Source organism: Pelophylax lessonae, assembly GCF_965119305.1.
Source record: "Pelophylax lessonae genome assembly, chromosome: 10".
NCBI lineage: Eukaryota > Metazoa > Chordata > Amphibia > Anura > Ranidae > Pelophylax > Pelophylax lessonae.
In genome coordinates, this window is record NC_138777.1 from 181419112 (window position 1) to 181554799 (window position 135688).

Here is a 135688-nt window from a genome sequence, read left to right on the forward strand (position 1 = left end):
TCAGTGGGAGGGATAGTGCCCCCATCGTTGGTGTCAGTGGGAGGGATAGTGCCCCCGTAGTTGTCAGTGGGAGGGATAGTGCCCCCGTCGTTGTCGTCAGTGGGAGGGATAGTGCCCCCGTCGTTGTCGTCAGTGGGAGGGATAGTGCCCCCGTCGTTGTCGTCAGTGGGAGGGATAGTGCCCCCGTCGTTGGTGTCAGTGGGAGGGATAGTGCCCCCGTCGTTGGTGTCAGTGGGAGGGATAGTGCCCCCGTCGTTGGTGTCAGTGGGAGGGATAGTGCCCCCGTCGTTGGTGTCAGTGGGAGGGATAGTGCCCCCGTCGTTGGTGTCAGTGGGAGGGATAGTGCCCCCATCGTTGGTCCCAGTGGGAGGGATAGTGCCCCCATCGTTGGTCCCAGTGGGAGGGATAGTGCCCCCATCGTTGGGGTCAGTGGGAGGGATAGTGCCCCCATCGTTGGGGTCAGTGGGAGGGATAGTGCCCCATTGTTGGTCCCAGTGGGAGGGATAGTGCCCCATTGTTGGTCCCAGTGGGAGGGATAGTGCCCCATTGTTGGTCCCAGTGGGAGGGATAGTGCCCCATTGTTGGTCCCAGTGGGAGGGATAGTGCCCCATCGTTGGTCCCAGTGGGAGGGATAGTGCCCCCATCGTTGGTCCCAGTGGGAGGGATAGTGCCCCCATCGTTGGTCCCAGTGGGAGGGATAGTGCCCCCATCGTTGGTGTCAGTGGGAGGGATAGTGCCCCCATCGTTGGTGTCAGTGGGAGGGATAGTGCCCCCATCGTTGGTGTCAGTTGGAGGGATAGTGCCCCCATCGTTGGTGTCAGTTGGAGGGATAGTATATTTGGTGTCAGAGGAGGAATTATTGCCCTATTGGTGTCAGTGGGAAGAATAATACCCCTTTGTCGATGTCAGAGGGAGGAATAGTGTTCCAAGGGCCGGATAAAGGCAAGCAAAGGGCCACATCCAGCCCACAGGCCACAGTTTGGAGACCACTGTACTAGACCAAAGTTATTCTGACTAGTGAAATTTGGTATCACAGATAGCTTTTATTTTAAGAGACCCTTCCATCAACTTTAAGGATAGGTTCACCTATAGTTTAGTAGAATGTTATATGTTACCCCCATATTTAGAGTGTAACATGTTACTATGCAGCATCGCCCTCCCCTGTGACAAGGAGCATGGATTCTTCTCCCAACACCCGCTGTCACATTTTGAATTGTGCGCAGCTCTGCAGGACTCCGCCCACACAACCACGTCATTTATTCACAGGAATCTGAGTGAAGAAATTACAAGTCTCATCCACCACTGTAGCAGATGGACTTGTATCAGTGAACTGTGAGCACGCTGATCAACACAATCACAGACCATTCACACTGCCTACAGCTCAGAAACTGTCTCCCGTATGGAGGTCTGGGCAGAGAGCTGTAGGCACTGTGTGCAGGAGCCTGACATTGCACTTGTGACCCACTGACGGCGGATGTAATGCTCTACAGACTATAAATAAATGCACCTTTTATTTCTGCAAAAATATGTACTTTTTATTATTTTTTAGGAAAGGTGTACTTGGCATTTAAAAAAATTACAGGTAACAGCACTGAAAAATCAGTTTTCAATGTTTACTTTCAGCGGGTTTCCAAACTATACATTTTTTCTCACTTGCAATCTGCATTTCAACTTGGTGAAAATTTGACTTCTTAAGGAAGAGTCAATTCTTTAGTGCTGCTCCTCCCTCCAGCATTATCCTAACTCCTCTAGGTCTTTCTGATTACTGTCTGCGCTGGCCCAGCTCCCCCACCCTTCCCCTCACCTCCCTACATAAACCTTTATGCAGATTAAGGTGGGAGAGTGAAAGAATACTTTATAACGTCACTTGACTGACAACTCTGAGCCTGCTAAGGAAGCTGCATCATATCCAAGATGGCGGCTGCCAAAAGCAGTCTGCGGGATGTTGGACGTCTTGCATAACATGCCTAAAATATGTTAATTGAACATATAATCCCATGGGAAGGCTGTTCTTTAAATGAATGATCTGGTGACATGGTCTCTTTTAATACAATTTAAATTAAGACGTAACAGCTACATGCATTGTTGGGTTAAAGAGGTTGTAAACCCGTACAACTTTTTTTTGGCAACCTGTAAGAGAAACACATAATGAGCTAGTATGCATCGCATACTAGCTCATTATGCAATACTTACCATAGAACGAGCCCCCGCCGTGCCGCCCGCTTACCTGTATGACGGGTGACATGTCCAGTTGCCCGTCTTCCGGGATCGCGGCATCCGGCCATCTGATTGGCCAGAGCCGCGGTGACGTCACTCCTGCGCGCGGGAGCCAAAAATCACGGCACGGGTCTCTGAAGAAACGGCACCAGCGGCAGTTCCTTCAGAGCGCATGTGCCAGTGACGTCACTGGCTGCATGTAAGGTAAATATCTCCTAAACGGTACGTGTTTAGGAGATATTTACAGTACCTATAGGTAAGCCTTATCATAGACATACCTATAGGTAGAAGTGTCAGAGGAGGGTTTACTTCCTCTTTAAAGTTTATGTATAGCCAAAACTATTTTTTTTGTAGTTTTGGAAAAAGTAGAGAAGGGTTAAACCTCCATCACATTTTTATTGCTGTCTGTGCTCCTGATCTGATCTGTTCATTCACCTTCTAGAATTGTTCTGGGGAAATGTTCCTTTATACCCTGGATGTCTCCCCTGTGCTCCACTGAATGTGATGCAATGCAGATTACATTGCAGTACATTCTTTCCAGGCCATGCTGGCCGGGGACACTGAGAGGTGGACCCAGAAGTGACATCAATCACATTTCTTTCCGGGTCAACAAGGAAGGTAAGAGAACGGATGTGCGACCGCTCTTCTCCCTCCCCTCTGCACGGCGGCACCCGGTATATTGGTTCCTGGGCCCGTAGATGGGCAAGGAAAGCCTGAAATACATGGTGGGGGCGCGGTTACCGGGGGTGTTTAAAGCATTTAAGATAACGGTGTGCAAAATGCAATAAACTGTAGTAACCTATCAGGTTTACGTTTTACAATTAAACAATGAAGGGTGATCCTTAACTGCCCCCTGTGAAATACTGCAATTTGCCTATTTCATGTCTAAACATGACTCTGTATCTTTCTCACTATAATTCCCTTTTTTTTGTTTTTCAGCAGGTGTGGAGTAGACGTCGGGGGGTACATGGGACCATTCTGATGATTACACATCATTGATGGCCATTGTGGCGGTGATCTCATCAGTACTAAATATATATCTACATGAAGAGAGCCAGTTCTGCAGAATACCAGAGGCAACCCTTAATATGCAAGATTACTGATCCATTAGAAGCAAAAGGAACCTTCCAGAATATTTAGCTAATTGATTTGTTATGAAGATGAACAATAAACCAGCATTTGATGGCGTCCCATTGGAGCTTTGGTTGGTTATTTAGAGTATGTTAAAAGTTCATATTATATCTACTTGTGAATTGATATTATGCCTGCCAGAACATTCCCCACCACCCTCCGCTATGGTCAGTCCCAAATAATTACAATATAAAAGTATTGTGTACTGTTTGGCTCCCTCAAACCAGACCTGTTAAGCGGAATTTTTCAGTGTAGCCCCAAATAGACAAGACAATTTTCTTTATCTCCTATTTTTTCAGATCTCCCCAACACACAGTTTTGGTGTGCGCTAAAAACAAAATCACACGTTGCATTTTCGCAAAAAGCGTTCCTATTCGCTATAATACAACACCACTCCCTGCCACCCAGTTAAATAAAGTGTAAAGTTAAAGTTTAACAAAAAAAAAGTAAGCACTGTGATGTGATTTAACCCTGCACACCAATGTGCACACCTTAACGCGTGCCTGCTGGTGTGAATAAGGCTCAGGTTACACTGGGGCGGCTTCAAAGTCACTCGACTTTGAAGCCACCCTGCACAGTGGGACTTCAAGGCAGCTTGCAAATGACTTAATAGAAGTCAATGCAAGCCGCACTCAAGTCGCCCCCAAGTAGTGCAGGAAACTTTTACTAAGTTGGAGCGACTTGAGTCGCTCTGATTTTGATCAGATTAATTGCACTGAATGGAGCGCAACTTGTCAGGCGACTAAGTCGCCTGACAAACCGCCCGGGTGTGAACCGAGTCTCAGTCCCTCTTTGCACTGTTGTTTTTATTACAGTCCATTACGACATGTGATATTTTGTGTGTAATGTGTATCTTGTCAGTGTGCTAAACTCCATGTTACTGTATTTACATAGAGATTGTGGGAGGAACCACTGAGTGCCTTAGGGGTGGTTTTCTTTGTCAACCTCAAAGTGGAACTAAACGGGTTAATGCTCACCTTTCCCTTATTGGTATCAGCATTTTCTCCAGTGTGGGGGTCTTCGATGATCTCCATTGGTCAGTGTGGGTTGACGTCACTCCTTACATAATTACATAGTTAGTGAGGTTGAAAAAAGACATCAGTCCATCCAGTTCAACCTATGATGTGTGTGTGTGTGTTTGCTGTTAACCGTACATTGTATACCCCTGTATGTTGTGGTCTTTAAGGTGCCCATCTAATAGTTTTTGAAACTATCGATGCTCCCTGCTGATACGACTGTTTGCGGAAGAGAATTCCACATCCTTACTGCTCTGACACTGAAGAACCCCCTACGTACTTTAAGGTTAAACCGCCTTTCCTCTAGTTTTAGTGAGTGGCCACGTGTCTTATTGTATCTCCTTTCACTGAATAGTTTGTTCCTTATGCTAGGGTTGCCAGTACAGTATTTGTACATAGATATCCTATCCCCCCTCAATTGTCTCTTCTCCAGAGAGAATAAGTTCAGTGAAGTCCTCCGCAAGTCATTGCAGCACACGGGGGGGGGGGATTTACTAAAACTGGACACAATCCAAAGAAATCCGGAATTTACTGCAACACTTCACCTTTATTGATCCTTCATGCAAAAGACATCACAGACAGCGTGGGGTACAGTAAAAGTTGACGCGTTTCGCACTGACTAGCATTTACTTTTAACCTCAACTTTTACTGAACTCTGCACTGTGATGTCTTCTGCATGAAGGATCTATTAAAGGGAGCTCAGGTTCAGGGCACCTGGGATATCCAGGTAAGTCAGGCTCACCAGATTTCCGGACCCAAGTCTGATTTTGTTTGCGCCTTGGTTGCCCGAGAGGACTTGGTTCGCTTCTCTGATGTCAATGTCAACACCTTGGAAACTCCCAGAGATTCCAGACCGGTTACTCCAGGGACCAGTTGTTCACCCCAGACCGCAATTTTTTCAATTAACACCCTAGTTAGTGAGCGCCAAATCCTGAAAAACAAGGGTTGTTCAGATAAAGTCATTGATCCTCCTAAGTAGGAAACCAGTGACAAGAAAAATGTATTCAAGAATTTGGAAAAAAATTCTGTATCTGGCAGAGTCAGAAAAGGAATTCCTCTGCCTTTATCCCTGTGATCCTGGAATTCTTACAGGATGGAGTAGATAAGGGTGTGGTAGTTAACACCCTTAGGGTACAGGTAGAAGCACTTTCAGTTTTAGATAAAGGTCTTGCTAAGGAACCTTTAATAAAAAGATTTTTGTTAGCAAGGGGTAGAGTTACCCCTATAAAGAGGAATAGTTTTCCTCCTTGGGATTTAGCTAGGGTACTAGAGGCGTTATCTAGTAAACCTTATGAACCTCTAGATGAGGTTCCCCTGAATATTTTGTCTGTTAAATTAATCTTTCTGTTGGCAGTTACCACAGCCAGAAGGGTTGGAGATTTACAAAGTTTGTCCATAAAGGAGCCCTTTATGTTAATCCTCCCACACAGAGCTATTCTCAGGCCAGATCCATTCCATCTGCCCAAAGTAGCTTCTTCCTTTCACAGGAAGCAAGAGATAGTCTTGCCCTCTTTTTGCGAGAAGCCTAGATGTGCAAAGGAACAGACATTTCATTATCTAGATGTGAGAAGGTGTCTTCTCACATATTTAGAAAGAACCAAAGTGTTTAGGAGATCTAGTCACCTATTGGTTCTGCATTCCGGACCAAGGAAGGGATTGCAGGCCTCAAAGCCTTCAATTTCTAGGTGGATCAAACAAGCCATTTCTGTGTCTTATAAGTTTTCAGGTATTCCTGCCCCAGCCAAGCTGAAGGCACATTCTACTAAGGCCCTGGCAACATCATGGGCCGAAAGAGCCGGAGCATCCTGGGAACAGATCCGCCATGTAGCCACCTGGTCCAGTCAAGATACCTTCCTAAGGGCTCTTTCACACGGCCGCTCCATTTTTTATTCCACTGCGGCACTTTTTTTTTTTTCACGGACACAGATGACACTTGACGCTTCGTATGTCCGCATATCATCCCATCCGTTTGCGGATGATATACGGACATAATGTATGTCTATGGGGATTGTGGATGACACCGCTGACATCCAATTTTGCATCTGTTCCGTTTTTTAAACGAAAAAAATAGAACAGAACTGAAAGGACAAAAATCGGATGTTCACACTGCCATATGTGATACGCAGGGGGGAGTCAATTAAAAGTTAACGACACCCCCAGTTGCGAGTGCATATCGCAGTGCGATCTGCAAGTTCGCACAGAATCGGATCGCACTAGTGTGAACCACTATGCGATCAGATTCTGCTGTGGATAAAAAAAAAAAAAGCCTCATGTGCGAGTTTAGTGCGGATGCGGTGCGAATTCAGCCATACAAAGTGTATGGCTGAAATTTGCACCGCACATGAGATCGCGCGTTATTTAGGAGCAGTGTGCTCCGAATTACATGCGATCGCACAAATGTGAACTGGGGCTTAGAAAGGCAGCTCAAGCCATAAGAGAGCAGTTAGTGGATTCAGTTATGCAGATAATAGAAATTGATCCTATTTGCTTAAATTATCTTTTAGCTCAATACTTTTTTTTGCAAAACAAAACAGTTTAACCCAATTCCCACTAATCAATGTAGTCCTACGTTGGCTCAGAGAAGTGGTTGTACCGGGGTAATGCCTGCAGCTAGAGGCATCATCCCAGTACCATTTTTTAGAGTCGGTGGTCGGCTTTCAGGTGATAACAGCCGATGCGGCTCAGGAGCCGCTCGGCTGTTATCCCAGCGAGCGGGATAGGACCCCCCCTCCACGTGGCTCTGCCTGGGTCTCCTGTCCCACCAGCCGGCATGTCCGCCAGCTGGTTGCAGTCCCGATCAAAGCCAAATTTGTCTCCGATGATGTAACCCAGAAGCGGCATGATGACATCACAGCCAGGTTACTCAGCGGCTAAAGGCACTGAATTTAAAAACTGTCAGTATTCAAAAATGCAGATTTCGGCATTTTGAATACATTGAAGTGCAGTGGAGTCTGGGGTCCCCCAATCCTTCTATAAAGAGTACCGGTCAGTGCCTATTACTTTCACAAGGGATGTTTACATTGCTTGGGACGGCAATAAAAGCGATCAGTTTTTTTTTTTTTTTTTTTTTTAAACTGTGCTAAAATTAAAAAAAAAAAAAAAAAAATACAAAAAAAGATGGTTGGGATGGTGCGAAAAACATGTTCCACACGTTTTCAGATGTGCTCATTGAAGAATTTTGGGATCAAAATAACACCCATCAAAGAAGCACATGTACATTTTCTGAGGTCGAGCAGCAATATTTCACCTAAATGCAAGCAGAAAAATAGAATATCATGTAAATCTGAGTGTTGAAGTGCCTCTGGAAACATACATCAAAGGTGAATGAATAGGGGCTTAGTGGCGGTTCTGACACTTCTGTATACTTGTAAAAATGTTTCAGATGAAATTACACTGCAGCCTTTTTGGGTGTAATAAAGAATTTATATTTCACCACAGAACTCCATAAGATGACATATGTAGAATGTACACATTTTGTTTTGAAAAATAAATATATTACTTGAAAGTTTTTTTGTACACTTCCCAAATAAATAGCTTGGGTAATTTGTTAGTATAGTCAGTTAAAATATTTCTGGTCTGGATCCTCCTGCACAATGCAGAATTCGTGTACCGGCGTCCTATCACTTGCTTCCCAACAGCTCCTCTCACAGGTAAAAATGAGAACTGTCCCAAACTCCAACAGTAAGTCTAAAAGGAAAAAGAAAAAACCTTTGATAAATCATACCCAGGTACAGACAAATAAAACACAATTGATGAGCAATGTTACTAGACTAGCTTACCAGTTTTAGCTCCCTGTAGCATGGTTACAAGAGCTGGCATTAACTGGAACTCAAATATTCTTCTGCCCCCACATCGTGGACATGGCGGAGGTTGGGATGTGGCATCCAAGGGGCTTATACATAAAGGTTGGCCATTCCAAGAGTATCTGAAAATAGGGGGAAAAAGGCATCTAGTATTTAAAAAAGGAAAGTGTATGGAAAAAAGCAAAGTGAGTAGAAAATTTCAAGAGAGGGGCTAATCAGCTTCTTCATCAGTTCAGTTATTGCCTGCCTCTAGGCCACCTTCTCTATACTGCTAACCAGGCATTAGGTTTTGCTTTCGTGGTTTTTAGCTACCGTATGTTCTGCATACATAAAAAAAAAAATTAAATTCAACTTACATGATGGAAAAAAAAATAAAAAATAAGGCAGGGGTCGTTTGACACCACAATAAAAGGCCAACTCCAGGAATTTGAAAAAAAATGTACCCTTGCAGCACTCCACACATGACCCAGCTCCCAAGGCACACTTCAAGGGTTAACTCCTCCTTCAGTCTAGGGGTACCGTAATAAGGAGTAATACTTACCATGTTCTTCACTCCAGCAGGGTACCTCCAGTGGTGTGAGTAATCCTGTGAAGCCTCCTCTTTAAACCACTTTATGACCACCCGCCGCAGTTATACTGGCCGTAGCTATATGTCGGTCGCGCACAGGAGGCTAGGGGGCGAGCGCGCACCGCCAGCCGCGCACTCCTGACCCCGCTCGTCAGTGGGGGAAGCCGATGCAGCGGGCAGGCAGCTCCGATTGCCACCTGACACCCGTGATTGCTCCCCACTGAGAGAGAGGAATGGTCAGCTGTTGTAAACACAGCTGACCGTTCCATCTCCCTGGAATGATCATAGAGCCCCTGTGATCCTTCTATATAGGATCACAGGTCTCTATGGTCATTTCACAAGCCACGCCCCCCCACAGTTAGAATCACTCCCCTAAGCTCACATTTAAACCCCTTCCCTGCCAGTGTCATTATTACACTAACAGTGCATATTTTTAGCACTGATTACTGTAGTAATGTCACTGGTCCCCCCAAAAGTGTAAAAAAAATGTCAGTCAGGGGTCCGATCTGTCCGCCGCAAAGTCGCAGTCCCGCAAAAAATCCCAGAATGCCGCCATTACTAGTAATAAAATAAAAATGACATAAATCTTTCCTGTAGTTAGTAGACGCAATAACTTTTGCGCAAACCAATAAAAATACGCTTATTGTGATTTTTTTACTAAAAATATGTAGCAGAAAACAAAATTGGCCTAAAATGTTAAAAAAAAAAAATTTGATTTTGATTTTCTTGGGAATGTTCTATAACAAAATGTGAAAAAAAAAAAAAAAAAAAAATTTCCGTATTGTCGCACTTTTTTAGGTTTAGAAAAAAAAAAAAAAAACACAGGTGATCAAATACCACCAAAAGAAAGCTCTATTTGTGGGGAAAAAAAAAGGACATCAATTTTATTTGGGTACAGCGTCGCACGACCGCGCAATTGTCCATTAAAGTAACGCAGTGCCAAATCGCAAAATATGGCCTGGTCATTAAGGGGGCAAATCCTTCCGCTCCAGAAGTGGTTAAGGTGCTCCTGGCTGCACTTGGCACTGCTGCCTCCTCCATGATTTATTAGCCCTGCACTATACCTGCCAACAACAAGATGACCCACAGACTGGTACGCCTGGAGGGAGAGGTGGAGAACACTGGAGTGGGGGTAACTTAAACAATATCCTTATTCTCCAAAAATCATCCACAAACATTCACTACCTAATGGCCCTGTAATGTACTTTCAAGTAATGATTTTTCTGCCTCCTTGTGTCGTCTGTTAATGCCAATAGCTCTCCTTTACCCTCACACTTCTGTTTGTTTGGTATGAGCAGTGCACATTAGTTGTATTCATGTACACTGCTCTAGGCACACTACAATCCTGTAGCTCCTAGTCCAGTTCAGAAGTGAGCATGAGAGGGTGGCTAAATTCCTACATACAGTGGGAGGAAGTTGGATCACAGCAGCAAAGGAATGTGGAGATTTGGAGGCAGATGAGAGCAATAGAAGTTACTTTTCTGAGTTAAGGATACTTAATGGAATATATAGATTTATTTTTATTTATTTTTTAAATGAAAGTTTAGTGCCACTTTAAATTTGCAGCATTGCATCTTTCCCTAGACTTAAACTGGTTGTAAACCTCAGACATGAAATATAAACAAAGCATTTCCCTCTATAGTGTGTGCTTGTCTCAATGAAGAGCACTAAGCCCCTGTTTACACTGATTTGACATGTCTTGCAATCTGACAGGTCCAAATTGCATGACAAGTCGCACCCCATTGTTGGCAATTGAGCTGTTAAAAATCGGTGTGATGTGGACATTGTGGTGCCGCACTAATTTGAAAAAGAAGTACCTGCATGAAGTCACACTGACATGCGGCTTTGAAATCGTACAATTTCAAGTTGCGTGATTTCAAAATTAGATTTAGAGTGAACTGGGGCAAAGTGTAATTTCTGTCTGCTGCTCCATTCCTCTGCTATCAGCATGAATCACTTCTGACAAGTTTTCCTGACACCAAGAGAAAAAAGGTGACAGAGGAGGGATCTCCAGCTGATTGACAGCCTCAGATCTGTTCCTGTGTAAAGAAAGGTGTGTACCTTTCCGTCCAATCGGCTCTCAGAGCTCCCCTGAGCTCTGCGGTGTGTAGCATCAGCTCCCTGCCCCCTTTTTCTGACAGCTTAGACAAGCTTTATAAATTATGTACTTTGAATGGATGTAGAGAGAAGAGAAGACTGCAGATAGACAGGTACAACTTATGTAGGAGAATTTGTTTCATCTTTGTAATACCTGCGGCCAGTCACTTCATTGGGTATAGTTAAGAATTTACAGCCACTTTAAGGAGCATTAAACCCTTGCATTTGAGAGGGCACTGGAAGGGTCTAATCACTTGGAGATGGGCTTTAAAATGATCCCGTGTCCCTTTGTGTTCTGTCCACAAAACCTGGTTTGATTTGAAAGGCAAGTTACTTGTGTTGTTATCTGGATTTGAAGTCAGTACTGCAACTTCATGTGCAATATCACTATCCCCGTCTAAGGATGTGTGACCCCGGCATTTCTGGCTACTCCAAAGGTAAATAACCTGAGAATTTGTTGTTGGCAAGGAGCGATCTTCTTTAGGAACTTGTAGAACATCAGGTCCCGACTCTCCAGGTCACTCTTCTCATATTTCTCACCCACTCCTTTCACTTCACAGCTGCAGAACAATAACATGACATTTATAGGAATGATATATTTGATGGTGATCAAAATTACTGCTTGTGTATCCAATGACAATGCTGCTACATATCTGTACATTATTTGAACAAATCAGCCAGTCGGCTGGCTCTCTCCTCCTCCCCTCCCTCCTGACGTCAGTGCGGGGGGTGGGGGGACTCTCAGCCGCTGTCAGATCGGGAGAGGGGAGAGCCGGCCGGTCAGAAATCAGGTATGTAGCGCCATTTTATTATTAAAGCACAGGAACACTTGTCATTCGCAAACCGGGACATTTGTAAACATAAAAAAGTGGCTTAACAACCACTTTAAAAATATCCAAGGGCCGGGTGGGACTCAAGCACCCGGGGGATCCCCCGAGAGGTGGCGTCTGGCTCAGGGTCATTGCTGAGTCCATTCAGAGATGGTCAGCAGGGAGTCTCTATCACCTCTATCAAACCAGTGGGAGGGAGGAGAGAGCCACACAGGGGGACACTTCCTGCCAATGCCTCCACTTCTCCCCCGTCCTCTCCCCCTCCTTCCACGATCCACCCCATCTACTGCCCTAACCCGCCCCTTTCCTCCCTTCACCAGGCTTACAGCGCACCACCCCCCCTCAATCAGAAACACACGTTAAACCTGCAGGTTGCCCAGCTGACCCCCCCACCACCACCATTCTAGCCGCCACTGAGGCTGACAACAGCCCAGGCGCCAGGCCGCATTTTCTATTTGCCATGGCTACCTGGCGCTTGGGATTTGTCAAGCCCTGCATTGGGGTGTCATCAGTAGATCACATTGTCTGTTCTTCCAACCCACTATATACTCTATACAATTTCTGAGGTCTGTAGATCCAGAGAAAAGCAAAAAAAAAAAAAAAAAAGGTTCAACAGACATCTGGGACACTAGAAAAAAAATATATCTTTGATATGGTCATTGGTTTCACACTGGATCCAAAAATAAAATAAAAAAACTGCATACAAAGAAATATATATGCAGTAACTTTCCCCGGCTCGCCCACCAAGCCAAGAGTACACAGATGGCTGGCATAACAAACAGACTTTGATTGATAGGCCATACTACAGGTATTTATGTAGGTAGAATAGCCGGCACATACCTGCAGCTTTCTCCAAGGCCTTGTCCTTACATCCAAATCCTAAGTCACTCTGACAAACAAACTTACAATTGCCACTGCCTCCCATTTCTTCACACATTTCTTGGCCCATCATGTAATGGAGGCCGTACTGGCACACAGAAGCAGAGAGGGGTTGGCAAGCTTTGGGACCAAATGCAGCTTTGAGTTTGTACTGTATATCTGCAGTATTTTTAGCTTTCAGAGTCACTTTAAAATCCTGCTGTATAGAAATTTGGGGCCCTATGTTGTCTTGCCTGTGTAAATAAATAGCATAGGTAGTGACATTAACTAACCAATTAAAGGGAGGTCTGAAAAGTAAACCTATGCAGTTCACAAATCAAATAACTGGAAATTATATACAGTATATAGATACTAAAAAACTAGTTAATAAATGCAATAATGCATGAAGGTACCTGAAGGAGCAAGACTATAGAAACAAACAAGTATCTCTCTTTCACACACCTTAAAGGGGTAAGTTCTGCTTTCTGTCCTCCTCTGCCACATTATAATTTATGTTAGGGGAAGTGGATCCCCAGTTTTAATAGGTACCCACTCCTAGTGATCCAAGTGAAAGTTCAGCCCCCCCCCACAGTCTTCTAGGATACATCAGAGGTCCCAGAAGTCCACGGGATAATTTACACAGTGCAGCTCACGCATGTGCAGCGGGAAGCCGGCTGTGAGGCCACAAGGAGTCACAGCTAGCTTCCCGTAGCAAACATAGTGGGGCCGAAGGCCCAAAGACTGGTGAGGAACCGGAACAGGTGAGGACAGCGCTGGATCCCTGAACAGATCCTCTAAATTAAAGTCAGCAGCTAGAGTATTTGTAGCTGCTGACTTATTTTTTTATTTCTAGGGGGGAGGATCCTCTAAGACCTGGCAAGAACCAAATGTGAAATGCTTTAGGGCTCTTTCACACGGGCGATCTGATCAGATCCGCCTGTCAGTTTTTTTAGGCGGATCTGATCGGATCCTCCATGCAGCTCTATGGGGCAGCGGATGTCAGCGGAGACACCTCCGCTGACACCCGCTGCCATCCGTTTCCGATCCTGTCCGTGAAATCTGGACGGATGGAAACCCTATTTTTCCATCCGTTCAGTGATCGGATTGGATCGGATGAGAGCGGACAGGTGGTCCGCTCTCATCCGATCTCCCATAGAGGGCAGCGGGGGCTGAGACACCTCCCTCTCCGCTCTGCAAGCGGAGACGGAGCTGTCATCCGCCCGGCTCAGTGGGGATCGCGGATCGATCCCCGCTGAGCAACACGGATCCGCCTACGGAGGCGGACTGTGTGAAAGAGGCCTTACTCTCTCTAGCCAAAACATTTTTTTTAGTTTGGTTTAATATAGACTGGAAAAAGCTAAACCGCTGTTAAGATGGCGTAGAGGTTGGTTTTCCACTGGAAATATTTAATCTTTCTATCTCTCCTGGTGTGAAACCAGCAGAAAGGTTGATGGCAAATAAAAATTTTACAACTTCTGCTGGAACAGCAGGAAAGGGAAAAATCTTCCAACCGGTGACACCATTTCCCATGACAACCATCTAAAATGGGACTTCCACTTTCTGCTGTGTCTCCAGGACAGGAAGTGAAGGGAAATCTCCAAAACAGGAAGCATAAAACATAACCTGTCTACAGTTTTAACTGTTACCTACCCCCTCCAAAAGTAATGAAAAAAAAAAAAAAGTTAGCTAGAGATTATAAATGCACACAAAATGTGTCACCTCTCCGACTCCTCCACAGAGGATGCCTCTCTTTTCTCATATTCCTGTAGCAGCCGACGGGCATGATGCAGATCTGCGTCCCATTCACACTCTTCCTCTTCTGCCACTGCTATATAATAGGATCGAAAGATGTCACTAGAGTCACTAGACTGTACCGTCTGAGACACATCAGAGAGTGAAAGGTTCTGGAGCTGGGATGTCCAGTCTATAGCTGGGCTTTCTGTAGGGTCCCTTGTTCCATGTGATACTGCAGGTGCTATCAGTGATTCAGCTATATTGTCATCCATTCCCCAGTTATCAGCGTCGTCACACCAGTCTGTAGTGACCATCTTGTTTTCCTGGACAGAGAAATCTAATTGTAACTATAGGAGCCATTCAGCATAAGCTTGTAGCAAACAATGAAGCTCTTGAATACCTGCTGTGATGAGACGTCTGTGACTTGTGGCGTATGTCCTTCAAGGCTTTGGGATCGTAACGCCACCCAACTACATGCAAAATAAAAAGAAAGACAGGACAACAAAAGCACAGGGAAAAAAAAAAAAAGCGACAAAGTGAGAAAGAGTGATGAAGCAAGACAATATAAAGAGCGCAAAAAAAAAAAAAAAAGCATTACAGTGAACAATAATGCTTCAAATTCAGCTGTTGCAAAACTACAATTCACATGAGGCTTTGCAAGGCTGACAGTTTCAAGCATGACTCCCATAGGCAGAGGCATGATGGGACTTGTAGTTCCATAACAGCTGGAGGGCCATCAGTTTGAGACCATGCTCTAGAGCAGTGGTTCTTAACCTGGGTTCGATCGAACCCCAGGGGTTCGGTGAGTCAGTCTCGGGGGTTCGGCGGAGGTCAAGACACACCCGACTCATATGATTCGTGATGACACGCCCCGCTCATTGGCTGCAGGTGATCAGGCAACATCACTTGGCCTATCTGTGCTGCAGGGAATTTGGCGCGCCTAGTAGTCGAATTGTAACTGTCGTGATGGTACGTCGTGTGATTTCTTTCTTAATATTTTAATCCCTTCATACTAGCTATGTCGAGCAAAAAAAGAAAGTGGTTGGACCAATATGTACAATATGGATTCAGATGTATAACGGAACGTGATGGGAGTCAGCGTCCTAACTGCATGATTTACAATGCCAAGTTGAGCAATTCTAGTCTAGCACCGGCAAAACTAAGAGAACACTTCCTTAAGCTGCATGGAGATGGAAAATACAAGAACACAACGCTCGCTGAATTCAAGCTGAGGAGAGCCAGATTCGATGAAAAGGCTAGTCTGCCTGTTCTCGGCTTTGTACCCATCAACAAACCGATCCTCATAGCATCGTACGAAGTTGCTTACCTGATCGCAAAGCAGGGCAAACCACACACCATTGGTGAAACACTCAAAAAACCAGCTGTGTTTTGAATTTGAAAAAAATCATATTTTATTTTTCCAATTAAGAAGGGTTCGGTGAATGCGCATATGAAACTGGTGGGGTTCAGTACCTCCAACAAGGTTAAGAACCACTGCTCTAGAGAGTACAGCAAAAAACATTGAAAAAGTGTGGATGTGGATTATATTGTTTAAAGTTGTTTTAAAGGCTGAAGGTAAAAAAATCTTCAGTCTGCAGCTCCCACTTCAGCCCCCCTAATACTTACCTAAGCCCAATCTCAATCCAGCGATGTGCACGAGACCCGAAGCTCTCCCTCCTAATTGGCTTGAGATGTAGCAGCTGAGATTTGCATGAGACCCAAGGCTCTCCCTCCAGATTGGCTTGAGATAAAGCAGCTGAGATTTGCATGAGACCCGAGGCTCTCCCTCCTAATTGGCTTGAGATGTAGCAGCTGAGATGCAGCAGCAGAAGCCATTGGCTCCCGTTCTGTCAATTACAGCCAGGGAGGGGGGGTTGGCTGAGCCACGCTCTCTGTCTTATGGATGCAAAGAGATGGCTCAGAAGTGAGCATACACAAGTGCCCCCACAGCTAGTGGCTTGCTATGGGGGCACTCGGCAAGGGGGAGGGGCCCAGAGCCCCGCTGGGGAACCTGAGCAGAGGAGGATTGTGGCTGCTCTGTGCAAAACCACTGCACCGAGCAGGTAAGTATAACATGTTTGTTGTTATTTTTTTTATTTATTTTTTATAAAAATGTTTCATTTACAAATCACTTGAATTCTGAATAGAAAAGGTTTAGCAATTCAAAGAAAAATTAGCCAGTATTTTTAGCGATCATTAAAGGCTGCGTTCACTTTTTGGGGGCAAAAAAATAAAAAATGCACTTTGCAGAAAAAGAAATGTGCATTTAATATATTTTTTTCCTCAGAAGCCTAGAAAGCATTGCACCCGAGATCAGTAAATCAGGGATGCAATGTCAGGATCCTGCAGTCAAGCCCTGCAGCTTTCAGGTTTTTCCTTTGATACCGGCTGACTGTTTACAAGTTGCAGGGCTTGTGAATGAACTATGCGAGTGCTCATTAGCGACCTGGCATTGAGAATTACAAGCTGTCAGCTGCAATGGATTATGGTACTTGTAGCTCCCTCATTCACAGATCACTGTGAATGAATGAATGAATGAATGACGCAGCCATGTGGGCGGAGCCCCGCACAGCCATACAATTTTCAAAATGTGACAGCAGGTGCAGGTAGAAGAACCCCCGCCAGCCGTCACAGGGAGGGGAGGGATCGGGGGTGCGCGGGGCAAATCTAGAGCATGTTACAACTGAATTATGGGGCTAACAGGTAACATGCTCTGAAAAATCTTTAAATTTTGAGATGCTGCATGGTAGATCACATTCACCTATTTAGAAGAGCTTAAAAACACAAATTTGTAGCTGGATAGCACAGCAACTAAAGCAGGCCATACACATACAAAACTGATTTTTGAACAAAATGTTCTTACTAGCATTTGTACGAAAATTCTCAGTTCATTCGATGACTTTAAGAATGTCCTTCAAAAATACTTCAAAATGTAATTTGCTTTTAACAATCGATTCTGGAGTGAATGGACTTTCTGAACAAAAACCGCATTCACTATCAGAAAATTTTCCATTTGTGAATTTTCCATTCTGCTCCTTTCCAATTTTCTGATCACTGCGGTTAAAAATGAACACTGATTTGACTCCACTCACGATTACAAAAATCGAACAAACTTTTTTAAAACAAATAATTCTGAATGAAATTCTCACTTGGCAGCTCACCGTTTTGGGAGTTTGTCTTTATTTAATAAAAATATTGTAAAAGAAATAAAAAAAAAAAAAAAATATTGGTGCAACCCTAGAAAAATAATGCTAATTTTTGGATAAAGCAGGAAGGACGACCTCCTTTCAAGATTTCATTGTGCCACTTACAGAAAATTAGTTTTCAAAGGGTATTACCTTTCAGGTTTCCCCCAGCAGGACTTCCTTCTGCATGCAAATACATGGATGACACGGTGGAAGAGAGAGCCCTCCAGGGGGCAGTATACCTGTACAACATGGCACAGGGGAGCGGAGCACAGAGGACAAGCAGGAAAGCAGAGCGTCACATGTGGCGGTGGGTCCTGTCGAAGAAATAAAATGATACGTAGTAATATCAAACATTTTTTTTTAAATATCGTCCAATAAAGAAATGTTTTTTTCAAACAGGAATGAATAATGTCTGAAAATGCTGCACACAGATCTGTTCCCTCTACCTCTAACTGTGCGCAAAGTCTGACCGCTTTACAAACTTAGGCCTCACGCACACAGAGGGTCTGCCCACTTCCCCTAGATTCTTGCCAGAAGCGGTTTTGGCAGAAAGACGCTTGAAGCTTGTAAACGTGCCTCGGTTGCGTCAAGCACTTAGGCATTAATTCATTTCAATCGCCAGAATAAATTCTTATTGTGGCCAATGAAATGAATTAATGCTCAAGCGCTTAACGTGCGTTAACGCGGAGTTCCACCCAAAAGTGGAACTTCCGCTTTAAGTACTCCTGACCCCCTGACATGCCACATTTGGCATGTCATTTTTTTTTGGAGGGGGCGGGTACCAAGATTTGACAGGTACCCGCTCCTACTTCTGCTCGGACTGCCTAGGCGGCTTGACCAGAAGAAGTTCTCCTCTCCCCCTCCCTCCCTGGGACAAGTCACCGGTCCAAGTCGATTGCCCCACCATTCAGGACGTGCAGCACGACTCGCGCATGAGCAGTGCGCACCCGGCTGTGAAGCCAAAAGCAGCCGGGTGCCCACACTAGTGATGCCAGTGCCAGGGAGAGGAGAGAGAGAACCAAGGCTTTGGTAGGCGCATTGCTGGATCCTGGGAAATGTGTGTGTTTATTAAAAGTAAGCAGGTACGCTTTTTGTAGCTGCTGACTTAATAAACCCAGAAATGGCTGGCGCTCGGCTTTAACGCACCTCACGTATTTCTTCTGTTGAAACTCGGCTGCTCCTAGACACGCTGGCAGCGCATTTTCTTTTCTGCCTCTAAACGCCTATGTGGGCATGGACATATAGTCCAGGGCTTAACAAATTTGCTTTGAATCTAAGAGGCAGCTAAAAAAGTTAGGAGTCAGTTTTTTTGTAACTAACAAATTTTAGGGATTTAACATGTCCCCGAAGGTGAACCTATTCTTTAACCCTTACATGGCCAGAGCCGTTTTTTGCACACAATTAGAAAATCATTTTAGGCCTAAAGATTACATAAAACCCTCAAACACGATATATTTTCTGAAAGCAGATACCCTAGCAGGGATCGCCAAACTACGACCCTCCAGCTGTTGCGAAACTACACATCCCATGAGGCATTGTAAAACTCTGACATTCACAGACATGACTAGGCATGATGGGAATTGTAGTTCGTAAGCAGTTTGGAGACCCCTGCCCTAGAGAATAGTGGTTGCTCCATTTTTTAAGTTCACAGGGTAGGACCGGAAAATTTCAAAGAAAACACGCGCACGCACGCACACACTAAAAGTTTATTTAGGGGGCACAAAAATGCAATAAAATTACCCAATTTTTTTATAAAATAGGAATGTACAATGTATATGTAAAGTGCTGCGTAAATTGAGGGCGCTAAGTGAAAATGTCCAAATTGGGCACAATTAGCCATTTTCCCTCCCAGTTGTCATGTGACTTGTTAGTGTTCCAAAGTCTCAGGTGTGAATGGGGAGCAGGTGTGTTAAATTTGGTGTTATCGCTCTCATACTGGCCACTGGAAGTTCAACATGGCACCTCATGGCAAAGAACTCGGAGGATCTGAAAAAAAGAATTGTTGCTCTACATAAAGATGGCCTAGGCTATAAGAAGATTGCCAAGACCCTGAAACTGAGCTGCAGCACGGTGGCCAAGACCATACAGTGGTTTTAAAGGACAGGTTCCACTCAGAAAAGGCCTCACCATGGTCGACCAAAGAAGTTGAGTGCACGTGCTCTGCGTCACATCCAGAGGTTGTCTTTGGGAAATAGGCATACTAGTGCTGCCAGCATTGCTGCAGAGGTTGAAGGGGTGGGCGGTCAGCTTGTCAGTGCTCAGACCATACGCCACACACTGCATCAAATTGGTCTGCATGGCTGTCGTCCCAGAAGGAAACCTCTTCTAATGATGCACAAGAAAGCCCACAAACAGTTTGCTGAAGACAAGCAGACTAAGGACATGGATTACTGGAACCATGTCCTGTGGTCTGAGGAGGCCAAGATAAACTTATTTGGTTCAGATAGTGTCAAGTGTGTGTGGTGGCAGCCAGGTGAGGAGTACAAAGACAAAGGTGTCTTGCCTACAGTCAAGCAAGGGAAGGGGTTAACACTAGGGGTGATCAAGGGGTTAAGTGTGCTCCTAGGGAATGCTTTCTAACTGTGTGGGGGGGATGGATGAGCTTGAGGAAAAGAGACATCTGTGTTTCAGCTTAGATGAAATACAAGATCTCTCTCTGCCGCTGTGACAGAACAGTGATCGGCCTTGATTACATAGGCAGACGGCCGTTCCGTCTATTCCTCTGCGGCCTTCGCGGCCACTGATTGGCTCCCGCTGTGCCCCCGAGAACCCCTGCATAAAATCACTTACCTATACTTGATTTTGCACAGCCGAGCCACCCTGCCGCATATACGGTGGGAGGTCCGGAAGTGGTTAAACATGTCAGTACCCTATATTTTCCATAGGCGACACTTTAAAAGTATAATTATTGCCCTACTTCCAGCATGCACGGCATCAGGCATCGGCACCCCACCGCATATGTTTGTATGTGCATATATGTGGAGGTGGGAGGCTTTTTTTTTTTTTTTTGTGCTTCGGTGTAACTAATTTTTTACAATAAAAAAAAAAAAAAAATTATTTATATATATATATATATATATATATATATATATATATATATATATATATATATATATATATATATATATATATATATATATATATATATATATATATATATATATATATATATATATATATATATATATATATATATATATATAATTTTTTTTTTTTTTTTACCTTTTCCTATCACCTATGTGATTATTTTTTATTTTTTTGGGGTCAGGATCTCTTTAGTGAAACATCCCGGGTCCTAGAGACCCTGCATGTCTCCTCTGTGCCCCACTGAATGTAATGGAATGCACATGGCACTGCATTAAATTCTTGCCTAAGGCGGGGAAACTGTCAACGGGGCCCGGAACTCACACGTCACTTCCGGCTCAACAACTAGGAAGGGAGAAGAGCGGACTCTCTAACCCCCCCCCCCCCCCGCTTCTCTACCCAGCGGCACCCACTATGCCAATCCCGCAGAGCCCAGGATACACAGCGGGAGGGGCATGCCCAGGGGTGTGCAGCATAAGGGTGGCAGCACAGGTGCCAGGTCGAAAGGCGGTTTAACCTTAAAGTGCGTAAGGGGTTCTTCACTGTAAGAGCGGTAAGGATGTGGAATTCTCTTCCGCAAGCAGTCGTATCAGCGGGGAGCATTGATAGTTTCAAAAAACTATTGGATGGACACCTTAAAGACCACAACATACAGGGGTATACAATGTACGGTTAAAAGCAAACACACACACATCATAGGTTGAACTGGATGGACTTGTGTCTTTTTTCAGCCTCACTAACTATGCAACTATGTAACTATGAAACTTCTGGTCGCAACAGTGACCTGGCGCCTGGGGTTTGTTGAGCCCTGACATAGGCTAACATGCAGAAAAAATTAAAATAAAAAGAGACCGCCAGATGCCCCTAACAGCCACATTAAAAACATTCAGTGTGCATGAGGCCGCTAAACTGAAGACTGTGAGCTGGCAGGCTACTGCCACAGAAGAGACATGCGATGATAGCCTGCAGAGACATTTTCCACATTCAAACTGCAAAGACTATAGCCTGAGAACATTTGTTTTTTTTTGTTTTTTTTTATTATTATTCGTATAAAACAAAATTCATATGCAGTTTCAATACACAGAGCTACAAAATTTTCTTTTAATACACCCACCCATTACCATTTTACCAGCCCATTCATTATCTTTGATAGAAGAACTGATCACTCACCGGCAGCCCACCTATCTTGCTCACATCCCAGGAGGAAGATTTATCTTCTAAAGCTGCATCTTTAAATCCCAGGAGGACCTTCTGCTCACTGGAGAGCGCCATCACTTCAGACAGCAGTGAAGCCACATTTGCCAGAAATCTGCGCCGTCCATTTATCAGCCAGAAACCGAATCACACTGCAGGGAAATCAAATAATTAGGAGATGACCAAAGCAGCAATAGCGTGCGATTCTTACCATGTGTATATAAAATGCAAAAGTAGAATGATACACGGCAATGGACGCTAAAACTCAGATTCATTCTTTTCTACTAATAAAAAAATGTCTATAGCACAGAAGTCCAACTTTATTCAAAATTACTTTTTTTTTTTAAATTTACAACGGAGTGGAGTAGAAGAACTTCTGTCTGATTGTTATTGCTGTGTGCAATCAGATTGGGGTGAACGCCCCTCATTTTCTGTCCTGCAGCCAACACCACAAGAAATCGCACATCACTGAGACACACGGAAAGGTTAGAACCTTTGTCAGGTTTACTCCAAGCTATTTACACTTCTGTTGCTCTCCATCAGAGATCTCCCACGGTTAGTCCTTGTGATGTCTTAGAATGGGGACAGGAAGTCAGGGTAAATCTCCATAATAAGGACAGAGAACAGTAAAACCTGACAGAGCCTCTAACCCTCACCTGTTCTTTTCAAAAGGAAAAAAAAAAAAACAGTTGCTACTGCTCTCTGAAAAGAGACCCATGGTATATCGCTTTTCAGAGGGCGAGAGTTGCTTCCTGAATGTGGTTTTTTTTTTTTTTTTTGGTACTGAAATTGACCTCAATGAGGGAGTTTGACTGACTGAACCACCTGTCAAACTCTGCAAGCAAGTTATAGTGGTTCGAACGCCTACATTTTTTTTTATTTTAATGCAATAAGGTAAAAAAAAAAAAAAAACTTCTGTGTCTAGGATCCCCCCCCCCCCTATACTTACCCGAGCCTGATCTTAATCCAGCGCTGTGCATGAGAGCAGCTCTCTCCCTCCTCACTGGGCAGATTAATAGCACTGGTGCATTGGGTCCTGCTGCTGTCAATCAAATCCTGTGATGAGGGAGTGGGGGCGCAGGTCTGAGCCTACACTAGTGCTATGGGGGAACTCGGCAGAGGGGAGGAGCCAGGAACGCCAGCAGGGGGACTGCAGAAGAAAAGGATTGGAGTTTCTCTGTGCAAAACCATTATACAGAACAGGCAAGTTTTATTGGGAAAACGTTAAGGCTCGGTTCACATATATGCGATGCGGGAACCCTGAGAATCCACTGCAAGTTCCCACATCGCATTCAAATCGCAGGCAGTTCACACTGCCATATGCAAATCGCTGGGGGTGTCAATACAAGGTTAACGACACCCCCAGATCAGTTCGCACATCACAGTGTGAACTGTCTGTTCGGACGAATCGGATCGCATTGGCGTGAACACCCATGTCATCCGATTCTGCTGCGGACCCAAAAAAGGGTCCTGTGCGTGTTCTGTCCGAATCCGATGCAAATTCAGCCATACAATCTGTATGGCTGAATTCGCATCGCACAGACATTGCATGTGATTTTCAGAGCAGTGCGCTCCGAATCACATGCAATGTCTGTCATCACTATAGTGTGAACTGGGGCTAAAGCTTTACAATCACTTTAAGGCCCCTTTCACACTTGTGTGACTTGTCCTGCGATTTGGGAATGCAAAGTCGCATGACAAGTCGTACTCCATTATTTCCAATGAGTACCGTTCATATCTCTACGACTCCAAGTTGTAATGACTTCAATGTAGTACCTACACTACTTTGGGCCAATTTTAATGCGTTTTGAGGTCTATAGACATTGCTTCAAGTCCAGTCAAAATTGCGGGTAAAAAAAAACGCTGCAAGGTCGCACAAGTGTGGAAGGGGCCTTAATGTGTATTACACTGCTCAGCTGCAATGTTAGGATTTAGGTGGCCGGTTGGGGTGAAAACATCGATAACCCCCCCCCCCAATTTTTACCAGCTCTTCACAATTTATGGACACATTATTGGAGCCCCCACCTCTGAACACTCTACAGGACACTCTTTTTAAAGTATGTATGCAAATCACTGCCGGTACATAGGGATGAGCTCAGGCATGTGCTGATCCTCGTCAGAACCCACCTGAGGGATCCTGCTGGGAAGCTGTCACTGTACTGGGCCAATCATATGCAGCCGAGACAATACCTGCCCTGCAGCCTCTCGTATGCCTGCTGGCTGTATACGTGGGATGGGGAATGCCTCAGCTACTTCTGATTGGCCCAGTACTGTGACAGCTTTCATGACGAGGATCGGCACACACCTGAGCTCATCCCTATTTACCAGCAGTGATGATGTCAGGTATGTTTGAACAAGAATCTGAACCCTCGTGAGCTATCTACCAGGAAACTTTCAGTGCCAATTGCCAATCATAGGTGGATTAGACAATGTCACCCACCACCAGGCCCCCGCCCCCCCCCCCCCCCCCCCGCCCCGCTGTCAGTTCTGGCAGCTTCCTAGCAGGATTGCCCAGACTTCAAACGCTCCCAAGTTCATCTCTATTACCAGCTGTGCTCCTGTACTGTCACCATACCGAATGCTCACCCAATTAAAGTGATTTTTAGAGAAGAGAGAAAGAGAGAAAGAGAGAAAGAGAGAAAGAGAGAAAGAGAGAAAGAGAGAAAGAGAGAAAGAGAGAAAGAGAGAGAGAAAGAGAGAGAGAAAGAGAGAGAGAAAGAGAGAGAGAAAGAGAGAGAGAAAGAGAGAGAGAAAGAGAGAGAGAAGAGAGAGAGAGAAAGAGAGAGAGAAAGAGAAAGAGAGAGAAAGAGAGAATCCTGCAGTAGAGAAGGTTTTCATCTTCATGCATACAGAAGAAGTTGAAATTCCAGACGCTTTTTTTTTTACGCTCCCCGTTACTTATTACATTTTCAGTAATCATCAAAAGTAGTTTTTTTTTTTCCTTATACTATTCACCTTTTTTTTTGTCAGTCTACAAGGTCCATGTCCGCTTGCCTCGCCACGGCAATCATGTCCAGCCACCCATTGGCTCCTGGGTTAGAAGTATCATCAATCCCAGAAGTCAATGACAATATAAGCACCATTTTTAAATAGGACAGCCGGTCTGCTGTTGCTACGGTTACTGCAGCGCCAGCGGAGAAGGGATTGGCAGCAGCGGCAACAGCAGTATTTTGATTGAAACAAACAGCAGGATTGTGGCGCTGCAATACAATCAGTGTGCCGCGCTTTGTACGCAATGCACATGTGTGAGACCAGGGAGGTGCATGCTGGGTAGCCAGCAGCACTGTATCCTGGAAGGAGCAACGAGTGAGCTTCAGATGTCCACACTAAAGACGGGAGCGGGCATGCTAAAGAGATAAAAATAAGTTGTAAAAAAAAAAAAAAAATTATATATATATATATATATATATATATATATATATATATATATATATATATATATATATATATATATATATATATATATATATATATACACATACATACATACACACACACACAATCAAGAAAGGGAACCTAGCACATATTCTGGAATGTATTGCATAAGATGAGACCATTGTGGGGGTGTTTTTTAGAAGAAAAAAAAAACAATTTGGCTAGAACTCACTTTCAGTGAGGCTTTAGAACCACTTTAACCACTTGCTGACCGCCCTATAGCACTTTGAGGTCGGGTTCACATATGTGTGAATTGGATGCTGTTTTCACCACATCCAATTCACATGAGATGCGAGTATGACCGGCTCTCAATGGAGCCAGTTCACACAAGTCGAGGGCGACCACAGTGCGAATTTCAGAAGGGTCTTGTGTGTTTTTGGGTCCAGCTCAGGCAAAAATTAAGTCCTGAATTGCACCTGAACCAGTGAATAGAAACGCACAGAACCCCAGCCTGGAAAGCGTGGCTGCACACATGTGAACCCCGCCTTACTGTTACAGGGCAGCAGCTGTGCGCTGGAATATATGTATATATGTATATATATATATATATATATATATATATACATATACATATACACACACACACACACATATATATATATATATATATATATATATATACACACACACACATATACACACAGCTGCAAGAAAAAGTATGTGAACCCTTTGGAATGATATGAATTTGTCAATTTGTCTTACCATGGACTAATGAACAGCAAGGCTTTTGGAGATACTTTTAGAACCCTTTCCAGCTTTATGCAAGTCAACAATTCTTAAATCGAAGGTCTTCTGAGAGCTCTTTTGTGCGAGGCATCATTCACATCAGGCAATTCTTCTCGTGAAAACCAAACCCAGAACTGGTGTGTGTTTTTTATAGGGCAGGGCAGCTGTAACCAACAACTCCAATCTCATCTCATTGATTGGACTCCAGTTGGCTGACATCTCACTCCAATTAGCTCTTGAAGATGTCATTAGTCTAGGGCAGGCATCACTAAATGGCGGCCCGCGGGCCAAGTCCGGACCCAATCAGTGTTCCGTCCGGCCCCGCAGCGGTCACGCCATTTAGGATCTGTTTTTTCCCTCTGCCGCCGCCGCTGCAGCTCTGTCTTTACAGAGCTGACATCGGAGGAGCAGCGCAGTGATTCACGGAGGACGGGGGCTGGTACAGTTAACTGATTGGTAGCTAGATCTGCCCTGTATTGTAGCAACCAATCAGTTACCTGGGGCAGGTCCCGCCCTCCGTGCATCCCTTTGAGCACTTCCGATGTAAGCTGCTGTGCCTCCGATGTCAGCCACGCTGCCCTGTTTAAGGTAGGACAGGGAAGAGGCACTAATAATGTAAAGGGGGAAAGAGGGGTGATATCAAAGAGGCAGAAAAGTAAAGGAGTGATACGGAATGAAGGGGGATTGGGTTCTACAAAGGGGGTGAGGATTAGAATGTGAAGGGGGGCTGGAGACTGCAGTGTGAAGGGGGGTTTTAAAAAAAAGGAGATGAGCACAGGAATGTCTGAGGGTGCTATAAAGGGGGTGAGGACAGGAATGTTAATGGGGGGCTGGGGACTGCAGTGTGAAGGAGGGGCACAATAAAATGGGGGAGGACAGTTATGTGAAGGGGGTGCTATGAAGGGGATGAGGACAGTTATATGAAGGGGGTGCTATGAAGGGGGGGGGGGGACAGTTATGTGAAGGGGGTGCTATAAAGGGGGGGACAGTTATGTGAAGGGGGTGCTATGAAGGGGGTGAGGACAGTTATGTGAAGGGGGGTGCTATAAAGGGGGGGAGGAAAGTTATGTGAAGGGGGTGCTATGAAGGGGGTGAGGACAGTTATGCAAAGGGGGGTGCTATAAAGGGGGGGGGAGGATGATTATGTGAAGGGGGGTGCTATAAAGAGGATGAGGACAGGAATGTGAAGGGGGGCTGGGGACTGCAATGTGAAGGAGGGGTACTATAAAGGGGGCGAGAACAGGAATGTGAAGGGTGGGTGATATGAAAGGGGCTTAGAATTGCAATTTAAAGTAGGGGGTGATATAAAGGGGGGCCACTGACAAAAATGTGAAGGGCTGAGGACTGTAATGTGAAGGGGGGATGATGTACAGGGGGACTGAGAACACTGATGTAATAAAAAAAGGATTGTGGTGTGAAGGATTGTGGACTAGGTTCACATTGTTGCGTAACGCGTGTAGGCGGCCCATTTATTTCAGTGGGCTGCCTTGTAAGCAGAAACGCAGAAAAATAAGTCCCTGACCTTTTTTTTCTTTTTAATTGCGCCGTACCAAGCTACATGGTACTGTGGCATCATGTGATGTGGCACTCGTAAAGACGCGCCATGTTTGCGCATTGTGCAGAGGTTCTTGAGAGCCAAACATATGATTCGGACCTCGGTTGGAAGAAAATTTTACCTACTGGACCTTCATGAATTTTAATTCATTACCCCTGGTCTAGGGGTTCACATACTTTTTCCACCTGCACTGTGAATGTTTACATGGTGTGTTCAATAAAAACATGGCAACATTTCATTCTTTGTGTGTTATTAGTTTAAGCAGACTGTGATTGTCTATTGTTGTGACTTAGATGATGATCAGATCACATTTTATGACCAATTTGTGCAGAAATCCAGATCATTCCAAAGGGTTCACATACTTTTTCTTGCAGCTGTATACACGCGCGCACACACACACACACACACGTGATTCTGCACTTCTGCTGTGATAATTCACAGCAGAAGTAGATCTACGGGTGCTGGGCATTCAATGCCCTCTGGCGCCTGCCAAACGTCAGTAAAACAGAGAGAACAGAGATGTCTTTATAAACAAGGCATACATCTCAGTTCTGGCAGATGGGAAGGGATATATTCTGTTTCTCTGCAAAGCAGTGACTAGACTCGGTCTCTTCCCCTAGTGAAAGTAGCACACAGTGTACACAAAAACACTGGTTAGGCACACATTTAACCCTTTGATGGCCCTAGATGTTTAACCCCCTTCCCAGCCAGTGTCATTAGTACAGTGACAGTGCATATATTTTTAGCACTGATCACTGTATAAATGTCACTGCAAAGTGTATAAGGCGCTAATCATCAAAATAAAAAATTACATATTTAATTTGTGTAAAGTGTCACACGGCTGCGCCATTGTCAGAGTAACGCAGTGCCGTATCACAAAAAGTGGCCCGGTCAAGAAGGGCAGTGGTCCCCAACTCCGGTCCGCGGGGCCCACTAACAGGCCAAGTTTGCAAGATAACTAAATTACATCACAGGTGATCTCATTTGCTGCTCAGTGATTGCAGTATTCTAGTCTGCATCTCCCCAAGGTAATACTTAAAATCTGTCCTGTTATATGCCCTGAGGACCACTGATGAAGGGGGTAAACCTTCCGGAGGTCAAGTGGTTAAAATATGCCACACAGGCATGCTCAGCTATTGTCACCATCAGATAACCCATCCTGGGAGGTGACATGGCAGTTATTGGAGTGCAGGCAGTAAGAGGCTGCAGGAGATCAGCACTACCAATATTATTATACAGTATACGCAGTGCTTTACAATGTAGGGGGAGGGGGGCAGTACAATTAGAATACAGAAGGGATAGGAGGATCCTGCTCATGGAGCTTACAATCTAATTCATGGAGCTTACATTCTAATATTCTTGGAGATGACAGTTTTTTTTATAACACACAGGAGGTACAGCAGACTGTTGCTGTGTACCATGGATACATGACAAATATAATCTTTAAAGCCCCGTACACACGTACCGATGGTCGGCTTACAAATGTTCCTCTTTTCTCCCCGGGATGTCGGTGTCTGCTGAAAAGTGCAAAGACAGCACAAGGACAGCACAAGAATTTTGTCCGCCGACTGCAGAAGTGATGTCATGTAATGGTTAACTTTCCCTGTGTTTTCTATTTTCTGAGCATGCCCAGTCTTGCAAATCTGCGGTCTGTCGGCCGAATTGTGTACTGACAGGCGAACAATCGTCCGTTCTGGTGTCGGCATACAAATATTTTCATGTTTGCACGAAAGACTTTTGTCCGCGGATTGTGCGCAGACATCTGTCGGAGGCACCATACTAACACGCGTACAATCGGCAGATCCTTCGTCCACCGACGTTTGTATGCCGACGATCGGTACGTGTGTACGGGCCTTTATTCTAAATGCAGAGCTGTAGACTGTTTACCTGAAGTTTCACCTCCTTATGAGATCAGCTGCAGCTTCCATCTACCATGACCTGTGTGCAGGCCTGATCCTGACCATGTGCAGTGTGTAGCGAGTCACACAAACATCACAGCGCAACCTAACCTCCTACCACTGCCAGCCCCATCCTGATTGGAGCTCAGCTGACAGCTCTCCCCGTCTGCTTCTTCATTGACACAAAACTGGCCTATCCGGTTTGTCACCCTCCGACCAATCAGCGAGCAGTATGCAAATCCTTTCCTGCTTTTCACACGCGCTGGGCCTCGGGGAAGTGGGCGGAGCCCCTCTATTGACCCTTTCCTAGCTGCTGTGTACAGGGTGAAGGGAGAGCTGAGAGCAGATAATCCTCCTCTGTCTGTGTACTGATCGGGCACTGAGCTCACCCTGCAATACAAATGCAGCTCCACAGTTATAGTTATTTGTAATACAACAATACATTGAGTAATTTTAAAAACCCAACACATACCTTACAATCTGATTGTACAATCTCCTTTAGATCTACCAATTACTAGTGCCTGATTGGAAAAGAATTGATTGGATAGAGGGGTGTCAAACTGGGGGTCCTCCATTTGTTGCAGAACTACAAGTCCCATCATGCCTCTGCCTATGGGAGTCATACTTGTAACTGCAAAGACTCATGGGACTTGTAGTTCCACAACAGCTGGAGGGCCGCCAGAAATCCTCATTATATAGATTGAGTAGATCCAAGGTTGATTTTCATGTTGGATAGAGCAAGGAAAGGTTATATCTCGTCAGATTTATTTTCCCCATCTGTGTCCCCATTGTGGAGATTTCCCGTCACTTCCTGTCCCCATAACCAATCAGGAAATAAAAGGAAATCCCTGCAAATTAAGGGATCCCCCAGATCACCAGATCTAGTGTCCCCATTGGAAGACTTCCCCTCTATTACTGTTCCAAAAATGTGGGATTTCTCTTACTTTCACTTTCAATGATAATGGTAAACAGGACTAATAGAGAGGAGGAATCTCCCTTTCGGGGGCAGAGACAGCAAAAACAATGTACAGACGTTCTAATACCTCGCCAGATTTGCAGTACAGAGTTGTTGGTAGATCTAAGGGTGGCCATACACAGTACAATCTGATTGGACGCTCCCCATACAGCCTCGTTTTTATTTACCAAAGCTGTGTTATATGAGGACAAACTTTTCCAATCCAATCAATATCTATCCAATTGCACGGGCCCTTATATTACATGGTGGTTGGCAGATGTCAAGGAGATTGTGCAGTGTATGGCCAGGCTAATGGAGATTGTACAATCAGATTGTAACGTGTGTGGTGACTCTAAAGGCTGGTTCACACTACTGCATCAAAAACGCATGGAAAATAAGTTACATGGTTGTCAGTGACAACGTTCATACCATTGCAGTGCGTTCTAGTGAAGTCACCAAAAGTAGAACATTCTGCATTTTATCCTGCATGGAACTGCACTGGAACGCAGCAAAACGCATAAAGAACATACTGGAACACTTTGCAGCAAAAACAAAAACAGGAAACTTTGGGGAAAAAATGGAACACATTGAAAACGCATCACAAATGTGTCACAAACACACTGGAAGGCATCAAAAACGTGCATGCAGAAACATCCGGAATGCATCCAGACTGCGATTTTGTGGTGTGAACTGGCCCTGGAGCTCCATTCACACCTAGAAGATTTGAATTGTGGGCGGAATCCTGGCGATTCTGCCTGCGATTCCAAATGGCAGTAAAATGCGGGACGCGCTTGCCAATCCATTACTTCATAATGGCAACCAATCATGGCGCAATTTTGCCACGATAAATCACACTGCAATCGCATCAATATTGCAATGTGTGAAGCCAGTCACTCAGAGGGAGCAGGAGTTTTTTTTGGGTGATAGCGTTGTGCGTTGTCATTTGCGATTGAAGCGCAGTTTATTGCACAGCAATCGCAGAAAATCGCACAGAGATTGGGATGTAATAAAGAAGTAATGGCATCGCTAACGTGTCCCGCATTTTGCTGTAATTTGGAATTTCTGGCAGAATAGCGGCAATTCCACCTGCGATTCAAGTTGCCTAGATGTGAATGGAGCACAAGGCTGGGATTACATATATCCAGCTGCGGGTTCCAATCCCGGGTCCGGTGCGTTTCTGTTCACTGGTTCAGGACCCATTTATGAATCCACGGCTGCCCCAGACATGTGTGACCCGCCTCCATTGAGAGACGCTCACATTAACGGCATACAAATTCGCATATATGTGAACCCAGTCTAAGACCCCATTCGCATATAGGCGTTTCGGATTGTGGGCAGCATTGCCGCGATTCTGCCCGCAATCCCGAACCATTGCAAAACGCGGGACGTCTATGCGATTCCCGTGACTTGCAACGGCACCCCAAACGTGAATCGTGGTAAAATTGCGCAAACGGAGTCTTTCGTCCTAGTTCTTCTTTTGGGGGACAGGTGTCCTGCGATTCTGTTTGCGCCATTTTACCGCGTTTCGTCGGCTGACAATCGTGGCAAAATCGCACCGTGTTTGGGGTGCCATTGCAAGTCACGGGAATCGCACGGGCGTCCCGCGTTTTGCAATGGTTCGGAATCGCAGGCAGAATCGCGGCAATTCTGCCCGCGATACGAAACGCCTATATGTGAATGCAGCCTAAGACCCCATTAACACCTGTGCATTTTATGTGTGTTTGCATGCATGTTGCGTCTTTGGGGCGCTTTTATGAAAATGTGCATTTTATAGAGTGCAATAGTAAGGCGCCTAAAACGCACTGCACAGAAGTGAACGCACTCTAAGGCCCCATTCACGTCTAAGCTTAGTGGGAAATCGCATTCCCGCACAATTTTTTTTTTTGGGCATTATTTTTGCGCATTTATTTCCACTCGTCGCCCAAAGGGCAGCCCATTTACTTGATGGGGCGACCCTAGTCGCCACAAACACACCAAAGAAGCTCCAAAACTTTTGTATGTTTTTTTTTCACCATGCGCACGTTTGTAGCACGTTTACTGCACGGCAAAAAGCGATGCACAACACGCGTCAGCTACCAGCGTTCGGGGGCCATTACCAATTAATAACACCGCAAGCCTGACACGCATTTGCATTGCGTTTCTGAAATGCACGTCAAGACGCATATTTTCTGTGGCTTTGTCACGTGTCCCAGAAATGGCCCGGGGTGATTACAGCCTCAATCTGCGCTCACACTCATCAGTATTTCTTCCGTTTTTGCCCTACAAAAAGCGGAAGTAAAAATGCATGACCAGTCAGTTATGTTTCTAAAAGTGCTGCATGCTGCATTTTTGGTGCACATTTAAAACTGTACTAAAAACGCACCTCCCCATTAAAATACATTGAGGGCCAGTTCACACCACATGCAATCCAATGCGTTTCTTCACCAAAAACGCATCGATAGTAGGTTATATGGTTTCCAATGGCATAGTTCACACCAATGCGGTCAGTTCCAGAAAAAAAAGTAGAACATGCTGCATTTTTCTGCAATGGACTGTACTGCAATGTGATAAAATGCACCAAAAATGCACAGGAAAACACATATCCTTATTTAGGGCCAGTTCCGGATGCATTCCAGGTGCTTTTCTGCATGCGTGTTTTTTACGCGTTTTGATGCGTTGCAGTGCTTTTTGGGTGCATTTCTTTTGTGCACTTTCCCCTCTTTTTTCCTCATCTTAAATATGGTGCATTTAGGTGCATCCAGGTGTGTTTTTGATGCATTTTACCTTGTTCCAGTACAATCCAGTGCAGAAAAAGTGCGGCATGTTCTACTTTTATTCTGGAACTGACCGCACTGGTGTGAACAATGCCATTGAAAACCATATACCCTACTATCCATGCATTTTTTTGATGCAGAAAAATAAACGCAGTGGACTGCATGTGGTGTGAACTGGCCTTCATGGTTAAGGGCCGGTTCACACCACAAAAACGAACTAAAGATGGATTCTGGATGCGTTTCTGCATGTGCATTTTTAATGCATTTTTACATGTTCTGGTGCATTTTTTATGCATTTTTAAAGCATTTCGGGATGCATTCCAGATGCTTTTTTTCTGGTTTTCTTTTGTACTGGGGTCCGGTGCGGTTTTGATGCATTTCAGTGCATTTTTGATGCGTTCCAGCGCATTTTGGTGCGTTTTTAATGCATTTTACTGCATTCCAGTGCAGCAAAAATGCAGCACGTTCTACTTTTTTTCTGGAACTGGAACTCCCTGGTTCTGACTGCACTGGTGTGAACTATCTCATTGGAAGCCATATAACGTTTTTGATGCGGTCCAGTGCATTTTTCTCCCTCTTTTCACACCACATGCAGTCCAGTGAATTTTTTTCTGCATTAAAAAGTTATTTGGCTTCCAATGACATAGTTCACCCGTGATTGCGTTTTGATGCTTTTTTTAAGTCACATGTCCATGTTTCCTGGCTCCATTCACATATAGGCGTCTCAGATTGCGGGCAGAATTGCTGCGATTCCGCCTGCGATTCTGAAGCACTGCAAGTTGTGGGACGCCCGTGTGATTCCCGTGACTTGCAATGGCACCCCAAACGCGGTGCGATTTTGCCGTGATTGTCGCCCGACGAACCGCGGTAAAATTGCGCAAACAGAATCGCAGGGCACCTGTCGCCCAAAATAAGTTCTTGTACTGGGGTGCCATTGCAAATCACGGGAATCGCAGGGGCGTCCTGCGACTTGCAATGGTTCGGGATAGCGGGCAGAAGCGCGTCAATTCTCCCTGCGATCTGAGACGCCTATATGTGGATGGAGCCTTATGCCTCGTACACACGTTCAGATAATCGGACGACTTATCGTTCGCATTTTGTTGCAGATACTAATATCGAATTCAACAATGCATATAAACGTAGGATTTTTTTCGTACGATTCTGGAAAAGCTTCCTGGTTGCGTAGCTATGTATCAGATGGTGCAAAACAAAGACATTGTCAGCCAGGCTTTTTCTGTGCTATTTTAGTGTTTCTGATCATGCGTGGTCCTTGTCGATCGGCTTTTAGCAGACGCATACTGTACTGATTAAACGATTGTCGTTCGCTAGGCTATCGTATGACAGAAGTTTTCCTGTTTGTCCCTTCGGATTTTGTTGGACGAAATGTCGTGATTGGCTGTCGAAAGCTGTGTACTAATGATCAGATTATCGTGCGATCGGGTCGAAAGCGATTATTTTCGCACGATTATCTGAACGTGTGTATGAGGCATAAGGCTATGTTCACATGTGGGCGTAGAGGATCACGGGCAGAATCACAGCAATTCTGCCCGCGATCCGGAATCATTGCAAATCGCGGGACGCCTGTGCGATGCCCGTGATTTGCAATGGCACACCAAACGCTGTGCGATGTTGCAATCGCGGAAACATCGCGCAAACAGAATCGCGGGACGCTTGACGCCCAAAAGAAGCTCTTGTACCTTTTTTGGACGTCATGCGTCCTGCGATTTTGTTTGCGCGATGTTACCGCGATTCAGCAGGCGGAAATCGCGGCAACATCGCACAGTGTTTGGGGCGCCATTGCAAATCACGGGCATCGCACAGGCGTCATTTGCAATGATTTCCGGATCACGGGCAAAATCGTGGTGATTCTGCCCGTGATGCGCTATGCCCACATGTGAACGTAGCCTAAGTCCCGGTTCACACTTCTTCGATGCGGGAACACTGCGAATATACAGCGTGTTCCCGCATCGCATCGGCACCCCCTGGTAGTTCACACTGCCATATGCGATACGCAGGGGGTGTCAAATAAAAGTTAACGACACCCCCAGTTGAGATCGCATATCGCAGTGCGATCTGCAAGTTCGCACAGAATCGGATCGCACTAGTGTGAACCACCATGCGATCCGATTCTGCTGCGGATAAAAAAAAAAGGGTCCTGTGCGAGTTTAGTGCGATTGCGGTGCGAATTCAGCCACACATGTAAGGCTGAAATTTGCACCGCACAGAGATCGCATGTAATTTAGGAGCAGTGCGCTCCGAATTACATGAAATCTCTGTGATCGCACTAATGTGAACCGGCACTTAGTGTATGCTGATGTCAGGTAACCAGAAAACACACTGTAAACGCATGAAAAACGCATGTGCATTATTATCACAGAGCAGTGTGAATGCAGCCTTAGCAGCCAACCAAAAAGAAACCTCTGGTTCAGGTTGCTTTCCTTTATTGGTTGTATAATGTTCTATAGAATCTTGCTGTGCGATGTCTGCGATTTCCGGTGACTACTGACATAGAAATCGGCGCACACAATTCAAATCCATTGAAGACATGCGTCTTCTAACTATTGTAAATGAGTGTTTATGGGAGTAGCTGTGCCCTGGCAGTGGAAGAGTTAAGTGGGCGGTGCTGGAGTGTCACTGGTCGGGGTGTGAGCTGCATGCAAGGACGGAAGAGGTTACCCTCTGCTGGGAATTGGGAAGACAGGTAAAGAAGGGGTTAAATGAGGGTATCTGGGGCCTGGGGTCTTGGCTGGGTGTAGACGGGGGGGATTTGTGTCCGCCATGATTGTGCGATTTCCTTCCTGCATAGTGTTATTATGTAGTCAGTGTGTAGGGATCATTCCCTATAGTCCCATCCTGCACATTGTACAGTCAGAGGTCCTGTAGGGCCAGAAGTTCCAGAAAGTTGAGTTTTGTATATGAGAAATGTGATTGGTTGTGGTTGTCCCCACTCAGAGCCGAGATCTCCAATCAGGAGTCTGCATAGCACAGAGTTCTGTATTTTCTAGGAACAATCACACCGCTGTTAGACCTTTGGCACCTATGAGAGGCTCTGTACACCAATGGCTCAGATTTCTGTGCAGGTAAGTCGTTGTATAAAACTGCGATCTGTGTGTATGGATTCACTGCTCTCTAAGGCCCCACTCACACTTGTGCGACTTTTGACCCCAAAAGTCGCATGAAAATTTGCTTTCAATGTTTCTCTATGAGTACTGTTCATATCTACTACGGTCCAACTTTCATGCAGCTTGAGGTCCATAGACCTCGGTGTAAACTATGGGGGCTCAACCTGTGTTCAACCTGTGGCCCTCCAGCTGTTGTGGAACTACAAGTCCCATTATGCCCCGGCCTTTGGAAGTCATGTCAGTGGCTTGCAATGCCTTATGAGACTTTGAGGTTGAGCATCCATGATGTAAACCCTCAAAAGTCACCTGCATTATATAGATGCGATTTTGATGCGACTTGTGCAGAACAGAAAAATGTGTTAGGTTTCTATATTCTCTTATTTTCAGAACAATTGGAATTTGAATCAGTCGAAAATTGATTGACCAATTCTAATTCTGTGTGAAGAATAGCTGGTTGCTAAGGAGGGGGCTGGAAGGAAGGGGGAGAAGCTGAGCCTCCCCTGCAACAACCCCCCCCCCCCCATATTAAGGGCATGTGGCCTGGTATGGTTCAGGAGGGGGGGGGTGCTGGCTCCTGAGCCATGCAGGAAGGGGTCCCGCGTTGCTCTGAAACTTTGCACTTTTTCTGATGTGATCCTTTTTGCAATAAAGCTTTTGGACTGCTTTTGCAAGATCCATGGTGTGCTGGCGAATATGTATGTACTCCTTAAAATCAGGTCTGGTACACATTGGGGGGGGGGGGCACCCTGTTTTATTAAAATTATTCTTTTTTTTTTTACATTTACGTCTTTAACAACCAATGACTCAGCAGGTTTCCCCACTGATAGCTGATGAGTCATCGGTTGTTAATGACGAGGCGCCCGGCTTCCTGGTTGTTAAGGACGAGGCGGCCGGCTTCCTGGTTGTTAAGGACGAGGCGGCCGGCTTCCTGGTTGTTAAGGACGAGGCGGCCGGCTTCCTGGTTGTTAAGGACGAGGCGGCCGGCTTCCTGGTTGTTAAGGACGAGGCGGCCGGCTTCCTGGTTGTTAAGGACGAGGCGGCTGGCTTCCTGGTTGTTAAGGGCGAGGAGGCTGGCTTCCTGGTTGTTAAGGACGAGGCGGCCAGCTTCCTGGTTGTTAAGGACGAGGCGGCCAGCTTCCTGGTTGTTAAGGACGAGGCGGCCGGCTTCCTGGTTGTTAAGGACGAGGCGGCTGGCTTCCTGGTTGTTAAGGTCGAGGCGGCTGGCTTCCTGGTTGTTAAGGATGAGGCGGCCGGCTTCCTGGTTGTTAAGGACGAGGCGGCTGGCTTCCTGGTTGTTAAGGACGAGGCGGCCGGCTTCCTGGTTGTTAAGGACGAGGCAGCTGGCTTCCTGGTTGTTAACCACTTGCCGATTGCCTAACGCCAATCTACGTCGGCAGTCAGCCCCTCACAGGCAAAGTGACGTAGGGCTACGTCACTAGCTTGTGAGGGTCTAGGGAGCGAGCGCGCGCCCCCGGAGGCGCGCTCCCGCGTGGTCACGGACCCCCCCCGCGCGTGTGACCAGCGGACCCGATGTCCGCCGGTCACTCGGCGATCGGCGGGGGAGAGGGAGAAAGTCAGGCAGCTTGTGTAAACAAGCCACCTGTCATTCTCCTCGGTGTAAAGACACTGATCACACGGATCTACTATGTAGATCCGTTGATCAGTGTCCTTACAGCTGAAGCCACAGCCAATCACAGTTAGAATCACGCCCCTAGGGACACACATAGTCCCTCCCTCCCAAATAAAGTTAACCCCTTCACTACCAGTGTATTTTTACAGTAACAGTGCATATGTATAGCACTGATTACTGTAGAAATGTCACTGGTAACCCCAAAAGTGTCAAAAATGTCAGTCAAGGGTCCGATCTGTCCGCCACAATGTCGCAGTCCCGCAAAAAAATCGCAGATTGCCGCCATTACGCGTTAAAAAAAAAAAACAACAAAAATTACAAAAATCTTTCCCTTTGTTAGTAAACGCGATAACTTTTGCGCAAACCAATCAAAATACGCTTTTTGCGATTTTTTTTTTACCAAACATAGGTAGCAAAAAACAAATTGGCCGAAAATGTTAAAAAATTTTGATTTTTACATTTTTTTGGGGGGGAATTTCATATAAAAAAATGTGAAAAATATTGCTATTTTTGCAAAATTGACGCTCTTTTTTTGTTTATAGCGCGTGATCAAAAAATCGCACAGGTGATCAAATACCACCAAAAGAAAGCTCTGTTTGTGGGAAAAAAGGACGCCAAATTTGTTTAGGTACAGCGTCGCAAGACCGCGCAATTGTCCGTTAAAGTCACGCAGTGCCGAATCGCAAAATACCCCCTGGTCGGAATGGGGGTAAAATCTTCCGGGGCTTAAGTGGTTAAGGACGAGGCGGCTGGCTTCCTGGTTGTTAAGGACGAGGCGGCTGGCTTCCTGGTTGTTAAGGACAAGGCGGCTGGCTTCCTGGTTGTTAAGGACGAGGCGGCTGGCTTCCTGGTTTTTAAGGACGAGGCGGCTGGCTTCGTGGCCCGCTCCTTAACAACCAGCTATTCATCACAAACAATTCAAATCAGTCGATACATTTTCAACCAAATCGAATTCCAATCATTCTGAAAATTTGGAATTCGTTAGAGAATAAAGAAACCTAACAAATGTTTCCATTCTGCACAAGTCGCACTTATCCAAAGTCGCATCAATGTCCCATCAAGTTGCAGTGGAAATCAAATGATTTTTAAGTTGCGCAAGTGTAAATGGGGCCTAAACCTGGCCATATACTATAACAGCTATGTAATGTAAGGATTTGTGCGATTGGATAGAAGTTGATTAAATTGTATAGCTGTTCCTTAGATCACATAGTTGTGGTCAGTGGTCTCCAAACTGCGTCCTGTGGGCTGGATGCGATCCTGTGCTTGCCTTTATCTGGCCTTGGGGCACTATTCCTTCCACTAACACCAATGATGGGGGGCATTCCTCCTCACTGACACCAATGATGGGGCACTATTCCTTCCTCTGACACCAATGATGGTACAATATTCCCCCCCCCCACACTTACACCAATCATGGGGCACTATTTCTCCCACTGACACCAATGATAGGACACTATTCCTCCCACTGACACCGATGGGGCACTATTCCTTCCACTGACACCAATGACGGGGCACTATTCCTCCCACTGACACCAATGATGGGGCACTATTCCTCCCACTGACACCAATGACGGGGCACCATTCCTCCCACTGACACCAATGATGGGGCACTATTCCTCCCACTGATACCAATGATGGGCACTATTCCTCCCACTGACACCAATGATGGGCACTATTCCTCCCACTGACACCAATTATGGGGTACAATTCCCCCCACTGACACCAATGATGGAGCAATATTCATTCCACCAACACCAAAGATGGGGCACCATTCCTCCCACTGACACCAATGATAGGACACCATTCCTCCCACTGACACCAATGATGGAGCACTATTCCTCCCACTGACACCAATGATGGGGCACTATCCCCCCCCCCCCCACTGACACCAATGATGGGGCACTATTCCTCCCACTGACACCAATGACGGGGCACCATTCCTCCCACTGACACCAATGATGGGGCACTATTCCTCCCACTGATACCAATGATGGGCACTATTCCTCCCACTGACACCAATGATGGGCACTATTCCTCCCACTGACACCAATTATGGGGTACAATTCCCCCCACTGACACCAATGATGGAGCAATATTCATTCCACCAACACCAAAGATGGGGCACCATTCCTCCCACTGACACCAATGATAGGACACCATTCCTCCCACTGACACCAATGATGGAGCACTATTCCTCCCACTGACACCAATGATGGGGCACTATCCCCCCCCCCCCACTGACACCAATGATGGGGCACTATTCCTCCCACTGACACCAATGATGGGGCACTATCCCCCCCCCCACTGACACCAATGATGGGGCATTATTCCCCCCCCCCACTGACACCAATGATGGGGCACTATTCCCCCCCCCCCCCACTGACACCAATGATGGGACACTATCCCTCCCACTGACACCAATAATGAGACATTTTCTGCTCCCAACTTGCCACAGTCTGGCCCCCCTAAAGTGTGAAGGACAGTAAACTGACCTTTTCTTTAGAAGAATTGGATTTGGTAAAGTTAAACTAGATTGTACAATCAGATTGTAGTGTGTATGGCCACCCTTGGGTCTCATTCACATGTGCTGATACCTGTAGTCTGTGAATGTATTTATGTGGGATGAACAGCCAGGTGCTGTGTGCAGACAGCCTGTTCCAGTCTATGGGGATGCAGCAGCTGCATGCCCTTATTTGTATCAGGTAAGCAGATCTAAATGCAGACAATATGTGTTGGGGACACTCATGGTTGTCAGATTGGAGCAGCCACAGCATCCTTATGGACTTAAATGGGCTGTCTGCACGCAGCGCCTGCATGGCCCATTCACGCTGCACGGGTGTCACAGACATTGTGAATGAGGCGTCAATCACAGACAGAACAAGTGCGAAGGTCTAAGATTTCCCTCTGTCTTTTGTGATTAGCACGATTGATCAAGGTCGATGTCTCAGAAAGTAGAGACAGCGCGGCACCGGCATTTTCATACAGAGGTCAGCTTGCCTATCTTAGATGGGTCTCCTAGAAAGCTCGGACCAGATCCAGACTTGGAGCTCTTAAAGGGCTTATGAAAAAAATAAACCTACATACTCCCCTCCATGCTGCAGCTGTCCCTCATTGGCTCTAATATAACAAGAACTGGGCGATCACATGACCGCTGATCGCTCCATCCTGACTCCATTCTCTGTCAGTCAGCAGCTCTCTGCTTTCACTGGAGTGCCAGGCTGTGGAGGGGGCGGGAGCAGCTGGATCCCTGAGAAGCAGAGCTGTCAATTAGGCAGCTGAGGGGATCTCGACAATATTGTCAGGATTCTTCCAGAGCCTGGAGCTGCTCCACCACATCAGCAATAGCCCGCTATCAGCTGACTCTGGATCACAAAAGTAACAATAGTAAAGCTGGTAATTCATGGATCAAAATATAGCTTCAAAGCCCAACTCTGTGAATAGTGAAAATCAGGGCATTTTTTCAGCGGGAATGTGGGGGAATGCAGTTCTGGCACCTCTTCCACCTAATGTATGTATTGTCAAGGGGTGCTGGGATGTGCTGCAGGGCCTGTTGATGCTAACTGCTGGGGGATCTATTGTCACTGGAGGTGATCTATTTTTTGCAGGTGGATATATTGTTGCTGGGAAGGTCTATTGTTGCTGGTAGGGGTTCTATTGTTGCTTTGGGTGGGTTTTATGTTGTTGGTGGTCTATTATTGCTGGGGGGGTCTATTGTTGCTGGGGGTGGGGTTCTATTGTTGCTTGGGATGGGTCTTATGTTGTTAGGGGTCCATTATTACTGGGGGGGTCTACTGTTGCTGGGGGGGGTCTTCATTGCTTGGGAGGGTCTTATGTTGTTGGTCCATTATTGCTGGGGGGATCTATTGTTGTTGGGGGGTCTATTGTTGTTGGGGTGGATTTTATGTTGTTGGTGGTCCATTATTGCTGGGGGGACCTATTGTTGTTGGGGGGGTCTATTGTTGTTGGGGTGGATTTTATGCTGTTTGTGGTCCATTATTGCTGGGGGGACCTATTGTTGCTTTGGGTGGGTTTTATGTTGTTGGTGGTCCATTATTGCTGGGGGATCTACTGTTGCTGGGGGGGGGGTATATTGTTGCTTTGGATGGGTCTTATGTTATTGGTGGTCCATTATTGCTGGGGGATCTACTGTTGCTGGGGGTCTATGTTGCTTGGGTGGGTCTTATGTTATTGGTGGTCCATTATTGCTGGGGGTGGGTCTTATGTTGTTGGTGGTCCATTATTGCTGGGGGATCAAAAAAGTCCCTGCACCTTTCCAAAACACTCACTGCAGGAAACCACATAGATGAGAAGTGAGCCCATAGGAAATAAGGTGAAATGGATTGTAGTGCGTTTTTTGTGGATTTACAAATGCACTACAAAATACAGAGATGTGAACCATCATGACCAATGCAGGGTCCATAGCTATGCAATGGACATGATGACCCCAAAAGACAGTTCACCACCCACCAGGGGAGCAGAGGATCAGGTAAGTAAAGATACCTTTACTCTCCCCTAGACTAATGTCTCTTACACACGATCAGATAATCATACGAAAAAAATCGCTTTTGAATTGATCGCACGATAATCTGATGGTTAGTACACAGCTTTCCACAGCCAATCACGACCTTTCGCCCAACAAAATCCAAAGGGACAAACATGAAAACTTTTGGCGTACGATAGCCTAGCGAACGACAATCGTTTAATCAGTACAGTATGCGTCTGCTAAAAATCGATCGACAAAGACCACGCATGATCAGAAACACAAAAATAAACCGGAAAAAGCCTGGCTGACATTGTTTATTTTTTTTTTTCACCATCCGATACGTAGCGACTTAACCAGGAAGCTTTTCCAGAATCGTACGAAAAAAATCCTATGCTAAGTACGCATTGTTTAATTCAATACTAGTATCATGCAACAAAATGTGAACGATAAGACTCCATTCACACTAGCCCGACTTGTCAGGCGACTTGTCAGCCTGACAAGGCGCAGTCCATTGACTGCTACAGGACCCTTTCTAATAGGAGCGACACAAGTCGCTCCGACGTAGAAAAAGGGTCCTGTACTACTTCGGGGCGACCTGGAGCAACTTGCATAGACTTCCATTATGTGAAGTCCCTGCAAGTCGCTCCGAAGTTGTGGTGCATGGCAATGCACAACTCGCCCCCAAAGTAGTACAGAGTCGTGCCGCCCCAGAAGTTGTCCAATTATCTGATCGTGTGTACGCTACATTGGCCCTCCTGCATGAACCAACGTAGCCCAGTATTGGTCATGCGCTTGCTGCCGGGGGGGGCGAGCACTAGGCAGCGTGGGGATGCTGATCCACGGAGCCGGCGCCTGCGATCGCTCCCCGCTGACCGTTTTTCTCTCTGAAATGATCATAGAGCCCCTGTGATCCTTCTATATAGGATCACAGGTCTCTATGGTAATTTCACAAGCCCCTCCCCCCACCGTTAGAAAACACCCCCTAGACTCACATTTAACCCCGTGATCACCCCTAGGTTAACCCCTTCTCTGCCTATGTCATTATTACAGTAACAGTCTATATTTTTTGCCCTGATTACTGTAGTAATGTCACTGGTCCCCCCCAAAAGTGTCAAAAATGTCAGTTAGGGGTCCGATCTGTCCGCGCAATGTCACAGTCCTGCTAAAAATCGCAGATCGCCGCCATTACTAGTAAAAAATAAATAAAATTACATAAATATTTTACCTAGTTTGAAGACGCGATGACTTTTGCGTAAACCAATCAAAATATGCTTATTGCGATTTATTTTATTTTTTTTACCAAAAATATGTAGCAGAATACAAATTGACCTAAAATGATGAAAAAATTTTTTTGGGGGGGTAATGATATATAGCAGAAAGTGAAATATATATATACATACATATATATATTTTTTTTTTTCAGAATTGTCGCTCTTTTTTTGTTTATAGCGCAAAAAACAAAAAAATATCACAGAGGTGATCAAATACCACCAAAAGAAAGCTCTGTTTGTGGGAGACAAAGGACATCAATTTTATTTATGTACAGTGTTGCATGATCGCGCAATTGTCAGTTAAAATAACGCAGTGCCAAATCGCAAAAAATGTCCTGGTCATTAAGTGCCGGTTCACATTATTGTGGTTTGCGAGATCGCATGCAATTCGGAGCGCACTGCTCCTTCATTACATGCGATCTCATGTGCGGATGCGAGTTCAGCCATACACTTTGTATGGCTGAATTTGCAGCGCATCCGCAGCAAACTCGCACATGAGGTTTTTTTTGAGCCGCCTCAGAATCAGATTGCATGGTGGTTCACACTTGTGCGATCCGATCCTGTGCGAACTGTCTGATCGCACTGCGATATGCGATCGCAACTGGGGGTGTTGTTAACTTCTAATTGACACCCCCAACGTATCGCATATGGCAGTGTGAACTGCCAGATGTGCGGATGCGATGCGGGAACAGGCTGCGAATTCGCAGCGTTCCCGCATCGCACAAGTGTGAACCGGCACTAAGGGGGCAAATCCTTCCGGTCTAGAAGTGGTAAAGGAGATTCAAGGATGATGTGTGTGTTGTGCGCTGCCACCTAATCCTAATGGCCTTTACACACAATCAGAAAATCAGATGAAAAATATCGCTTTAGAATCAATCATACGATAATCTGATCATTAGTACACAGCTTTCGAGAGCCGATCACGACAATTCATTCAATATTATCCAATCGGACAAGCATGAAAATTTTTCTCGTATGATACCCGATCGTACGATTTTTGCTTAATCAGTGCAGTTGTCCAAAAATACGATACAAACACATTACATCACTTCTGATTTTTTATTCTGTCGTACGAGAATTTCCGTAACTTTTGTAACCTCTTAATTTTCAATCTGCAAATAGGATGCAGAAAAAAAAAAAACGGATGGTCTGTTGTCCGATTTTGGGATCGTGTGTACGGGCCATTACTATAGTGAATGGCTGCTGCTATCACTATATCTGTTCCCACATGTGATACAAGTACAATATTAGTGATGTGATAGCGCTGTTCAATATTCCTAAATAGATTATGTGAATAAAACTTTGTAAAAAAAAATGGAGAAAAGTTACATCAGACAAACATAATCTTCAATATACAGTAAACCCCCCTCCATCGCTGGGGTTATATTCCAGACCCACCCGCAATCAGTGAAAATCTGCGAAATAGAAATACCCAGGGCTTTTTTTCTCAGAGAATAGGTGCAGGAACTCCCTTTTTTGGACTTTCCTCTTGTCTCTGCCCCTACCTACCCCCGTGAACCATTCCTTGGTTCCACCCACTACCCACCTCCCAGTACCATCCCTTTTAGAAAAAACAGAACCAAGTAACATTTGTGGTACTAAGCTATTTTGTATGGAATTTTTTATTGTTAACAAAAAAAGCTGTAAAATAGATCCCCTGCAGCCAACAACAATTGACTCCCCAGTAACAATAGATCCAGCCAGTGACAATGGGCCCCCAGCAGCAACAACAGATCTCCCAGCAGACAGCATCAATAGACCCTCCAGCAGCCAGCTGCTCCCTAAACAGTAGACCCTACCAGCAACAACTGACCCCTCAGCAACATAAGAATCACCCCATCAACAATGGACCCCCCTGCAAGATGAGATCTCTTCCAGAAAAAATAGATCCCCCAACAGCCACACTAGACCTCCCTAGCAGCAATAAGTCCTCCTGCAGGAATAGATTCCTCACCAGCAACAATAGATCCCTCAGCAGCCAGCATCAATAGACAATGTAGCACAACCACAGCCATTACATACATTCAGTGCTAGAGGTGCCGGAACTGCGTTCCCCCGCGTTCCCGCTGAAAAAAAGCCCTGGAAATACCCTATTTAAACACACCCTAGGCATGTTTTTATAACTTTCACTGTACTTTTAAAAGCATTTTAAGGTCTTTAAACACACTTTTAAAGCAATAGAAACTCATTTTGGCCTCTTTCAAACGGCCGCTCCGTTTTTTTTCTCCGCTCCGGCACTTTTTTTTTTTTTCACGTACACGGATGACACTTGTGTCATCCGCTCCGTATGTCCGCATATCATCCCATCCGTTTGCGGATGATATACGGACATAATGTATGTCTATGGGGATTGCGGATGACACCGCTGACATCCGATTTTGCATCCGTTCCGTTTTTTAAAGGAAGAAAAATAGGGTTCTGTTCTGTTCCAAAAAACGGAACAGAACTGAAAGGACGCAAATCGGATGTCAGCGGATGGTCATCCACTGACATCCGCAATCCCATTGACATGCATTATGTCTGTATATCACCCGCAAACGGATGGGTTGATATACGGACATACGGAACAACCGTGTGAAAGAGGCCTTAAACACATAAAAAATACTGAGTGACAGAGCAAGAGCAATGGAAAACACAAAAATATTAAATTAACAATGATTAATAAAACAATATTAATAGGTCTTACAGAAAAAAAAATACCAGGATCATGAAAACTGTACCACGATATAACGGGGGTTTACTGTACCATCTACAGTCATGGCCAAAAGTTTTGAGAATGGCACAAATATTAATTTTCACAAAGACTTTTGCTTCAGTGTTTTTAGATATTTTTGTCAGATGTTACTATGGTATACTGAAGTATAATTACAAGCATTTTTTAGTGCCGGTTCACATTTGTGCGACTGCGGCGATCGCATGTAATTCGGAGTGCACTGCTCCTTCATTACATGCGATCTGATGTGAGGATGCAAATTCAGCCATACGCTTTGTATGACTAAATTCGCACTGCACCCGCACAAAAGACGCACAGGACCCTTTTTTTCAGCCGCATCAGGATCGGATCGCACAGTGGTTCACACTTGTGTGATCCGATCCTGTGCGTACTGTCAGATCGCACTGCGATATGCGATAAAACTGGGGGTGTCGTTAACATTTAATTGACACCCCCTGCGTATCGCATATGGCAGTGTGAACTGCCTCTTGTGCGGATGTGATGCGGGAACAGGCTGCAAATTCGCAGCCTTCCCGCATCGCACAAGTTTAAACCAGCCCTAAGTGTCAAAGGCTTTTATTGACAATTACAGTAAGTTTATGCAGAGTCAATATTTGCAGTGTTGACCCTTCTTTTTCAAGACCTCTGTGATTCCCCCTGCATGCTGTCATCAATCATCCTGATTGATGGCAGTCCATTCTTCCATAATCAATGCTTGAAGTTTGTCAGAATTTGTGGGGGGGGGGTTGTTCACTCGCTTCTTGAGAATTGACCACAAGTTCGCAAGTTATTCTTGACCACGAGTTCACAAGTTCTTGAGGATTTGTGCAAAAAATGTAATTAAAGAGGAAGTAAACCCTCCTCTGACACTTGTACCTATAGGTAGGCCTATGATAAGGCTTACCTATAGGTACTGTAAATATCTCCTAAATTTGTAACATTTAGGAGATATTTACCTTTCATGCAGCCAGTGACGTCACTGGCGCATGCGCTCTGAAGGAACGGCCGCTGGTGCCGTTCCTTCAGAACTCCGTGCCGTGACCGTCGGCTCCCCGCGCATGCGCGGGAGTGACGTCACCGCGGCTCCGGCCAATCAGATGGCCGGATGCCGTGATCCCGGAAGACAGGCAACTGGACATGTCGCCCGTCATACAGCTAAGCGGGCGGCACGGCAGGGGCTCATTCTAAGGTAAGTATTTCATAATGAGCTAGTATGCGATGCATACTAGCTCATTATGTGTTTTGTCTTTCAGGGTGAAAAAGAAAAAAAAAAAGGGTTTACAACCTCTTTAAAACCCGCGCTAGATACAAAACAAAACCAGTGCTACCTGCAGCTGCTGCTCACTTAGGTAAAAACCAAGAGAAAATAGAATGTTCTAAAAACAGCGCTACAAGGAATGTGAATTGACCAATAAATAAATAATAAAATCATCCAATAATAATAAACACAGGATAAAATCATCCAATAACTATATATTATAAAGTGCACTAGTGGTAAAAAAATATAGCAGTTCATACATATGAAAGTGCAATGATATCAAAACATTATGGTGCTAATAGTGCAAAGGTGCTGAATAAAGTGCAGTCCATAATAGTCCACTCCAAATTTCAATAAAGTGCTGAATAAAAGTGCTTGAAGTGCTCCACCTTGTCCTTGTACCTTGTCACCGTGTGGAGCACTTCAAGCACTTTTATTCAGCACTTTATTGAAATTTGGAGTGGACTATTATGGACTGCACTTTATTCAGCACCTTTGCACTATTAGCACCATAATGTTTTGATATCATTGCACTTTCATATGTATGAACTGCTATATTTTTTTTACCGCTAGTGCACTTTATAATATATAGTTATTGGATGATTTCATCATTTATTTATTATTATTAAATGATTTTATTATTTATTTATTGATCAATTCACATTGCTGGTAGCGCTGTTTTTATAAAGTTCTTGAGGATTGAACACAAGTTCTCCACTTAGTTATGACTTTTTCCTTATGGCAAGGTGCTCCATCATGCTGGAAAAGGCATTGTTCCTCACCAAACTGTTCTTGGATGGTTGGGAGAAGTTGCTCTCGTAGGATGTCTTTGTACCATTCTTTATTCATGGTTGTGTTCTTAGGAAAAATTGTGAATGAGCCCATTCCCTTGGCTGAGAAGCAACCCCACGCATGAATGGTCCTAGGATGCTTTTCTGTTGGCATGACACAGGACTGACGGTAGCGCTCACCTTTTCTTCTCCGGACAAGGTTTTTTTCCGGATGCCCCAAACAATCGGAAAGGCGATTCATCAGAGAAAATGACTTTATCCCCAGCAGTCCAATCCCTGTATCAGTCTGTCCTTAAAGCGGAGTTCCACCCTCGTTATACATTTTTTTATAAAAATACCCCCGGGACAGTCAGGGCTAGCACATTCCACAATGGCTAGCCTCTGATCTGTCCCGGGTTGCACTTACCTTTCAGGAGAAATACTTACCTTGAAATTGTCTTGTCCAGCGCTGCCATCTCAGGTGTGGGCAGCTTGAAGCCAGCGCGATCCTCTTCCGCGTCCTCTTCGGTCCTCTTCCTTCTTCTTTGGTCCCACGATGCACTGCACCAGCCCCGACGTCACTTCCGGGTCTCGCGCGTCATCCCTCCACAGCTTCTGGGCATGCCCAGAAGCTGTTTAGAAGGGAATGACGCGCGCGCCCCGGAACTGACGTCGGGGCCGGTGCAGGCGCAATGATTCCTGGGAGCGATGACGTTCAGCTCCCAGGAACCATTGCAAAAGCCAGGAAGTGACGAATCGCCGTGGCCGCCGAGGGGAGGAAGAAGGAAGTAAGGTGAGTATGTGAAAAAAAAAAAAAAAATTGCGATTATCCATTTGTTTTTCAGGTGACCGGGAGCGAGAAGATGGAGGTAAGTATAAATTTCGGGTGGAACTCCGCTTTAATGTTTTTCCTGGAGAGAAGTGACTTCTTTGCTGCCCTTCTTGACAGCAGGCCATCCTCCAGAATTCTTCTCCTCACTGTGTATGCAGATGTACTCACAGCTGTCTGCTGCCATTCCTGAGCAAGCTCTGCCTCGATCCCGCAGCTGAATCAACTGTAGGAGACGGTCCTGGCGCTTGTTGGACTTTCTTGGGCACCCTGAAGCCTTCTTCTCAAATGGAGCGGAAATGTTTTTAATGGGATTAGGTTAATTTTCATGGCAAAGAGGGACTTTGCAATGAATTGGTATTCATCTGATCGCTCTTAATAATATTCTGGAATATATGCAACTTGCCATCAAAATTGAGGCGGCACGAGGAACTGGAAGTCATCCTTGACTCCAAATATCTCTGATGTAATCCATATGGTACACACACACTATCACTATGAAAGTCTACTTCCTAGAGACAATGACGCTGAGTTCAAATCTTCTAAAGCTTGGCAACCTTGGCGTGACTGGTACACAGAGGCGTAACTAGAACCTTCAAGGCCCCAGTGCAAGAAACCATGCAGGGCCCCCAGACACCTGGCCGGGGCCCTTCCCTTTAAGCCTGGGGCTCCTCCCACTGATCCTGGGGCCCTTCACTCTCGTTGCGGGGCCCTTTATTACGGTCCCGCAGTGGGACCCTTTCACAAGTTCTGCAGCTGGCCCAGTGGGGGGGGGGGGAATCAGGGGAGCACACAGGGGCCCAGAGAGAGCAGAACACAAGTTAACTGGATAGGAGGAGTGTCAGGGGCAGCATACAGAGGAACCAATCTCCTCCATTTTCCTCCTGCAGCTACAGGAGGAAAAAGGAGGACAGTGATTTCTCTACATGCTGCCCCCGCCGCCCCTCCTATCCAGGTATACAGTGGAGCTGCACGGGCCCCCTGGAGCATGGGGCCCGGTTGCAATTGCAACCCCTGCAACCCCTGTAGTTACGCCCCTGCTGGTACAATACCCAGACAACCTAAACACTTACCCCTCGGTACTTGGCTTTCCCCCTTCCCTCCCTCCTACATGCCCACCTTCCTCTCTTACCTTTGCGGGTACTACGGTTCAACAATGTGATCCTTGTTTATCTGATGTTTACTGTTACATACCATGTATTCTGTTTACTAGAGTTATGTTGGCAACTCTTCTATTTTACTGCTTAGTACTCATTGTACCTTTGTTAACCTACTCTACAAAATTCAATAAAAATTTTATTTGAAAAAAAAAAATTGAGGCGGCAGACTTTGTAAAAATTAATAATTTGAGTCATTCTCAAAACTTTTGGCCACGGCTGTATACAAAGCATAACGCTAACAAAAAAAACCCCAAAAATATATGAATTATATAAAGATATATGCATAGAAAAGGATGAAAAAAAAATGATTATAAAAAAATGATGAAAAAAAGTCCCAAATGTAGTCCTCACAACCTGGGGCTCAAACAATAGTGCGTCTTCATATAAGTAACAACTGTGCATGTAGCTTTTTAAATCTTCTCAGTGCTCCACCAGATAACAGAAAAAGTGCACCATCAGCTGGTAAAATGCATGCCCACCTTCGTATAAAGTAGGGCCAACTACCTGTCCTATACTGCCTAGTTGGCCCTACTTTGGGCTTATATGAAGGGGAGCGCAGAGGCGTAAATAGAACTTTCAGGGCCCCGATGCAATAAAACCATGAAGGCCCCCCTGAACCCTTGGCCGGGGCCCTTCTCTTCAAGCCTGGGACTCTTCCAACTGATCCTGGGGCCCTTTACTCTCATTGCAGGGCCCTTTATTACAGTCCCGCAGCGGGACCCTTTCACAAGTTCTGCAGTGGGCCTCCTTCCTGCCATCTTGGGGCCTCCCCACGGTGGTGGAATACCAGGACCCTGTTGCAATTGTGACCTTTGGGATCCTGGAAGTTCACCCACTGGTGTCAGTAGTTTTTATTTTTTGGTATTTTAATTGTATTATTTTTTATCATTTTATTTTATTTTTTTTACAATATCTTTGACTATGACTCTGTCCATTCAGAAAAGGAAGGAGCTGGTAAATTCTATATTTACTGACCCCTTTCTGGTTCCCTATTTTGACACATCCCTGGCAGCAGCCGGCAGGATAGGGAAAAGAGCACAGTGGGGGGGGGGGGGGGGACCAGAGGAGCACACAGGGGCCCAGAGACAGCAGAACACAAGGGAATTGGTAAGGAGGAGCGGTGGGGGCAGCATACAGAGGAACCAGGAGGAAAAAGAAGGACCGAGATTTCTCTACATGCTACCCCCGCCGCCCCTCCTATCCAGGTGTACAGGGGAGCCACACAGGCCCCCTGGAGCATGGGGCCCGGTTGCAATTGCAACCCCTGTAGTTACGCCCCTGGGTGAGCGTGCATTTTACCAGGTGATGGTGCACTTTTTCTGTCATGTGGTGGAGCCCTGAGAAGATGCTATTTCAGCACCCCCAAATCTACAGTCCATGTATGAATATCTAAACATTTTTTATAACCACTTGTCTATAATAATCAGTGTGGTATATGTAAGGCAGGGGACTTTTTTTTTTTTTTTAATTTGTGGAGGGATATACCAGCTCAGAGCCACAGAAGCCGATAGTGTTTTCATAGTTCCGGCTGCAAGGGTCAGGGTTGGCACCTCGCCTGGCAGATTATTATCCTTCTGTGTTTACATACGAAGCTAAGCAGTGGCAGGATGGTGTTATTGAGCGAGAAAAGGGGGATGGAGGAAGCTGCTGAGGTCGGGTTTGTCGATGGTTCAGATCATAGGCATGCACACAGGGTATGCCGGCTGTGCCTGGGCACACCCTAATCAGCCCCATGTGCCTTAGCATAATCTCTCTGTGTGCCAGCGGGAAGATGGGAAAGATCTCCCTCACACTTTAAATGACAATTGCAACGCTGTACCTATATGAAATTTTTATTATTTTTTTTTTTCACACAAATAGAGCTTTCTTTCGATGGTATTTAATCACCACTGGGTTTTTTTTTTGTTTTTTTTGCTAAACAAAAACCGAAAATGTTGAAAAAAAAAAGTTTTTCTTCTTTTCTGTTATAATATTTTGTAAATAAGTAAGTTTTCTCCTTCATTGATGTGCACTGATGAGGTGGCACTGATGATGGGGCACTAATATGCAGCACTGATGGGCACTGATAGGCATCACTGATGGGCACTGATGATGAGGCACTAATATGCAGCACTGATACTCGGTACAGATATGCAGCACTAATAGGCAGTACGGATATGCAGCACTGATGATGAGGCACTAATATGCAGCACTGATAGGTGGTACGGATATGCAGCACTGATAGGTGGTACGGATTTGCAGCACTGATGGGCACTGATGATGAGGCACTAATATGCAGCACTGATAGGTGGTACGGATATGCAGCACTGATGGGCACTGATGATGAGGCACTAATATGCAGCACTGATGGGCACTGATAGGCATCACTGATGGGCACTGATGATGAGGCACTAATATGCAGCACTGATACTCGGTACAGATATGCAGCACTGATGGGCATCACTGATGGGCACTGATGATGAGGAACTAATATGCAGCACTGATGATGAGGCACTACTATGCAGAACTGATATGCGGCACAGATATGCAGCACTGATGGGCAGTGCTGATGGGCACTGATAGGCATCACTGATGGGCACTGATGATGAGGCACTAATATGCAGCACTGATACTCGGTACAGATATGCAGCACTGATGGGCATCACTGATGGGCACTGATGATGAGGAACTAATATGCAGCACTGATGATGAGGCACTACTATGCAGAACTGATATGCGGCACAGATATGCAGCACTGATGGGCAGTGCTGACGGGCACTGATAGGCGGCATGGAGGGGTACTGATTGGCATCCCTGGCGGGCACTGATTGGAATCCCTGGTGGTCACAGGTTGGCACTTTAGGTGGGCACTTATGGGCATCCTTGATGGGTCTGCACTGATAATGGATACGCAGATTATCAGCGCAGACCCACCCTGTCGGGAGAGCAGCTTATCCTTGTCAGCGCGAATAGAGGAGAAGGCAATAACTGGCATTTCCTGGTTATGATGTGATTGAACACAGCTGATCCCATGGTAAAGAGCCTACGTCATAGGCTCTTTACCATGGGATCAGCTAATAGGCTCTTTACCGAGATCGGAGGTGCGGTGTGTTAAAGCGACACACCGCACTACCGATCGCTGTGCTGTGCGCCCTTGGGGGCCTCATATGATATCCAATCAGGATAATGAAACCTCCGCCTGGCCGCCATTTTGCTATAGGCCGGGCTGGATGTGGTTTAAAACACTTGGGGTTTATTTATAAAAATGTGCAATCACGGTGACAAACAATCAATAGGATTTGCACAATTTGCTCAAGGGAAGCCCCCAATAGAAAAAAATGACATATGTTTTAAATACTCTAATCAGAAAAAAACTGCATTATGGCTGTGCTGACAATCATAGGAACCAACCAGACAAAATTTGGCAGTTTTTTTTTTTTTTGTGGCTATGCAAATGTATCATATTTGTACAGTGATTTTTTTTTTATTTTTTAATTTTGGACAGAACAAGGAAGGGTTATAACCCCTGTCAGATTTTTTTTTTTTTTTCACCATCTGTGTCTCATTATGGAGATTTCCCTTCACTTCCTGTCCCATAACCAAACAGGAAGTGGGAGTAAATCCCTGCAAATTAAGGGAATTCTTTGGGGACCCCCAGGTCACCAGAACTAGTGTTCCCATTGGAAAATTTCTCCTCTATTACTTTTTTGGTGACAACCCAAAATTGGGGATTTTCTTTTACTTTCACTTTCAGTGAGAATGGTAAATAGGACAAATAGAGAGAATGAATCTCTGTAACGGGGACACAGACAGCAATAAAAACTGAGAGGGGTTCTAATCCATCTCCACGCTGTCCAAAACGTATAAAAAAAAAAGTTGTGCCTTTTAGTTGTACTTTAAGTTTAGTTATTTTTTTAAATCAGCACCAGGAACAGTACTTACATTGAATTGAGAAGTGTCCCTTGTGCTGGCTGCTATGTTCATTGAAATCTTCATTCCTCTGCCCCCCATACCCATACTCACACGAGTTTTGGTGATAGGCGGTGCACACCTTGGTGTCCACCCCCTTGTGGGGAAAGCTCTCTGGTGAGTGCGGCAAAAGAGGAGTTATAGCTAGGGATGCACCGATGCTGGTATTGGTATCGGTGCCAATACCGAGTATTTTCAGGAGTACTCGCACTCCGATACCGAAACCGATACTTTGCAGTGCAATTTGCGTCCATACAAAATGAAAGAGCGCAAATCAAACCGCAAAGAATCACATGCAATTTGAACAGGAATACGGTGCCATTCCTGTGCGAATCGCATGCGGTTTCCCGCTCCTGTGTGAACCTAGGCTGAAATCACTATAATAAGCCTGGGTTCACACGGAGCGGTGGGGAAGCCGCATGCGATTCGGACACAGCAATGGACTATGCATGCATTAGTGCATTATGATACCGTTCATTTTTAACCACTTGCCGACCAGCCGCCGCAGTTATACGGCGGCAGGTCAGCAGGTTCCTGCGAATAGCAAGAGTGATCCTAGGGCGCGTGCACTCGCCAGCGGAGAACCTTAGGCGCGGGGCCGGTGGCCGCGATTGCCGCCAGGCACACGCGATCGCTCCCCGTGAAGAGCGAACGTTGTAAAAACAGCAGACCATTGTTCTCTCTGCTATCAACACAGGGCTCCTGTGTTCCTCCTATTTAGGATCACAGGTCTCTGTGTTGACATTACAAGCCCATCTCCCCCACAGTTAGAAAGCACCCCCTAGGCTCACACTTAACCCTTTGATCGCCCCTGAGTTGACCCCCTTCCCTGCCAGTGTCATTATTAAAGTAACAGTGCATATTTTTAGCACTGATTACTGTATTAATGTCACTGGTCCCCCCAAAAGTGTCAAAAATGTCAGTTAGGGGTCCGATCTGTCCGCCGCAATGTTGCAGTCCCTCTAAAAATCGCTGATCACCGCCATTACTAGTAAAACAAATAAAATAAATAAAAATGACATAAATCTTTCCCTTAGTTTGTAGAAACGATAACTTTTGCGTAAACCAATCAAAATATGCTTATTGGGATTTTTTTTTACCAAAAATATGTAGCAGAATACAAATTGGCCTAAAATGATGAATAAAATTAGATTTTTACATTTTTTTTTTATTGGGAATGTTACAGTGTCTCACAAATGTGAGTACACCCATCACATTTTTGTAAATGTTTTATTGTATCTTTTAATGTGACAACACTGAAGAAATGACACTTTGCTACAAAGTAGTGAGCGTACAGCTTGTATAGCAGTGTAAATTTGCTGTCCCCTTAAAATAACTCAACACACAGCCATTAATGTCTAAACCGCTGGCAGCAAAAGTGAGTACACCCCTAAGTGAAAATGTCAAAATTGGGCCCAAAGTGTCAATATTTTGTGTGACCACCATAATTTTCCAGCATTGCCTTGAACCTTTTGGGCATGGAGTTCACCAGAGTTTCGCTGGTTGCCACTGGAGTCCTATATGGGTTTTGACTCTCCCCTGACCACACAGAAGGGGGGCTCTACCTAAAATGGGTCTTGCACCTGAAGAGGACCTTACCTAGTGGCAAAGTAGCTAGCTGAATTTGCCTACAAGGATATTGGCTAGAAGCTCTGTGTAATGGAGGAGTGGCTGAAATAGAAAACACATAGGGATCAAGAGGGATTTTAGGGCCCCTGGCGAAGGGGTTCTTTATATTGGGGGGTAAAAAATAGTGAGTCAGATACGGGTGAGTGTTATTGCATGGAATGCAGGGGTCAGATAAGTGCTGGGGGGCACCAAAAATATGTATAGCTGCATTCTCGGATGGATGTGGAGGGAGGAGGGGTGCTCTGTACGACCTCACAGCTAGCCTTAGAAAGGTCATACAATGTATTACATATCATTTGTCCCCTTGGGAACAAAACACATCAATAAAAATGGAAGTGACAATTTTTTTAATTCTTTTTAAATTGACTAAGCTGTCTGTTTATATGGATGTGCTCATCTTTAGGCTTTTTTTTTTACCAGTCTCTTCTAGAACGTTATCTCTCCTCTAAACACATGCATAATTTTATACCACCCACCATACACCACTCAATCAATGTCATTAATGTGGCACATGCTGTAAAGAGTAAGGCTGCATTCACATGTCAGCGTTTGGATCGCGGGCAGAACCGCCGCGGTCCCGCCCGCGATCCGGAGATTATTGCAAATCGCGGGACGCCTAGCGTTGCCCGTTGATTTGCAATAGCCCCCCAAACGCTGAGCGATGTTGCCGCGATTTCCGCCTGCCGAATCGCGGTAACATCGCGCAAACAAAATCGCGGGACGCAATACGCTCCAAAAAAGTACAAGAGCTTCTTTGGAGCGTATTGCGTCCCGCGATTTTGTTTGCGCGATGTTACCGCGATTCGGCAGGTGGAAATCGCGGCAACATCGCTCAGCGTTTGGGGGGCTATTGCAAATCAACGGGCAATGCTAGGCGTCCCGCAATTTGCAATAATCTCCGGATCGCGGGCGGAACCGCAGCGGTTCTGCCCGCGATCCAAACGCTGACATGTGAATGCAGCCTAAAGGAAGTGACTAATGCCTCGTACACACGGTCAGATAATCGTACGACATATCGTTCGAGTAAAGTAGCATGCTACAAAATGTCGAATGCAACCATGTGTACTAACCATATGATTTCTGTCGTACGATTGTGTGAAAGCAACCAGAATGCGTAGCCACGTCTTGGAAAGTGATGTCACATATAATAACCTGGCTTATAGTTATTTCGCTATTTCCGATCATGCGCGGTGTTTGTCGAACGATTTTTAGCGGACGCATAGTGTACTAATTACACGATTGTCGTTCGCGGGGCTATCGTACGACAGAAGTTTTCCTGTTTGTCCCTTCGGATTTTGTTGGACGAACTGTTGTGATCGGCTGTCGAAAGCTGTGTACTAACGATCAGATTATCGTGCAACCAGGTCGAAAGCGAGTTTTTTCGTACGATTATCTGACCGTGTGTACGAGGCATTAGGCTGTAGCTGATCTAGTTGTTCTTGTGTGGCAGAGTCAAGGTCTTCATGGGCAAATTCACTTTTCGGCTACTGAGAGATTTTACCACTTGTTGACAAATTGTACTTTATCAGCCCAAGTGATTTCAATGTGTTGGAAATAAGCTGACTGCCAACAAGTTATTTTATCACTCAGCAGCAAAAGATTAAAACCCAACTGCGGGCACGATGAACTTACTTGTGTTAAAACAGTTGAAGACTTTGCTGAAAAACCACCTCTGATCATTTCTATTCCTAAATCCTGCAAATCTTCTTGTTTACAGGCAAGTGGAGGTACAGCTTCTGCTTTACTTCTGTACCCACTGGGATGTAAGCTCTGTAGGTCTAAAAGGCTTCAGTACTATGGTCACATCTCCAACTCCCTCTTCTCCTGGAGGCAGGTGGACATGGAGTAAAAATTATTGCGCTAACAAAACAAGGAAGGAAAGCTGCTTGCACTAATCACTAGACAAAAAAATGACCAAAAACATAAAAAAGCATAAAAATGTGCAGCTCTAATACCAATAAAGTGTGATTCAACAAATGACACATGTAAAATAAAATACTAAATGTCCAATCATATAAGCCAAATGGAAATCATTAAAAAGTCCATCTGGAATTAAAGTCCCAAGTGAGTAATGTGATGAGAAGAATCCAACATAAATAACGTGATCACAAAGTGCAGCAAATCCTAACACCGATAAGGGTTAATAGATTGCGCTCACCAGATAAGTGGGACCCAGATACCATATAGCATGTGGGTCATACAAGCTGTGAGAATATAAGGTGGATGTCCCAGATGGATGTAGAGACCTCAAAGGAGTTCATATGGATCAGCAACAAGCATGTATAAACCAAATCCCAGCTCCAACACGGATATAGGTAAGAACCAAAGAGGGACAAACATAGTGTAATATTGCTAAAATCAATTTAATAAAAAGACATAGCAGATACACTTACAAAACATCCCAAGGTATTGAGCATATCAAGGGTATAAAGCAGGGCTTACTGTAGTCCTCTTAACGCGTTTCAGCAGAAATGCCTTTATCAAAAGATAGATGGAGATGAGACCGTAGTACTGAGGTCTATGAGACCTGCAGCACTTACATCCGAGAAGGCACAGAAGTACAGTTGGATTTGAAGGTGGCGTTTCAGATTCTTAGGCTTCTTTCACACGGTCCGCCTCCGCAGGCGGATCCGTGTTGCTCAGCGGGGATCGATCCGTGATCCCCGCTGAGCCGGGCGGATGACAGCTCCGTCTCCGCTTGCAGAGTGGAGAGGGAGGTGTCTCAGCACCCGCTGCCCTCTATGGGGGATTGGAGGAGAGCGGACCGCTTGTCCGCTCTCATCAGATCCGCTCCGCTCCGATTACTGAACGGATGGAAAAATAGGGTTTCCATCCATCCAGATTTCAGCACAGGATCGGATGCGGATGACAGCGGGTGTCAGCGGAGGTGACCTCCGCTGACACCCGCTGCCCCATAGAGCTGCATGGAGGATCCGATCAGATCCGCCTAAAAAACTGACAGGCGGATCTGATCGGACCGCCCGTGTGAAAGAGCCCTTAATCTGCTTTAACACATATAAAGCTGATGTCAGAGGGGCAACTCAGCCGCTAGTGATCCTGCTGCTGACGATTACTCTAATAACTTGGCGCCCAGCTACATCACTAACCTGGTCTCAAAATACCAACCAACTCTTTCTCTTCGTTCCTCCTGCTCTCTAGCTCCTTTGTAACCTCTTCTCATGCTCGCCTCCAGGACTCCTCCCGAGCCTCTCCCATCCTCTGGAATGCTCTACCCCAATCTGTCCGACTATCTCCTACTTTGTCCACTTTCAGACGATCCCTGAAAACACATCTCTTCAGAGAAAGCTGGCAACTATCTGGAAATCTGGCAACCACCTAACAACTGTACTTTTATTTTCCCCATCAGCCCATCCCCCACAGTTATTACCTCTTGTATGTCTTGGCCCTCCCTCTTAGCTTGTAAGCTCTAACGAGCAGGGCCCTCTGATTCCTACTGTATTAAAGTGTATTGTATTTGTACTGTCTACCCTCAAGTTGTAAAGCTCTGCGTGAACTATTGGCGCTATATAAATCCTAAATAATAATATTAATAATAAATCAACAACAGCAGGATCGCTAATAGGCTGCCTGGTTGTCCCTGAGGAATCGCTCCCTCTGTAGATGAGCAGAAAGGTGTCGGGCCCATCACCAGCAATCAAGATTCAGCAACTTTCAGGTCAGCAATAGAACAATATCTAGATGTGTGTGGCTACAGAGGGAGCGGTTACATAAGGATATACAGGTATCCTGCCAGTGATTTATCTTTAGCCGCAGAATCACCCATCTGGCATCAGCCTGTAAGGGCAGGGGTAATAGGGTGGTTGTCATGTCCTCCATGTTTACCTCCTCATTGTGGGCGCCAAGAAATAGGTAACATTAGAGGCCTAACCTGGGGTGAGTTCTTCTGGGCTATGCTTGGCCAGGATCACTTTTACTACGCACAGAGTACCTTTTCTATTGTGCTGATTCCATCAATGCCCTGGGACAAAACCCTAAGGCAGGTCCCCACTGTTGGAGATGAACGTACACCATGTACACATGCACTGTAACTGTTCCCCAGTTAACTCTTGGGTCCCCGTGACAATGTACACATTTGTCCACATCCACCTGTCCAGCGTATCACCGCTACCTCCCAGTAAGAGTATGGGGTCTCGCTATAGGCGACAAGGCTGAGGCCGCTTTTGGGAAATACTCGAGCTTAAGGCAGGTCCTCCCTCTTAGAGATGAACATGCACCATGTACACTTGCTCTATAACTTTCCTCCAGTTAATTTTGGGGTCCCCATGACAGTGTACCCCTTCCCTGTAATTTGCATTTAGGAAGGACACGCTAAACCTTGTCCACATCCACCTGTCCAGCGTATCACCGCAACCTCATACCCAGTAACAGTATGTGGTCCCACAGTGCACATAGCGTAGATTCCATATGTGCACTTCACTTCACTTAACTCTTCCATACCTGGTCACAGGCAGAGGGCCTCTGCGTAGTGAGCCTGTTCCCACTGCTATGGAAGACAAACCGCTCACAGAGAGAATGCCGACAACAACTCCCTCCTGCAAGAGGCTATACCACCTATCTCAGACACATGCCTAGCGACAGGCTGCTTAGTGACCTTACGTTACCCTAGATAAGCCTTCTGTCTTCTCACCGTATTACTCTTCTACTGATGTCTTTGTACCCCAAAGTATCTTAATGACCAAGACTGCAATTGTGACAGATACTTGCATTACACCCCTAGTAACTTCAGACCAGGTGGGAGCAAAGTTTCAAGTCTAGCTTAATAAAAGGTGCAAACATGACAAAGTTTAAATGCACAAGAAAGAGTTCCTTCCTTACATCCCTAATCCTAACTCAGGCTATGTGCTGCCCCGGCATACCTACAAAGGTAGAGTCCATGTATGATGAATAGGATCCATTAGTGGTATTTCGCATTGCTGTAATCTTCGGAGATGAGTCACGGGTCTGGATGGCCTTCTACATGACCGTAGTACTAGCAGCGGGTGACATCCCTTCACTCCTCACGGGTGCAGTTCTCCAATCCTCTCCCTTACGGGCTCACCTACTGGGCCTCCATGCTCAGGGCTGTCTTTCCCCACACCACTCCCAACCACAGGCTCCGGATCACTGTCCCTCTTTTATAACACAGGAGCAGTGGGTCGGACCAGGGCAGCACCTGCTGTTTTCTTTTTCAAAATTTTTGCAAATTTGTCACAATCCTTGTCATTAAGCATGTACCATAGGATCATAAAATGCATAGGATAACTCTAGTTAAAACTGTATGACAATTATTTTCAGATCCAGGCTCGGTTTACACTGCCACGACCTAAAAGTTGCGCGACTTACGGTGCGACTTGCCAGACGACTTCTTAGCGATTTGCTAGCGATTTCAGTATGACTTTGATGTGACTTTCAGGGAATGCCTGGGTAATCTTTCTGTAATGTTGGATCCAAATCACATCAATATAGACGAGGATCCAATTTTGAGGCGACTTCCATTAAAGTCTATAGGCACAAGTTGGATAGAAGTCGCCTTGAAGTAGTACAGGAACCTTTTCTAAAGTCGAAGCAACTTCAGAAGTGCTAATTAAGACAGCTCTCATTGGCTAGCATGGGATTTCACACGGCTTGGGGTCTCACAAGTTGGATCCCACGTCGCAGCAGTGTGAACAAAGCCCCAGAGTTATAGGTATCTGAAGGTTTATATAAATATTGACTTTTTTTACAAAGTCAAGCTTGGCCCTTCCCCTTCCTGTCTCCCCAGAATTCCTTTTGGTCACCTGCTACGCTAAATTACTTGTAGGGAGACCATGATTGACAGGTTATTATCAATTTCAGAACAAGGTCATAAATGATCGCTTATATGTTTCTCCCAATGGAGGTATACTGCAACACAAAACAAAATATATGTCCAAAGCTATTCAGCTCCAATAACTTTCTCTTTAACAGGTATAAATTCCATACTCCTCATTTTTTTGTGTGAGGGGTCCTTTTTGGAAAATTGGTCTAATTACCTACTGGACTTTTAATTAGCCTAATAGCTCCACTTTTCAGCCTGTTGTAGGGTTGGGGAGGCTAAAGAAAAAGTAATATAAGCATATATTATATATTGCAAATACAAAAATACTATGTTCTTGAGTTTTTCTCGAAAACATTTTTCCTTGGATACCCAAGAAAAAGTCCTGTGGCTCCGAGGTTGGGCTGAATGGCTCTTCAATATTTCAGAATGGAAAGGGCTGTAGTAATAACGAAGCCCTCCATGGCATGAGCGCAGGGACCATTGGCTACTAGTTTTATATTTGCAGGCCACAGACTCTGGACAGAAGATTCAATTGGCTCAGCCAGAGCTAATTGGTAAAAATTGAGAGTCTATGGATTTACTTATAATCATAATTAAGCCCCTGCCAAACCATCTGCGTTGCAGTCCTGTGAGGAGCAGAGTGCCCATCTCTCATCCTCCCAGTATCTTTGCAGTGCTGTATCTTGGCCTAGGCTGACCAGGCCCAGGCCTAGGGCAGCACTTTGCAGGGGGGGGCAGCAAAAAAGCTGCACACCACATGAAAAAAAGCAGCCTCCTCCCGACTTCCATGTGAAAAGGGTCCCTGCTGGCTTACGCTACACTTTTAGTTTAGTGCCAGTATTATGGGATGAATTGGGCCAGAGGGCAGGGTCCAGGAGGCAAATCAATCTGGCACCCCCATAAAGCAGTCACACTGCTATCTGCTGGTATGATAGGCTGCACTAATGGACACTGATAGGCCACACTGGTGGCCACTGATGGGGCTGTACTGATAGCCACTGATGAGGGCACACTGATATGTTGCACTGATAAGGCTGCACTAATGGGCAGTAATGAGGCGGCACTGATGGGCACTGATGAGGCTGAACTTATAGGAACTGAAAAAGCTATGCTGATGGCCAACGATAGACTGTGGTTGTGGTCTGTGGTGTACAGATGACAGGGAGGGTCATAAACCAGAAAGGGTTGTGGCATTTACAGGAAGGGGAGGGTCATATTTAAATTTGGGGGTGCGCAAACATAGTAAGGCCTAGGGCAGCACAAAACCTAAATACACCACTGTATCTTTGTCATGGTGTTTGTTACCTGGGTTGGTCATGCAGACTAATGCTGGAGTACTGTAACCAGGATCATTTTTTATTAAATTGGTCTTTATTGGAATGATTCACCTAAGATTTAATTGCTAGGCAAGTTTTATGCAAAAATGGTGTATTCATCTTTGCACTGGATTACTCCATAATAAACATTGCAGCTGTTTAACCCTTTTGCGTTTCTTTTCACACATTTAAAAAAAAAATATATATATATATATTTTAGACCTAAAGATTACTTAAAACCCCCAAAACATTATATATTTTCTGAAAGCAGAGACCTTGGAAAATAAAATGGGAGTAGTTCTATTTTTTTTTTTGTCATACAATATTTTTTAGGTTTTTTTTTTTTTAACCTTTTTTTCCTCACTAAACTTTGAAATTTTATGTTACATAGGCAATACAAAGTTTTCTTTATTGAGGCATGAGGAGTCGTGATCCCCCATGTCTCACCAGCCCGCCATTTGAGCTAATGAAGTGTGGATCGCGCTCCATTAGCTTCTTCTCCAGCCACAGTGGTTGGGTAAAGTGACAGCCAAACCCAAAAGTGATGTACTACATGTCGCTTTCAGGTTCATACGGAGTAGAAGAGATCAGCCAACAGACATTCACTGGTCTCTCTCCCCTCTACCTTCCAGCATCCACCATGGGGCTCCCAAACTTGCAGATAGGAGTGCTGAGCCTTAAGCCCCGCACACACAATCAGATTATCGAACGATCTGTCATCCGTTTTTTGTGGCATGCTAGTCTGATGTGGAAAGTGAAGAGGTTATTTTTATATGAATTTTCCCGTATGACAGAATTCTACTTCAGAAGTGATGTCAAGTGTTGGATTTTTTTGTATGTGTTCTTTCGTCTCTGAGCATGCCTAGTCTTGCTCTTAAGATTTTTTTCCGTCAATCTGTACTAATGAGACGAAAATCGGACGTTGTGTTGACGGACGATAAAAATTTTATAGCCTGCACATCAGGATTTTTTCGGCCGAAAAGTCGGAGTCGGCTGTCGAGAGCACCATACTAACAATCCGAAAATCGGCAGATCGTCGTCGGGTGAATTTTCCCTACAGATTTTCTTATCGTGTGTACAGGCCTTTAGATACATAATGGTGGACACTTGTTACATTTACATGCTTTTCGGACTGCTGTAGCTATTAGTCATTAAACTATTTATTGCATGTTTCTTTATTGTTTAACCGCTTGCCGACTGCGGCCAGGCAGAGTGACGTAGATCTACGTCGCTAGCCTGTGACCGGCTTTTGAGCCAATAGCGGGCGAGCGCGCGCCCCCCCCCCCCCCCGGCTCGTTCACAGAGGAGTCCGCGCGTGTGACCGGCGGACCCGATGTCCGCCGGTCACACTACGATCGTCGGTAGAGAGGGAGAAAGTCAGGCGGCTTATGTAAACAAGCCGCCTGTCATTCTCCCCTGTGCAAAAATGGAGATCAGACGGTTCTACTATGTAGAACCATTGATCTCTGTTTTTACAATAGGAGACATGTCCCATCACAGTTAGAAACACGCCCCTAGGACACACTTAACCCCTCCCTCTCCAATACAGTTAACCCCTTCCCTGCCAGTGTCATTTTTACAGTAACAGTGCATATGTATAGCACTGATTACTGTAGTAATGTCACTGGTACCCCCAAAAGTGTCAAAAATGTCAGTCAAGGGTCCGATCTGTCCGCCGCAATGTCGCAGTGCCGCAAAAAAATCGCAGATCGCCGCCATTACTCGTTAAAAAAAAAACCACCAAAAATCTTTCCCTTTGTTAGTAAACGCGATAACTTTTGCACAAACCAATCAAAATACGCTTTTTGCGATTTTTTTTTTTTTTTTTTTTTTTACCAAACATATGTAGCATAAAACAAAAATATTTTTGCAAAATTGTCGCTCTTTTTTTATTTATAGCGCATGATCAAAAAATCGCACAGGTGATCAAATACCACCAAAAGAAAGCTCTGTTTGTGGTAAAAAAAGCACGTGAAATTCGTTTAGGTACAGCGTCACACGACTGCGCAATTGTCCGTTAAAGTCACGCAGTAAAAAATCGCAAAAAAACCCCTGGTCAGGAAGGGGGTAAAATCTTCCGGGGCTTAAATGGTTAATAATGTAGGTATGTAGGCTCCAGAGTCTCATACCATGTGTCTTCCCTTGATGTAAAGCTTTTGCTTTGTGCAGAAGTCATGCTACACTTGTATTATGTAGCAGATAGTAGCTGTGGTTTGGTGAATGCGGTCTTACTCGGTAAATTAGGCCGTGAGATGACTATACTAAGGCTGATTCCAGGTATTATAGTGACATTACTTCCTTGTATGATCGTTCTCAGCTCATGTTCACTCATTCTCCCTGGAGACATCCTTCTCTACTGGGGCAGGCCTGAAAAGACTTAATAATCTGGAGTTTCTAGTTCAAAGTTCTTTTCTGTCAGCAAACAATAACATCAGAAATGCCTTTCATTTTTCCCTTGAGCCTGAGCTTCTTTCGTTTACAATGAAGTATGCCAGGCTGCATGTCGACAACATATTTCTTCAGGTCCTAGTTGCGGGGCTTTTGTTAAAAATGAAGAAATATCTGAAGGTTACATAACAAGGGTTGTGAAACTATAACTTGCTGATCATAACAGATCAGGGTCTGGGAAGTTGTGGCTTTTGTGGAACTGCAGATTTTTAAAGTCTATTAGAGGACAACAGCTAAAAAACCTCAGGCTGATGAAGGCAGGCCATTCATGAAGTAGCACCCTCCTAGTTAGGTTGCTAGTTGCCAGGATGTTAGGGAAATCTACTACTTTTTAGATACTCTGCAGTCAGTGGAGCAGTTTTTGATTGCTTTTGGCTGTTCTGGATCTCACAGCCTGCAGGTGTGATTGCTCTCCTTCAGTGGCTTATGAAACATATTAATTGAATAATTGAATACTCAGCTAATCCCTGGGTGGGGGGTGCCCAGTAGGTGGCTGGAGAGGCACATAAATAGTCTGAGATTTAGAAGGGCTCTTTTTCTATTTGGAGTGGCTGCCCCCATCTGCAGCATTTCTCCTGATTTCAGCAAATATTCATGAAGGTCCCTGCTGTGGCATAGGTGTGCGGCCTACTCCTAAAAATCTGTTTTTAAAGCTAATCAAGGGAACCCCCACCTAAGGACCTGGTCTGGAGAGCTCACTAAAGAGTGCCTGGTGGAGGTTAGAAGAGGTCTGCCTGTCCTGTGGCACTGTGAGCATTAACCTCTCCCTCACTCAAGAGTGTCCAGTGGATACTGGAAGGAGGCATCCGGTGATCCTCTGACATTGTGAGTACTGACCTGAGCTCAAGGTTATAGTAACTGTGTGCTTTATCCTTTGGGTGTTGGAGCTAGTAGTATTTTTGATTGGATTAGCTTAAAGGGGTTCAGTCCTGCCATCTGCACATGCTCCTGCATAAAGACTGTTCAAGAAGACTTAGCAAAGTAAAGTGTCTCTCCTGCAAATATTCTGTGAATTTGGACTATACCATTATGTTCATAAAAGAAAGAAATGGGCGCCTTTAAGTGCAGTAAGACTATTTTATTGCTAAGACTAAAACTTACTCACGTGGGAGATGGTAAAACAAGCTCATAATCCAGAAACATGACACTGGTACAGGGCTCCCCTATCCGGGCTCCTCTCTAGTCCGCTCCACGCTGGTTCTGGAAGTGCTGCAGCCATCTTGCTGGTATTTCCTGCTCCCCCATTTGTCTGCTGGATGATAGAAATGACTGGAGAGGAGCATGGATAGGTAACAGGTACAATAAGGTCATATCATACATAGTTGACCATGGTTGATAGAAAGACATTTATAATATTATTCTGTGAGATCATGATTATGCTCTAGTCCGGTGTTCCATAAAATTATGGACAGTTTGTAAAAAACAGAGACTTTTCACCTTCCGTGGACAGGAGAAACCTGCTCATAAAAAAAGCAAAAAAAAAACACTGCTGGCTATGAATTGCAAATGCGCAGCTCCAGAGCCACCCGAATGATGCCTGCACAGTAACATCATGATGCACATCAGGGCATGGGCTTTTATTCACATGCCCCGCTACAGAAGTTGAGACCAAGCCTGGCAGCTCACTAATTGGCTGGCTCAAGGACTACACATGCCCAGTTCAGAGCCGACAAGTGGATTTTTTTAATACTAAATACTTTGACGTAAGGGAGGACTGGTGAGAAGATGGCACTCATGCCGACTGCACTTCATATGTCTTTTTGTTTAATTACAACTGACCCTGGTACTTTATACATTACAGTATGTTGTACATAGACCTGACCAAGGTGTTTATTGTCTCAACAGCTGCTGCTTTTAATGAAGTTCTTCTTTAGGGTAGGCTCAGTAATGCAAAAATATATTTTTTTGTGTGCATAAAATACGTGTTAATGAAAAGTTAAATTAAAAAAAAAACTATCCTTTGTCCTGAGGTTTATTTGTGTCTGTTATACCAGGACTTCCCAAACTTTTTTGGGCCGAGACCCACTTCTGAATCGAGTTATTTTTCGGGACCCACTTGCTTGTAATGAAATATTGTAAAGCACTATAGAATTTTTTGGCGCTATATAAATGCAAATAATAATAATATTATTGCATATTTTAAAGGGAGGGGGATGTTAAATTAAAAATAGCAATTTACTACTTTTCAGTTTATAATTGAATACACTTGCCAGATGTTCTAAGTGAAGGGTCAGAAACCTGTGGCATGTGTGGCATATAAGCGGAGTTGTAAGTAATCAACACCCTCATAGACAGTATAAGACAGGCAGAGGACAGAAATCAACCATCCAGGACAGTGATCACCAGGCTATATGGCACTCACCCTCCTTCCTCTCCCAGCGGTCCACAGTGAAGGTGAAGCCCCTGTTTGCCCTCTCCAGGGCCCAGCACACCTCACCCAGAGTCTCCATGATGAGATTCTCTCCTGGGGTCACAGAAGCTGCCATGAACTCCTGACACCGCCGGGCCACCTGGTCCTCCTATGACACCGAGGCTACCGTCTCTGCCCGCTATAGCTGAGAGAATCCCGCCGCCAGTCTAGCCACCACCGCTGCCGCCAGCAGGACTGCATAACATACATACATAACAGCCCACATACATACCCACTGATGGAAGTATCCTCCTCGTGGGAAATGCAGACCAGCGTCCGTAAACTGCGTGGGCGTGGTCCTGAATCCATCGCCGTTTGACTGCTCTGGCTCTCTGCAATTTGCGCTGGCTCGCACAGCACAATTTAAGTGGGCCCGCTCTCAGTGATTTCCGGCTCAGCGCGACCCACTCAAACGTAGTTCGCGACCCACAAGTGGGTCCGGACACACAGTTTGGGAACTCCTGTGTTATACTGTCAGTTGTGACACAGTAATTAGTGTTTTGTGGCTACAAGGATTGTGGTATATGTGTGCACCTCTTTTATTGAAAAGCAAAGTTGTGGTAAAGTTGTGGTGGTAAAGCTGTGGTAAAGTCGTAAAGCTGCGATCTAAATAGGGCCCTGTGTAACACTCATACAGTAGTTCCCAATTGTCCCACTTTTAGAACCAAATCTCTCGGTCTCTTTTCTCTTCAGTTGTCTCTCTTTTTAATCTCATATTTAAATATCTTTAAACAAATTTGATATTTAATGAAGAATAATAATCTAATAATCTACAGCCAAACCTTTTTTGTCCTGGTAACCACAGTATTTGCGACAGAAATCGGGGGAAAATCTTCCAATGGTTCACCTGTGGGATATTCTCTTAGAGGGGTAGATTTCCTCTCATTTCCTGTTGTGTTTTTGGATTACTCCATTGACATACACACAAAAAAATGCTGTTTAAAGTGGAACTTCATCCAAAAGGGGAAGTTCCACTTTTCTGCCTCCTTACCCCCTCCTCTCCCACTTTCGGAATTTTTTAAAAAATGTTTGGGGAGAGTGGGTACCAAGTTTTGACAGGTACCTGCTCCTACTCCTGCTCAGTTTATGTAGGTCACTCTCACCAATTGCCCGCAGCCTTCAGGGAGACATCACAAATCCCAGAAGGGTTTGGGATCTTTCACAAAGCGCAGCGCACCTCACACAGGAGCAGTTGGCAGCCGGCTGTGAAACCACAAGGAATCACAGCTGGCCTCTCTTAGCAAACATGATGGCACCTGAGACCCAAAGATGGGCAGAGAACCAGCCTGGGTGAGGATAGTGCTGGATCCCTGGACAGGTAACTGTGCTTTTACTACAGTCAACAGCTACAGGATTTGTAGATGCTGACTTTTATTTGTTTGGGGGGCGGGGATTTGAAGATTCTCTTTAACTATTCCTCACTCTATTCAAACATTTATTTATTTTTAAAAGGTTGGAGCTTAGATGTATTCTAACTTCTAAGTGTTAAGTTCAGGGGAGGACTGGGCCAGGGGGGCAACTGCCCCCCCAGGCCACTCTGATGCCCTGTAAAAAGGCTGCACTGCTTCTGCCACAGACATGCCTAAAGGATGCCTGATGAAGAAAAGTAAAGTCAACACCGCTGACCTACTAAGTGCGGGATAAAGACAAGGACAGAGTGCAGGCCCCCCCCCCCCCCCCCAGCATGGATGGTGTAAACTGTGTCTGATCAGAGGCCAGTTCCATGCACCACTGGAGACTCCCCCCCCCCCCCCCAGCAAGCCCAGATCGAGCTGTCCCAGCTCCTCCAACTGCCTCCTGCTGGCAAGGACAGGAGCCCGGATTTGGCCGGGGAGTAGGGAGTACCTGGAGTGGACCTTCAGCCTGGAATGGGGGTCAGGAGGAGGCCAGGAAGAGTAATAGAGGGAGTGGGGCCGATTCGCTGCACCATGGGCTTCTGGTTTGTACTTGCCCCCTGGGCCAAAGGTTGCCAGTCAGTCCCTGGTTATGTTGCATCAAAGTGGAAACCCATCGATTTATTGGTTTCAAAATAGTTACATTCCTGGCATATACGTACTTGTAATCTCAATCAAACTGTCATAATTGATCATGTGCAGCATCATGGCAGTTGCAGATCAAACCGAAGCTAAGATGGTAGCTTCTGAGGCTGAAAACAATAGGAGGGCTTTGTTCCACTTTAAACTTTGTTTCCAACTGGCAAGGGTCCATTCACGTATTCGAACCAAAAGAAGTTGGACCGCAATCGGAGAAGATGAAATCTTTTATTCCTCATAGTCAAATCCATACATGTCTCTGGATGCACTGTCTGTATGGATTTGACTATGAGGAATAAAAGATTTCATTGATTTCATCTTCTCCGAGTGCGGTCCAACTTCTTTTGGTACGAATACAGTTCTGGATGGCGGATCTGACCTGCACCGGCACATTCAGCCTCACCTGAGCGGCTCTTCTTTCCAAAATTCTAAGGGTCCATTCACACCAATGGGCACACATTATGTTCAGCATAACTCGTGCCTGCTGGCATACGCTGTAAAGCGGCAGTGTGATGCATTCTTACAACGCATTGCACTTTTTCTTTATTAACCACTTGCCGACTGCCGCACGACTATTTACGTCGGCAGTCAGCCCCTCACAGGCAAAGCGACGTAGGGCTACGTCGCTAGCCTGTAAGGGTTTTGGGAGCGAGCGCGCGCCGCCGGATGCACGCTCCCGCTCGGTCACGGGACCCCCCCGCGCGCATGTGCCTGATGGACCAGATGTCCGCTTTGGACTCGCGATCGTCCGTGACAGCGGGAGAAAGGCAGGCAGCTAATGTAAACAAAGCCGCCTGTCAGTCTCCCCTGTGTAAGAATGGTGATCAAACTGTTCTACTATGTAGGACCGTTGATCACTGTTCTTACACATCAAGCCACAGCCAATCACAGTTAGAAGCACTCCCCTAGGACACACTTAACCCCTCCCTCTCCAATACAGTTAACTCCTTCACTGCCAGTGTCATTTTTACAGTAACAGTGCATATGTATAGCACTGATTACTGTAGTAATGTCACTGGTAACCCCAAAAGTGTCAAAAATGTCAGTCAAGAGTCCGATCTATCCGCCCCAATGTCGCAGTCCCGCAAAAAAAATCGCAGATCGCCGCCATTACGCGTTAAAAAAAAACAACAACAAAAATCGTTCCCTTTGTTAGTAAACGCAATAACTTTTGCGCAAACCAATCAAAATACGCTTTTTGCGAATTTTTTTTTTTTTTTTTTTTTTTTTTTTTTTTTACCAAACATATGGTAAAAAAAAAAATTAGCCTAAAATGTTAAAAAAAATTTGATTTTTACTTTTTTTTTTTTTGGGAATTTCATATAAAAAAATGTGAGAAATATTGTTATTTTTGAAAAATTGACATTTCATTCAACTTCAGCACAGCAGCACGTTGTGATGTGGCGTAGTGTGCTGCAACACGTGCCAATGCATAAAAATGCATCCTGCCCTCCGTATTTCCAGCACGCACCAAAGCAGCGTATTGGTGTGCATTGAAACAACAGAACTTAAAGTGGAGTTCCACCCTATTTTTATACTTACCTCCATCTTCTCGCTCCGGGTCACCTGAAAAAGAAATGGATAATCGCATATTTTTTTTTTTTTTACTTACCTCGTAGCGAAGAAAATATACTTACCTTACTTCCTTCTTCCTCCTTCCTCGGCCGCGGCCCGTCGTCACTTCCTGGCTCTGCAATGATTCCTGGGAGCTGGACGTCATAGCTCCCAGGAATCATTGCGCCTGCACCGGCCCCGACGTCAGTTCCGGGTCGCGCGCGTCATCCCCTTCTAAACAGCTCCTGGGCATGCCCAGAAGCTGTGGAGGGATGACGCGCGCGACCCGGAAGTGACGTCGGGGCCGGCGCAGAGCATCGTGGGACCAAAGAAGGCGGAAGAAGACGCCGAAGAGGACGCGCTGGCTTCAAGCTGCCCACATCTGAGATGGCAGCGCTGGACAAGACGTTTGCAAGGTAAGTATTTGTCCTAACAGGTAAGTGCAACCCGGGACAGATCAGAGGCTAGCCATTGTGGAATGCACTAGCCCTGACTGTCCCGGGGGTATTAAAAAAAAAAAAAAAAAATTCAGGGTGGAACTCCGCTTTAAGCCAAATTGCCTGGTCTATACGTTGGGACTGCGATAGTGTTAAGAGGCTCAAAATAGTTGCATTGCAAATTCTCAATAAAAATATATGAGAAAAAAAAAATAGTTGCATTTATTTTAAGCACTTGTATAACAAAAAAAAATAGTGTTGATAAAAGCTTCTGAGATATATGTGATAAAGTGGTCACTTTTTGTGAGTGATTGCTTCAGGAAACATATGGTCAATGTGTGTCCTTTACCCTTATAGGTTGTCCTTACCGAGGTCTCTTTTTCTTGAAAAGTTGAAGGCTTGGCATGTATTCAACATCACTGAGCTAGCTGACTGCTCTAATGAAATAAAGCCATTGGTATGTGGAGTAGGAGCCAAAGTATACCTTGAAAAAAAAAATAGAAATAAATGCAACATGTTTGCTTTGCATGTGTCTGTTATCATGCACACAGTCAACTGTCATTTTACACATTTTTAGAAAGAGTGCAGTTTGTGAATTAGGAAGCTCTGTCGTAGTCATATTGCCTACAGGGCACTGCGTTCAGTGGAATCTGGGAATGCCCGGAGTGATTTACAGGAAAAGGCACGCCTTTTCCAGCAAGCAGATGAACAGCGATTTGCATTCATGAGCAGAGAAATTAAAGTGGACCTTCACCTCTCAAAAAATAATTTTTCCCTGCCGCCTTACCTCTCACATGTGGATAATATTAAGCTTGTTCAGTTAACCTTTGAAAATGACAGATAGAGGCTGACGGATTGCCATGCTTCAGATTCTGGCTGCTCCAATTTTGATAAATTCCCCTTTGTGTGTCCCACTTTTGTCAGTGGGGACTGATTTGAGTGTCCTCTCATTTGTTCAGAGGAGCTTGCAGTCTTTCTGAGGCCTGCTCCAAACACCTAGAAAGGTAAGAAATGTTTTAGTTTTAATTATTTTGTGGTATGCTGTGTGATTTGGAATATGTAGCACTGCCCCCCTGAGGACTGCTGGATAATACACTCTCGGGTCCCCCTGGGTTACAGTTAGCAACATTGGCATCCACAAATTAAGACTTCACTTCTTTGGCTTAGTCAATGATCAGTCCAGGGGTATGTAGTTGTTTTTGGTGTTTTATTTTAAATAGGGATGGGAGAAGGGAATAGCGGGACACTATCTGGACTCCTATCTGGAGATGCAGTCAGGCTGCAGATTTCACCTTGCCACTAGATGAATTTAGATCAAATCTCTGTTCAGACAACTTAGTTGTATAGATTATTTCAGGATACCTGCCAAGTACCCCCTTTCATTCCACAGACTGACACCTCTGTCCTCTGACTATCCTACAACGGGGTGGCCCCCCTCAGGTCGGGCCCCTAGACACGATCCCCCTGTATTCACACTACTGTTTTTCGAGGGTCTTCAGTGTCCCTACCCCTCCAGTCAGTTCTCCTGGACCTCTGGGTTCAGTTCCCTTCCTCTGGTCCCCAGGCCGACTGCCTGTGACCGCGTGCCACTGCTACAGAGGAGGAGGCAGCCACCGCCCTCTCCCTGGGACTCTGCTCTCCAACCAAAGACCCCGCAGCACATCTGCTCCTGGCTTTTATACAGTATCCCATGATGCACCGAGACAGCCAGTCTCTACCAAAATATATTTCCCTGCTGCTCCTCTGATAGGCAGACGGAGCCTAAAACCATACTCTCTCACTAGCACCTACAGTACCTGGGAGGGTGCTACAAATATATAAAAAACACGTAGTGGGGTTTTCTCCAATTTGATTGCAAGGCCTCATGCACATTGGATGTTTTGCTATCTCTCCAAAACCAGCGTTTTGGTAGAAAAAACGCTTGACATTTGTAAGTGTGTGTGTAACACATTTAGGGCTCTTTCACACACTGAGTCCATTGGACGGACTCCGTTTTTCTCAGCGGGGGATCGATCCGCTGATCCCCCGCTGAGAAGGAGGATGACAGCTGTTCACCGCTGTGTGCAGAGACACAGCTGTCAGTTCCCCATGCATCTCTATGGGGAAAATTGGATGGGAACGGACCGTCGGTCCGTTCTCATCCGATCCCATCCGATCCGCTGGACGGATGGAAAATAGGATTTCCATCCGTCCAGATTTGACGGATCGGATGTCGGCGGACATGTCTCCGCTGACATCCGATGCCCCATAGGGATGCATGGGGGGGACCAGTCAGATCCGCCAAAAAAAACAGACAGGCGGATCTGAGCGGTCCGCCTGTGTGAAAGGGGCCTTAGGCGTGTTTGAGCTTTAATTCATTTCATTACCCAGAATAATAAGTTATTCTGGCCACTGAACTGAATTAACATTCAAGCTCTAAACAAGCCTATTGTATAAGTGCGTTTAGACACATTTACACATGTTTACACGCATTAAGGAATAGTTCACATACACTATGTTGTTAAAAGTATTGGGACGCCTGCCTTTACACTCACATGAACTTTAATGGAATCCCCGTCTTAGTCCGTAGGGTTCAATATTGAGTTGGCCCACCCTTTGCAGTTATAACAGCTGCAACTCTTCTGGGAAGGCTGTCCACAAGGTTTAGGAGTGTGTCTATAGAAATGTTTGACCATTCTTCCAGAAGTGCATTTGTGAGGTCAGGCACTGATGTGGATAAGAAGGCCTGGCTCGCAGTCTCTGCTATAATTCATCCCAAAGGTGTTCTTTCTGGTTGAGATCAAGTTTCTCCGCCCCAAACTCGCTCATCCATGTCTTTATGAACCTTACTTTGTGCACTGGTCCAAATCATTTGGTGGAGGGGGGATTATGGTGTTGGGTTGTTTTTCAGGGGTTGGGCTTGGCCCCTTAGTAACGGTGAAGGGAACTCTTAAGGCTTCAGCATACCAAAACATTTTGGACTATTTCATGCTCCCAACTTTATGGGAACAGTTTGGGGATGGAGTCCTGACCTCAACCCAATAGAACACCTTTGGCATGAATTAGGGTGGAGACTGCGAGCCAGGCCTTCTTGACCACATCAGTGCCTGAACTCACAAATGCGCTTATAGAAAATGTTCAAACACTCCCATAGGCACACTCCTAAACCTTGTGGACAGCCTTCCCAGAAGAGTTGAAGCTCTTCTCACTCACACACACATCATAGGTTGAATTGGATGGACTGGTGTCTTTTCAACCTTACTATGTAACTCAATATTGGACCCTACAGGCTAAGACTGGGACGCCATTAAAGTTCATTAGTGCATTCATAAAGTGCGTGTAAAGGCAGCCACCCCAATACTGTTGACAATATAGTGTATATGTGGGGTCGGTTTCCATGCATTTTTCTCAAAGGAGTCCGGTGCAGTTTTGTTCACATGCAAATTTTTACTTGAAATCGCACCTGAACCAGACTGAAAAATGCACAGGACTCTTTTTAAAAACACACTGCAGCAGGCCCGCAGATATGTGAACCGGCTTTATAGAAAAGCGTGTCGGTTTACGTCATACGAATTGGATGCGGTTCAAAACTTATCCAATTTGCACATATTTGAAGCCTAAGCGTTTTGTTGCTCCTGGACACGCTGGCTGTGTTTTTTTTTTTCTGCTTCTAAACGCCTATGTGTGCATTAGACACATAGGCTGACATAGAGGAGCATTTAGAGGCAGAAAAAAAATAATGTAAGAATGCCCCTCAACAACAGCGTTAAAACGTCCAGTGTGCATGAGGCCCAAAAGTGTGAATACAAGTTAACAGTTCCCTATCTTGTTGACTGAGTCTGTTGCTCTGTTGAAAAGCTTCCACTTCAGATATTGTAGGCTCCCATTTAAAACCAATGTGAAATCCCTGCTGAACTGGATGGCATCGGGTTATATAAACTAGTGATCGACCGATATCGTTTTTTTTATTGCCGATACTGATCGCATATCGGTATTGGCCGATATTTTTGTGCATTAAATTTTTTTTTTTTTTTTTCACAGGTACTCTTGTGGAGGGATCTGGGGGTCTAAAAGACCCCAACCCCCTCCTCTGCACTTAAAAGCATTCAAAACGCCAAGTTTGGCTGTTTTGAATGCTGTAATTTTTTTGAATTTGGCGCTGAGTTCCCGGAAGTGACGTCATGACATCACTTCCGGGTTTTTACACGGAGACCCGATCAGAGCCGAATGCGACTTTGATCAGGTCTTCTCTTCGGCGGCCGTGCAGGCTGGTTGGGATGGGAGACCCGGGCGAGCTGTGGAAGGCGGCGGGATGGGGGGGGGGGGATGTCCCATCCAGCTCCTTGTAATGACAGCCGAGCGGCTTCTCAGCCGCATCGGTTGTCATTACAAGACAGCCGACCATCGGCTATGGACGCCGTTACCAGGGGGATGCCTCTAGCTGCAGGGATCACTCCGGTACAGCACTTTCCCGAAATATCGGCAATATCGGTCACCTTGTTGGCTGATTCCGATATGTCGGGGAAAGTGCATATCGGCCCTCGATATATCGGCTTTACCGATAATCGGTTGATCCTTAATATAAACAGATACAAGTAAATTGAATGAACTTTCTGTTGTTTGTGTTTTTCAGGCCTCCGAGATGGCTTCGCTTCCCACTGAATGGATTGGGAGTGTTTACCTCTTCATGCATTCCGATTCTACCTCTCTGTGTGATCAGTATGACACCCATAAACCTCTGATGTACAAGACACTCCGGGATGCCTTGCCAGGTAGAACATATGAAAGAACCTGTTAGCCCAAAGGGCTCTTTTACATGGGTGTCCAGAAGGTGTTAAAAAACAGGCAATTAGGCTGTAGTTGTGCTGCCCTCCGACCACCCAGCTAAATTCTACCATGGCAGATAGAGGGGGCTGCACAAATACTGCTGTCGTGATGCTATGATTTATTGCCACCACAGTTATAACTTGGCTCGTAGAGTTTGACAGGAGGCACCACCGGTTAGGGTAAACGGGAGCCACCGCATCCATGCACTAAAGCAGCGCAGTATTTTAACTTATGGCCCGTACACACGATCTGATAATTGGACGACCGATTGCCCGTTTTTCTTTGCATGCTAGTTGCATATCGAAAATTCGTTTTTATGAGTTTCGAAAATTCTCGTACAACAGAATGAAAAATCAGAAGTCATGTAATGTATTGTAGTGTATTTGTATTGTATTTTCGAACGACAACTGAACTGATTAACCACTTGCCGACTGGCTGCTGAGTTTTACTGCGGAAGTGTGGCTCTATTGCCGGAAACGACGTACCTGTACATCATTTCGTTCAATAGCCACTAGATGGCGCGATCACGCTAATTGGCTAGCGGCGATGTCAATCAGCGGGTCCGGTGGACTCGATGTCCGCCGGCCACCTGCGATCATCCCTGGGAGAGGCAGAGTGGCGGTCAGATCATGAGATCATGACACAGTGGCTCTGAGGAAGAGGCGTATGCCTTGAAATGCGTCAGCCGTCATCCTAATAGGACAAGGGACATTCGTATGGACTACTCTCGATAATCAAGATTTTGAGTCCGATGTGATTGATTTATACCTTTGCTTGTGAGTAGCCATTTCTATGTTTTAACAATAAAGCCTATATTGAGGATAATGCGCTAGGTTGTGCGCCTTTCTTTGTGTTTCTTGTGAGGCAGAGCGGCGGTCTGTCTATGTAGACAAGGCAGATCTGCGTTCTTCAAGGGGACAAGATGTTGATCTTGTGTTCCTGATAAGCAGGAACCCGAAACTCTGCCTTCCCCCAATCAGTGCACCCCCCCTACAGTTAGTAAGCACCACCTAAGGACACATTTAACCCTTTGATCAGCTCTGATGTTAACCCCTTCCCTGCCAGTGTCAATAATGCAGTGACAGTGCATTTTTTTTTTTTTTTAGCACAGATCACTGTGTTAGTGTCACTGGTTCCCAAAAAGTGTCAGTTAGATGTCCAATTTGTCCGCCGGAATGTCGCAGTCTCGCTAAAAATTGCTGATCACCGCCATTACTAGTAAAAATTTACATAAAAATATCTCAAAGTTTGTAGACGCTATAACTTTTGTGCAAACCAATCAATATAATCTTATTGGGATTTCTTTTTACCAAAAATACCTATTGGCCTAAATTGATGAAAAAATTAGATTTTTCTAATTTTTTTTATTGGCTGTGTTTTATAGCAGAAAGTAAAATATATATATATATTAAATTGTTGCTCTTTTTTTGTTTATAGTGCAAAAAATAAAAAAAAGCAGAGGTAATCAAATACCACTAAAAGAAAGGATCTATTTATAGGGGAAAAAAATACATTTCATTTTTTTTTTTTTGTTACAGCATCGCACGTTCAGGCAATTGTCAGTTAAAGTAATGCAGTACCGTATTGCAAAAAATAGCCTGGTTATTAAGGGGTTAGAACATCCAGGCCAGAAATGGTTAAATGCAAATGATACAATCTAATATCGTACGAGAAAAATTTTCATTCTTTTCTCATCTGATGAACTGTCGTGATCGGCTCTCGAAAGCTCTGTACCAGCGATCAGAATATAGTACGAATCGCTTTGAAAGCGGTATTTTTCGCCTGATTTTCAGATCGTGTATACGGGCCATTAGGTTAGATTCCCATCTATGCAGTTTGCAATTGGTGCATTTTACAGTGCATTTTGCTGTACGTTTTTGCATACAGGATTTTGTCGTAATTTGCGCTTGGCATTTTTTATGTTTTTTTTTTGGCCAGATGGTTGTTAGGTAAATTAAAAAACACAAAGCACTACATCCTTTTCTGCAGCTTCTCCATTGTAGTCTATGGAACCAAAAAAGCACAGTTTTGCATTTAAAAAAGTCCCTGACCCTTTCATAAAACGCAGTGGCTAAACAAAAGCATAGATGTGAACGTGTCCCATAGGAAACCATGTTAAATGGAGTGTAGTGTGTTTTTGCAAAAAGCAGCAAAAAACACATAGGTGGGAACTGAGCCTTAAGGCCCGCCCTTTAGCAGTTTTATGCTACAGGGCTGCACCCCTGCCCCATATCACGTATAAATATACGTGATCCAGCTCTTCTGGGTAGGGGGCGCGCCTGCATGCCGCCACTGGCTCGCTTCCACTGTGATCACGCACAGCGGGAGCAAAGCGGCAGGTAACGCGGACTCGATGCCTGCTGGCACCCACCGATCACCGAGCAATGAGGCAGAACGGCGGTCTGCCTATGTAAACAAGACAAAGTTGTTCAAAGACAGCTGTTCTGACAGGAGGAAGGCATGGATCCTGTGTTTCTGCAAAGCAGGGAATACATTTCATCACTTCCCCTAGTAAAAGCACCTCCCACAGTATAGTAAAACACTGGCTAGGCACATAGTTAACCCTTTGATTGCCCCTGATGTTAAAGGAGTTGTAAAGTCAGAAGGTTTTTAAGCTTAATGCATTATATGCATTAAGGTAAAAAACCTTCTGTGTGCAGCAGCCCCCCTCGGCCCCCTAACACTTACACTTGAGGTTCCTCTCTGTCCACGAGTGTCTCAGCCTTCCAAGATTCTCCCTCCTGATTGGCTGAGACACAGCAGCGGCATCATTGGCTGCTGCTTCTGTCAATTAAAGTCATTAGCCAATCAGGAGAGAGAGGGGGCGGGGCTGGTGACTCGGCTCGGATGCCCCCCACAGCAATCTGCTTGAAAGGGTGACAATGCAGGTGGCAAATTAGGAGACAAGGGCATGGCATTGTCACCCTTAAGGCCCCATGCACACAGGGCGTTTTTACAGCTGCTGTTAGGAGCATCAGAAGTTTTTTTTTTTTTTTTGCAGCTTAAAAACGCCCCTCTGTGTTATTCTATGGCCTCATGCACACACAGGCTTTTAGGAGCTCCAAGTGGCATAGGCTGCAAAAAAATCCCAGGGCCAGTGCATTCAGGAGCAGCAGCGTTAAGCTGTAAAAACGCCCGACACTGCTAACGCGCCTAAATGTCGGCTTTTAGCAGCGTCAGGCGTTTTTAAAATTTGAAAAATGAAAAATGTGATTGGTCACAAATAGAAGAGGGTTGTGTTTAGTTAAAAATGCTGCTAAGCGCCGACACGCCTAAACGCGCATTGACGCCAATGCGAAATGCTGCTAAAGGCGCGTTTTTGATGTTTTGGTATATTTGTTGTTCTGAATCGCTTTGTATTTTCGGAAGTTATTTCGGAAGATTGGCTAAATTTGTTTTAACATGATAGGTCGTTAGTTTGAGAGATTACTTATGCACTCTGAGTCATCCCTGCTAGTCCAACCCATAGAGAAATGGAATGCAGGGTCAACATCAGGGGGTACAGGTTATACTCCTGTAAGGGGCCTGAGCGCCAGGAGGGGCCCAGACCCCGGCAACCAGAAAGTGTGCATGGTGCAAGAGAGAGGAGTCGGAGGAGACACGAGGCAGGAGAGATGCCAGAGGCTGCTGGTCCGGTCATAAAGACCAGCCGCCGCAGATATACTGTGGCAGGCTGGCTTTCCTGCGCAAACCGATGTAGGGGTAGGTCTGTCCGCGGGAACGGGTCTTGGGCGCACTTTTTCTAGCCCTGCAGCTAAGAAACAGGTCGCCACCGCTGAGAACCGGACGATCGCTGCAAGGACTGACAGAAGGTGGTGTGCCGTTGTGAACATGGCACACCGCTCATCTGTCACTGATTGAAACAGGGCTCCTGTGTTCCTTTTATCTCGGAACACAGGAGCCCTGTTTACTTCCACCTAGTCTGTCCCCCACACAGTTAGAATCACCCCCTAGCCACATAACGACCGCCCACCGCAGTTTTACTGCGGCAAGCAGCCGCTCCTGGGCAAAGCGACGTAATATAACGTCGCTCGCTCAGGAGACTCTAGGGGGCGAGCGTGCGCCGCCGCGCTTCCGTCCCGGCTGGGGAGCCAGTGCCACTCGCGATCGCCCGCAGCTGAGAAAGAAAGACAGATGGCTGATGTAAACACAGCCGTCTGTCATTCTCCCTTGGATGATCACAGAGGCTATGTGATCCTGCTATATAGGATCGCATGTCTCTGTGATGATCTAACAAGCCACACCCCCTGACAGTTAGAATCACGCCCCTATGGTCACATTTAACCCCTTGTTCACCAATACAGTTAACCCCTTCCCTGCCAGTGTCATTTTTACAGTAACAGTGCATATGTATAGCACTGATTACTGTAGTAATGTCACTGGTACCCCCAAAAGTGTCAAAAATGTCAGTCTGGGGTCCAATCTGTCCGCTGCAATGTTGCAGTCCTGCAAAAAAATTGCAGATCACCACCATTACTAGTAAAAAAAAAAAAACAACAAAAATGACATAAATCTTTCCGTAGTTTGTAAACAAACACAATAACTTTTTTTTTTACCAAAAATATGTAGCAGAAAACAAATTGGCCTAAAATTTTTTTTTTTTTTTTAGAGAATTTCATATAAAAGAATGTGAAAAATATTATTTTTACAAAATTGTTGCATTTTTTTTTTGTTTATAGCGCAAAAAATAATCGCACAGGTGATCAAATACAACCAAAAGAAAGCTCTATTTGTGGGAAAAAAAGGGACGTTAATTTTGTTTGGGTACAGCGTTGCACGACTGCGCAATTGTCCGTTAAAGTAACGCAGTGCCGAATCGCAAAATAGGGCCTGGTCTTTGAGCAGCCAAATCCTCCGGGGCTAAAGTGGCTAGGTACACAATTAACCCTTTGATCGCCCCTGGTGTTAACCCATTTCCTGCCAGTGTCATTATTACAGTAACAGTGCCTATTTTTAGCACTGATTACTGTAGTAATGTCCCTGGTCCCCCCAAAAGTATAAAAAATGTCAGTTAGGGGGTCTGATCTGTCCACCGCAATGTTGCAGTCCCGCTAAAAAAAATTCGCAGATTGCCGCCATTACTAGTAAAAAATAAATAAATAAAAATTACATAAATCTTTCCACTAGTTTGCAGACGCGATAACTTTTGCGCAAACCAATCAAAATACAATTATTGGGATTTTTTTTACCAAAAATATGTGGCAAAATACAAATTGGCCAAAAATGTTGAAAAAATTAGATTTTTACATTTTTTTTAATTGAGAATGTTATATAGCAGAAAGTGAAAAATACTGCTTTTTTAAAAATAATTGCCACTCTTTTTTTTGTTTATAGCACATAATCAAAAAACTGCAGAGGTGATCAAATACCACCAATAGAAAGCCCTGTTTGTGGGAAAAAAAGGACGTCAATTTTATTTGGGTACAGTGCAGTTGTCAGTTAAACTAACGCAGTGCCGAATTGCAAAAAATGGCCTGGTCATTAAGGGGGCAAATCCTTCCGGTCCAGAAGTGGTTAAACTAGCTTGCAGGGCTGGGACTTGGGAGATGGTATGGGGGAGGGACCTAAGACGATTTCAGCTACCCATTGGCTCAGGAGGCAGCAGGAGGCGCCTCCCACTGCCTCCTTAGCCAATGGGTACACAGGGTGCGCTGTCCATCACTACAGAGCCTCGGGCTTCCTGTGTTGGTGGAACAGAATTCCTCTGCCATGAAGCTGTTGCAGAGATTGAGGTGAGATAGATTATAAAGTGTTTCCCTGAAGCTGCTGTGGAGTCCATAGCCTGTGCTTTTGTCACCATGTTAAAAGGACAGCAATATGGGTAGAATTACAGTGACTGTCATAAATCCAGGTTCACTAAATTACCCAATGCTCTAAAAAGCAATCCATGCATATTGCTTTTCAGGTCCCTTTTACATAAGCAGTCCATTCGGGTCCTCCTGTCCCTTATCAGGCAGACCTCATCCACTGCTGAGCTGAGCGGAGCATGTGACTGATAGGTCTGTGTCTGCTCATGCTGTCAGTTCACACCCAACTTCCCTCCATTCTCCTCTATAGAGTGGCAGATGTAAAGAAAAATGTGTCCATTTACACCCACCTACCTCCAATCCGATCCGGCGGAAAAAAAAAAAAAATAGGCACCCGTTCCACTCCATCTGGCCAGATTGGAGGAAAGTTGGGTGTAAACGGACAGCATGAGCGGACATGGACCTATCAGTTTCGTGCTCCGCTTAACTAAGCAGTGGATCCGCGGACAGATCCCCTGCTGAGAAAAACTGGATCGGGCCCATGTGAAGATTACAGCTAGAATGGAACTAAGGCCGGTGTTCTATCAGTATGCGGCTACCCATCAGATTGTGCAATGTAGGTGACGAACTAAAAAACACTTACTGCGCATGCGCAATGCATTCCACAATGCGTTTCACGGCTCTATGCGTTCCAAACACTTCATGATCTCATGGGTAGCGGTAATCTGAAGAACACCCATGCAGACATCTTACTACACCTAGCTACGTGTTGAATTTCTGAGCATTTTTAGCAATAAAGTGAGGGGACATAAATAAATATACTATATTGACATCTGTGATGCTGTTTTGATTTTGAAAGAAGCTGGATGGCAGCAGTAGGAAGGTGGCGGAGGCCATGTTGGTACACCCCACACTGCTCAGCGCTAACATTTTATGCTTTCACAATGAAACATCCAAACAGCATCACAAATATGAATACACTATATTTATTTATATACACTCACTATATTGCTAAAATTACTCTGAAATGAAAGACGTAGCTGGGTGTAGTAAGATGTCCACATGGGTGTTCTGTCACATTACCGGTACCCGTCATCGGTATGCGCAGTAAGGGTCCTTTCACACAGTCAGCATCTGACGAAGTCCATTCTCTGCTCAGCGGGGATCGATCCGCCATTCCCCACTGAACAGGCAGATGACAGCACCGTCTCCGTGCTGTCAGATACCCACTGTTCCCGGGGAATCGGATGAGAACGGACCGCCTGTCTGTTCTCATCTGATCCCATCCGACCCGATCCGCTGGACGGATGGAAAATAGAGTTTCCATCCCTCCGGATTTCATGGACAGGATCAGATTGGATAGCGGCGGGTGTCAGTTGAGATGTCTCCGCTGACATCCGCTGCCCCATAGGGATGCATGAAGCATCCGATCAGGTCTGCCTGAAAAACTGACAGGAGGACCTGATCGGATCGCCCGTGTGAAAGGACCCTAAGGGTTTTTTAGTCCAAACGTCACTTCCGTTGCACAATGTGATGGGAAGCAGCATTCTGATAGAACACCAGCCATAGACAGTTTGAATATCAGCTGGTTCAGCAGGGACTGGCTGAGATTCAAACCATATATGGGGAGGCTGAATATACCCAAGTGGATAAATCGAACAACATTGGTACAACCAGCCCCTCGGATTTTACATACGATTATCGCTAGGAGCTGTTATAGCCGCTGGCAATAATCACTGTGTTCTCCTGGTGGGGATGGCTTCTGCCTCCCTCCCCTTCGGTAGAACACAATAGCTCTGCAGGAGGAATTCCCCCATCAACACCGTGTGTGTTGATGGGGGAATTAGTCAAATTTTTTTTCCTGCAATCTGTGGGACACAGATGGGGAAGAAAATGAATGGGGTTTTCCATAATTTAGTCAAAATGGAAAAAAGGGCTGGCTTTATAAATACATTAGTTGTATACATATCTAGAACATCTAACAGGGTTATATCATTGCAAGAGTTTTCCCCTTACTTTCTGCCTTGGTGTCACCAGGACAGGAAGTGAGGGAATCTTACTGTGGGGATATAGCCAGCAATTGTTTCCTTATAAATATATATATATATATATATATATATATATATATATATATATATATATATATATATATATATATATATAATATTAAATATAATATGGGCATTATAAGGCAACAATTGCAGGTGATGTCCCCACAGTGAGATTCTCCCACTTCATGTCCTGGTGACACTAAGACAGGAAGTTAGACAAAATCTTCTGCAATGATATAACCCTGTTAGATGTTCTAGTTATGTATAAAACTAAAGTATATATAAAGCCAGTACTTTTTTCCCTATTTTGGCTAAATTAGAGTTAAAACCCCATTTATTTATTGTTCCCATCTGTGTCCCATTGTGAGGTCCCATAGACACCACAGGTAGTGAGAGGGAAATGACCTCGAAGACAGTTGTCACCAGAACTGGAGTTCCCATTAAAGGTTCTCTCTTTTACTGCTCTAGGGACAACTCTAAGATTTTCCATATCAGTGGCACAAGGAGCTCTTTGTCCTGGTGACCAAAAGGGGAAAAAAATGGAGTTGTCATCTGAAGGGGAAGGGGGAACTTCTAACCCTTCACTACTCCATCCAAAACTAAGTTAAAAATGTAGATTTAGTTCCACTTTAAAATGACAGGTTTTTGAACGTCTGTCGTGTGATCCGGAGATATGATGCTGTGTTCATACACTGCTGATTGTGTCTGTTCATTATGTCTGTGCATAATTATCCTCCTGGAGGAGCAGGATATGGGATGGAGGGGGGTGGGACTGGAGGAGGACATGGGATGGAGAAGATGGGACTGGAGGAGAAAGACATGGGATGGAGGAAATGGGACTGAAGAAGGAGGATATGGGATGGGACTGGAGGAGGACATGGGATGGAGAAGATGGGACTGGAGGAGAAAGACATGGGATGGAGGAAATGGGACTGAAGAAGGAGGATATGGGATGGAGGAGATGGTAGTGGAGGAGGACGACATGAGATGGAGGAGATGGGACTGGAGGAGGATATGGGATGAAGGAGGAAGAACTAAAAGATATGGAATGGAGGAGATGAGACTGCAGGAAGAGGAGATGGGATGGAGGAGATGGGATGGAGGAGATGGGATGGAGGAGATAGGATTAGAGGAGGACATGGGATGGAGAAGATGGGACTGGAGGAGAAAGACATGGGATGGAGGAAATGGGACTGAAGAAGGAGGATATGGGATGGGACTGGAGGAGGATATGGAATGGAGGAGATGGGACTGAAGAAGGAGGATATGGGATGGGACTGGAGGAGGACATGGGATGGAGGGGGGTGGGACTGGAGGAGGACATGGGATGGAGGAAATGGGACTGAAGAAGGAGGATATGGGATGGGACTGGAGGAGGACATGGGATGGAGGAGATGGGACTGAAGGAGAAAGTCATGGGATGGATGAGATGGGACTGAAGAAGGAGGATATGGGATGGGACTGGAGGAGGACATGGAATGGAGGAGATGGTAGTGGAGGAGGACGACATGAGATGGAGGAGATAGGACTGGAGGAGGATATGGGATGAAGGAGGAAGGACTAGAAGATATGGAATGGAGGAGATGAGACTGCAGGAAGAGGAGATGGGATGGAGGAGATAGGATTAGAGGAGGACATGGGATGGAGGAGATGAGACTGCAAGAGGAGGACATGGGATTGGGGAGATGGGATGGAAGAGGACATGGGATGGGACAGCCAGTGGGGGGCCCTGGGAAATGTTGATGGTCAGGTCCAGGGGGGGCCCAGGCCTAAAGCTATGTAAGAGGCCCTAAAATTTATGATGGTTGCCCTGATGGAATGAGCTGATTGGATGATATCAACAGGAGACGTGTTTATCCAAAAGTAAAGAATGGAACAAAATCAACCACTTGAAGACCATGTCTTTTTCTGACACTTCTCACATACATGTAAAAATCATTGTATCATTATATATTTTTTTACAGCAGAAGCCCAAAAAAAAATGGTGGGTGTTGCAATTGTTTGTCACACGATATTTTTTAAAATGCAATTTTTTTTTTAGAAAAAATACATTTTAATAAATTTTAATGTACCAAAACACAATACAGTATAATACCAACTTGTGAAAAAAGATAACACTAAAAAAGAAGAAAGTGTATCCCCCGCGCCTAGGTGTGATATGTGTTCTCAAAACATAAATAAGAGAATAAGCAGCAGCTATAGGAATGGGGTATAATGTCAAAAATAGTCTTGTGTTGAGACTATCTACAGCGCTTGCTAATATTACTAGTGCAATAAATAGATAAATAGATAGGAATAAATTAATATTAGAAAAACACTATAAAATATTCATGTGCAAACAATGAAGGATACTGTATGTAATAAATAAATTAATAAATTAATATGACAGTATTAAGCTGTGTATATATATATAAATGGTTCAAATGTATATCATACGATGGTGACAAATCAATAAATATGACAATGGTGCAAATTAATGTGCAGTATGAAAGTCCATAAAAACTGACAATAAATAGTCCAAAAAAATCTTCTAAATCAAAGTGCAGGTGCTTTGTGCTCAAATCATCCAATACGATTAGTGACTTTTGGTGGCATGGGTTCCTTTTCCAGTGAGTTTGGTAAAAAATGGATGACTTACCAGAAGTAGTGGTCTTATGTGCTGTATAGCACTAAGACCAATCACGCTTGTAGGCCTTCCAGGCCAAAACCTGGGTTCTCTTGTGCCGCTCCTGATTTTGGGGTTAAAGGCTAGATTCCTCCTCACCTTGTTCCACTCCTCAGGGTAAGAGGCCAGGGTTATGCAAAAAAAGGAAATGCTCCAATAGTGTAGTAGGTTTAAAAGTTTATTTCCCAAAGACGTAATTGTGCACTTTGAAACGCAAACAGGAACACTCCGCTCGCCACTCTGCATGTCAGTGGTTGCCTGTCATAGAGCCTTACTTTAATGTGATTTTTATCTTTTAAACCTACTACACTATCAGAGCATTTCCTTTCTTGCATAACCCTGGCCCCTTACCCTGAGGAGTGGAACAAGGTGAGGAGGAATTTAGCCTTTAACTCCAAAATTAGGAGCGGCACAAGGGAACCCAGGTTTTGGCCTGGAAGGCCTACAAGCGTGATTGGTCTTAGTGCTATACAGCAGTGGTCCTCAACCCTGGTCCTCAGGGCCCACTAACAGGCCAGGTTTGCAAGATAACTGAAATACATCCCAGGTGATATCATTTGCTGCTCAGTGATTGCAGTACTCTAGTATGCATCTCCCCAAGATAATACTTAAAGCGGAGTTCCGGGCACAAAAACGATTTTCTTTTTTTGTGCCCCTCCGCTAGGTAGAGCTCACCTGAAAAGGAATTGGATAGTTATTTTTATTTTTTTTGTTTACTCACCTTTTTATTGAAGATCGTAAATACTCACCTCTGACTGCTTCCTCCCTCGGAGCCGCGGCTCACCCCGTCACTTCCTGCCTCGCGATGATTCCTGGGAGCTAAACGTCATAGCTCCCAGGAATCAATGCGACGGCACCGGCCCTGCTCGTCATTTCCGGGCGACGCCGCATTCCCCTGCTAAACAGCTTCTGGGCATGCGGCGCCGCACCGGAAGTGACGAGAGGGGCCGGTGCAGTGCATTCTGGGACACGAAGACGCGGAAGAAGACAGAGAAGAGGACCGCGCCAGCTTCAGCTGCCCACAAGAGAGATGGAAACGCTGTGGAAGAAATTTTCTAAGTAAGTATTTCTTCTAAAAGGTAAGTGCGAACCGGGACAGATCAGAGGCTAGCCATTGTGGAATGTACTAGCCCTGACTGTCCCGGGGGTATGTTCAGCAAAAAATCATTTCTGTGCCCGGAACTCCGCTTTAAAATCTGGCCTGTTAGTGGGCCCTGAGGACCAGAGTTGAGGACCACTGCTATACAGCACATAAGACCACTACTTCTGGTAAGCGATCCATTTTTTACCAAACTCACTGGAAAAGGAATTGTATATGTATGGGTGTGAATCTCGCGCTGTCCTAAGAGATGTACTGTAGGTGTGAGTACCCTTAATGCAGCTTGTACTTATTACTGTTAACCGCACAGTTGAAAAGATAGAAAAGTTGGGGGGAAGTACCGCGCTTCAAGGGATGTCTATGTGATGTACAATAATAGTGAAAATAATGTTGATAAATGTGCAATGGATAATGAATAAATAAATAAAAATAATTGTGCAAATAAATAAATAAATCTTAAATGTGTTGTGTCAGAGTATAAACTGAATAAACTATTGATATGTGATATGTTATGTATTTTCTAAATTAAGATATAAAATTCATTCCATGTAACAATAAATATTAAAGTGCTCAAATACGTATAATGTACAATATTCAATAAAAATAGATTGATAAATATATAAAAATAAAAAAAATATATAAATAAACTGATCTTCAAAATATATATTAAGGTTCTTATGGTGATATTGTGTTCATTATAAATTACACAAATATATAAATGTGCCAATAAAGTGTTCAGTGCAGATATAAACCAATATATACTTTTAGTGTATTTCACAGCATGAGATAAAGTGCCAAATGATATTATAAAGTGCTCAAGTGTCCCAAAACATCAGAGGAAACAAAGAACGCTGATCTTCCTCTTCCAGGTGTTTCAGATAAGGCGGAATATACCATCATCCCCCCACCATATACACCTCAAGAAGGAAAGGAGGCGAGATCAGATCTTTTTTAGCTCTAAAGGCGCATTACCTGAAAGCTTAAGGTGAGCATGTAGCACACCCATAGGTGAGGAGCACCAAAGAGCACCCCTTATAATCACAGGGTGTAAAGGTGAAAGAAAGATTATTGAGACACCTGGAAGAGGAAGATCAGCGTTCTTTGTTTCCTCTGATGTTTTGGGACACTTGAGTACTTTATAATATAATTTGGCACTTTATCTCATGCTGTGAAATACACTAAAAGTATATCTTGGTTTATATCTGCACTGAACACTTTATTGGCACATTTATATATTTGTCTAATTTATAATGAACACAATATCACCATAAGCACCTTAACCACTTGCCTGCGGGGCACTTTTACCCCCTTCCTGCCCAGGCCAATTTTCAGCTTTCAGCGCTCTCACGTTTTGAATGACAATTGCGCGGTCATGCTACACTGTACCCATATGCAATTTTTATCATTTTTTTCACACAAATAGAGCTTTCTTTTGGTAGTATTTAATCACCTCTGCGTTTTTTATTTTTTACAAAAAAAAAAGAAAAAAGACAGAAAATTTTGAAAAAAAAAAAACGTTTTTCTTATTTTCTGTGAGTAAATTTTGAAAATAAATACATTTTTCTCCTTCACTGATGTGCGCTGATGAGGTGGCACTGATAGGCTGCACTGGTGAGGTGGCACTGATGAGGTGGCACTGATGAGGAGGTACTAATATGCCGCATTGATGAGCACTGAGAGGTGGCACTGAGAGGCGGCACCGAGAGGCGGCAAGGATGGGCACTGAGAGGCGGCACTGATGGACACTGATGGGTGGCACTGATGAGCACTGATGGGCAGCACCATCAGTGCCCACACTCAGTGCCCATAGTGCTGCTAGTCAGTGCCCATCAGTGCCTAGATGAGCAGGCACTGATGGGCACTGACTGGCAGCACTATGGGCACTGATTGTGGGCACTGATGGGGGGCACTGATGGTGGGCACTTATGGCATTTTTTTCCCCTCTTGTATAATCAGGGCACTGGTGATCAGTGCCCTGATTACATTCCTCTGTGTCAGCTTACCGCCGATCGGCTCTCCTCTTCCTCACACTGCAGTCTCTGTGTGAGGAAGGAGAGCTGGCGATGAGAGAGATGATCTCATATGTTTACATATGAGATCATCTCTCATTGCACGGTCCGATCACGTGGTGAATGGCCGCTGTGATTGGCCATTCACCACGATCTGTGATTGGCTGTGTCCAAGGGACACGGCCAACACAGATTTTCCCCCGATGCGTGCTCGAGGGAGCGCGCGGGGAGACTGTTACTGGGAGGCCGTATAAAGACGGCCTCCTGGAAATTAGAGTCCGCGCTGTAGCCGTCTTTCGGCTATAGCGCGGGCCGGAAGAAGTTAATATATATTTTGAAGATCAGTTTATTTATATATTTTTTTATTTTTATATATTTATCAATCTATTTTTATTGAATATTGTACATTATACATATTTGAACACTTTAATATTTATTGTTACATGGAATGCATTTTATATCTTAATTTAGAAAATACATAACATATCACATATCAATAGTTTATTCAGTTTATACTCTGACACAACACATTGAAGATTTATTTATTTATTTGCACAATTATTTTTATTTATTTATTCATTATCCATTGCACATTTATCAACATTATTTTCACTATTATTGTACATCACATAGACATCCCTTGAAGCAAGGTACTTCCCCCCCAACTTTTCACTGGAAAAGGACCCCCTGCCACCAAAAGTCACTAAACGTATTGGATGATTTGAGCACAAAGCACCTGCACTTTGATTTAGATTTGGAAGATTTTTTTGGACTATTTATTGTCAGTTTTTATGGACTTTCATACTGCACATTAATTTGCACCATTGTCATATTTATTGATTTGTCATCATCGTATGATGTACATTTGAACCATTTATATATATATATATATATATATATATATATATATATATATATATATATATATATATATATTATTATTTTATTTATCACCTATCCTTCATTGTTTACACATGAATATTTTATACTGTTTTTCTAATATTAATTGATTCCTATCTATTTATCTATTTATTGCACTAGTAATATTAGCAAGCGCTGTAGATAGTCTCAACACAAGACTATTTTTGACAAAATACCAACTTGTTTGATAAAATATAAAAGATGATGCTAAACCGAGTAAATAGATACCAAACCATCCCACGCTTTAGAATTGGACATGCCCATGCAATGGTGACAAACCAGGTAAATTATATTATCCAAAGGTGGTTTAAAAGCCCTTACAGGTTACCACTTTAGATTTACAGGAGGTCTGGTGCTCAAAATTATTGACCTCGATCTGCTGTTCACGGTGATACCTCACATGTGTGGTGCGATCGCTGTTTATGTATGACACAGGACTGATGAGTGCAGGCCCCATTGCGCGCGAGCGCGGGGGAGAGTGCTTTAAAAAAAATGTATTTTGTTTTATTTATTTTTTATACACTCTACCTTTTCAATTTTTTTTTTTTTTTTTATCATTAAACATAACGATATGTTGTAAACATCCCTTGTGATAATAGGCAGTGACAGGTCCTCTTTATAGAGACATCTGGGGTATAGTAGACTCCTGATTAAAAATAGTAGGCAGTATGGCGCTCAGAGGTAGTGCTAGAAGAGTGACAGCTGCAATAGAAGGTTAGTGCCAGGAGATGTATCCGGGGTATGTAACCAGGATACAGTACGGCATCACACAGTAAACCGTAATAGGTAAGCACAAGGGGGGGAATGGAAAGTCCAGGTGCAAGTCCCTGAGGGAGGAGAAAGTTAAATTAACCTGGAATCCAGTAAGGGATGAGCAGGTCCGGGGTGGATCCAGGGATGGATGGATGGACACTCAGGGCAGCTGACCGGAGGAGTGAAGCCAACTCTATGTAGAAAAGTAAAAGGAGGGGAAAGGGCATCTTGAGTGTGATAAAAGTGACTTTGCCTGGATGCCGCATACATCACCAACCGCTTCCAGAGCGTGACGATTGACTCGCGAATCCTCTTACTTTTATGTAAGTTACTACATTATTTTTGTAATAAAAATCTTTTATCACACTCAAGAGGCGCTTTCCCCTCTTTTTATTAGACTCCTGATGTCTCCTCTGCCCTTACAAGCTTCAGCTCATACCAAGATCGGTACGATGGGATGCTTTTTACAAACCACGAATGGTTTGTTTACAACCGGCCGAACCGGAAGTGACGGAATACTCATTGTTTCAGACTTCCTAATAATAGAGCTGATCGGGGGCTGGAACAGCCCTATGGTCAGCCGACTGCAATCCCGGGTTCCCCAGTAGGACAAGAAAGTGCTCCGATGGCTGTAAAAAAAAAGATACCGGAATGATGCCTGCAGCTGCAGTGGTTTATTTTGCATTCATTTGTTATGTTATGATTTGAAGATTCTGATGGATCCACCTCCATTCAACCGAAACACAATAAGTAGGAATCCTCATCTTATTCCACTTTTTACACCTTACTGTATTTATTGCAACAGGTTTCTATTTCATATCTAGTGCATTTTGTATAATCATGAAAAATGTTAATGCAAAAAAAAAGGATCCAAAAATTCAGATCATTAATTTTGTCTTTACGTTATTTCAGATGCTTCAAACATTAACAAAAAGCCCAAACTATTACATCATGTAATCCAAATGATCACAAATTAATTCATTGTTTCGTTATAATTTATTTTGGATTCATTGAATTTTGATACTATTGTGATTAACAAAAGATTCCTTTAGATTTTGATTCAAGACTTAACTAATTGAATATGTCTACTGCTTAGGTATTTGCATTAGAATATATAAAATTTGACCAGTAGCCATCGAGTCAACACTGAAAGGATTGTGTGGTATGATAAGCATTTATGTTAAAAAAAAAAAAAACAGTTATATATTTTTTTCATTTTGAACACAGTGACTGATTAATCTGAAAATGTATTATTTGGGTATCTGTTTAGAATTGTGCTTCTGTGGTTTTTAGTGTTCTCCAGAAATGTCAACTCTCCCGAGATCTTAAAGGTTCTTAAAAGTGACCGACATCTGATTCTCCACCTCAAGTTCAATGGAGAAGACACCTGTCTAGAATTCCTTCGAGATTATCGAGACAGAAGGGTTCACCTGCACATACAAGAACAGCTGAGTCGTTGCTTGGGCATGGAGTCTCTACAGGTCTTTCTGGAACTCAAAGTCGACAACATAAAGCTTGATGTGTTCCTCGATGAGGAAGAAAAATGTCTGGGACAGATTTACTCATGTAAGGTAATTCAAAGAAACAAGAGTCATGAATACATTTGTTGCATTATTGTCTTTTTTCATTTTGTTTTCGATAAAGTGTCGGAGAGTTATCTGTCAAGTTTTTTCCTGTCTGTGTCCCTATTGGGAACATTCATCCTTTGTAATTGTCCTGGTGACCATTCTCAACAGGACTGAATTGAGAGAAAATCACACATTTTTAGTTCTTACTTGAACAGGAATAGAAGGGAAATCTTCCAATGAGGCCACTTGTAGGAACAAAACGAATACAGGGCGCTGAGGTCAGTATCAAATAAAAAAAAAAAAAAAACGTTATTAAACTAAGCAGTTCAAGTAAGAACTGCATTGAAGTTCGCATTGATGGGGAAAAACTGGGACCAAGAGAAAATCTCATCTCCCCCTCCTGCATTTCTAGTTTTATGTGGCAGAGCTCAGCTTTCTCCCTTCTTCCCCTCCCATGTTCCTCCCCTTCCTGCCATTTTGGCTTTATAAGTCCATCACTTCCTTTCACTGTCCATGCATTTGAAGAAGAGGGCAAGTCCCTGGAAATGTGTCATGCACACCTATCTCCCGACACCCACCAGGTATTTTGACAGCTGTCATCCTCGTGTGCAGCCTAGAACACTGTTGCTAATATCCATACTTTAAGCTGGCTGGCTCCCTGTCATCCTCGCTCTGTTTACCCAGTGATGCCTACAGTCTCACACTGATTACAGCTGCTTGGTCCCAGGTGTTCCCTATCCATGCTGTTTCATGCGAACTTCAATGTAAGTGTGCTGCTTCTCCTAGGAGCGCTGTGTGTACTGTGAACACTCTTTGGATTCACTTGTAGGAACAACTGTCTAGGAGAGGATTTACATTTCCTTACTTGGAGAGATTTATTTTCCTGATGGGCTTATGGGACAAGAAGTAAAGGGAAAACTCCCCTGTGGGACTGAGGTGGAAAAAATGTATTTTTTCCATTCCCTACTCTATATTTCACTAAAACAAAAAATACCATTGTTATTTAGGTGTTGTTTAAGTACTGTGCAACAGTTAACATGTGAAAATCACAACACCTACATGTAATCTGTGATTTCCCCTTGCAGAAAGCCCCCTTTCCCAACCCAGCATTTCATATTCACCGTTCTTTTACTCTCTCCGCTTCTCCATTCAGCTGCTGGATTGAGGAAAGACAGTCCTGTGTAAGCTCTAGTCATATCTCCAATCTCCGTCTTAAGGCTCACATATTGGTTCTTGAGTTGTGTTTCTATAGTTGGATCTGCTGGTTGCCTTTAGAAATTTTACATGTGATATTCCTGTTAGGTCTTTTGTTATGCAAGCAATCGACCACATCATTTTTTGCAATAAACTGAAGGCTGCTTATCTCCTTCTTTAGGGTTCTCCTAAAAGTAGATAGCTGCCTTTTGTTTGCACCACAATTGCTTATTCCATAGAGTTAAAACAATTGTAAAGGTTCAATTATTTTTTTTAATAATAAACATGATATACGTACCTTCTCTGTGCAATGATTTTGAACAGAGCAGCCCCGAACCTCCTTATCTTGGGTCCTCTAATGGCGCTCTTTGCTTTTCCTCTTTTCCAAGTGCCCCCATAGCAAGCAGCTTGCTATGAGGGCACCCACGCAGCTGAATCCTGAGCCGGGCTGTGAGCGATTGTTGACAGCCTTGTCCCCTCACAGGATTTGATGGACAGCAATAGCAGCCAATGGCTCCTGCTGCTGCCTCTGAGTCCTGTTAGGAGAGAGAAAGAGAGAGCAGCACTGCTGCTATGGGCACAATGATGAATCAAGATCGGGTTCAGGTAAGTATTTAGGGGCGGGGAGCTGACCAAGGAAGGTTTTTTACCTTAAGGAAGAGAAAGTTCACCTTTTGTAACATGTTACACCCATATTCAGGTTGTACCATGTTACAAATGCACTGGCCCCCACAACCCCTGAGCTCCCGTTTTGATAGCGAGTGGGGGATCTTCTCCCCCACATTCGCTGTCGCAATCTAGAAAAAACTTGGCCGTGCAGGACTCCACCCACCCAGCTGCGTCATTCATTTACAGTGTTATGTGAACAGATAAACTACAAGTGCCAACAGCTTTTGTAGCTGTCGGCTTGTAGTTCTCAATGAACTATCACGGCGCTGTTGGTGGCTCTAGGTAGGTTACTGAGCTTCCCGTCAGAGTGTTAACTGTCTGGCTGTATTGGAGGTACAAGGAGACAGCTATAGACAGTCTTCAGGACCGTTGCATTTTTTTGCAGATAAAAAAAAATAATATGCATTTATTATTATTTTCTTTTGTTAGGAACCCATAAAGCATTGCACCCACGATCAGCAGATCGATTGTTCACTGCTTTACAGGTTCCTAACATAAAAAATAATAAATGCATTTTTTTTTTTTTATCTGCAAAAAAAAAAAAAATAATGTGCATTATTTTTTTGTAAAGGTGAACTTCTTTAGGGTAAAAAACCTGTTAGCCTTTACAATCACTTTAACATATACATTTTTTAAATTTCAGCCAAGTTACGTCAAGGATGAAGGCCTTATTGAGCTGGAAAGAAACTTCATAAATTTATCTCTGGGATCCAGCTACTCCACGCAGAACAGCATCCCTTCTACCTCTCCATTAGGGAACTCGAACAGTCAGGTCTCTCTTCCCCTCCCCCTCCGCTCAAACTCATCTGAACCAAGCACATTCCATTTCCAAGGACAAGATTATGGTAAGTAGAAATGCCAGCATGTAAAGCAATCAGTTCACTGAGCAATATGTTTTATTTTAATGGTGCTTGTTATTTTGTCGAACATTTGAGAGTGTTCAGAGGACATATCTAAATATCACAATGTGTGTAATCCTTTATTTTCTACACTTTAACAACTGCAAGCTTTTAAATCCTATGAACCTTTTGTTTTCATGAAATATTTTTAACACAACCTAGAATGTCTCCATTGCAGAACATCAATACTCATGATAATTCACAGCTGAAGTAATCCATCTCATTCTTCCTATCCCATCTAACAGTTCCTGTGCATAGTGACTATTGTAAGCAGTTTCCTTCACCCTTTCTCCTGTCACAACTCTCTATTAATCTATAAAGCTAGATAGCATCTGTGAAAACTCAGTGTAAAGCCCCGTACACACGTACCGATTGTCGGCCGTAAATATTCGGCCGACGAACGATCGGCCGATTGTAGGCTTGTTAGTATGATGCTTCCGACAGCGCACTTTCGGCCGAATAGAATCTGATGTGCATGCTTTAAAATTTTTGTAGGCCGACACCAGAACGGCCGATTGTTCGCCAGTCAGTACAGATTTCGGCTGACAGACAGCAGATTTGCAAGACTGGGCATGCTCAGAAAAGAAAAAAGACAGGGAAAGTTAACCATCACATGACATCACTTCTGCAGTCGGCTGTTGTTGGCCGACAAAATTCGTGTGCAGTCTTTTGCAGTTTTCAACAGACACGACAGCCCTGGACAAAAGACGGCCGATCATTCGGCCGACGATCGGTACGTGTGTACAGGGCTTAACACTCAACTTTACCTTTAGGCTCCATTCACACCTGGGACATTGGGTGACCAGTAGTGATGCATGCTGGAGTTACATTGTTCTACGACTTGGCTAATTATCCGACAACTTACAGATGTGCCGCAGACAGCGCACAACTAAAGCCTATACACACTGTTAAGGTCCTTTCACACGGCGGTGTGTCCAAAGAGGTCCGTTCTGCTCAGCGGGGGATTGATCTGCCGATCCCCATTGAGCAGGCAGATGACAGCTCCGTCTCCGTTCTGTGTGCAGAGACGGAGCTGTCAGATTCCCTGCTGTGCTCTATTGGGGCGATCGGATCTATGGGGAGATCTGTCCATTCTCATCCGATCCCATTTGATCCTATCCACTGGACGGATGGAAAATGGGGTTTCCATCCGTTCGGATTTCACGGATAGGATCAGAAGCGGATAGCAGATGGTGCCAGCGGAGATGTCTCCGGACCAGCTGCCATACACACAGGCCAAATGTCAGCCGCTTTCTATTGAACAAGCCAATGTCGGCCCCTTTCTATTGAACAAGCCAATGTCGGCCAACGTTCGGGTCCATGTGTATTAGGCTTAAGGCTCCATGCACACCAGTGTTTTATAAGCTCCCAGAAGCTGTCAGGCTCCATGCACACTGGGCTTAAAAAAATGCCAGTTCCCTTGGCAGAAAAAAACGCTCATATAGTAAAAATTTTCAACAAGTTCAGGAGAGTTTGCCATTTTTTTTGCCAGAAAGCTCAAATCAGAAAAGCAAACCAGAAGGTTTTTTTTTTTTTCCTGCCTTTAAACGTTGAGCTCACAATATGCCAGCAATTGTCCTAATGTGCATGGACACATAGGATAACAATTAGCTGCTTCTACAGGCAAAACACAAAACTCCTGTAGAAGCAGCAATTTTTAAGCCACTGAGCATGGAGCATTTTTTATGCGCCTAGAAGCAAAATAGTGGTATCCTGTGTCCATGCACAGTACATTTGGATATTAGCATTTTTTGAGTTTCTGCTCCTAAATGCTACTAAAACATTCCTAACAGATTTTTTTTTTAGCAGTTTTTTTGTATATATAAGGAAAAAGGGAAGGGGAAGAGGGGGGGGGGGGTGATGGAAATAAGGAAAAGTGGGACTTTAGATGAGACTCTTGCCATCGAGTCTCCATCCCTATGTATATGATTAAACAATAGAACACATAGTGTTCAAAAAATGAATGGGACTTTATATGAGGTGTGGCCAGTATGCGAATATTAATATTGTACATATGCTGGTAAGCAAAAGAATGTATAATTAATCAACATCTCGCATTTATTAATTAACATATCATGGCAGTTATCAATGTTGCATATCAAAGTACAAGAACAGTAAAACGACATACAGAGTATGTAATAAACAACCACACAAAGTATGTATGATAATGAAAATAGTTTGATAAAACCATACACAATGAAAAAAACAGTAAAAGAATATTCCAAGAAAAAATGTTTAAAATGAATAGAAAATGGTTGGATGCATAATGTAGCAAACCAGTAATGGGTTTGGGTTGGGTGCATGATGGAACTTGCAAATATAGATTGCCTCATAAGCTCGACGCGTTTCGTGAAAAGAAAGTATTCACTTCCTCAGGAGCAGGCATGATTCTAATATCTAGAAGGATACATATCAGTAAATAAATGTTGCATCCAACAAAAGGGTATAGTTGGAGTATTAAATAAGAATATGACTTACCCGAAAGTGAGTTCAAGTTGGGAACTGAGAGAGTATAATCCCCCGCACAAAGCCAGAGCGCAGTTTTTATCTATATGTAGTGTAAAAACGCTAATAAAATGCGAATGCTCCTAAAACGCTACTAAAAGCTGGCACAAAACACTATTATCATTGGTTTTCTCGTTTATAAAAAATTCTAGTGTTTTCATGGAACCTAAAAGATTGCTAGCAAACAGGGTTTTTTTTTTTTGTCTGAAGAGACATACAAAGTCTCATTAAAAAAATGTATACCTATTAGCATTGTGCAGTTGCATTTTGATTTAGAAAAATACTATCTAAAAGCTCTCTAGTAAACCAGATGATCTAGTATTGGGCAAGAGGAACTCCAGGATTACAGCAACCCCTACTCTTCCTGCTCCTAGGATCCAGCTTCCTTAGCAGAGTTTCCTTCATACAAAGCAGTCATAATGCTCAAGCAACTAATGCCTCGTACACACGCAACGATTGTTGGCCGTGAATTTTCGGCCAATGTCCGATCGGCCGATTGTCGGCTTGTTAGTATGATGCTTCGGACAACCGACTGCGACTTTTCGGCCGAACAAAATCTGGTGTGCATGCTATAAAATTTTTGTTGGCCGTCAACAGAACGGCCGGTTGTTCGTCAGTCAGTACAGATTTCGGCAGACAAAAATCAGATGAGCAAGACTGGGCATGCTCAGAGAAGAAAAAACACACGGAAAGTAAACCAGCACATGACATCACTTCTGAAGTTGGTTGTTGTTGGCCGAAAAAATTCATGTGCAGTCTAGAGCACATTTCAACCAACACAACAACACTGGACAAAAGACGGCCGATCGGTCGGCCAACAATCGTTGCGTGTGTACGAGGCTTAAGAGACTTGTTTACCAATTATACGTACTAAAACTGATTCTGATCCTAGAGTGCCAGATAATAGGACCCAGAGTGGTCTTTGAGTCCATAGTAGTCATCCTCTTAGAACATTCTTGTGATTTCCATTGAATGCTTTATTAATTTCATCCTCGAAATATTTTTACAGCTGACAAACCTCTGACTTCAGAACACCAACAGCGATTTGCAAATTTGGTGGGCAAGTCTTGGAAGAAGGTGGGACGGTCATTGAAGAAAAATTGCCGGGCTCTAGAAGACCCCAAAATAGACAACCTAGCTTACGAATATGACAAAGAAGGTCTTTATGAACAAGCCTATCAGTTATTACGATGTTTTATGGATGGTGAAGGCAAGAAGGCCACATTAAAGAGACTGGTGGATGCACTCGTGGAATGCGAACTGAATGTAATAGCTGAGAAACTGTTATCTTTGGAAGAAATATGATTGGATTAGGAATCTCTATAAGAACCCTACCTAGTTTAGTATACTGTCTTCTCAGATGTATAGAAGGTGATCTGGAGACCAACCCCCTGTTTATGCTCTACAGCACCGTTGTCTCCAGTCCAGTGTCATGTCATTCATTCTTCAATATGCCATCATGGAATGTTATTGGCCGAACAAAATAGCCTAATTTGGCCTATAAAAATACAGCTCATTATGTCCTTTACATCATGCATTGTTAGATATTTTTATATTAGGTATGTGGACAAAATCATTTTTATTTGTAAATTTTTTTATTTCATGAAAGCAGCAATTACCTATGTAATCTGTATATACCCAAGATGTGTCATGGCATACTGTACATCTAATGTCATGTACAAGTTAGATCCTTCAATATAGGAAAAGTTCCCTATGTATGATCTGTGTAACTGACATTCAGGATTATTTTAAAAATGTCTTTAATAAACAGCAAGCACACTTCTTAAAAAATAATGAAAGGATGTATAATTATGACCACAAATATATGAAACACACAGTGTGTAGCCAGGTTCTGGACTACTGCAGTATGGAGGTTGGAGATATTGCTTTTATTCTGACCCCTTTGCCGAGATAGTGAAGCTATGCTGCAGCAATTCCTCTGGTCAGTAGGGGAAACACTAAAGCCAAGCAAACCCATAGACTTCCATGCAGGACACTGGGAATCTTGGGGGATGTGGTCCAAAGCAGCAAGTAATGTAAAGTGGATGACTGGGTTTCTAAACAACAGATCCCTGGATGCTTTGGGGCACAGGAGGAGCCAAGGAGGGGACTTAAAATGTAATTCACTGCCAGCCCCTCTCTTGTATAAGCGATCTCCCTCTGACATCAGCCGGGGTGGTCACGTGACTGCCATGCTGGATGCTCAGCCCCCCCCCCCCCCTGTTGTAGCCCTGGATCAGAGTAGGAGAGCGGTTTGGAGTCACGTGATCAACCTGAAGATCCTGAAGGTATTTAGAGAAGTGATAGACCGATATGTTTTTTTTCAGGGCCGATACCGATATTTTGGTCACAACGTATCAGTATCGGCCGATATGGGCTGATATTTTGTACATTTAAAGTTTTGAAAAATAAAGACAATTTTTGACACAAATCTGGTACTGAACATGTTAATTTTTGTTTAATGCTTAATGGCTGGCTGGCTGGCACCCTGTGGTGGGTGGCTGGCACCCTGTGGTGGATGGCTGGCACCCTGTGGTAGGTGGCTGGCTGGCTGGCACCCTGTGGTGGGTGGGTGGCTGGCACAGGGGCTGTGGGTGGCTGGCTGGTACAGTGCCTGTGGCTGGCTGGTACAGGGCCTGTGGGTGGCTGGCTGTCTGGCACCCTGTGGTGGGTGGCTGGCACCCTGTGATGGGTGGGTGACTGGCACAGGGGCTGTGGGCGGCTGGTTGGTACAGGGTCTGTGGGTGGCTGGCTGGTACAGTGCCTGTGGCTGGCAGGTACAGGGCCTGTGGGTGGCTGGCTGACAGGTAGAGGGCCTGTGGGTGGCTGGCTCGCTGGTACAGTGCCTGTGACTGGCTGGTGCAGGGCCTGTGGATGTGGGTAGGTGTATGGCTGTGATACACTCCCACGAGACTAGTCCCGACTCCAGACGAGGCTGTCCAAGGCGAGGGAGGCGGCCTAAGAAGGCAGAATAAGATCACAAAAATATCGGCAATATTGGCCAGTTCTGGGGCCGATACCGATATATATTGGGGAAAGTGCATATCAGCCTTGCCGATAATCGGTCTATCCCTAATTTAGAGGCCGTTAAAAAAAAAAAAAACAACTTACACAGTGTGGTATGGCTAGATAAAACAGAGGGGCTGGCAGTGACATTTTTTTAAAGTTTACTTCAGTACCAATGGCGGCAGGAAATGGGGGGGGTCTGAGATGGTTCACACAGACACACGGAGCTGACAGGCGCAGAGGAAGAGAGAGAGGAGAGTTGTGGAAATTGACCACAGTATCGGGCTCAGCAGCCATGATAAACCGTGGTCAGTTTACAGGGGAGAGGGCAGACCCAGACAAGATCAGCCAGGTTTTTTTTACAGCTTAGAGAGGGACAGGTTAGACCAGTGTTTCTCAACTCCGGTGCTCAGGGCACATTAACACGCCAGGTTTGCAATAAAACTGAAATATATCACAGCTGATATCATTTGCTGCTCAGTGATTGCAGTATTCTAGTCTGTATCTCCCCAAGGTAATACTTAAAATCTGGCCTGTTAGTGTGCCCTGAGGACCGGAGTTGAGAAACACTGGGTTAGACAGCACAAGCACTGTGCTGTTTAACCTCCTATAAGGGAACAGGAGCTTTTTTTTTTTTTTTTTTTTTAGGGTTACAAAGGGTCACTTCAAGTAGGATAACCTGGGAAAAGCTGCTCTCTTGGCACCGCAGAAGAGCTGGCAGATGCATCCATGGGACCTTGTCCTCTGGGGGCTGAGCCATTCGGGCTCAGAGCTTATCACCAGCGGAAGCATGAGCCTTCCAGCAGCCTTGCCGGCATAACATTTTCTGCTTCGGGGAGGCCCTAGTGTACCTGGAGTCACTGCTACAGATTGATGGACTCCTACTACATCATATCAAAACTGAGGGGGCCTCTTCCACCGCGAGAAAAAAAGCCCTCCTTCATCCAACTTAACCCAGCTCTCCCATTATACATATCACACTATAACCCTCCCAGAGACTGAGCCGCAGGAATATTGAACTGCACCCATAACTAACTACAGCTACCAAGACCTATACTGAAACAAGCCAGGAATCCTTTCCTTTTCTCTGCCCGCAGGTCCTCAAAAGAGACTTTCACCAAGTGCACCAAAGTTCTTAAAGGGCCCCAACAGTAGCCATGTTAGAGACTGCCCCTCCTGTTACTATTGCCACGTCCCACTAGTGTATTTTAGTATTCAGTTGTTTCTATATGGTCTGGGACAATCCAATCAGTTTAGGCCTAGCATAGCTGCCATCAGTACTCATTAGCAGTAAAGCCCATTCATTAGTAGTTCAACTCTTTTCACTGCTCACTGCTGTACTTTTGATGGCATTGTTACTGTTTATACTTATCTGCAGGTCAAAACCAACCACTGCTTATATTTGCTAGTGATACCCTGTATGTCAGGAAATGTTAATACTATGTTTATTCTCATTTGTGTTTACACAGATATCCATTGATTTAATTCACAATACATTAGGTTACTTTTTATTATCTGATTTGGTGTTTTTCTCTCTGGTAGAACACCATTGCTTGGTGTCAGGCACTGCTCCAGCAGGTTTTTTTCTGCTATACAGACATCCACCCAACCAGATGAGTCAGAGAGGTTGAGGCGTTCAAGGCCAAGAACAGAAGTACCAATTCTATTTAGCAGCTTATACAGGGGTAGCGTTATAGGTGATTAAGCAATTTCATCTTCAATTCACTTTAGCATTTTAAACATTAGAGAACGATCACTGCTTGTGATGACAAACAGAAGTTATCCTGTAGTGGCAAAACTGCTTTCGACCTCTGAAGGTATGCTGTGGTATCTGGCACCTAACCATCAGTAGTACCTTTACGTTCTGTCAGTTGTGAAGTTGGGCCTCCATGGATTGGACTTGTTTTTCCAGCACATACAGATGCTGGATTGGATTGAAAATGGGAGAAATTTGAGGCCAAGTCAACACCTCAAACTCATTGTTGAGTTGAGCCTTTTCTCCCCGTGTGCATCAATGAGCCTTGGCTGCCCATGACCCTGTCCCCAGTTTTCCATCCTTGAACCACTTTTCAGAGGTCCTGGCCACTGCAGACCGGGAACATCCCATAAGAACTGCAGTTTTGGAGTTGCTCTAACCAAGTCATCTAACCATTACAATTTGGTCCTTGTCAAAGTCACTCAAACCCTTACGCTTGCCCATTTTTTTCTGCTTTCACCACATCAGCTTCAGGGACAACATGGTCCCCTGCTGCTAATTATACCCCACCTACTTTCAGATACCACAATATTAAAATAATCACTGTTACTCTTTATACCTGTATGTGGTCATGTTATGGCTGATCTGTGTGTGTGTGTGTGTATATATATATGTATGTGTGTATATCACAAAATTGAGTACACCGCTCACATTTTTGTAAATATTTTGTTATATCTTTTCATGTGACATCACTGAAGAAATGACACTTTGCTACAATATAAAGTAGTGAGTGTACAGCTTGTATAACAGTGTAAATTTGCTGTCCCCTCAAAATAACGCAACACACAGCCATTAATGTCTAAACCGCTGGCAACAAAAGTCAGTACACCCCTACGTGAAAATGTCCAAATTGGCCCCAAAGTGTCAATATTTTGTGTGGCCACCATTATTTTCTAGCACTGACTTAACACTCTTGGGCATGGAGTTCACCAGAGCTTCACAGTTTGCCACTGGAGTCCTCGTCCACCCATCCATGATGACATCAAGGAGCTGGTGGATGTTAGAGACCTTGCGCTCCTCCGCCTTCCATTTGAGGATGCCCCACAGATGCTCAATAAGGTTTAGGTCTGGAGACATGCTTGGCCAGTCCATCACCTTTACCCTCAGATTCTTTAGCAAGGCAGTGGTCATCTTGGAGTTGTGTTTGGGGTCGTTATGTTGGAATACTGCCCTGCGGCCCTGTCTCTGAAGGGAGGGGATCATGATCTGCTTCAGTATGTCACAGTACATGTTGGCATTCATGGTTCCCTCAATGAACTGTAGCTCCCCAGTGCTGGCAGCACTCATGCAACCCTAGACCATGACACTCCCACCACCATGCTTGACTGTAGGCAAGACACACTTGTCTTTGTACTCCTCGCCTGTGGTTGCCGCCATACACACTTGACACCATCTGAACCAAATAAGTTTATCTTGGTCTCATCAGACCACAGGACATGTTTCCATTAATGAAAAAAAAGAAGAGGTGCCTCTAAGTGTAGACTTTTAAAACATTTATTGGTGTGTAATAAATCACTCACATAGGTTCAGGGTGACAGGTACAAGTGGGCACCCTCCTGCGTGTATCCCGGATGGGGGTGTGCATCATCCAGTCAGTGCCGCCATCACAAGGCGAGTGAGTGATTTATTACACACCAATAAATGTTTTAAAAGTCTACACTTAGAGGCGCCTCTTCTTTTTGTTCATTCCTAGCCCTGTTGGAACCCCTGGCTTATTGGTTCACTTGATGGCTGCCCTATATGTTGGACTTCCTCCCCAAACATAGACTTACATAGACTTTTTGAAAAAACTGTGCGGCTTATGCGCCTGATATACATGTTTTTCCATGGTTCCAGTAATCCATGTTCTTCGTCTGCTTGTCTTCAGCAAACTGTTCGTGGGCTTTCTTGTGCATCATCTTTAGAAGAGGCTTCCTTCTGGGACGACAGCCATGCAGACCAATTTGATGTAGTGTGCGGCGTATGGTCTCAGCACTGACAGGCTGACCCCCCACCCCTTCAACCTCTGCAGCAATGCTGGCAGCATTCATTTGTCTATTTCCCAAAGACAACCTCTGGATATGATGCTGAACACGTGCACTGAACTTCTTTGGTCGACCATGGCGAGGCCTGTTCTGAGTGGAACCTGTCCTGTTAAACCGCTGTATGGTCTTGGCCACCATGCTGCAGTTCAGTTTCGGGGGCATGGCAATCTTCTTATAGCCGAGGCCATCTTTATGTAGAGCAACAATTCTTTTTTTCAGATCCTCAGAGAGTTCTTTGAAATGAGGTGCCATGTTGAACTTCCAGTGACCAGTATGAGAGAGTGAGAGCGATAACACCAAATTTAACACACCTGCTCCCCATTCACACCTGAGACCTTGTAACACTAGGAAAATGGCTAATTGGGTCTAATTGTGACATTTTCACTCAGGGGTGTACTCACTTTTGTTGCCAGCGGTTTAGACATTAATGGCTGTGTGTTGAGTTATTTTGAGGGGACATCAAATTTACACTGTTATACAAGCTGTACACTCACTACTTTACATTGTAGCAAAGTGTCATTTCTTCATTGTTGTGACATTAAAAGATAGAATAAATTATTTACAAAAATGTGAGGGTACTCACTTTTCTGAGATACTGTGTGTGTGTGTGTGTGTGTGTGTGTATAAATATTTGGGGGACCAGTGAGATTACCACAGTAATTAGTGCTACAAATATGCTTCGTTACTTTAATAATGACACTGGCAAGGAAGGGGTTAACACCAGGGGTGATCAAAGGGTTAAGTGTGAGCCTAGGAGAGTGTTTTATAACTGTATGGGGGATGGGTTTATGAATTGAACACAGAGACCTGTGATCCTAAATAGGAGGATCACAGGTGCTCTGTGTTCATTTCAGAGAGAAGGGTCTGCTGTGTTTACAACAGCAGACCGTCATTCTCTCTCAGCGGGGAGCGATCGGGGGTGCCCGGCGGCAATCGCGGCCACCGGCCCCGTGGATCAGCATCCCCGCTGCCTAGTGGGGGTTGGCACGCGCCTCCGGCGATGCACACTCGCCCCCAGGAGTGCTCCTGCCGTACAGGTATGGCAGTTTGCACAGCCGAGCCAGCCAGTATATCTGCGGCAGGCGGTCGGCAAGTGGTTAAATGCACTAAAAACGCATATGCATTTTTGATGCGCTTCTGGCGAGTTTTCTGGGTGCCTGACTCCCAGCATGCACCTGTGAAACATGGACATGTGACTCAAAAAATGCACCCAAAATGGGATGCGGTGCATTTTTGATGTGTTTTTTATTAATTTCAACAGGGATCTGCTTTTTTGGTGCTGTTTAGAAAAGTGCGCCAAAGATGCAGCAAACAGGACTTTTCAAAACTCACTGCATGTGCAGTGGTGTGACGAGTCCCATAGGATTTAAATGTAAATATTTTTATTGCGTTTTTAGCAAGGTAAAAACGTATCAGTGTGATAGCAGCCTTAAAGGGTAACTCCACTTTCATGGGGAAAAAAAAAGCAAAAAAAAAAAAAAATATATATATATATATATATATATATACTCCCAATAGGAAATCACGTCTAAAGGGATGCAGACCAAGCAGCTTTCCTCATTAGAGCCCTGCAGGTGCAACAGCTGATTGATAATTATGAAACCATTCCCATTAGATTTACTTTCCCACATGGACACAGACAAACACACAGGGATTTCTTCAGAATAATAAAAAGTAGGAATCTGCAAGAAAGTTTGTAAAAATCCTTGCAATGTACTCAGATCACCCAAATGTTTTTTTTCTCAACAAAAGTGGAGATACTCTTTAAGTTCACACCAGCCTTGATGCCAGGCATCGCCTCATAAAGTTCAACTGCTGGCCGCACGGTGTGAGGCATCCCCTTTAAGCCACTCCCTATGTTAGGTGCAATGTGACCATGACCACAATTTGCCATGGTGCAACGCTGCTAAATCCTGGGGTTCCTCAGGTATTTCATAATCCTAGTCATACTCTCAATGTTTTGACTTTTTATTGTAAAGCAGGGCAGAAGACTTGTTATGGGCATTATTAATGATTACAAATTGTTTATATATATTTTTTCAAATATCAATTCTCTTTAAAAAAGGGGCTTCTGACATATTTCAGGGTGTCGGTAAAGAATGTGCTCTGTCAGTACATTTTTCCATGTTTTTTCAGTAAAAAAAAAAAAAAGTTGGGGGGTCGGCAACCCTATTGGGAAGGAGCTGAGCGGGAGCCAAAGGGCCGTAATGGTATGGACTGGGTAATGTGTTAGGATCTATACTGGTATGGACTGGGTATTGTGTTAGGATCTATACTGGTATGGACTGGGAAATGTGTTAGGATCTATACTGGTATGGACTGGGTATTGTGTTAGGATCTATACTGGTATGGACTGGGTAATGTGTTAGGATCTATACTGGTATGGACTGGGTATTGTGTTAGGATCTATACTGGTATGGACTGGGTATTGTGTTAGGATCTATACTGGTATGGACTGGGTATTGTGTTAGGATCTATACTGGTATGGACTGGGTAATGTGTTAGGATCTATACTGGTATGGACTGGGTATTGTGTTAGGATCTATACTGGTATGGACTGGGTAATGTGTTAGGATCTATACTGGTATGGACTGGATAATGTGTTAGGATCTATACTGGTATGGACTGGGTATTGTGTTAGGATCTATACTGGTATGGACTGGGTAATGTGTTAAGATCTATACTGGTATGGACTGGGTAATGTGTTAGGATCTATACTGGTATGGACTGGGTGATGTGTTAGGATCTATACTGGTATGGACTGGGAAATGTGTTAGGATCTATACTGGTATGGACTGGGTATTGTGTTAGGATCTATACTGGTATGGATTGGGTAATGTGTTAGGATCTATACTGGTATGGACTGGGTAATGTGTTAGGATCTATACTGGTATGGACTGGGTAATGTGTTAGGATCTATACTGGTATGGACTGGGAAATGTGTTAGGATCTATACTGGTATGGACTGGGTATTGTGTTAGGATCTATACTGGTATGGACTGGGTATTGTGTTAGGATCTATACTGGTATGGACTGGGTATTGTGTTAGGATCTATACTGGTATGGACTGGGTAATGTGTTAGGATCTATACTGGTATGGACTGGGAAATATGTTAGGATCTATACTGGTATGGACTGGGTAATGTGTTAGGATCTATACTGGTATGGACTGGGTAATGTGTTAGGAACGAAAGGATGCCACATCATTGATGAAAATGGTAATTATCAACCCACAGCGGGCTGAATTCAAAGACGCCCTAAAAATCAAAGTGAAAAAATGATGCAGCAGACTAGTCCCTTTTGCTGAAATCTCATTACAGTAACTCAGAATGGTCCTCAGTAGTTTGTATTGCCCCACGTGCTTGTATGCATGCCTGGCAACGTAGGGGCATGCTCCTAATGAGACAACAGATGGTGCCCTGGGGTAATTCCTCAAAGATCTGGACCAGGGCATCAATGAGCTCCTGAACAGACTGAGGTGCAACCTGGCGGCAATGGATGGACCGAAACATAATGTCCTGGAGGTGTTCTATTGGATTTAGGTCAGGTGAACCTGGGGGCCATTCAATGGTATCAATTCCTTCATCCTCCAGAAACTGGCTGCATACTTATGCCACATGAGGCCAGGCATTGTCATGCACCAGGAGGAACCAAGTACCCACTGCACCAGCGCAGGGTCTGACAATTGGTCCAAGGATTTCATCCCGTTCAGATCCGCCTGTCCGTTTTTTTGGCGGATCTGAACGGTCCCCCCATGCATCCCTATGGGGCATCGGATGTCAGCGGAGACATGTCCGCTGACATCCGATCCGTCAAATCTGGACGGATGGAAACCCTATTTTCCATCCGCCCAGTGGATCGGATGGGATCGGATGAGAACGGACCGACGGTCCGTTCCCATTCGATTTCCCCATAGAGATGTATTGGGAACTGACAGCTGTGTCTCCGCACATAGTGCAGAGAACAGCTGTCATCCTCCTGCTCAGCGGGGGATCAGCGGATCGATCCCCCGCTGAGATAAACGGTGTCCGTCCGACAGACGGATAGCGAGAAAAGGGGCCTAACTGACCAGATCCATATCCCAGGAGTTTAATTGACCTGATGCTATACTCTGATTAAAAAGTGTTCCTTTAACCACTTAAGCCCCGGAGGATTTGGCTGCTAAAAGACCAGGGGGTTTTTTGCGATTTTTTACTGCGTGAATTTAACGGACAATTGCGACGCTGTACCTAAACAAATTTGACGTCCTTTTTTTCCCACAAACAGAGCTTTCTTTTGGTGGTATTTGATCACCTGTGCGATTTTTTGATCATGCGCTATAAACAAAAAAAGAGCGACAATTTTGCAAAAATAACAATATTTTTCAAATTTTTTTATATGAAATTCCCCCCCAAAAAAATGTAAAAATCAAATTTTTTTAACATTTTAGGCCAATTTGTTTTATGCTACATATGTTTGGTAAAAAAAAAATCGCAAAAAGCATATTTTGATTGGTTTGCGCAAAAGTTATCGCGTTTACTAACAAAGGGAAAGATTTTTGTCATTTTTGGTGGGTTTTTTTTATCGCGTAATGGCGGCGATCTGCGATTTGTTTGCAGTACTGCGACATTGCGGCGGACAGATTGGACCCTCGACTGACATTTTTGACACTTATGGGGGGACCAGTGACATTTCTACAGTAATCAGTGCTATAAATATGCACTGTTACTGCAAAAATGACATTGGCAGGGAAGGGGTTAACTGTATTGGAGAGGGAGGGGTTAAGTGTGTCCTAGGGGCATGTTTCTAACTGTATAGGGACATGTCTATTGGTGTAAAAACAAAGATCAACGGTCCTACATAGTAGAACCGTCTGATCTTCATTTTTACACCAGGGAGAATGACAGGCGGCTTGTTTACATTAGCCGCCTGACTTTCTCCCTTCACCGGAGCGATCGTGAGTGATCGGCGGACGATCGGGTCCGTCGGGTCCGCCGGTCACACGCACTGACTTGTCAGTGAACGAGCCCGGGCGGGTGCGCGCCCGCCCGCCGCAATTGGCTCACAAGTCAGTGACAGGCGAGTGACGTACCCCTACAGTATATAGTCGTGCGGCGGTCGGCAACCGGTTAATTTTTTTGAGCAGTGTATATAACATTGGTATCTGTACATGAGAGGCACTGGGCAAGAAGGAACACCCATTCAACCTGGCTGGTAATTATAGACACACACTAAACTGTGTAATCAGGACAGCCATCAGAAATTTTGATGGCCCTTACACAGCTTTAGGCCTGCCCCCCCGGGCCTGACCGCCAACATTCCCCAGGGCCTGCCCACTGGCCAGAGGTGTACACAACATTTGCAATTTGGGGGCGGTAAAACCCCATATTTGATCCGTATTTTTGACCCCCCCACCACACCCTCTAACTGCAGTGGCCAGGAGTGTACACATGTAGCAGCCGCAGCAGGAATTATACACACTGTCAAACAGGTGTAGCGCCTGCCAAGTGTGACCTATTCAAGTGAATGGGGCCACTCTGCAAAGGCCCTGCAACTGTGTGCAATGCAGTTGCTGCATGCTAGTGTCGGATCGAAGGGGTAAAGCAGTTGGTGAGGAGGTGATAAAACGCCTCCTCACCACCTCCTTTACTCCCTTGGTCGCTGTACTGCACAAAGTTGCAGAGGGCTTGCAGAGCAGCCCCACTCACTAAAACGGGTCACACTTTGCAGGTGCTACACCTGTTAAGTGTGCCAGGGTGAATAATTCCTGCTGCGGCATGTGTACGCCCCTGGTCACTGCAGTTAAAGGGGGTGCGGTTGGAGGGTGGTAAAACAGGGCTCAACTGCAAATGTAATCAAAGTCCTTACTGTCCTGAGCCCCTTATCATAGTTACTTTTTAGGGGACCCCTGGGGACACCGTGGGAGGAGGACAGAGGGAGGCCGTGGGAGAAGGACAGAGGGACGCCGTGGGAGGAGGACCGAGGGACGCAGTGGGAGAAGGACCGAGGGACGCCGTGGGAGGAGGACCGAGGGACGCAGTGGGAGGAGGACCGAGGGACGCAGTGGGAGCAGGACAGATGGACGCCGTGGAAGTAGGACCGAGGGACGCCGTGGAAGGAGGACCGAGGGACGCTGTGGAAGGAGGACCGAGGGACGCCGTGGAAGGAGGACCGAGGGATGCCGTGGAAGGAGGACTGAGGGATGCGGCATCTTTTAATTTGGGAAGGAGGGGAGAGGATATGTGCTGGGGGGTGCATTGGGAGGGGAGAGGACCCCTCTTGTGTGCATCTGTGCTAATTGCCCCCCCCCCCAATACCTGGTTACTGTGTCCCCCCTCACTTTGTTTAATTGTGACCACTCTGAATTCCAGAGACCGCACCTAGGAAACTGACTCAATTAAGAGCCATGTACAGAGACAGGTCATGGGGGCAATAGTAATAGGCTTGTCTGTCCCCTGTGAGAGACTGACTGCATACCAGATGCTAGAATAAAGTACTAAACACAGTATAATAATACTGAAATACTACAGATTTTATATTACTGCAATACTACAGATGCTATAATAATCAGAGAGAGAGAGACAAGGTTTCAGAGCGCTTGCATGGCAGCCCCACTTACTAAAATGGGTCACACTTTGCAGACTCGGGTCAAAAATCTGGTCGTATGCGAGGCGTTTAACTTGCAGGCCAGGCCCTGTCCAGTGGGGCTATGTCGGGGGTGACCTAGCTCGGAGCTCTGGTCTGAACATGCTCACTGGCCAGACTGGGGGGACCACTGGATCTAGCTATCCAGCCCCTCGCCCAGGAGTAAAGATGCCTTGAAAAAGGAAAATATTGCCAGGACCAAAGATGCCAGCAGGGATCTAGGTCCTTACTCCTGACTAGGCAGAAAAAAATTAAAGGCCTCAGCAGAGAGAGGGACCAGCTAGGACTACCCATAGGCACAGACAAGTCTTTTTTCTGCCTAGTGTTCTAATCCTGTAGGGGGAGATATAACCCTATGGTTCTGAATTTGGAGCGCTGTGTTAGTCAATGAACGAACGAGAGATACTTTCCCCCCCTATTTTGGATAGAGTAAAGGAGTATAACCCCTGTCCATTTTATTTTTCACCATCTGTGTCCCATTGAGATTTCCCTTCACTTCATGTCCCATAGCCAAACAGGAAGTGAGAGGAAATCTCTCCAAAGGATCCCTAGTTTTCACCAGAGCTAGTGTCCCCACTGGAAGAAATCCCTTCTATTCCTGTGTGACACCCAAAATTTGGGATTTTCTTTTGGTGATATTCGTAAACAGCATGAATAGAGAGGGCGAATCCACCTGATGGGGAAACAAACAGCAATAAAATCCTGACAGGAAATCGAACCTTAAAGCGGAGTTCCACCCAAAAGTGGAACTTCCGCTTTAAATAGTCCTAACCCCCTGGCATGCCACATTTGGCATGTCATTTTTGTGGGGGGGGGGAGCGGGTACCTAGTTTTGACAGGTACCCGCTCCCACTTCCGCTCGGAGCGCCGCGGCGCCCTGAGCGGAAGTTCTCCTCTCCCCCTCCCTCCCTGCAATCTTCTGGGACATGTCAGAGGTCCCAGAAGATTGCCGGCCAATCACGATGCATAGCGCAACTCGCGCATGCGCAGTGAGTACCCGGCTGTGAAGCCGCAAACTGTCACAGCCGGGTGCCCACATCAGTGATGCCGGCGCCGCAGAGCAGAGAGGGAGAAGACGGCGCATCGCTGGACCGTAGGACAGGTGAGTGTGCGGATAGGCTGGAACTCCGCTTTAAGGCCCCTTTCACACTGTCCGTCCGTTGGACGGACTCCGTTTATCTCAGCGGGGGATCGATTCGCCGAGCAGGAGGATGACAGCTGTGTCTCCCCGCTGTGTGCGGAGACACAGCTGTCAGTTCCCCATGCATCTCTATGGGGGAATCGGATGGGAACGGACCGTCGGTCATGTCTCCGCTGACATCCGATGCCCCATAGGGATGCATGGGGGGACCATTCAGATCCGCCAAAAAAAAAACGGACAGACGGATCTTATCGGTCCGCCTGTGTGAAAGAGCCCTTAAAAAGACAGAAATCTGATTGGCTGGTATGAGCAGCACCCAAATTTGCTACTAGTTTTTATACATAAGGCCCTTAAAAAGTGCAATAATCTTTTATGTTTTCATCACCAAATTTACTTGAGTCAGTTATTGTGTCATAGTACCAACACATTTCCACTTTTAACTGTAAGTAACAAACCTGTGTTAGGTTGTATAATTAAATTTGTAGAATACATTTTAAGAACCACTTTTCAAAACTGCCAAAAAGATCAAAAATTTGTAAGTAGGCCTTCTGTGTTGAGCATCGATTGCACCTCTGTAAATAAAAAGAAAATGAGACATTTTAGAAGAAATATACTGGTTTGGAAAGATGTGTTATCATAGCTCCCCCTACCGGCTGACTGAAAGTAGTACAGGTTTCAGTCCAATGTATTCCTGGTTTCACACCATGACTAAGTTATTAAATATGGCTTGTTATATTCACTGCTATACCAATACCCCCACCCCTTTAAATAAGACCACGTACACAAGGTTGGATTTAATTGGCTATAGCAGCCTTTTTATTAACCAAAACATAACTCACAAAAAATAACTATGAATAACATTACATGAACACATAGTGCAAAAAGAATGGAGCCACAAGGTCCGAATAGGCATCAAACCAAGGGACAGTAAGAGAAGGTATCTGTGAATGTGATGAAAACAAAGTTGCTTCCAAAAACTCTTCACAGAACCAAAAAGATGATCAGAGATAGACACCAAAAATACACTGTGATAACCCAGTTATAGTGAAAAAAATATTAAACAGTTTATTAAAGCACTTATGCCTGGTGAGCAGACAGTGAACATACATGGACACCATACATAATAAAATAATAAAAACATGTACATACAGTGGATGACATCACAATCAGACCACGATTTGAGAATTAATGATTCTATGGTGAGGGTTCAGACGGTAAAATCAAAGGAATTGGGCCACATCCATATAGTTAATAATACATTGCCTGCAAAGTTCTTGGATAGAAACCCCGTGTAGTTGGAGATAGCAGGGTAGTAGTATAGCACAGTAGGTATGCAACCACCTGTTGGGAGTGGATGAAGCAATTGAAACAAAAAAAGAAACCCCCTTAAATCGATATTGATCCAAGCAATGGAGATGGGAGGGTATTTCAATTGCTACTGTATAGGAGGTTGGTGCTAGCTGGACGATATCGACTCCCTCAAACCAAGGGACAGTACCTGCGTGCCACTTCTCAGGCCTCCAGCCGCAAAACCACCAACTCAGAGACAACTCGCAGATACACTTCCCACCACCAGGGAGCCGTACCTCAGAAGGGTCCCTACACCGTACCTTTTTGAGCCCATATTAACCACTTTCAGACCAGAAGATTTGGCAGCTCAATGACTAGACCCTATTTTGCGATTCGGCACTGCGTGACTTTAACGGATAATTGCGCGGTCCTGCGACGCTGTACCCAAACGAAATTGACATTCTTTCTTCCCACAAACAGAGCTTTCTTTTGGTGGTATTTGATCACCTGTGCAATGTTTGCGCTATAAACAAAAAAAGAGCGACAATTTTGAAAAAATAATATTTTTCACATTTTTTTATATGAAATTCTCAAAAAAATGTAAAAATCCAAATTTTTTAACATTTTAGGTCAATTTGTTTTCTGCTACATATTTTTGGTAAAAAAAATCGCAATCAGCATATTTTGATTGGTTTGCGCAAAAGTTATTGCGTTTACTAACTACGGGAAAGATTTATGTCATTTTTATTGTTTTTTTATGGCGGCAATCTGCAATTTTTTTTGCGGGACTGCGACATTGTGGCGGACAGATCGGACCCCTAACTGACATTTTTGACACTTTTGGGGGGACCAGTGACATTACTACAGTAATCAGGACTATAAATATGCACTGTTACTGTAATAATGACACTGGCAGGGAAGGGGTTAACTACTGGTGATCAAGGGGTTAAATGTGTCCCCAGGGGCGTGATTCCAACTGTGGGGGGCGTGGCTTGTGAAGTAATCACAGAGACATGCGATCCTATATAGCAGGATCACATAGCCTCCGTGATTACTTCAGGGAGAATGACAGACGGCTGTGTTTACATCGCCTGGGAGCGCCAGTCTGCCGCCGTACATCTGCGGCGGCTGGTGCGGAAGTGGTTAACCTAAAAAGGATCCTTGCAACCCACCAAACAAAAACCAATGTCTCGCCACATCAGATACCCAACATATAATATAAAATGATGAAATAAATACTGTAAAAGTACATAAAAGTATAGTCCAGCATTAAATTGCATCCAGCAGTGCTCAATATATCACCATATATTATAGACCATATAATCCTCAAAAGGAACAAAACTGTCCTCAGACACAATAAAAATGTTCTTAAAAATTCTCCAGACAGTTCATAAGGTGCTGAAAATAATGATCCCCGGTGCATAGATGTCAGTAGTTAGGCTCCAACCTTCACCACAGCAACCGTGACCGCCCTAAGAGTGGGCACTCACCGGAAATATTATAAACACACGCCTGTAAGCATAGGTAGCTTGGACCCTTTACACCCTTGGATATCCACGTCACTACCAGATGACTTCCACATACGTATTCCAATACAGGATTCAGATGTGTCATGGAAATAAAGATGGGGGCACAATAGCGTGATACTGTTTCAACATTTATTGTACAAATCACACCCAAAACACCCCAAATCCAATATGCTTACATGTAAACAGAATTTTTCAAGCAGAATAAAAGTAACCCATTGGTTAAGGCCAGCTCACCACGGCTGCTTTGAAGATAATCAAGACTCCACTGTTGCATGAAAATGTTCAAGCCTCCTTAAAGGTGAGATCCGGATGCCAGCCAAAGCCACTTGTGGTTACCAGGGAGACAGCATGCCTGTGTCCTGACGTGTTTCGTCCGTGTGGACTTCTACTGAGGACCTATCACAGAGACATGCGATCCTATATAGCAGGATCACATAGCCTCCGTGATTACTTCAGGGAGAATGACAGACGGCTGTGTTTACATCAGCCGTCTGTCCTTCTCTCACAGCTGCGGGAGATCGCAAGTGGCCGGCGGCCATTGAAGCCGCCGGTCACATGCGCTGGCTCCCCAGCAGATGAGGGGGGGCGGGAGCGTGCCTCCGGCAGCGCATGATCGCCCCCTAGCTCCACCCAGACGAGCTCCGTACATGTACGGGACTTTGCCTGGGAGCGCCAGTCTGCCGCCGTACATCTGCGGCGGCTGGTGCGGAAGTGGTTAACCTAAAAAGGATCCTTGCAACCCACCAAACAAAAATCAATGTCTCGCCACATCAGATACCCAACCTTCTAAAAAGTTAGGGCGGGCGGGCGAGTGGTAAGATGTTACTTGCCTTTTTTCCCTCCAACTGCTGACCGCCCCCCCTTGTGTTGCCTCAATAATTGTCCCAAACTCCACCTTTCCAAACTTCTGCCCAATCCGCACAATTCTCCTACCAAAATAAAGTACCAACGTAATTTTCCTGACCCCTCCTATGCTCCAAGCCCCTTTAACCCTTGTCATGCTGGCCCTCCGTCTATTGCTTTACTTATATTTACTCCGAGCCTTTCTTGTCTGTTGCATTTAGCTTGCATGGACACGCAGTAAATGCGCTGGCACTGACATGCGCTGGCATGTTTTCTTTTTTTTTTTTTTTCTTTTTTTCTAAAAACACAATGGGGGAGATTTACTAAAACTGCTACACACAGAATCTGGTGCAGTTGTGCATAGTAACCAATCAGCTTCTAACTTCAGCTTATTTAAGTTGGCTCGGTTCAAACTGACACGACAAGCACTCTGACTTTGGAGGACTTGTCCCATTAGAAGTTGGACCCCATTCAGTGCAATAGAACCATTCTAATCGCTCCGACTTAGAAAAAAGTCCCTGCACTACTTTTGGTTTGACTTTGGTACGACTTGCATTGACTTCTGTTAAAAAAAGTGGCATGCAAGTCATTCCAAACTCGCACTGGGGTCCGGCTACAGTCATACGACTTTGAAGCCGAAGCAGTGTGAACCCGGGCTAAAAGTGCTTCTAAAGACTCAAGGCTTTGTTACCTTCATGCATTCCAAGATAAAAAGCCTTCTGTGTGCAGCACCCCCCCCCCCCCAATACTCACCTTAACCCCATCTTCATCCAGCGATGTGCACTAGAGCCTCGGTTCTCCGGGGACTTTTCCTCCTTACTGGCTCAGACAACCACAGCTAGTGAACCAATCAGCAGAGAGGGGTGGGGTCGAGCCACGTGAATGGACAGGCAGAGCAGCAGCTTGGGAGCTCCCACAGCAAGCTGTTTGCTGTGGGGGCACTAGGCAGGAGGGAGGGACCAAGAGCACTGGGGGGGAGGGGGGCAAGAAGAGGTGGATCAAGGCTGCTCTGTGATAAACCCTTACACAGAGCAGGTACGCATGAAATTTGTGTTACTTCAATGCAGAGGACTTTCACCCCCTTCCTGCCCAGGCCAATTTTCAGCTTTTAGCGCTGTCCAGAAGCTGTGCAGGGATGATGCTGCAGCCCCGGAAGTGACGGCGGGGCCGGTGCAGTGCATCGTGGGACCCGAAGAGGACGCAGAAGAGGATCGTGCTGGCTTCAAGCTGCCCACACCTGAGATGGCAGCGCTGGAGAAGACATTTTCAGGGTAAGTATTTCTTCTTGCAGGTAAGTGCAACCCGGGACAGATCAGAGGCTAGCCATTGTGGAATGTACTAGCCCTGACTGTCCCGGGGGTATTTTTATGTATTTTTTTGTTTTTTAGGTGGAACTCCGCTTTAAGGCCTCAATTTTCCCTAAGCCATAAAGGTTTATGAATTATTATTAGGGTACTATGCATTTAAATCAGCTGGAGCAAGCACTCCAATAATTGTTTAAAATATTTTTGAACCAATTCACACTAGCATTACTCTCTGAAAAGCGATCTGCATTTGGATTGCACTTCAGAGAGCGGTTGGCTGGTGGTGAGGAGGCGCTGTATCAGTCTTGCGTTTTTTCATTTAAAAGGGGAATGATTTTTTTGACCTCTAGGAACGGTTCTAAACGCAAACGCCCGCTAAACGCGGGTGCAAACGCGACCGAACGGACGTTTTAAAAGTCCTAAAAATTCCAGCATTCAAAAGGGACTTTTAACAACGTTCCGTGTACATGGAGCTTAACTGTGTATGGGAAGGGTTCTGTGACAGGCACAGAGAGATTGCGGTTTCAGCTTAGCTGAAACTCCCGATCTCTCCCTGCCTGTCTGACAGAAGACTCGCCTGCTTTGTTTACATAAGCAGGTGGGTCTTTTGCCAGTTTATCTGACGATCGCGGGAGGAAGCCGGCAAATGCCGCTGCTCCTCCCGGGACCCGCCTCCCGCTGTGTTTAGTGCGGCTCTGGCGGAAACCTTGTGCACGAAATAACTTAGTACTACGTGATTTTGTGCAACCGAGCCGCCCTGCCGCAGTAATAAGGAGTGGTTGGGCCACCTTCACATATTCTTTCTCTGCTCTCCAGGAGGGGGGTGCTCTTGGTGTCCCCCTTCCCAATCACTTCTGCCCACATCAGACAGCTGCTGGAGGGACGAGAGCAGAATCCGCACCTCCAGCAGCTGTTCCGGTCACTGCTATGCGCTGTACTAATCTGCAGCTGAACGACAGGGGTGACAGCGGCAGCATTACTCCTGTCATTCAGGCACTGACAAGGTCCCAGCACCCCCTCTCCACAGGATGGCACGGTGTTCAGGGCAGGTGTCCCTGCCCTGGTGTCACCCCTCTGATGGGTGTCACCCAGGTGCAGTCCGCGCCCCCATAGCAATACCACTGGTTAAGGTAGATAGTTGGGGTGGTATAAAACTGCAGCTTAACTGCCTATTTTTCCCCGCCCCAATCGCAAGGGTAAACAAAGCACAAGAACTGCACAGCTAAACCAGGATGGCACAAAAGTGGTGCAATTTAGGCATTAGCAGGGCACCCGAATAGTGAGAAAAGAGGAGAGCCAGGAGAGGGGCATTGGAGCAGAAGAGTACAATGGTAAAGGTGGGAGCAGATTTATTAGGATCCTGTTCACACTGCAGCCCTGTGCACCAAAACAGACATTTTTGTACATTGTAGAGCGATGTATTAGGCTTCCCATTCAATATAAATGGGCTACAACACACCCCAATCAATAATAAAAAACTGTGCAGGCCAAATTTTGTGCAGGGGTGCGATTAAGTGCACATACATTGTGGAAGTGTGTTGGTGTGCCATTCAGCTCCCGGTCATACCGTTGCGACTTCACATGAGATCTGACCGGTCCAAATCGCATGACAAGTCGCACCCTATTGTCAATAGAACTGTTCAAATCGGTGCGACACTGACTTTGGGGTGCCAAACCATGGTGAAAAAGTTCCTGCACTATTTTGGACGACTTGCATAGACATCTGTGCATGAAATCGCACAGATGCCAGCCAAGTCACATTGATATGCGGCTTTGAAACTGTGCAATTTCAAGTGAAGTCGAATGATTTCAAAGTCAGATTTTGTGTGAAAGGGGGCTTAAAATGGATGATGCTGCAATACACCAATGTACATGACATACTTTACTGCTGCAGGCCGATGTAAACAGATAGGAGGGGTCTTATTGGCAGGTTAAGGTGAAAATAAGCCAGAAGAAAATATTGATCTTGGGGTTTAAGGCAATCCAATCCCAGGAACAAAACCACTACATGCTACGTCCTGCTGTTATTCCCACCTTCCAAAGCCATTTTGTTAACCCCCTCCCACCCGCTATTGCCGAAAGAAGGGTACAGCGCAAGCTTAATTTCCCGGGACGGCGTATATGGACGTCCTCCCGTGATCGCGCTGCCCGCGTGAGGAGAGAAAGAAAAAAAGAGAGCCGATAAGCGGCTTGTGTTATAGGGACATCGGCACAGATTATCAGTGCAGTCCCAACAGTGCCCACCAGTGCTGCCAATCAGTGCCTTCTCATTAGTGTCATCAGTCAGTGCCGCCTATCAGTGCATTCCCAACAGTGCTCATCAGTGTTGTCAGTCAGTGCCGCCTATCAGTGCATTCCCAACAGTGTTCATCAGTGTTGTCAGTCAGTGCTGCATGTCAGTTCCCACAAGTTCCGCCTCTCCGTGCCAATCAGTGCAACCTCATCACTGCACATCAGTAAAGGAGAAAAATTACCTGTTTGCAAAATTTTATAATATTTTTATTTTTCAATTTTCGGTCTTTTTTGGTTTGTTTAAAAAAACAGTGGTGATTAAATACCACCAAAAGAAAGCTCTGTGTGTGTAAAACACATGATAAAAATGTCATATGGGTAGAGTATTGTATGAAAATTGGCCTGGGCAGGAAGGGGGTAAAAGTGCCCAATAGGCAAGTGGTTAATACGATACGGAGGTCTATTTTCCTGGTGACACCACCAGTACATGCACATTCCATTATATAATCTCAGCATCCGAAAATTCTGCGATGTGAAGAGCGCCATTGCTGTAATGACATCAGAGATCGCCAGCATAGGTACTCATTCTCACAAGCCTTCCTATTTTCATTTCCTTCAAACACTGCGTGACAATCAACATCACAGGGGTTGTGCAATCACTTTACAGCGCTACTAAACTCTGTTCCAAACATTTTCTAACCAGCCCCCTGCAGGTTTATACCATTTTGTACTAGTATAAGGTGACCAGATTTTTAAAATGAAATCCGGGGACATATACAGTGGGTACGGAAAGTATTCAGACCCCCTTAAATTTTTCACTCTTTGTTATATTGCAGCCATTTGCTAAAATCATTTAGGTTCATTCTTCTTCCTCATGAATGTACACATAGCACCCCATACTGACAGAAAACCACAGAATTGTTGACATTGTTGCAGATTTATTAAAAAAGAAAAACTGAAATATCACATGGTCCTAAGTATTCAGACCCTTTGCTGTGACACTCATATATTTAACTCAGGTGCTTTCCATTTCTTCTGATCATCCTTGAGATGGTTCTACACCTTCATTTGAGTCCAGCTATGTTTGATTATACTGATTGGATTTGATTAGGAAAGCCACACACCTGTCTATATAAGACCTTCCAGATCACAATGCATGTCAGAGCAAATGAGAATCATGAGGTCAAAGGAACTGCCTGAAGAGCTCAGAGACAGAATTGTGGCAAGGCACAGATCTGGCCAAGGTTACAAAAAGATTTCTGCTGCACTTAAGGTTCCTAAGAGCACAGTGGCCTCCATAATCCTCAAATGGAAGACGTTTGGGACGACCAGAACCCTTCCTAGAGCTGGCCGTCCGGCCAAACTGAGCTATCGGGGGAGAAGAGCCTTGGTGAGAGAGGTAAAGAAGAACCCAAAGATCACTGTGGCTGAGCTCCAGAGATGCAGTCAGGAGATGGGAGAAAGTTGTAGAAAGTCAACCATCACTGCAGCCCTCCACCAGTCGGGGCTTTATGGCAGAGTGGCCCGACGGAAGCCCCTCCTCAGTGTAAGACACATGAAAGCCGCATGGAGTTTGCTAAAAAACACCTGAAGGACTCCAAGATGGTGAGAAATAGGATTCTCTGGTCTGATGAGACCAAAATAGAACTTTTTGGCCTTAATTCTAAGCGGTATGTGTGGAGAAAACCAGGCACTGCTCATCACCTGTCCAATACAGTCCCAACAGTGAAGCATGGTGGTGGCAGCATCATGCTGTGGGGGTGTTTTTCAGCTGCAGGGACAGGACGACTGGTTGCAATCGAGGGAAATGCGGCCAAGTACAGGGATATCCTGGACAAAAACCTTCTCCAGAGTGCTCTGGACCTCAGACTGGGCCGAAGGTTTACCTTCCAACAAGACAATGACCCTAAGCACACAGCTAAAATAACGAAGGAGTGGCTTCACAACAACTCCGTGACTGTTCTTGAATGGCCCAGCCAGAGCCCTGACTTAAACCCAATTGAGCATCTCTGGAGAGACCTAAAAATGGCTGTCCACCAACGTTTACCATCCAACCTGACAGAACTGGAGAGGATCTGCAAGGAGGAATGGCAGAGGATCCCCAAATCCAGGTGTGAAAGACTTGTTGCATCTTTCCCAAAAAGACTCCTGGCTGTATTAGATCAAAAGGGGGCTTCTACTAAATACTGAGCAAAGGGTCTGAATACTTAGGACCATGTGATATTTCAGTTTTTCTTTTTTAATAAATCTGCAACAATGTCAACAATTCTGTGTTTTTCTGTCAGTATGGGGTGCTATGTGTACATTCATGAGGAAGAAGAATGAACCTAAATGATTTTAGCAAATGGCTGCAATATAACAAAGAGTGAAAAATTTAAGGGGGTCTGAATACTTTCCGTACCCACTGTATATATTTTTTTATTAGCAAATGGCACAGGACTGCATAATACATAGAGCGCTGGGCACAGGACTACATAAAACAGCGCTGGGCACAGGACTGTATAATACACAGCGCTGGGCACAGGACTACATAAAACAGAGCGCTAGGTACAGGACTGCATAATACACAGCGCTGGGCACAGGACTACATAAAACAGCGCTAGGTACAGGACTGCATAATACACAGAGCGCTGGGTACAGGACTGCATAATACAGAGCGCTGGGCACAGGACTACATAATTCACACAGCACTGGGTAAAGGACTGCATAACACACTGGGCAGAGGACTGCATAACACACAGAGTTCTGGGCACAGGGCTACATAATACATAGAGCGCTGGGTACAGGACTGCAAATTACACAGAGCGTTGGGCAGAGGACTGCGTAATACACAGAGTTCTGGGCACAGGACTACATAATACACAGAGCGCTGGGCACAGGACTACATAATACACAGAGCGCTGGGCACAGGGCTACATAATACACTGCACTGGGTTCAGGACTAGTGTTAGGCATAGAGTGCAGGGTTTAGAGGTTTGCTATGCACAGAGGACACTTCTGCCCCAATATCCATAGCTCACCCCTGCACCCTTCTCACAGATTCTCTGCAGCCACGTCTTAGCCCTTCCCCCCCACAACAGCTAAACTCTCCATGCAGCTGCATCAGCTCTGAACCCTGCCCCTCCCCCCCCCCATTGCCCTCACCTGTGTACAAACAGACCCCCATCTGCTCACCTCCCGGTCTCAGCCCTCCACACAGTCAATTTGTGGCTCTGCCTCTCCTCCACTGAACAGCAGCAGGAGCAGCAGTGAGATCGTCCAGCAGGGGGCATCGGCATCCAAGCCACCAGGCTGTTTCTTACCCAGCATGGGATGCCCTGTCTACAATAATCCAGCCCCAAATGCAGGGACAAAACCGGGGACAATGTCCTCAATCCGGGGACTGTCACCGGAAGCCGGGGACATCTGGTCACCCTATACTGGTATGCACTGCACATGTATATGGGGGTCATTTGTGACAGAAGAGACCGATAACTTCTCTTCTGTCATAAAAAAACCTGCCGGTGAGTGTTTATTATTTTCAATAAATGTGACTTAAAGCGGTAGTATACTAAAAAAAAAAAAAAAAAAAAAACCCTGCAAGAAAAACACATAATGAGCTAGTATGCATCGCATACTAGCTCATTATGAAATACTTAGCTTAGAACGAAGCCCCGACACGGACCCCCGGACACCGCTGTGGGAGCTAACATGATCCCTCGGCGTCTCTTCCGGGTTCGGCGGCCTCGGCGCTGTGAGTGGCCCGGAGCCACGATGACATCACTCCCGTGCATGCGCGCGGGAGTCATTTTCCGGCACTTCCCAGGAAGGAAACTGAAGGTCCGCCGGACCTTCAGAGCGCATGCGCCGCTCGCGTCAGCGGCTGCATGCAGTGCAAATATCTCCTAAATCATGCAGGTTTAGGAGATATTATTTGTACCTACAGGTAAGCCTTATTTATAAGCTTACCTGTAGTTAAAAGTCACAAAAAGTGGTATACTACCGCTTTAAATAGAACTTTAAAATCCGCCTCCTTCCTGTACATGCAGTGCTGGATAAGAAGTGTGTCACTGGTAGGATCAGCAGGTGAAAAGAAGAAAAAAGCACAACATGAAATCTAATGCAGCCACCAGATTTGAGGATTGGCTATACTCTAAGCTCTCATTGGAGCAACTAGTCATGCGATTTGACAAGTTGCATCCAATTGCCGGCAATCACTCAGTTCAAATCGGTGCGACGCTGACTTTGTTGGGGCCGCATCGATTTGAAAAAGTATTTTCTGCACTACTGTTGCTGTTTTCGGGTGCAACTCACAGGTTGAACTGGATGGACTATTGTCTTTATTCAACCTCACCTAGTATGTAACTATGTAACTCGCATAAACATCTGTGTATGAAGCCGCACAGATGTCTTCCAAGTTGCACTTACTTGCGGCTTTGAAATGTGCGATTTCAGATAAAGTTGCATGATTTCAAAGCCGCAGTCAATGTGAACGAGGGCTTAAGGTTCGGATTGACTATTAGGGCCAGATCATTACCAACCTTGCAGCCACCTCTTATCCATCAAGTCCCACAAGACAGTCAGGAAAGGAAAGCAATGTATGCAATCATTACCCCAGCAGAGCATTCCTCCATTCTTAATAAAGCGATCCATGTAATACAATCAATGATGCTTAAATAAGAATATTTAAAATAAATCAACAATAATAAGCAAATAGTTTCAAAGTGCTGCACAACAATCCAATTAGCGTCAAAGCGCTCCAACTTGTATTAGCCCCGGTTCACACTGACGTGGTGCGATTTATATGTGTCTTCAAGTGCAATTTCAGGAGCAGTTCTGCAGGGATTTTAAACAGCTGCATTTTCTATTCTAGCTAATTTTGTGACATTAGAAATAGGTGTATCTCGCACTGAAATCGCACTGCATTTGAACACCTATGCGTTTTCACTGCTATTTCCATTCAAGTCTAAGGGGTTTAAAAACGCATTGCATCGCACCAAACACGCACAGTACCCATTTGCGTTTGGAATGCATAAATGTGAATGTGGATTGTATCTGTAACATATGATTTCTATACCTACTACGGATAATTCATTACTGTACCACTTGCTATCTATTCAGTTTCTTGTGAACGGCTGAAATAGGAGCCGCAGCCATACCTTATCTTTAATTTCTATATCTATATTTTTTCATTTCTATTCCATTCTTCTGTTGATAGCGCAGAGGCTTCCTCATGCCATAAATGTGAATGACCTCCATATAAAGTCATGTTATCTCACTTGAGATACAAATCTATGCGTTTTGGAACACATCAGAACGCATCAGTGTGAACCAGTCCGCTGACATCCGATTTGTCAAATCTGGAAGGATGGAAACCCTATTTTCCGTCCGTCCAGCGGATCGGATCGGATGAGAACGGACTGACGGTCCGTTCCCATCCGATTTCCCCCATAGAGATGCATGGGGAACTGACAGCTGTGTCTCCGCACACAGCACGGAGACACAGCTGTCATCCTGCTGCTCGAGCCGCCGATCCCCCGCTGAGAAAAACGGAATCCGTCCGATGGACAGATAGTGTGAAAGGAGCCTTAGAGAAAAGGATTTTACGGTAAGTCAAAAATCCAGTTTTCTCTGTCGCTCATTGACAGACGCAGGACTCATATCTTCATATCCTAAGGGACGTCCCAAAGCAGTGCCATAATTGAGGGGTGGGATAACAGAAGAAAAAATTCCATAAGGCCAAAAACACAGCCAACCAGGAAGCATAGGACTCATCGGAACAAGAAGATGAGACCCACCTGAAAACCAAAACAGATCCCCCGAGGCAGACCAAGGGTCCCCTCAAACAGCAGCCTGCAAAACCTTGTGGCCAAAAGAGGCATCCGCCGATGCCAGCACATCAACCTTATAAAACTTTGTAAAGGTATAAACAGACGACCAGGTAGCCGCCTTGCAAACCTGAAGTACAGACGCTCGATAACGGAAAGCCCAGGAAGCACTAAGTGCCCGAGTAAAGTGCGCCTTAACAGGGAACGGAGGAACCTGACCCTTATTCGAATAAGCCTGCACCACCGTCTGCCTAATCCATCTGGAAATAGTCACAGCAGACGCAGGTAACCCTTTTCTAGGGTCATCCGTGATCACAAAGAGCGAATCTGACTCACGAAAAGAGTCAGTAGTGGCCAGGTACACCCTGATTGCCCGAACCACATCCAAGGTGTGCAGTGCAAATTCCTTCGAATGGCTTGGCTTAGGACACAGGGAAGGCAACACAATATCCTCATTTAAGTGAAAACCGGAGACCATCTTAGGAAGGAAGGACGGATCTGGACAAAGAACCACTTTATCCCTATGAACCACCAGATAGGGGGAACGACAGGACAACACAGCCAGTTCCGACCAGTGGCGGCTGGTCAATAAGGGGCGCCGCCCCCCCCCCCCCACAGTAAAATTGGCATTAAAAAAGTGTACTTTTATTATTGCAGCGGGGCGCCGGACATATTGCTGGCTATGGGAGGGGTGGGGGGTTTAGGCATCATGTGCCTTTTTTCTTTTGATGTGATTGGCCGTCCTTTAGAGTGTCCTCGGGTGCAGTGCGATGTGCCCCGGACACTCCCATTCATGATTGCCATCCTGTGATTGGTCCAGCCTCCGACGTCATAGGGGCAGTGCTTGGGCCGGGCGTCACAGCCTCTCATCCAGCCTCTCGATGGGTACAGCATGACCATGAAGGGGAGAGGAGCTAGAGGAGGCAGCTGCTGCAGACACCACAGATCCTGGAGTAGAGAGAACCGTGAGTGTGGCCACTGCCCCCTTGTGAGCCTGGGTAGGAGGAATGACGAGGTGGCTGCATTTAGAAGAATCAAGCTCTACATTTCCTTCTGCATCCTCTGAAAGCCTGTAAAAGGGGGAGGAGGAGAAGCAGGCATTCTGAGGCTGCAGAAGGAAATGCAGAGCTTGATTCTTTAAAATGCAGCTGCCTCTACTGCTTATCCAGTGTCTTTCTAGTGCTAAAGATAAAATATAAGGAAATTAAGCTTAAGCAGGAAGACAAGTGAGCAGAAAATGAGTGAACATTTGAGACCAGTCAGAGCTCAGATCATTGTTTTACATCTCCGTTTACTGCCAAGTTTGTTCAACTGGCCTGTGGAGCAGTGGCGGCTGGCGCTCAAAATTTTTTGGGGGGGGCGCAAACAGAAAAATGTAATAGGCATTGCTTTGCGGCAAAAAACGCTGTAAAAAATTGCGTGACTTTGAGGTTACAAAAGTGTGAAAGGGGCCTTCAGTAATCAAGGTATAGTGTGCCCGCTTCAATACAGAATGACCAGCGTGCCCCCTTTCAATGCAGAGTGACCAGCGTGCCCCCTTTCAATGCAGAGTGACCAGCGTTCCCCCTTTCAATGCAGAATGACCAGCGTGCCCCCTTTCAATGCAGAGAGATCAGCATGCAACCTTTCAATGCAGAGAGATCAATGTGCCCCCTTTCAATTCAGAGAGATCAGTGTGCCCCCTTTCAATGCAGAGAGATCAGTGTGCCCCCTTTCAATGCAGAGAGATCAGTGTGCCCCCTTTCAATGCAGAGGTCAGTGTGCCCCCTTTCAATGTAGAGAGGTCAGTGTGCCCCCGCTCAATGCAGAGAGGTCAGTGTGCCCCCACTCAATGCAGAGAGGTCAGTGTGCCCCCACTCAATGCAGAGAGGTCAGTGTGCCCCCACTCAATGCAGAGAGGTCAGTGTGCCCCCTTTCAATGCAGAGAGGTCAGTGGGCCCCCTTTCAATGCAGAGAGATCAGTGTGCCCCCTTTCAATGCAGAGAGATCAGTGTGCCCCCATTCAATGCAGAGAGATCAGTGTGCCCCCATTCAATGCAGAGAGATCAGTGTGCCCCCTTCAATGCAGAGAGATCATCGTGCCCCCATTCGATGCAGAGTGACCAGCGTAGCGTGCCTTGTCCCCCTACCCCCGAGACCAGTGCACTTACCTCAGCCCCCCATTGTCTGCTCGAGTCCTCCCGCCTCCTTCCTCGGCCAATGCCATGGTTTTACCTTTCGGCCAATCAGGAAGCGGGTCTCGGACCCGCTTCCTAATTGGCCAGGAGAAGGATCCGTGTGACAATAGCGAATTTTCATTCGTTATTGTCACACAATGGGTGGGCTCGGGGCGCACTTCTCTGTGCCCCGGGTCCACCCTTTTCTGAAGCCTATTAGAGCCTCTGGCTCTAAAGAGGTGACTCAGAAAACAAAAAAACCCATTGAACTCCATGAGTCCAGCGCCCCGCATGCAGATTAGGGGGCCGGACGCATGAATAGGGGGGGCGGCGCCCCTGCGTCCCCAACGCACCGGCTGCCACGGCTGTGGAGACATTAAAATCGAGGACATTCAACAGGAGCTTTTGGTGTGGGGCATGTTGGGGAGCACAGTGTAGCTGTTGTTATGAGAGCAATGGGTCATGATAAAGGATTGAGGTTTTTATATGAAGTGAGGATAGGAAATCAACGATATCATAATGATCAGGAGGAGGAACATTGTACAGAAGAAGACAGATTATTTGTGTGGGGGCATAATGGGAGAGAAGAGTGAAAGGTACTGATGTGAGGGTGTGATAGGGGAGCAGCATAAGGCTAGTGTTTCGGTTACATGATATGGGACTATTGGTGTGAGCCCATGATATGGGGGCAGAGGGTCTATCAGTGTAAAGGCATGATATCAGGGCACAAGACCATTGGTGTGAAGGTATGATATGGGGCAGAAGGACAATATGTGTGAAGGCATGATATGAGGGTAGAGAGGCTATGGGTGTGAACGCATGATATGGAAACACAGGAACCATTGGTGCAAAGACATGATAGGGAAACAGAGGAATTATTTGTTTGGGTACATCATTTAGGAGCAAAGTGATGCTATTGGTCTGGGGACATGATAGTGGAGTGGAGTGACTATTGGTGTGTAGACATGATAGGGAAGCAGAGTTATGCTATTGATGTGGGACATGATAGGGGAGCAGAATGATGCTATCAGTAAATGACCTGATGAGGTGCTATGCTGTTGGGGTCATTATTATGAGGCACAGAGTTGAAGAGGAAGGGTTTTACCAGTATAAGGGGTCCTTTTTTTCAAGCTTTGTAATCTGCAGTTACATTCCTCATTCCTGAATCCTGACAGTATGAACAGTTATAATAGAATCATTCCACTGTAGAATAGATCCATATAATACATTGGCACTATAATACATTGGTACTGTGTATATACGTATTTACTTGCCTACTGGGTTGATAAACCGTTGAAGTCAGTAAATCACTTCATCTGCTGTCCTGAGAACCTGAAAACATGACCATACACAGTGAATAGTTCCACTTACCTACCTTGCAGGCCTTGAGTAGTGTGCAGTACGGCTGCAGAGACACTATTCCCAATTCCTGAAATCAAGCAGAAGGGGTCCCCTCCAGCTCCACCCCCTTCCGAATCACCTGACTCCTTCATTTCCACCCCCCTGAGCTACAGAGAAGGCTGATTGGCCGCAGAGCCGGCCGCAGTGAGCGGCACTGGGCTCAGCATCAACCCGGCTGCCAGTGCCTTGGGAGTGAGGAGTCTCTGGGGACATACGCGGCCAGAAGGATATGCAAGCCCTCTGCGTTGAATCGGCCGCAGAGAGGCCGGCGGCAAGCGAGGAAGGCCTGCCCAAGCAGCTGTCTCGGGAGGGACACAAAGTGACATGCGTCTGGAGGCCTCGTCCCACCGGGCAAACGCCCGGTCTGCCCTGTGGCCAGTCCGGGCCTGCCCTAGGCACACAGCCAAGATTGTGACTAAGGGACAACTCTGTGAATGTTCTTGAGTGGCCTAGCCAGAGCCCAGACTTAAAGTGGAGTTCCGGCCACAAAAAATTTTTTTCAATGAAAATACCCCCCAGGACAGTCGGGCTAGTACATTCCACAATGGCTAGCCTCTCATCTGTCCCGGTTCGCACTTACCTGCAAGAAGAAATACTCACTTTTAAAATTTCTTCTCCAGCGTTGCCATCTGTGATGTGGGCAGCTGAAGCCAGCGCGATGCTCTTCTGCGTCCTCTTCCGTGTCCTCTTCTCCCAGAATGCCCCTGCACCGGCCTCTCTCATCCCTTCCGGTGCGGAGCCGCATTCCTCCACAGCTTCTGGGCATGCCCAGAAGCTGTTTAGCAGGGAATGCGGCGTCGCACCGGAAGTGATGAGCGGGGCTGGTGCCGTCGCATTGATGCCTGGGAGCGATGACATTCAGCTCCCAGGAATCATTGCAAACCGGAAGTGACGGCGCGGGCCGCGGCCGCCGAGGGAGGAAGTGGAAGAAAGGTGAGTATTTCTTTCTACAATAACAAGGTGAGTAAAAAAAAAAAAATCGTAACCATCCATTTCCTTTTCAGGTAAAGAAAAGCAAGCGGATGGCCACAAAATCAATCATATTGATTTTGTGGCCGGAACTCCGCTTTAAACCCAATTGAACGTCTCTGGAGAGATCTGAAAATGGCTGTGCACCGACGCTCCCCATCCAACCTGAAGGAGCTTGAGAGATCCTGCAAAGAAGAATGGGGGAAACTGCGCACAAATAGGTGTGCCAAGCTTGTAGCATCATACTCAAAAAGACTTGAGGCTGTAATTGGTGCCAAAGGTGCTTCAACAAAGTATTGAGCAAAGGCTGTGAATACTTATGTACATGGGTTTTTTAATTTGAAATAAATTTGCAAAGATTTCAAACAAACTTCTTTCACATTGTTATTATGGGGTATTGTTTGTAGAATTTTGAGGAGAATAATAAATTGAATCCATTTTGGAATAAGGCTGTAACATTACAAAATGTGGAAAAAGTGAAGCACTGTGAATACTTTCCGGATGCACTGTACATATACCAAGCTGTCCAGTATCTGCTGCATCACATCTGCATCCTTCCATAGGTGCACTTCATTGAGAAGGAGAACATTTTGTGACATTTAAACTGAAACATACTGTCTTCATCAAATCACCCCCTTTCCTATCATGGGAGGAAGATCTAGGCAGTAGCTATATACCAGCTCAATTGCAACAAGTTCTCTCAGCTATCTATGCATTCTCCGGGAATGCCAATCTGTGGGAAATGATGCATAAATTCAATCTAAGATGGTACCTAACACCTTGCCGCTTATCCAAGTTCTACCAATAGAATTTTAATCTGGGCTGGAGAAATTGTGGTCAACCAGGCTCGCTGTATCATACAGTTTGGTCTTGCAAACTGCTAGCTACATTCTGACGTCCTATCTTTCAAATTGTATCCGATATTACATTGATGCCTTTACAACTCTCCCCTGACTTAGCATTGCTGAATCTAGGAATAGGCACTATCAGAATACCGCTGAGAAACACAGTAATTATTATAATGTTGCCAACAAGACTGGTTGTACTATGGTACTGGAAATCTCCTTTAACTCCCAAGATATCAGAAGTGATAGCTTTAGTACATCAGCACTATATATACGAAACAATGTTCGCAAAAGCCACAGATTCCCTAAAGACAGATAAAACAAGGTGGAACCCTTGGAATGAAGGCCCCTTTGAACTTCCTTTAGGGAAAGGGAGCCTTGACTGCTGGAAGCATGGCATCACTGTGGGTGTGAACCTAAAAGAGAAGTTAAGTAGCTCCCTTAGGATTAGCTACAAAGACCTAAGGAGACTGGATGGAGCCTGAACTCTAGGATAAGGGTACGCTAGGGCAGTGGTTCCCAAAGTGGGGGTCGCGACCCCCCGGGGGGTCGCGGAGTGGGGAGAGGGGGGTCGCGAGATGCGTGTTATACGCCGATATTAAAAAAAAAAACGGCCAGGAAGCATCGCCGAGAGCAGAAGGGGCGGGCCGGGCCGAGGAGAAGGAAGGACTAGCTGTCATTAGAGCAGAAGGGGCGGCCCGAGCCGAGGAGAAGAGAGAACGAGCGAGCGCAGTCATCGGTAGTCCCGCCTATGACAGACGTCACACGTCTCGGCAGAGGAGACGGGACTTCCGATGACTGCGCTCGCTTGTTCTCCCTTCTCCTCGGCTCGGCCCGCCCCCTTCTGCTCTTACGGTATGACAGCTCGTCCTTCCTTCTCGGCCCGGCCCGCCCCTTCTGCTCTCGGCGCTGCTTCCCGGTCTTTTTTGAAACAAAATGAGGTTAGTTCCAATGGCGCTTGCGATGCTGCATATTTGGACATTGCGCTTGCTAGGCTGCATGTATGGACACTTGGTGGGCTGCTTATATGGACACTTGGTGGGCTGCATGTATGGACACTGCTGGTGGGCTGCATGTATGGACACTGCTGGTGGGCTGCATTCATTGACACTGCTGGTGGGCTGCATGTATGGACACTGCTGGTGGGCTGCATTCATTGACACTGCTGGTGGGCTGCATGTATGGACACTGCTGGTGGGCTGCATGTATGGACACTGCTGGTGGGCTGCATGTATGGACACTGCTGGTGGGCTGCATGTATGGACACTGCTGGTGGGCTGCATTCATTGACACTGCTGGTGGGCTGCATGTATGGACACTGCTGGTGGGCTGCATGTATGGACACTGCTGGTGGGCTGCATTCATTGACACTGCTGGTGGGCTGCATGTATGGACACTGCTGGTGGGCTGCATTCATTGACACTGCTGGTGGGCTGCATGTATGGACACTGCTGGTGGGCTGCATGTATGGACACTGCTGGTGGGCTGCATGTATGGACACTGCTGGTGGGCTGCATGTATGGACACTGCTGGTGGGCTGCATGTATGGACACTGCTGGTGGGCTGCATGTATGGACACTGCTGGTGGGCTGCATTCATTGACACTGCTGGTGGGCTGCATGTATGGACACTGCTGGTGGGCTGCATTCATTGACACTGCTGGTGGGCTGCATGTATGGACACTGCTGGTGGGCTGCATGTATGGACACTGCTGGTGGGCTGCATTCATTGACACTGCTGGTGGGCTGCATGTATGGACACTGCTGGTGGGCTGCATGTATGGACACTGCTGGTGGGCTGCATGTATGGACACTGCTGGTGGGCTGCATTCATTGACACTGCTGGTGGGCTGCATGTATGGACACTGCTGGTGGGCTGCATGTATGGACACTGCTGGTGGGCTGCATGTATGGACACTGCTGGTGGGCTGCATGTATGGACACTGCTGGTGGGCTGCATGTATGGACACTGCTGGTGGGCTGCATGTATGGACACTGCTGGTGGGCTGCATTCATTGACACTGCTGGTGGGCTGCATGTATGGACACTGCTGGTGGGCTGCATTCATTGACACTGCTGGTGGGCTGCATGTATGGACACTGCTGGTGGGCTGCATGTATGGACACTGCTGGTGGGCTGCATTCATTGACACTGCTGGTGGGCTGCATGTATGGACACTGCTGGTGGGCTGCATGTATGGACACTGCTGGTGGGCTGCATGTATGGACACTGCTGGTGGGCTGCATTCATTGACACTGCTGGTGGGCTGCATGTATGGACACTGCTGGTGGGCTGCATGTATGGACACTGCTGGTGGGCTGCATGTATGGACACTGCTGGTGGGCTGCATGTATGGACACTGCTGGTGGGCTGCATGTATGGACACTGCTGGTGGGCTGCATGTATGGACACTGCTGGTGGGCTGCATGTATGGACACTGCTGGTGGGCTGCATGTATGGACACTGCTGGTGGGCTGCATTCATTGACACTGCTGGTGGGCTGCATGTATGGACACTGCTGGTGGGCTGCATGTATGGACACTGCTGGTGGGCTGCATTCATTGACACTGCTGGTGGGCTGCATGTATGGACACTGCTGGTGGGCTGCATTCATTGACACTGCTGGTGGGCTGCATGTATGGACACTGCTGGTGGGCTGCATTCATTGACACTGCTGGTGGGCTGCATGTATGGACACTGCTGGTGGGCTGCATTCATTGACACTGCTGGTGGGCTGCATGTATGGACACTGCTGGTGGGCTGCATGTATGGACACTGCTGGTGGGCTGCATGTATGGACACTGCTGGTGGGCTGCATGTATGGACACTGCTGGTGGGCTGCATTCATTGACACTGCTGGTGGGCTGCATGTATGGACACTGCTGGTGGGCTGCATGTATGGACACTGCTGGTGGGCTGCATTCATTGACACTGCTGGTGGGCTGCATGTATGGACACTGCTGGTGGGCTGCATGTATGGACACTGCTGGTGGGCTGTAATTTGTTAATAAAATAGCCTGGCTTAGAGATTGTGTTCCTTTTTGTTTTAGCTCTGTCAGTATGTAACCAAATCGCAAATCTTACATACGAGGGGGAGGGGGAGGGGTCGCGGGTCGTCAGCAATCTAATATTGGGGGTCGCGGTCTGAAAAGTTTGGGAACCCCTGCGCTAGGGCACATCCAGCTGTTCTAAAGGAGATTCAGCTGTCACAAGAGTTGACAACCGTCCTGTCCGTTGTGATGTTTTGTCACAGCTTTATTGGCGGTTTTGACCTTGCCAGCAATTGAGGTTGCTTTATGGGCTATGCCCTAAAGTTAAATTCTGGGGTCAGTCTAATGCCTGTCTGGCACTGATGGTAAGGATGGGCCTCTTAGACTATGTGAGTTTATGTTTCATGTGTGCTCACAGTATACCCGTGACTGCCATTGCTGTTTGGTACATTTATGTAGCGCTGCTGAGGACTGCTGAGAATTGCACTTTCTGGATTCCCCTGGGTTACCCTTAGCAACTGGGCACATGTTAAAGTCCTTGGCTCAGTCAATAATCAATCCAGGGGATGTTGGTTTTTGTATTTTTATTTAGAACTGGGATAGAAGGGATGAGTGAGAAACTCCAACTTTGAACTATGCACAATCTCGATGACAACTAGCTGTAGTGTGCGGCAAGGCCGCTGCTTCACCTTGCCACAGAAAAGAAGATAGATAATGTGATCCTGTTTGAGTTATTCTTCAGGGTTTTAACTTGGCACCCCTTTTCTCACTTGCTGTGTGCACTGACACCTGTCCACTGACTCTCCACTGGAGCGGTCCCCTTTCCTGGGCAGACCCCTGGCAGGCTTCCTGGTACTTACGGACACTGTTTTTCCCAAGGTTGCTCTGCCTCCAACTCCACTTGTCAACTTCCTGGACCTCCTGGCTCAGCACCACACTCTTGGCTCACTAGGCCGACTGCCTGTGACCACCTTCCACAACAGACAGGGGGAGAGACAGCCGTCACCCTCCTCCTGGGACCTGGCTTCCTGCCCAA

At 45.3% G+C, this 135688-nt stretch overlaps 2 protein-coding genes across 3 annotated transcripts; one reads left to right on the forward strand and one right to left on the reverse strand.

Moving 5' to 3' along the window:
* Positions 1–7773: 7773 nt before the first annotated feature.
* On the reverse strand, positions 7774–21856 carry PDCD2L (programmed cell death 2 like). The gene is made up of 7 exons (XM_082270361.1): positions 21697–21856; positions 17593–17756; positions 14655–14724; positions 14240–14577; positions 11279–11392; positions 8144–8289; positions 7774–8051 (listed from the first exon to the last, which is right to left on the reverse strand). Exons 1-7 carry the CDS (start codon positions 21796–21798, stop codon positions 7921–7923), a joined length of 1065 nt encoding a protein of 354 aa, XP_082126487.1. The 5' UTR covers positions 21799–21856; the 3' UTR covers positions 7774–7920.
* A 13787-nt stretch (positions 21857–35643) lies between these two features.
* Positions 35644–100303, forward strand: TRADD (TNFRSF1A associated via death domain). Of its 2 annotated transcripts, none has more exons than XM_082270364.1 (5): positions 35644–35743; positions 76463–76601; positions 93195–93472; positions 95976–96177; positions 99746–100303. In XM_082270364.1, the coding sequence occupies exons 2-5, from the start codon at positions 76472–76474 to the stop codon at positions 100039–100041; spliced, it is 906 nt and encodes a 301-aa protein (XP_082126490.1). In that variant the 5' UTR covers positions 35644–35743; positions 76463–76471; the 3' UTR covers positions 100042–100303. The 2 variants fall into 2 exon arrangements, with proteins under 2 accessions (XP_082126490.1, XP_082126491.1); XM_082270365.1 differs by lacking the exon at positions 35644–35743 and adding an exon at positions 72788–72854.
* The last annotated feature ends 35385 nt before the right edge of the window (positions 100304–135688 follow it).

Excerpts from the sequence above, each read along its gene's own strand:
- PDCD2L (XM_082270361.1), bottom strand. The coding sequence starts at position 21,798 with ATGGCGCTCTCCAGTGAGCAGAAGGTCCTCCTGGGATTTAAAGATGCA. Across the intron at positions 14,578-14,654 it reads CAGACGTCTCATCACAGCAG|GAAAACAAGATGGTCACTAC; the intron begins GTATTCAAGAGC and ends TTCTCTGTCCAG. Across the intron at positions 8,052-8,143 it reads GCTACAGGGAGCTAAAACTG|ACTTACTGTTGGAGTTTGGG; the intron begins GTAAGCTAGTCT and ends TTTTCCTTTTAG.
- TRADD (XM_082270364.1), top strand. The coding sequence starts at position 76,472 with ATGGCTTCGCTTCCCACTGAATGGATTGGGAGTGTTTACCTCTTCATG. Across the intron at positions 76,602-93,194 it reads ACTCCGGGATGCCTTGCCAG|TGTTCTCCAGAAATGTCAAC; the intron begins GTAGAACATATG and ends TGTGGTTTTTAG. Across the intron at positions 96,178-99,745 it reads TTTCCAAGGACAAGATTATG|CTGACAAACCTCTGACTTCA; the intron begins GTAAGTAGAAAT and ends ATATTTTTACAG.